This window comes from Pithys albifrons, chromosome 7 (assembly GCF_047495875.1).
Source record: "Pithys albifrons albifrons isolate INPA30051 chromosome 7, PitAlb_v1, whole genome shotgun sequence".
NCBI lineage: Eukaryota > Metazoa > Chordata > Aves > Passeriformes > Thamnophilidae > Pithys > Pithys albifrons.
Window position 1 is genome coordinate 5,097,286 of NC_092464.1, and position 114,592 is coordinate 5,211,877.

The following is a 114,592-nucleotide window of genomic DNA, read 5'->3' on the forward strand; positions in this document are numbered from 1 at the left end:
AACACTGGGAATGTTTGGTAGAAGTTTGATGAGTCCTATTTGAGTTGTTAAACACCAGCAGTGCCTGATACTCCCAAGCTCGTGAGACATGTACCAGAAATTTAAGATGGTCAAAAGCCACAGAATAAGTGACCAATAGAATGAAAAATGGAGAGAAGGACTTAAAAGTAGCACATAGACCAGATATGTCAACAGCTTCTTAGCTTCCTAGAAACACAGAATGGTTGGGAATGACCTCAAGGATCATCTCATTTCAACCCCCACTGCCATGGGCAGAGACACCTTTCACTAGACCAGATTGCTTCAAGCCCCGCCCAACCTGGCCTTGAACACTTTCAGGGATGGGGCAGTCACAGCTTCTCTGGACAACCTGTGCCAGGGCCTCAGCACCCTCACAGTGACTGATTTCTTCCTAGCATTTTACATACATCTCTCTTGTTTTAGTTTAAACATGCACAGGTCAACATGCAGCTCAACAGCCCTAGGTGGGCCATGGCAGAGACTTTGGCAGTCTTGCCTAGAGTCCTGCCTAGTTTTCCTTCACTCCATATCACTGGCACTCCCACAATCACTACCACTAGTAAAGTCCCACAGCTCACTGGCCAACATACCACCACATCATACAGCTCAATTCAAACCCCTTTAGGAGGACATTGCTCTGGAGATACCACAAGTACCTCCTGACACACCTGCTGCATTAGTTCTTCCTGAATTTCAGCCATCATTAAGGTACACTAATTAATACTATTGGGAACCCTTGAGAAAAGCATGGATAAATACTAAGAAACTACTTAATGCCCAAAAGCATAAAACATTTGGCTTTAGCTAGTTTATGCTGCATCACAATATCCAACTTACAGTACAGGGCACAAAAATAGCTTCCAACAATATTATCACTTTGTTCTAATGGGCTAAATTCAGCCCTGAGGGGCTGTAGAAATTAATGGCATTTGGCCCAACATGTGGTTAATGAGGATGGTCTATTTCAAGCCCATAAGGTACCACATTTCTGCCACTACAGATTGGCTGGGAATAATTCACCTCTTCAGAGACATTGTATTCACTTCCAGTCCTGGCTGTGTTTGCTCTAAATAGAGGCAGCAAAAATAGACATCAAAACCAAAAACATTTCTTTCAGACTCCAAGTGCCTCTGGCTCTGATTTTGATCTCGCATGCAGTAGAAACTCAAGTGAGTGGAGAGGTTTATTTCTCATTTGTGCCAGTAAAAATGAACTGGGCTCATTATGTTTAACACTGCTTTAGGATGCAGAACATTTAAGACAGTATCTAAATACTTAGAAATCATTACCCTTGATTAAACAAGGGTAACCTGCACTTCTCATCTCTTCCCATGGATAAACTCTTTTCATCTTCTGAATTCTGTACCCACTAAGTTTTTAACTTCCCTGCCCAGAAGTCCCTTCTCAGGAACTTCAGAATCAAACCCATCCAGCATCAGATTTCTAGCTTTGCACAACATTGTCCTCATCTCTACAAAGCCTGTACACCCATGTTCACCTGTCAAGACCAATATGTGTTTACCTGTAAGAGGAGGTGCATAAGGATGTTTTCTTGGAGTCTGCATTGCTGCTCCCTCCTTTTGCATCTTAATCTTTGCCTCCAGTTTGAACTTGACCTTTACATCTGTACTGCTATTTGTTTGTTTTGAAACAGGGCATGGCTACAGAGGCTCAAAATATACCCTCAATTCTTGTATCCAAAATCTCCATCATGCCTTGTTATTTTCCACAAACACTCAAAAAAAAAGCAGAATGCTCCAGAAAGTCCTAAACTGCAATTCAAGTGGTGTCAGATCTTCCGAACAGTCTGGTCATTTTTAATATGGATGTTTTGTGTAAGTGATCTCCCATCTCCCCTCTCCCTCGTACAACTTATCCTGGCTATTCTCAGATGAACAGGTAAGTGAGGAAGGATCTCCCCAGAATGCCTGACTATATTTTCAAAGGGTTCAGCTACACCACTCTGAGTGGACTAAATTGTGCCAGGGAGCATTTTATGGTCCAGAAGCCAACTACCATCATCCACCTGTGTCCATACGATCAAAGTCCTTCAGCCTCCAGAAAAGGGTGAGTTCATCCAAACTACTTATGAGGAAAGGTCCCTCATCCATGTGAACTTCCCAACAGTTACTGGAGGCTGTTTGGTACAGCACTAGGTGCCCTGGGCAAAAAAACTGTGCCACAGATCATTCTAACAGTAGAAGGCAAAGTCTAGAAACACAACACTGTCTCACTGGCGTAAAACCTTTAAAACCTTTCCATCGCCACCAAAACAAAGACTGGATTAATTTTTTTTTTCTGGACTACTTGCTTTCAGCTTATGGGTTGTTCTCCTTTTCCAGGAAAGAAACCATAGTGTTCCCTGCTGATAAAGCTGTGCTGAAGTAGAGCACGTCCACCCCTTTCCTTTGGGGTAAGCTCGTGATTTCATTCCTATGGCTCATAAACTTAACTCCTCAAACTTACTGACTTGCAGCAAGACAGCCAAAGGGCTGTATGGGCTCCTCTGGAGTACAGCTATGCAGAGGAGGACCTTCCAAGGAGGCTGATGAACTCTGTGCCCGGCCCCCTCATCTTCACTGTTACAGACAGTACCTCCCATCAGCACCACTCCACTTTCCAGCAGAGATGGAGGGGAGGATAATCAAGTTTGGTCTTTTACCACCTCTAGACATTATCCATTAATTATTTGGATCACAAGAAATAAAGAGCAGATTTGAGATTCTCATCTACTTAGTAATTTGTTAACTTCTGATAAAACTGAGCTTTGTCTTCTTATCTCTCTTTGCCAAACAAAGAGGCCAAGGCCAGCAAGTGAACCTCATCTTTCACACTACCCACCTGATCCAATCAGTCACGTATTGTAGTTGATCATTACATTCTCCAGATAACTACTTGCCCTCTATTCTATGATGTAAAAAATGTTTGGTGCACCAACCAGCTAATAGGAAAGAGGAGAAAAGGCAAATCTTCACTGATATCACACCTTTATTATCAGTTTCATTGGTGTAAAACTGACAGTAATTTCGCAATTTATTTGGTCCATAATCAGCTGGAATAACTTGTATCTCTGGAATGAAAACAATTGTTATCCTCCATATACACCCCTTATACACCACTCTCCAGCGACCATTGTAACACAAAAGTTTTCTGATGAACAAACTTCACCATCTTGCTTTTTATCATTATGATTTCTGAATCCTCAAGATATCCCCCTTCCTTCAGGGGATTCTGACCCCACTTATTCCATTGCAGAATTCAGGTTAAAGGCCCAGCACTTATTCCTGGACACTCGGTGTTTCTTGGGAACAATCCCTCAAATATAAATGTTATCAGCTATATTTTTCTGGCTAATGTATCAGTTCATATCTATCAAGACTCTCATTTGGAAGGTATTGGGACTTTCCTGGGAACAGGCTGACAGTTCTAGCCTGCACTTTTAAAGTCATAATTCCTAATTGCTCACCAAATCTAAGGGAAAATGGAAATTTTGAAAATTTTGAAAACTGACTTCAGAAACCACCATTGATTCTGAAAATCTCAGTTTTGGACTGACATCTCCATGGTGGAAAGATTGAATTCATTTGGTAGTGATGATAAAATTATGACCTCATTTCTAACAGAGTAATTCTGGAAGTAGCTTTAGTTAGTCCCTACAACCATTTCCTTTGGCCAAGGGTAGATTCACACAGATTACAACCTTTCTCCCACCCACCTCAAAGCTTTGGCACCACGTGTATTTATGGCAAGAAATCACCCTGTAAGACAGGAAGCAACTCCAGACAGTGAGTCGTTGGCAATAGCTAAGAACTGGTTAGTTAAAAGGGTGGTTAATGTTCTGAAATACTGAGTGGTTAACAACATGTCAAGTGGCTGTTGAGAGAATGCTCGTATTTACTCAGAGGTCAATTACTCACTCATAAATTTATTGGTTTAATTTCCTTGTTGTCTATTTCCTATATTACATATTCATAATCATCTTCTCATAAGTCGTCCTCCTACAACTACTAATTATTCTCTATGTTCACCACACACCTTTTGTGCCATATAGATGGGGAATATTAATTTCTGTAGAGCAGAGATTTTTTTTAATTAAAGCAATGTTCTTCAGAAATAAATGCAACAACCATCAATTAAATTCAGCAAATAAGGAAAAGTCATTAAATAAGAATGCCAATCAGGATGCTGAGCTGAATTCAAATGACATCAATCATACTTGTGTTGTTCCAAAACGCTGACTTAATCAATGCAGAGTCCACAGGGCTTCAGTAAGGGAACCATTCACACACATTACTTTTTATTTCCCTGGAAAACACAGCTCTGTGCCTGGAGCAACCAAACAGCACCTCAGTCACTCTGGGAAAAGGTGTGTAAAAGGTGCTTTCCATGCTATGGGCTCCTGAGAAATCAACAGAGCAGACACCTCAGACTCTGCGTGGTGTCTTCACTCCTCCACATGAACGAGAGCAGGTACAACAAACTGAAGCATTTGAAATATTTCACTGAAAATAAGGGCTCATGTTCTCTGGGTACTCAAAACTATTTGCTTCAAACAGAGACAATCAAGAGTAATTTCTTTTTCAATGAGGACCTTCCAAGATTCATGAGACTTTAAGGTCTATAAGGGGAGTGTTTCTGCATCAACACTGTTTTGTTTAATCAAAGTAGCTGAGACAGAGGGATATGATCACCAAGAAACAAGAATTAGATTAAGAAAAATAGGCTAGGGGATCTTACAAAATTCAGTGCTTTGGATCTTGGCTTCAGAGGAATGGGGTAAGAAACTTGCAAGTCTGGAAGTGGATCTCATCAAATATTTAATTCATACAGCTACATGTTCCACAGGACTGAGCAGTTACACATGGCCATTCATACTGTAGTTACACATAACAACAAAAAATACATGTAATGTCCTCCTTGCCAATTGTGTTTGGCCCCAAGCAAGAAAAACTTCTGCAGCAGAGCAATCTCTTGGTCCAGAGGTTGGATTGTGTCCTAGAGCTATCTCATAGATCTGTTTTCCAGAATTGTGGCCAGAAGCACACAACTCCCATTAAAGTAATTGATTGCCCCATGAACTTAATACTTCAATATCCAGGATCTGTAGATCACAGTACAATGCACTGTATTGTAATATGTGGCAAATTGTATTGAAGTCAGTTGGCACTGGCTGAGTAAAGACCAAAGAAAAGATGGATATTAGAGTCCAGGAAGAGGCACGAGGGATATGTGAGAAGTCAGTAGCCAGCTGTGCAGAGTTTAACCTGTCTGTGATATTTCTGTGAGGGCTGCAAGCAGAAAATCCCATCCCATTATCTCCAGAGAAGGAAGAAGGATCATGAAGAGAAAAGGGTGAATTATTAAAGGATAGGCCAAGTATGAGTGAGAGCTTATTAAAAAGGGAGGAGGACGGGTAAGCAGAGAAACAGCTTGCTAGGCTGGTTCTATTAAAATCTAAGGCCAGATCCTCTGTGTAAATTAGCACAGCTTCATTGACTCGGGTCGACTGGTTGACTTCTCTGGCTTTATGGCAGTTTACCAGCTGACATTTTAGCCCATTAACTTGAAGTATTGCATGTTTTCCTGGGAGTGTGGTCTTTGTTCTGTCCCCCACTCTTTTTTTTTTTTCTGCCAGAACTGACAAAATTCTTCAGCTGAAACATCTGAGGAAAGACATCTCATCAAAGATGGACGTTTCCATGGAAATATCTGTTTCGGATGAAATTTTTTGAGCCTTTCACAGATAAAATATAAATAACTGGGTGGACAAGTTTTCAATAAATCAAAATAGAAACTTTGCTGGAGAAGCTGAAATGTTGTTTGGGTTGCATTTTCCCTCTGCTTTCTCTAATAAAGAACATACAATTGCCTGAAGAAAAGAAATGACCAAAACGAAAATTTGCTGAAAACTTCCAAGAGGAGATGAAACTTTATATCTGGTTATTCCCCAACAGATGCCCACATTTATGCCTCTGAAAGCAGAAATATGATGAAGAACTGATGGCAGTGAATGTAAGGCAAAGAAGGGAGAGGGAGAGATAAGCACTTCTGCTTTCTCTCTGGTTGAGGGCCTTTTCTTTTTTATCCCTCTTTTCCATGTTCCTCTCTTCCCACTCCTTGCAGATAGAGCCTGAGACCATAATCTGGTGAAAAAAAAAACCCAGAGCAAGCTGTGCCTCCCCTGTGCCAGACGTTGCTGATAGAGAGATCCTCTGACACGGATCTAGAGAGATTTTTCTTCCTCATTTTGAGCCTGATTTCCCCATACAAAGAGACCGACATATGGGGAAATACATTCCAGGGGCGAGACTGCTGTGGCTGTTTCCCAAAATATGATCCCAAGGAAGAAGAACTGGTTATGGAAGATTATGCCCTGAAAAATTATTTTAAAAGATGAATATGTAAAACAAAATGCAGAGTTCTGTTCAAACACATAGAGGAGTCTGACTGCAATGGCTGTTGGTAATGACATCCCTGAGAGTCTCACTGGGAGTCTCATCCCAAGAATATTAGAGGAGTAGGAATGCATTGAGGATCCTGGACACATCTTACCACCTCTACATCTGCTCATAGTCCCATGCCCCAAAATAGCACTGGACAACCACTTCTGGGGGTCTTACCTGGTATGTGCAAACACAGCCAAGGCTGTACTTTACAATGCCAAGAAATTATCAAAGATAAAAGACTCAGATAAATATTTCCAGATCTTTACCTTATATTAACTACCCAGTCAGCTCTCTGTTAGTGAAATCACAGAATCACAGATTCATCTAACAGTTTGGATTGGAAGGGATCATAAAGATCAACTATTTCCAATCTTCTGCCATGGGCAGGGACACCTTCCAGTAGACCAGGTTGCTCCAAACCCCATTCAACCTGGCCTTGGACACTTCCAGGGATGGGGTATCCACAGCTTTCCTGGACAACTTTTTCCAGGGTCTCACCACCCTCATGGGGAAGAATTTCTGCCTAATATCTGACCTAAGCCTGCCTGGTTTTAGTTTAAAATCATTTCCCCTTGCCCCATCACTATCTGCCCATGTAAAAAAAGTTCCAACAACCAATCCCTTCTTCTGGGAATGCAGTACCAGCTTCTTTGGCACAGTTCAGAATAGCAAAAAAATTAAGAAGCCTCCTATGAATGGGGAAGGGAGTTTGAGCTGCCAGCTGCCTTGAACATTTGTAGAGGAATACTTGGGGAATGGGCTGCAAATACACCACTATATTCCACTTTCCAGGAGCCTGAAGTATGTTTGGCAATATACAGGAGAGACCTGCTGGTGGTGTGAAACACCAGCCAGAGCAGGGCCTAAACCTACACAAGGATGAATAATGTCATGTCATTTTACTGCTGTGCATGAGGTCCCATAAAGAATATGTCACTTGACTTAATTTTCCCACATAAAGAATTAAAGATATGTTTAAATCATTGCTTAGCTTTAAGCAGCACTTATCTGCTGACCAGTGTGGGGATCCCACCTGGAAAAGACACGCAGATTCAACAGCACTGCCCAAGTGGTCTTTTAGAGCAAGTGCTAATGCAAAATGATACAAGAACTACTTATTTTGGTGAAGGCAAACTCTGGCTTTTTCCATGAGCCTGTTAGTGAGGTCAGCCAGATTTAAAAATGTAGTTTGTTAAACTATAAACGCAATTAACACCAAGGAGGGTGCACCAGGAGTAGGTGTTACTCAGTGTGTATGGGGAGGTGCCAGAATCTGGCTTTGAATAGTTTTGATTAACAAACCTGGGTCTGAATTGCTGGAGAACTGTTCATTTTGTTAAGCCATTATTCATGGCCTGTGACTGGTCATAAGTAATGTTCTGCATCCTGATGAGAGGATTGAAGCTTACGCTGGCATGATGAATGCCTGACAGCAGATAATGAATAGTGTACTTTCCTCACAATTCACAAATGCTCCGGGGCTTCTGAATTGTAAACTACCAGGCCAACTCACTGAACAAGTACATTGAAATAACATTCCCAAAAGCAGCAGGATTTCAGCTCTTTCTCTGTGGGGTAGAGTTTAATTTCCTGAAATCAAAGCAGTACAGGTCAAGCAGGTGTCCTAGAGCTGCTTGTTGGTCTTGTCTCAGGCCCAGGCACTCTGTAAATACAACCCAACCCCTCAGCCACAAATCCCTCCTTAGGGACAGAGCTGGGGGCTCCTCACCAGGTCAAAACCCAGCTTTCCCCAAAACTACTATTCCTCCACAACTCCATCATTTCCACTTGTAGCTGGAGCTGTATAAATACTTGCAAGTATAAATACTTGCAAATAACAACCCACATGGTCACATAAATAGCAGCCAATGGAAGCCTAAGTAATTAATTTATTAATGTATTGGCCAATGGACTGTCCTAATTATTTAACTATTTTGCTAAAAGCTAATGCATAAAGAACTCAAATGGTGCGTGGATCTTGCAGAGGGCCTTCAGCCAAGGGGAAAATTCAGGCAGTTCAAAGTCTTCCCTGCATGCAAATGGGATGGAGTTCACTCCTGCTGCTCAGGGCTGTGGGATGACTGGCCAGGGGCAAAGCATTGCAAATGAAGCTTGGACCAAGGCACTGCCATGCTGTTTTCCAGCTTTATCATAGCCTCTAAATACCAGTTTGGCCTGTACCCAGTCATATATATGTCCCTCAGTGAACATAATGCAAGTATGCAAGGCAAATGTTTCATTTATTGACCTAAGGGAAAGTGAAATGTATAATAGCTGTCTAGTGAACCTTGGAGAAAATCACCTGAGAACATCAGAATGCAGGTGTTGCAGCTGAACATTTGACAGACAATCACGTGCAACAACACTTTACCCGTGGTAGACAAGGAAAAAAGTCTTGAGATATTTGTACTTCATAGTTTGATCTCTCAACCAAGCTGAAGAAGCAATTAATTGAATTAACACGGCAACTCAGCCTCCAGAGCACTCCCCACTCTGTGGCTGTGGGAAGTCTGTTGCTGTGGCAGGCCTGCCCACACGTCTCCAGCTAACAGTGCTGCATCTATTTCTTCCACTTACAGCCCAGTCTTTGCTGCAGACGACAGCCATGGCACTCATTAAGTTGGTGGCTTGGGACAGGCTTCAGGTTGGGAATGGCTTGTGTGAGAATCTCGGGTCAGCAGCATCCTGCTGGGATGGCATCTCCAAAAATAAACAAGTGGAGGCTTCCCACTGACCCACTGACCCGGCATCGGGTACATTGTCACACTTGGCACCTCTTTAACAAATGATTGCCCTGTGGTTGCTTGAGGGGATAGCACAGCTCCCTAAGTCCTTTGTGTCTGCTCACAGGTCTGAGTTCCCACATCCCATTGAGCGACCCGCGGCTTCCGCTTCTGATGGGTGGGACATAGGACCAAATTATGGACTTTGCCTGTCTTCTAGGAGTTGTACACAACTTATCACACCATATTGCTTCCTGTGTCTTTATTAGGTTGATTTTCAAGATCTTACAGGATAGCTTCAACCTCAGATTGGAGAGGGAGCAGACTGGATAATCCCAACTCTCCCAGAAATTGCCTGTGTAATTGGAGTTGAATTACTCTTTCTATGCTTCAGTTTTCCACAGGAAATTATATTTCCTTTTACACTTAGAATTGTAGATCTTTATGTTGTGGGTCACTTCCTACCACTTTTTGTACAGAATCCAGATCAATGAGACTAATTTCAACAAGATTATTGAATTATCTTGATCTCACAATCCAATGTTTTTATTAAGCTCAATTTCATCCTAGTTGCCCTACATAAGGGCTTCTTTCTGATGCTTCGACCCTTCTATTACTTGTAGATACTCATCAGAGAACATTTTTCATGGCCTTTTTACTAGAATACAAATTCTCCAGTGAAAAGCATAGGATATTACTCCGAACTATTGGTGAGTATCCAGAATCTCTGGCTTTGGAAACCATCAAGAACCTGTCAGGCAGCAGGACCTCCACAGCTTTACATATTCAGGAAGCAAAGTTATGTGGAGTCCCTGGAGCCTAGTGGACTCCTTTTCATTACACGGGCAGCAGAAGGGACAACTGGAAAAGAGAACAACACTATTCCCAAGCACAGCCACAGAACTCCTTTAAAACATCCCTGCTTTTCTGACATCTAAAGCTCCTTCTCCCAACAAACATCATCAAGCAGCACCCTGGCAACAAGGTGCTGAAGATCATCCCACATTTGAAATTCTCAGGGCAAAGCCACTAGGACTGAAATGCAGAGAGTTGTTACAGGCTTTTCCTTAAGAATTTCCTATTCCTGACCCTTTCTGTGGTCCAAAATGCCTTTCCTCTGCTTTACCCCTTCCTCCATCTACCCTTCCCCCTCATAGTTTCTGCACAGAATTCACACATGCCTACAGCTTCCTTTCATAATTCTGTCCTCTTCCTCTCATTCAAACCTACCCACTTCTGACTCTGATGTCTTTATTTCCAGCCACAGGGACCATCCCACCACATGAAAAATGCCCTTCCACATTCCTGACACTCTCCTGATCCATTTTAGCAGCTGTGTGAATGAAATTTTAGTCTAATAGTGCAAGTGGAAGCACCACAGCTCCAAAGGCTTCAAAGAGGCTTGTGGTTTCCATGCCAGCAGTTTTTGTGGTAGTCACTCACTGCTAGTTAGGTCTAGTATCAGCCTTAACCAACCAAGCCACTTCACTTTCCAAAGCCAGCCCATAATTTAAAAAGGCCAGTAGACTCTCGATGATGATGCAATGGTGCGTTCTCAGGTGCTCTTCTAGGCACGAGACCAAAAGCAAAGTTACCATTTATGCAATTTGAAATGAAAGGCATAAAATTAGGCACTGACTAGAATTTCTCATTGCAATTCTTAATCGTTTTGACTTTGCTTTTCCAACAGTCAGCAGGTTTTTCTTCTGAGAAGTCCTTTCAAAAAATAAATTAGATGGCTACTTACCACAACTATCAGTTGATCCAAATGACAGGACCTTGCACTCACAAGACCTTTCGTGTTCCTCACTCCTCTTTTTCTGTTTCTCAATTAGGCCAGATTCTACTGCCTTTATTCATACTACTGCTTTATTTCATAGGTCACACCAGTGATTTCAGTAGTGACTCCTAGGATAAATTACTGCTTCCATGTGCCAAGATGACCTGGAGTCCTTGCCAAGGGCTGTTTCAGGCCTTTGTCATGACTTTCTTATCCCGTTTCATCCTCCACAAAGCCAGGACTTTTTCACAGCTCATCAGCTGGTTTCCCCAGAACTGGTAGACAAATACCTTCCCATGTTTACTGTGCTTAATGGGAAACCATTAACTGCGTCACTAACGCGGCAGGTAAGGATCATTGCTCTTATAAACTTAGCAACACCACCATGTACCTATCAGTAAGAAGGTATTTGTTGTCCTGCTTTATATGTGACAATGGTTGTGTTGGTCAATGCCTCACTGAATCAAGTATTAGGTTAACATTGCCCATATTTGGGGGATGAAACACACACTTTTAAGAATGGGCACCAACAATCAAAATGAGAATTCTGATCATTTAGAAGCATTTAAAAGCATGAACCTCTCATAGTTATGAAAACATCATGTATTTATCCTATTTCCCTCCAATGAAAGTCCAGTCAATCACCTTTAAGTGCTGTGAAATCCTCACTGGAGCTGGTGCACAAGGTATAGCTTAGTTATGGACCCTCTTCTAAATCAGCTGGAATCTTTTTAAGTATAAATCACAGAGTAAAATCAATTGCTTAGTAATCATGTCTCAGAAAGCATATCAAGAGCACAAAGTCAAATTCCCCAAAGATAGGGAATGCCAGAGTTAAAATGATCATGACCTAGTCTGGAAAGGACAAGCTGCTACACTTGATGCTACGTAGCCCCAGGGGAATGTGCAGTAACTGGTTACCCCAGTGCCCTATAAAATCCACTCCCAGGCTTTCCACGGTTGGTATTAATAGAGTCATAAACAGGCACAGAACCATAACACGAGATTAGCTGTTGTTATATCTGTTTCACAGATAAACTATCTGACAACCAGTGAATCTGAAATGGAAACCAAGCCTCTAGAGCTGTATTGGCAGGAACGCTGCAGCAGGACACTGGAGAACAGTGCTCACAATGGGTAACCAGATAAGAACAAAGCCAAGTTCTGTCCTATTCCACCGCTGTGCTCGAGTGAAAACAGCAGAACAATCAAAAGTGAAGCCCTGGTACTGTTGTCCTGTCTCCACTGTGGTCCCTTGAGGACATAGAATTCCCACCTCTTACCAACAGCAAAAATTGTGGAATTATAGAATGGCTTGGGTTGAATGGGGTCTTTAAAGGTCACCTTATCCAACCCCCTTGCCCGGGGCAGAGACATCTTCAAACAGATGAGGTTGCTCAGAGCCATACCGCACCTGGCCTTGAATGTTTCCAGGGATGGGGCATCCACCACCTCTCCACAGAACAGATATGGCTTAAGGCTGCAGATAAACAAGCAATTGCACTACTTGAAGTTGTTGTTGGCTCCTAAATGTTTTTTTCTGGTTCTGTGGTATTGCTTCTGGAGTTTGAAAGATTCAGAGAAGGCCCTGATCTGTTTTAGGACAAATTATTTAGGCTAAAGAATTTAACTGGTTGTCTTCAGTCACCTGGTCTTGACTGAGTGGGAGCTTTGTTACAAATGTCTCTGCTGGCTGAATTCTGGTGGCAGCTCCTCTCCAGCACTAAGATGTTGACGAGCATCTTAGGGCAGCAGGAGACTGTCTAAACTTGACCAGCTGAAGCAGAAGATGCAATGAGAATATGAATGGGAGACTTATCCAGGCTTTGAAAAGGCTGAAACATGATTTGATTGCTTGCTAAATAGGACAGGCTGACTTGCAAAGGTGTAGCATTTACAATCATGAAGGACTGGATATGTCACTTGTAGGTCACCAGGTGATGAGCTCTCAGAGCTTTCTACCTGTGGGTCACCAGCTGAATTCAACCCAGCATCAAAATTATGGCCAGGAATTTTAATTATATGTTTGCTTCACACTGGGTCGAATGCTTTTCAGGCATCATTTCTTATGTGGGTGTTTGATATCTGGCACAATCAGGACTCATGTTAGTTGGGTTCTTTAATCTCAGTTTCAGGATTAGTAGTCTACAGGAATTTGGGGTTGAACACAAATTGTTAATGTTAGTAAAAAACCCATTCACTTTGCCTTCAGCACTAATTTAACCCAAGCTAAGGATCCACATTTTTTATCATATGCACAATAAAAAGTCAAGGAGAATAAAAACCCCACAAGAACCATGATTTGCAGTGTTATTTTTTCCCAAAAAACCTATATTGGGGAGCAAGAAGGAAGACAATTTCTGTTACAGTATTTGAAAGCAGGTTTCATGAATGTTTCTCAGTTTGACAGTAGTACTGATTCCTCCCAAACAACTCAGCCTGAAACAGACAATTCATAATGTTAAAGTTCAGGACAGTTACAGTTGACTGAAAAAGGGACTCAGAATGGAAATTGTTGTGTAACTGCTACATTATGACCTGCTGCCAGATCTGAAGATAATATTAAAAGCAGCCATTTTCTTCTGATTGATTTGGTACTGTCCTATCCTTCTGTGGAATGACAACAGGAACCTCTAAATGATAGCAATGTTTGGGGGTTTCTCATTTCTTTTTACACTGAAATAAACACATTGTCTTCAAAGGCACAAAATTCTGGGAATTCATAGCACTTGGTGAAACCAAAAGTGATCAAACATGCACTAGTTTAATAAATCCTGATATGCACTTTTATTCCAACAGGGAATACTTTATATTTTACTTTGGTGAAAGCAGAGTCCCACTTAATGCTCTACTGTTTTCTCATCAAAACCTCTTCTTCCACATCAAATAGTTCACTGTGCAGAAATCACAGCCACGTTTCAAGTAGGCTGTGTTAACTTTATGAATGCATCATAAAATGGGAACTCCATAACTTTGTATTGACACTGTTTTACAGTTGCAATTTACCATTTTAATGGCACTATTTAGGAAACAATGACTGAACTGCAATGAGATAATTAAGGAATAAACTCCATTACTTCAAAGTATACAAAGCAGTAAACAGCTGCCAAAAGTGATTAATAGCTGAGGTGAAGTTAAGACATTTAATCAATCTAATAAACCATTTATTGCAAGAATATAGTGGCTTACACTAACTGTGAGACATTTATCTCATTGATATAAACTGCAGGATTTGCCTTTCTTTAGGACGTAATAGCACGAGGCCTTGATTGCTCTTCCATTAAAGTCAAGGATAAAACTCCCATTGTGGTCCCAGGGTCAAGCCTTCACTGAGCTGATACCAATGAAAATAAATGCTTCCTTTTAATGTAGAACAATTCTGCTAAAAACATTTTTTCCCTCTGTTATAAAACATCCTGTGGCATTGAAAGGGGGACACGTTTTACTGGCAAGGACAAGTGTCAGGAGTCATGATGAAAACCTGGATCTTCTACTAGCTGGTTCTGTAATTCCCTGCAAAGTATTGTTTTGTCTGTGCCTCCACCTCCTATCTGTGACAGGGAGATGAAACCATTCCCTTGTTCCAGGGGATTATTCAGGATTTAGTTCACGTAGCATACAAAGAAACACAGCTAGAAGATACTGTATACACTTCAGAGTGTTCCTAAAGTAAAAACAGAAAGGATACATGGATTGTAACAGATATTCCTAACTGGTCCAGGAATGGGAGTGGTGGGGGTGGAGAGGCTCAACCCATGCTTGGGGGAAGGGACCTGTTTCTGATGTCACAGCAGTGCTGACAGTACAAGAACAGCTGAGCTTCCTCAACTCCCATTCGGCTTCCCAGTGCCCTGCAAGAGTCTGGACTTCCTACAGCTCCAAGCTGTATCCTGCTTTTCTGCTCTCCACGTTATGCTGAAGAGGTGAGGGAGCTGCATGGCAGCAGCACAGGGACAAGCACAGGTAGAGACAGCCCCTCCTGACATGTTCTCACACCCTACTTCCCCCACAAGCAGCAGTTCCCCCTCTGAACTCAATTAAGCACCAAATTCTTTAACCAGCTGAACACCCAGAGAGAGCTGTTTGACTGGAATTCTACACCATGAGCTGCAGAAACAGTCTTGCCAGCATTAAAATCATACATACCACACTGGCTCAGGGTGAACATCATATTTGTCAAGCCTTGCAAAACGTGCTTTTCATCAGACAAGATGTTTCTATCTCCTCATCCTTGCATAGAAAAGAGGCACTGGAGCAGATGTTCTCCCAGCACGTTATAATTGCTCTTTCCCTGAGAAGAACTGGAAGATGTTCTTAGTGCTGGATGAGTCCTGAACTTGCAGTGAAGCAATTCTTTTGTCTTAATGCTAGCAGGAAGCACCTTCGCTTTTACCCAAATATAAATATTGATACAGAAACTCATACCAAATAATAACAGAGGTATGAATTGTTTCAGCAAAAGCTCTCATGCAAATTAACCCTCAGATAATTAAAAATGCCTGCAGTGCCTGGGCAGGTACAAGATCAAGCTCTTGCTGGATTACAACATAAGCAGTGCTATGATAAAACTCCATAATAACTCAGGAGCAGGAGCTCCCAGCCTTCACAGGTAGCAGGACTAATTCCATCAGCCAGCATGTACCAACTCCTGTTCATCTGTGCCCGATCCAACCTGTAAGGGATGGTTTGGAACAGCAAGACTCCTGTCTGGAGAAGCCAGAGCCAAAGAGCAGGTTGAAACTTGCACAACTGGATGCAACACAAGCAGTGGCATCGCACTCACTCCCTGTGCAAGTGTTTGTCATAGGAGGAGAACGGGCAAACCTAAAATACAAGTCCCAGAAACCTGCAATACTGGTATCTCTGCCTGTACTGGTGTTTAGGGAGTGTTAGTTTTGGAGAGAGAAAGTGCAGGTAGATTTTGAATCACTGTTTCTACATTGAAAAAACACAGCAATTTGAAGACTCCCAGCAAGATGTTTAAATGTGTTAACTGTAGGAATGAAACAAGGCCCCAGAGGTTTAAGTCATTTTCCCCAGAAACTGGATGTGCCACTGCTGCTGAGCAGAGATTCCTCGAGGCTGGGCCTGCAGTTTTCCTACAAGGTAAAGCATTGCAAGAAGAACAGCTGCTTAAATTGCTGGAATTAAACAGAGTGGTCATTTCTGCAACCCAGCTTGGCAGCTGAAATGAATCACAGAATCCCAGAATGGTCTGGATTGGAAAGGACCTTAAAGACTGTGTAGTTCCAACCCTCTTGCCATGGGCAGGGACACCTTCCACTAGACCAGGTTGCTCCAAACTCCATCCAACCTGGCCTTGAACACTTCCAGGGATGGGGAGTTAATGCCATGATTTTGCTACTGTTAAGTAAAACTGTTCAGGAATATATTTATATTCTTTTTTTTTTAAAGCCCATGTGTGGTGGCTTTGTCTCTTGCAGGGAAAAAAGAAGAGAGTCGTAACATACATTACTGAAAATCTCGTTACATGGGTCTATGCCAGCTACAAAAGGATTTTTCCCATTTAGTTAATTACATTTAAAATTATATCTGTCCTTTTTGTAGCAAGGTTGCAATAGAGGCCTGTATATATATTAGAATTCATTTTTTCTAGGAAAGGAGGTTGCAACTCCTTATTTATGTTAAATATTCCACCATGTTTTCTTACAAGTTTTCTCTTGGTTTCACACTATGACAGCCCTGCAAAAGAGCCATTATTTGGGGTGGGCTCACCCACTTACCTTCCTCACCATCGAGCCCAAGGCCCTGGGTTATGGCAGGTACTGAAGAGGGCGGGAGCAGGGCAGGAACACCACAGTTTATCTCCTCATGCACCAGCAATCAGCAGAGCTGGGAATTCCTGGAGAGCCAGACATGCCTTTTAGGAAGAAGACAGAGAGTACCTGCTCAGAGAGAAGCAGCCAAGCCTGTCCTTGGTACCTTCTCAGTACCACAGAGACATGGAGTTCCTGGAGCAAGTCCAGTGGACAAAGTTTATTAAGGGACTGGAGCAGTGCTGTGAGGAAAGGCTGAAGGAAGTGGGCCTGTTCAGACTTGAGAAGAGATAGCTGAGAGGAGACATCATCAATATCTATCAGTGTCTGCAGGGAAGGTGTCAGAGGACGGACCAGACTCTGCTCAGTGGTGCCGAGCAACAGGACAAGAGGCAACAGGCAGACACTGATGCACAGGAATTTCCACCTGAACATGAGGAAGAACTTCTTCACTGTGCAGTGACCACAAACTGGAAGAGATTCCCCAGAGAGGGTGTGGAGCTTCCTTCACTGGAGATATTCCAGAGCCAGGTGGCACAATCCTGTGTCGTGTGCTCTGAGATGATCCTGCTTGAGGAGCAAGGTTGGACCAGGTGACCCCCTCTGGGATTCTGTGATTTGAGCTGTACACTCACCTCTGAAAAACACACCTGTAAGAAAATATTTCACCTCCTCCAGCTCCTAATCACATGATTTACATCCATTCCCAAAGGGTATGGTACAAATTTGTTAACATTTATTGAAGTTTGTTAACATAGTCATGAATATTTGTAAACATTTCTTAACAAAAATGTTAATACTTGAGTCCAGAGAAGGGCAACAGAACTGGGGAAGGGTCTGGAACACAATTCCTATGAGGAGCAGCTGAGGGGGCTCAGCCTGGACAAAAGGGAGCTGAGGGGGGACCTTCCACTCCCTGCAACTCCCCCAAAAAAGTGAGCAGCCAGCTGGGGGTCGGGCTCTTCCCCCCGATAAACAGTGATAGGACGAGAGGAAATGGACTCAAAGGGAGGTTCAGGTTGGACATCGGGAGGAATTTCTGCACAGAAGGGGTGGTGAGACATTGGAATGCGCTGCCCAGAGCGGTAGTGGAGCCACCATCCCTAGAGGTGTTTCAGGAAAGGCAGGACGAGGCACTGTGCCACGATCTAATTGACACGATGTTTCCGAGCCGCAGCTGGCGCTCGACGATCCCGCATCATCTCCTTCACAACCCAAACAACCCCCGCTTCACCTTTTCCCGCGCACGCTCCGGCGGGAAATGGCGGCCGAGCCCGCCCCGCGCCCATACGGATCCTCCTGGCCCCGCCCACACAGCAAAACCCCGCCTACCGTTATAAGCCCCGCCCACCGCCCCACCCTTCCGCCAATCCCCACCCTTTCCTACGCGTTGGCCCCGCCTCTTTGACCACGCCCCGGGCGCTCATTGGCCCCACCCCGGCCCCGCCCCGTTGTTTACCGCGCTCGGCGGGTGCCGCTCCCGCCCCTCGCTCGGAGCCGGCGGGGCTGGGGCTGGGCCGGGCGCGCTCTCGGCTCCGGGCGCGGCGGCGGAGAAGGAGAAGGAGGAGGAGGAGGAGGCAGCGGCGGGTTGTGGCGCAGCGCGGGAGCGGCTCGGCCCCTTTCCCCTCCCTTCCTCCCCTCGCACCGCGCTTCCCTGCTCGCCCGCGGCCGGCAGAACGGGGGGAGGAGGAAGAGGAGGAGGAGGGGGCGGCCCGGCGTCGCTCCGCCGAGCGCTGCCCGCGGCAGGAAGGGAGGGGGGCGCGGGGATGAGATAAGCGCGGGGGCAGGCGGGCGGGCGGGGGGTATGTAGGGGCGGCTCAGGTGGGCGCGGGGGGCGGCGTGAGGCCGCGGGGGGAGCGCGGAGCGGAGCGCGGGGCCGGGGGCGCTTCCCCCGCCTCGGGAGACGGCGGCGGAGGGGGCTCGGGGGGGGAAGCGCTCGGAGGGGCTTCCCGGAAGGGTGAATTTGGATTAATCCCGTTTTGTTTGCGTTTTGTTTTGTTTTGTTTTTTGTAAAGGGGGGGGAGGGTTGCGCCGCTTCCCCCCCCTCCGCCGCGAAGATTTGGCGCCGGGAGGAGGCGGCGGTGGCAGCGCGGGGCTCCCCCCCTCCCCTTGGCTTCGCTCCTGGAGGAGTTAGTTGGGGTTTTTCGTTTTCTTGGGGGTTTTTTTGTTTCTTTTTTTTGAATTATTTTTTAAACACAAACCTGCGTATTGATTTTTGAACAAACAAACAAGCCCGCCCCCCCTCCCTTCCCCGCTCCCCCCCGCACACACGCCTGCCTCTGGGAGGGAATAGCCAGGTGGAATCTCACTCTGTTTCCATGGACAACCCGTCCATTATCACCCAGGTGACTAACCCCAAAGAGGAGGAGATCCTGTCCTGCACTCAGGATAAAGGTGAGCCGCCTTCTCTCTTTTCTCCATGATTTTTTTTCTTCGCTTAAAATTGCACGTAGTAACAACTCACATTCTTTGGTGACCGTATAATGCTCTCGAGGCTGCTGGGAATAGAGGAGGGCTCGCTGGGTTTGGGTTTTAGGGAGGGGGGGTTGTGGGATGAAGGTATTTGCATGAAGGTCTGTGAATCTGCTTGCTGGATACAGCTGAGAACTTGTTAAAGTGTTTAAACACCGAGTTTGATCAATTATTTAAATGAAATACTCTTGTTCCTCGAGGATCGGGGAGGTAACTTTGTATGGTGGTCACTGTGTAGTTAGTGCCCCGCTTCAAAGAGGGGCTGCTTGTGCTTGCTGTGCTGGAACGTTTTCAAATCTCAGCTGTTAAGATTTTAAATTTGTTTTCCCTCCTTTTTTAAAAAAAAATCCAGATTTCTTTCTGCTTTCCTGTATTCGTTCCCATCTCACATTTCAGCATGTGGAGCTTTCTGGTTTGTTGGAGGATATTTGTGCTACTTTTGAGCGGTTTTATTGACTCTTTAGATAAATAGTTCTTGTATGAGGCATCGTGCTCAGATTGTGTTTTACTCCTAAATCAGATGAATCCAGCCTGGCCAAAGGAGCTGCTTCCCTCAAAAGTCTGGATGTTGATCAGTTCCCTTAGTCTTGTTTCCTTTTGGAAGCTCAGAGTGGTCTTGGGCTGTAAGTGGTTGTGTCCTTATGTCTGGTGGTGGGGCAGGTATGGGGTGAGCAGCAGGGTTCAAGTTCTGGGAAGTTGTGTGTGGATTTAGGAAGTTACTTGGACATCAAGTTTGTGCTTTGTTTCAGGCAGTGCTGGTAAATAGGGGAGAAAGGACAGAAATTAGAAATAGTGTCCATAGTACCTGGTAGGTACAGTCAGACCTCCAAGTGGTCTTCTAAAAATGGTAGATGGATATCCCTGCCCTAAAATAGATGGATTTAGTATCCAAAAAGCTTCCATTTTTCTGTGGCTCATCTTGTAAATAGTGAGGGGTCCCATACTGTTGGAGAAGGTGCTCCCTGTTACTTTTGACTGAACAGCCATACCTGAGATCTCTCTCTTCCCACCTCACCAGTACTGCCTGCAGAAGTATGAAGGCAGATTTATTAAAAAAAAAAAAGCCATGAGGTTGAGGGGTGTTTGAACAAAAAATTTATTTTTTTTCAGCATAGGAGCATTCATATAACTCTTTAATTCATATCACTTTTGAGGTGATACTTCCACCATGAGGCCTGGCTTGTCTCGAGAGATTTCTCATGTTTTCCTCTGTTTTGGCAATGTGTAGGATGGGGTATCCACAGTAAATAAGGTGCTCTGCTCTGCCTACCACGTCTCCTAAGACCTGGTTTGGAGAAGACGTATGTGATACTGTGCTCAGATGTTGTTGTGGTCTTAATGGCCTGTATTATTGTGTGTAATGGAAGGGCTTCATTAATATCAGTAGCAGCTGGTTGAAATTTTCATGTAAAAAAGCCAGTTGAGACAAGGAGAGGAAGATTTGACAGCTCAAAATAGGAATAAGCATCAACATCAAACAAGTGGCTTCAGAGTCCTTGGTAGAGCGAGCAAAAATATGCATATAACTTGCATAACTCTGCAGTAACTTGCATAATGTGCATTGTGTTCTTGCTATTGGTTTGTCTTTGGCAGAAAATGGTCTTCATTGCAGAGCAGGGGCTTTTCAGGCTGTGTTAGCAAGGCTAGGCTGCAGGAGAGGGGAAGGAGGGGAGCTGCAGTTGGAGTCGAGGAAACTCCAGTGTCATCTTCATACAGGAGGTGAATTGTCTCTTTTCTGGTTTTGGGGTGGTTTTTTTTTAATGTGGTTTAAGTGCTTGCATTGGTTTGACGATGTGCTCTGTGGTGAGAGTCTCAAGTCGCTCCAGAGCAACTTTTGCAGAGAGAGAACTGCAGGTCTGTCCGTCCTGGGCTCTGGAAGGAGAGCGCTGCTTGCTCCAACCTTTTCCACTACAGGTTTTCCCAGTGCTCGGTGTACGGAGCTGGTGAAAACCCGTTGCTCTACCTGCCTTCCTGGCGTGGTTCCATATCACGTCACCCAATTTTCTGTCAGATTTCTTCACAGTTTTAGCAAAGCCTTGAGGTCCGGAGAGCTGCGAGAGCGCCGGGAGCAGAGATGGGAACACTGATGGGCTCTCACCGATGTGGAGGGGAGCCCTCCCTGCCAATTCGGAGTGAACTGAATGTACTGGTACAAAATGGCTAACAAATATGTTATGGCATCATGAATTAACTCTTTGTTTAGCCAGATCAGGAATCACCTGAGGTCTGAGATTTAGTGGTCCAGTGAAATACAGCAGCACTGTGCTGTGTGAGCCAGGGCTGTCCAGTTTAATGAAAACCTGTTTTTTTCTCTGAGTTTAGCATTTGGCTGCAGAAATAAATTCCAGAGTGCTAAGTGGCATGTGGTGGCTTTGGGTATCAGGGTTTTCTTAGGGATTTTGAGATTTTCTGTTGCTGTTTCTTGAGGGAAAAATTAATTTATTTTCCTGTTGTTAAACTGGAGAGAAGCAGTTTTACAGTAACTGAGCAGCTGCTTAATAATGCATGTGTATACCTTCAAGGTTTTGATTTTTCTCCCAAGATTTTTTTGAAGCTTTTAATCAGCTGTGAATCCAGCATTTAGCTTGATTTTTTTTTTTTAAATGTATTTATGTTTTAAAAGGAGGTCGATGTGCAATACAGGCTCATGCCAAATTTCTCCTGGCAAGAAACAGAGCTGCTCTCTGGTCCTGGGGCAGTTCTAGTTTTAGGTAAATTACCTGCTTTACAAATAAAAATGCTCAAGTATTTTCTTGCTAGTCCTGATGTATTCAAAAATAGCTTTTGAGTTAAGTGAAGCTGTGCCAACTTATTAAAGGGGAGCTTATAGATACTAAGATGGATTTGTTAACATTTATTTTTGAACAAACAGCAAAAAATTTCAGAGGTGGAAAAACCCAGATCGTGGTATGTGAACCATTGCCTAATATGTTGCCACATGGTGGTGCACTGGATTTAGTTGTCTGTCCAAATGAAAGCTGAGCATGGAAGGTTTGCTACAATCATATTTTATTCTTCTTATTATTGTTGTAATGTTCTCAAATGCCTGTGGTGTTAGTGCTGGTGGAGGATTTTGGTCCCTTTCTATGTAGTTAAATTAGTTCTGGGAAATAGCAACTTAGGTTCTCCCAGCTGGAAGGGATACGTAGTTACTTAAGAATATTTTGAACGCTAAATTTGCAGAGAATTTAATTCCCTGTTAGTATTTTAAGTAACAAAAATGGTAGTTCTTTGCAGAAGTATTTTGCGTTGTGGTCGCCTGACACTTCTGGAAATTGGAATTACCGAGAGGTATAGCTTGGAATTAAAAAGAAAACATAAATATGAGAAAAGGGGGTTTTATAAAAGGGGTAGGTGTGAACAACTAAGACAAAAATACCAATAAACACTACTAATGAAAACTGAAAATCTGAATTTTTGTATAATTACTTCTACAGATAAAATCAACTGTTTATTTTTATAAGGAAGGTATTAATTCTTATTACTTAGTTGAACAGAGACCTCTAATGTACGATCCATATGGTTCAATGTATAGAAACCAGCAATCTGACAGGCCCTTGCACCGAGTGGGATGTCGAGTGTAGTCACGGGTGGGCAACAAACATTCAGTGCAAAGAGGTGAATTTCCCTGTTTTTACCTCCATGCTTTAATCTGATCCTCATAAATGATGCAAATTCCTGGCTGTCCCTGTGCCAAGTTAAACAGTGGCGTAATACTAGTCCAGTCCTTCAGGTGCCTCCTTCAGGCTGTGTTGTTTTATTTTCTCTCTTCATATAAACCTTCCCTGACTATAAAATTGTCAGCTGAGCGTCTATTTTCACTTATTCAGAGTTAACTGAATGCTTTTGTGTCCCTACAGATGCGTATTTTCAATAAGCTGTATGGGAAAGGTTTGCAGTGGAACATGAACCATTATGTTTTTTTTTTTAATCACAGTGAGCCCCTGAGGACGTTTCCACAAACAAACTTTTTTGGCTTCTTTTCTTTCAAATAAAATTGGAAAAAAGCACCAATGGGAGCAATATTCATTATAGTTTTAAATAGGAAGTTCCGAAGATCTCAAGTTAGAAGCCAAAATAAGTGTTTTTAATTGTGTTTGCAATAAAAAAAACCCTTTGAAAGTGGCTGAAAATACTTTGAATATACTTTTTTGCCATTACATCACCAGGATTCAGGGCACTCAAACATTTGAACATATGTTAGTGATCCTGAGACATTGTCTCAACAGATTTTTGCAATGCTAACTTCAGAATTGTAGCATTAAAGTAGCATTTAAGGGGAAAAAAAAAGATATGGAAACCACTCAGTGGAATGTGAATTGCTCGCAGAGGGTAAAATTTTAAATCATTAACTAATGGCATAGTTGTTATATGAAACCAGAGTAGCCATACAGTAGGTTTTATGTTCCAGGGAGACTGTAGTAACCTGTAGTAACCCAAGATTTGATTTAGGGTCGCAGTTAACAGGCTGAAGTGCACTGGCAATAACAGGAGTGGTAATTTTCATGAATATTGAATTTTCAGCCAGTGTCTTTAAGCTGCAGTTTGATCATTTCTTCATAGTGTCAGTTCATATTGGTTTGAATGCAGTGACTTAAAGTGTTCAGAAGTTTAACGTGCCTTAAAAAAAAAAACAAAAAAACCAGCCTCACATCTGACCTACATTTTGTTAATTCAGTATTCAGAAATGCAAATAGCATTTTCTGACATAATCAGTAAAATGCAGCGTGATCGATGCTGTGCTTCAGCTTTCAAAGTTTAAGCTGAATATTACAAATAAGCCTCCAGATAACAGGTCCATGTTTGTTTCTTTAAAGGGATATTAAACTAAAATGCTGAGGAGGCAAAAGCCAAGAGAAGTGAAACTCACTCGCTTGTCAATGTTGGTGAAAGACGTTCCCACTGGCCTGGTAGAGAGGTTTAACTGTGGGAAGCTTGCTTTTCCATCATGGAACACTGAATTTATGAGTTGTATCATCGTGGATAAGTCATCATTCCAACATGAAAATATTGCCAATTAGATCTAGATTGCAATTTTTGTATATATTGAATCTGAAATATTCTCTCTGTGAGCAAGTGCACTTTTGTTTCCTGCTAAATTTTGAGTTGGAAAAATTGGCAACCACCACCATGGTTGGGATTCAGGGCTGCATTTTTAATTAAATACCCAGTTTCAGGCAATCCTGGATGTAGAAATGTTAATTCGGAGAGTGAATCTGCCCAGTGTTCAACCCAAACCAGTGAAGATTTTTGGATGGCTTGTGTTGAATTGTATTTGAAGTCTTTCTGTCCACAAGAGTTAACACTTTTTTTTTAAACAAACAAACAAACAAACCACTAAAAAATCCCAGGAAAGGCAAAGACAGGTCTAATTACCTACATTCTTGTGTAGATTTTTGCCCACTGTGTGAATCAGAAAGGGAAAACGTGGCTCATCCCTCTTTTCTCTTCCCTGCCTGGGGGATGCATCTTGCTGGGAGAGCAGTGAGGAATGTGGCTCTGTGTAGGACCAAGAGCTGCTGAAGTGCTCCAGACTGTTTGGAGGACAGAGCAGAGTATGAAGTCCTGGATCTTGAGTGCTCTGGAGCCCAGACAGAGACTGGTAGTGGGACAGGGAATAGTTGTGGTGTCTACAAGAGTCTCCCAACCTGCCCTGAGCTCCTCCATCCTCCTGGGCAAGGGGTGCTCCGAGGATGAAGTCTGAGGGTCTGTACCCACCCAGTTGGGTTGTTGTGTGTGTTCCCTTATCCCAGTTCAGAAGTATATCCAGAAAGGGGAGGAATCTTCCAAACTAAGAGAACGGCTGATAGAATGACCACGAGCCAAAGCCTGTTTAGGTGTTTAAAGGCCACATCTGGATTGCTGGTAAGGATTGTAAAACATCTGATTCCTCTCAGCAGTGGAAACCTGGCTGGAAAATCTTAACAAAAACATTCAGCAGCATCTCTGAGATCTTCGTGTGTTGGTTCTAAGGAATGATACTGACACAAGCTGTATTTTCAGTGCTAATGTCAGATAGGATGACGTCCTACCAGTGGATTTAAATTCTTTGCTGAACCTCCAGAGCTGCAGGAATGCACAGAAGGAAATTTGCCTTTTGTGTTTTAATGTCATCAGAGACACTTTTAAGAGTTTCATGTTGAAAATGTTAATCTTCTGTAAATTCTGCTTTTGCTGGAATTTGACAGGAGCTTGCTTTAGTTTTATTTGGAGAGGTTAAGGCATAAAATGGGCATAGATGTGACAAATATGGAAAGCATAAGTAGCATCTAAATAGATCAGAGTAAAAATATGTTCCATGTGGTCAACTGTGGTATAATTTTGGCCTTCCTTTTTTTGTATTTCTAGAATGTTTGCTGTAAGACAAAAAAAATCCAAACGAGCCCTATACAGTCCATTCCTTTCAGTATCAGCTGCTACTGTGTCAAATAGATATTAGCAGTAAAAATAGCAATTTTAGCCAAATGGCAGAGAAAGTTCTGTTGAGTAGTGTTGGGCCTACTTAAAAATTTTAGGCTTTATTCAGTCTGTTATCAAAATGATCACTTGCATCAAAGTGCCACTTCTTGTTTTCTTTGTACAAGATAATAAAGTATGATTTGTAAAAAGAAGAACCCAATTATTAGAAGTGATTGGCTGCACTAGAAACTAGAATTCCATTATCTGGAAAATTTATTGCGACTTAAATCTGAATAAATGTATGGTAGACTTGGATTCTAAGGATGTCAGGGAGTTTTTAAATGAGATTTTTTCCTTATTTATTTTTGCAAGAAACTATTACTCTCCTCTGAAAGCTTATTAATATATTTAAAGCCTGACAGATGGGGAAATAAGACACTGCAGGACCTGTTTTATACAGAATTGCAGCCTCAGATGATGGATTCCTGATCTATCAAAATATCTACTGTGGGTGTAACTTTTAAAAATGTTTCTAAAATTTCAGACAGGTTTGTAGGAAACAAGTATTTTATCAACCTCAACCTGCAGTTACAGTTTGTATATTGATGATATTGTTTAACATCATCTCTGGTGAGTAACTGGTCATTTTTTTGCTGCCACTGTTGCAACCCTCCTTATTTTCTGGGCAGCAAGTGAAGTGCTGATTTTTATTCCCTGCCATGCTCTGTCCCACCCCTGCAGCTCTCTGCTTCCTGAGTTGTATTCCAGCATTCCCAGCAGAATTGGCAGTAAAACTAAGCTTGCTGTTTCCCAGTCTGCTGTAATCAGCAGTAAAATTTGAAACTTTCTTGTTTATTTGATGATTTGCAAAGCTTGGTCATCTCCTTGGTCATCACCTCCTCTCTTGGCCTTTGGGAGGCAGAGGGAGGGAGAGATGTCTCTCGAGCTGCTGGGGATGAGCTCCTCATCTCAGGGAACATTTGGGTAGATGGGTAAGTTTCCACCTTCATGGCTGGCAGAAAGATACTCTGCCACAATGGTGCTGTTACAATGGACACATGGAGGAGAATCCAGGTGTTTCTTTGAAGTAATGTTGGTAAAAGAATTTATTTTCAAAGGTAGGAATTCTGTACAAAGTCATTCCAAGCAGGCATTTAGCAACTTGCAGGCAGTGCTGCTTCATTTTTGTCCACAAAAGCTGTTTTGTATTTTCATGCCTGAGTGTTTACATACTTGCACTGGTTACCCATGAGTGCACATACATGTGGTTACCAGGGATCTAATTACAGGAAAGCTTTCGTGGAATCATGGAACAGTTTGGGTTGGAAGGGACCTTAAAGATCATCTTGTTCCAGAGCCCTTCCCTGGGCAGGGGCAGCTTCCAATAGACCGGGTTGCTCAGAGTTCCATCCAGCCTGGCCTTGAACATTTCCAGAGCATCCTACAGCTTCTCTGGGCAACCTGTTCTGGTGCCTCAGCACCCTCACAGGGCAGAATTTCTTCCTAATATCCAATCTAAACTTACTGTCTTTAAGTTTGAAGCCATTCCTTCTTGTTCTATTGCTTCCTGCCTTTGTCCCAAGTCCCTCTCCAGCTCTCTTGTAGACCCTTTAAGTATTGAAGGGGCTCTCAGGTTTCCCTGGAGCTTTCTCTTCTCCAGGCTGAGCAGCCCCAGCTCTCCTGCTGTCTCCATAGCAAAGGTGCTCCAGCCCTCTGAGCATCTTTGTGGCTCTCTCTGGACTCGCTCCAGCAGGTCCGCTTTGGTAGAGTTCAGAATGCTGGACATGGATTTGGAAGTTCTGCAGTGTGAGATTTGCTTGAACTGTGAGGTTGGCAATTTCCCCTGGTAATGATCCAATGAATGGAAACATCCTGCAGAGGATTGGTCAATAGTGACACATTCCAAGAAGGTATTTAATCATTTATACTTATTTCAGCCAGACACAAAAAATGGTCTGATATTTACTACCTGGAGAGAAAGGAACAATTATAAAGTATCTCATTAAACTTAGAAATTTAACAAAATAGTTGTGCGGGACTTCTCTCCACTAAAATTGTTTAAAGATACACATTAACAATTAGATGAGTGCAATGTAAAGCGAAGCATTTAAGGGAAAACGGTTCAAGCATGTATTTTACAGGGACTTTTGGAATGAAGCTTTGACCTTTTGTGCCTTTTTTTATTTCTCTCCCTTGTTGTGTTTTGTTTTCTTGCCTTTTTATCTTCTCATTCAACTTTGGGAGTACAACAGCTGCCCCTTTGTGCTCTAATGCTGCTGAAGTTCAAGGGACTCAGAGGTGTTTGGCACTGGTGGTTGTGTCCAGGAAGAATTCTGTTCTGTCCATGCTGGGTTAATGGTTGGACTCAACCTTGGAGGTCTTTTCCAACCTTTATGAGCATGTGAGAAGCTGTGGCAGATGTTTGGGTGTGAGGTGGTGCAGCGATGAGGAACCCTGGACCTCACTGCGTGGATGGATTGTCTCCTGGCAAGTTGGACAAGGTGATGTAGGAGCTGTTTTACAAGGAGAAATGGTCTATGTAGTTTGTAACTCCTTACTGAAATTCAGGAAGATAAAGGTCTTTATCACCTCCAGCAATTGTTGTGCTGTATTCAAGGGGAAGAGGTGGACAAGGCAGGAGGGCTCTGCAGAGGGATCTGGATAGACTTGAGAGATGGGCTGATTGCAATGGGATGGAGTTCAATAAGGCCAAGTGCAGGTCCTGCCCTTTGGCCACCCCAACCCCCTGCAGCGCTCCAGGCTGGGCACAGAGTGGCTGGAGAGCAGCCAGGCAGAGGGACCTGGGGGGACTGAGGGACAGGAAGCTCAACAGGAGCCAGCGGTGTGCCCAGGTGGCCAAGAAGGCCAAGGGGATCCTGGCCTGGATCCAAACTAGTGTGGCCAGCAGGCCCAGGACAGTGACCCTTCCCCTGGACTCTGCCTTGGGGAGGCCACACCTTGAGTGTTGTGTTCAGTTCTGGGCCCCTCAGTTCAGGAAAGAGATTGAGGGGCTGGAGCGGGGCCAGAGAAGAGCAACGAGGCTGGAGAAGGGACTGGAGCACAAGTGCTGTGGGGAGAGGCTGAGGGAGCTGGGGGTGTTTAGCCTGGAGAAGAGGAGGCTCAGAGGTGACCTCAGCACTGTCTAGAACTGCCTGAAGGGAAGTTCTGGCCAGGTGGGGGTTGGTCTCTTCTCCCAGGCACTCAGCAATAGGACAAGGGGGCACGATGGGCTCAAGCTCTGCCAGGAGAAATTGAAGTTGGAGAGCAGAAAAAAATTCTTTGCAGAGAGAGTGCTCAGGCATTGGAATGGGCTGCCCAGAGAGGGGGTGGATTCCCCATCCCTGGAGATTTTTAAGTGAGATTGGCCTTGGCACTGAGTGCCATGATCTGGTAAAGGGACTGGAGTTGGACCAAGGGTTGGACTTGATGATCTCAGAGGTCTTTTCCAGCCCAATCCATTCTATGATTCACAAAAAATAACCAGTAAAACAGAGTAAGTGTGCCACAGTACAGTGTGGCTTCAGAGGGAAAGGCAAAATACCCCATTTGGGATAAAGGAAAACATTTGCTCGTGCATCATACAGATGACCTACATAATCCTTGAAGAAATGGTTTCCAATATGGCTTATCTGGGAATGCCTAAACAGGATTAACCGGCAGCAATTTGCATTTGTTAAAACTAAAGTAATCTTATGAAGGTACTGAGAAATAATATCAGGAAGGTACTGATTGTGTTTTAGCATTGTGTGTCATCAGTCACAGAGTCACAGAATGGTGTGGGTTAGAAGGGACCTTAAAGGTCATGCAGTTCAACCCTCCTGCCATGGGCAGGGGCAAGTTCTGCTAAACCAGATCACTCAAAACCTCATCCAGCCTGGATTTCAACATGTTCAGGAATGGGGCAGTAGAAGAAGGAAGGGGAAAATAAATTCCTTTACATTATGACCAACTGAACCTGCCAGGTGTCTGTGCTGACATTTATCCTGAACTCCCACCAACAGTTTTCCTGTAATGGGTTATGGGTACAGGAAGCTGATACCCTTTGCCAAGTCATTTGTTGGCCAGCTGCCAGTTCTCATTACTTTTTGTGACATGAAGCTGATTTTGTTGAGAATCAGTAAGTTGAAAGTGATTTGAGAGTTTTGGAAGTGGAGAGGGGGAAGGTTATGTTAGTTAGAGAATTGGAAAAAAAGAAAAGGAAAAGAATACTGAATGCAATCTGCAGTGCAATTCATTTGCTAATTACACATTGACATAAATTGGAAAGTCCCAGAAGGAGGGGGTTTGCAGCACAACTGGAAAACAATTTGCATCTGTGTAGAGGTCTGTTCTTATCCACAAAGGAATGAGATTTTAACTGGATTTGTTTAATCGGGTTTATGGTGAGTACATAGTTGTGGGATTCCTTTTTCCTTGCAGTTGAAAATCTCCTGTCTTTCTGGAAGATTCCCTCTTGTGTTGAGATTTAATATGTCAAGGAAGGATGTATGGTGAAGTTTAATGGAGACTGAAAGTGAAACCTAAAAAAAACCCCAGGAAATGTCCTTCTGAATTTGAGTGGATTGAATACTTGAATCTTTCTGGCTCCAGATTATCATGATAAAACTGACAGCTTAATGCAAACTGTGCCCTGAAATTCAAATGCCCTTTTTTCCTGCCCTGTAAGAAAACTGAAACACTCCAGCAAATTAATGCTGTCTCCATGGGAAAGGTGACTGACAACTAATTGTTCAGACTAATTACATGCTAACTAGTATTACTACAGGGAGCTTTCACTGTTAGTATTATGATAGTTTGAAATTTATTTCTTTTTTCATATAAGTCTTTCAGACTTGCTGCCCAATATGTTACCCTACAGTTGCCTCCACTTTTTTTGGTAAACATGTCATGATGGGAAAAAGGACAAAAATCTGAACAAAACTAGAAATCAAACTTGACAGTTTTGAAATAGAAATCTGTTCAGGTCTCATTCCTGTGTTTACTTGTGCTGTTGCTCCTGCAGATCGTTACAAATCACCTGTTTAGCATCATTCTGGCAGGCAAAGGAGCTCTGAGAGCAGAATGTTTTTAAAAAATGCCACCACCTTGGTTGTTGTGGCAGTGATGGATTCTTTTCAGTGTCTTTCAATCAGTCAGTTGTTTATTTAGATATAATACCTAAATACTGTTACTATCTCATGTTATAAAACTCTAATAATATTAAAATGAGGAAAATGAGCTTTCAGACAAAACCTGCCCCAGATGTCAGAAACAAGCTCAGTAGATTCCTGAGTACCAGATGTCCCTGGATCCATCAGGTGCAGAGCAGCACTCATGAGAAAAAAGGTGAGATCAGGAGGTTTTGCTTTATAATTTCTGTTTGAAGTGTCCTTTCAGGTAAAGCCCTAAATGAAAAGAACAAAACTCTGCCCTTCAGTTTGCACTATGTAATATATTGGATGAAGCTCTGAAGTGCAGAATTTAATGTTGACCTTGTGCTTTGTGGGTCTGTTCGATGCAGTTTCCACAAAATGATTCTGATCCTTCCCCCCATGACCCAAAAGTATTTGTTTTGGCAAACTGTTCAAATAATACGTGCAATCTTCTTGAATTGTAAATCTAAAAATACTGATTGGAGCTTTGCAATGTAAAAAAATAACTCCGTGTTCTCCTAAATCCAAGAAAAACAAAAATCCAACACACTCAAAAATGAAATTGAAGACAGGAACCAAAGACAAAGCAAGCAAAAAATTCTCAGTAATATGAGCAGAAATGTAAGCTGTGAATGTGAAAATAGTCATGGAAGTCTCAAAGGTGACTTTGTGGTGGTGACCAGGACACAGCAGTGCAGTTTTATAGCAAGGTAACCTGGCACTCATACTGTACAAATCACACTGGAGTACAAGGGTGTGTGTTTGGGTGAGTACTGTTTGTGCTAAAACATAGAAGTAACTCTGGTTTTGTTTTGGAAATGTCTTTGATGGGCACTGAAGACAGAGAAGGGTCAAATAAGTCTGCGATGACTCATTGCATTATATTCTCAGATAGTCCTAAATTCAGCATGTTAAGGTTAATACCCTGTTTAGTTTAGGCTTTGTTTATCCTTGTGCTGTGGGCGGGGGGATGTTGGAATTCACTTGAAATAATTTTGGAAACCCATAGGTAAAAATTCATTATTTTTCAACAAACTGTAATCCACACAAAGAACTGTACCAAAAACACCTGATGGTGCAAAGCTGAAGGAAAATGTTTCTAATACCAGTTGGAGTCAGGTGGGAAAACAAAAATTCATGGTAGTGCTTTTAAACTGTTTTCCAGTAATTGTCAGCCCAATACCTGCTGCTCTTAAAAAAATTCTGCAATTTTTATTGTGAAGACAATTTCTTAAGTCCCACTGTAGGTGGTCTTCGTACTAAAGCCTTCAAGTAACAAATGACTTTATCTTCTCTTCTGCTAATAAGGTCAGTAAAGGTTTCTCTCTTGGATAATAATAGCAACACAATTTTGAAGGCATAAGAATACCAAGTGGAAAATGGGTTCACAATTTTCACCTTTTTAATACCTGCTCAGGTGATGGGCAACTGGCTGCTGCTGCAGAGTATTTTAGAGGAGTAAACAGGTTTTCTCACTTTAATTAAGAGTTTATTAATTAAGTGTACAGGAACTGTGATTGTCTGGGAAGCTGTTTCCTGTATTTTCAGTTAAATAGCTGATAAAATATTGCAGTTGTGGAAATGATTACCGAGTCTAGTAAGGAAATATCATGGAAAACAGTTTTAATTTTACTTTTTATTTAGTCATTAAAGCAATCAAATATTTTGTGAGGTTTGATGGTCTTGTGCTCTAATGAAATAAACACTGAATTTTTCCTAAGGTGATAAAGTAGCTGTTTGGACCCAGTATCCAGAGACATGTTTTAAAAGAAATAAATTTCATGTTTACTAAGCAACAAAGGACTCGTAAATTCTTGTTTTCTTTGCAAAGTCTGTGTGGATTAACAACTCTGGAATCAGTTGTCTTGTATGTTGAATAATAGCATAAATGTATTTAGAAGAAAACTCTATGGACATGTTAAATTCTTGGTTTGTGTTCTAGTGAAAAGGAGCAGCAAGTATTTACTAGAGAAGTTACTTTTTATTCTTCTAGAAAAAATTAAATCAACTGGATGGAGGACTCAAATATTTAACCTGAAGATTTGGCAATGTTTGGGTAAAACTGACCACTAACACCCTCCCCTCTGGAAAACATGCCATCTATTTATAGCACTTCCCAGAGGTTAAATGCAGCCCTTGGAACAGTCACAGGAAATAATATCAGTGTACTAAACTGTGACCTGCCTTTTGGTCCAAGTGGCCAAATATGCTGCTTTTCCTGATTACTGGGAGGACCACATGTCATTATTCCTGCCCTGAGTGGAGCCTGGAGGTGCCAGATGTCCCACTGCCCATCACTAACTCCCCTCTCCACTGGCTGGTTGATTGGTTTGTTTTGGATGTTTTTTTTCCTGTGTTTACTCACAAACACCACAAAAACCTTTCTGTCCTTTTTGAGGAGAAGCTGAGCCAGATGTTCTGTTGTGTCTCAGGTGGGGATGTGGGACTGGAAGAGAAGTGTCCTGCTTGTCTCTGATCCTTTGAGTATGACAGTACTGTCTTCTAAGCAAGGCTTTCTGCTATCATAAGTATTTCCAGTCATTTGCCTTGCTTGAAGGAGTCCTAAATAATGCAGTATTTAAATACCTTGTTAGGACTTTCTCAGTCAAGTAGTAGACTTGACTGAAATGGTCAAGTACTGTTGTTGGCAGTGCTGGAAGTGTTTTCATGTGTGAGAAAAGGAAATGTTGCTGTATCTTACCAGGTGGTCAGCATGGGGGAATTTTCCACGTGGCTTTACCATGTGTGCATGTAAATAAAGTGAGTTTGTTTTAATAATTGGTAGGGAAACACAGGAGCTTGTAGGATGCAGTTGATCCCACTGCTGGAGGTGTCTCCTTTAGGATGACACAAGTCGTGTCCTGGGGGCTCTATTAACAGCAAAGAAAGCCTACACAGTTTTTCACCAACTTCTGTGCATGCCTCTGTGCAAAGATGAGTGAAATGGAGTTCAGAATCCTAATTTGACAGCTTTGTCATCAGCTCCTCACACTGTATGTGCCGCGCTGGTGTTTGGCAGCGTTGCAGTGTAACCAGGGATATGGGCTTGCAGAGTGCCACCATTTATCTTTAGCTTCCCTTCAGGGGAGGAGAAGAAGAAGAGGGAGAACTTGGCAGGAGCAATTCAGCGGTTGGTGGTGGTGTTCTGCTGCTCCAAGTTTAGCAGCTCTGGGGGTGGTTGTTAAAATGGGCTTTTGGGTTTTGAAACCCTCTGTTGGGAGCAGCGTTAGGTAATGCTGGAAGTCCATCAGTGCTGCCAAAGCCCAAACACCTGGCTGAATTTAATCAGGAATTCAGTAAAAATGGAAGAGGTTTAAAAACTTCCCTGTTGCAGGCAGGAGCTGCCTGGTTTGCTCAGGGACAGACTCGAGGCAGCGCATTTAAATTGCGATTTGTGGAGGTTTCGTGTCACAGCGAAGTCCTGTCGCTCCACTCCATAGAAGCAAACCCGATCTCAGCATCAGCAGGGGCTTGTTGTTCTGCCACTGTAGAGAAACTTCTTGTGTCTGTTACGCAGCCAGCAGAACAATATAGAGGGTTATGGAAAGGCTGCATTATTCCAGGGGCCTGTTGGACTGTTTTCACAGTTTCTATAGGATGTTGACAAATCCCCCCTTGCAAAAAGCTGCAACTGAATTCGATAAAATATCACCTCTTCTCATTCCTTCTCTGATGGATTTCGTCAGATGCCTTCCTGAGTGAGTACCACCAACATTTTTACATATTTATCCTTCAGCATCACCATGGAGTCTGATATAATTGCCTGTTTCTGGTTTAAATAAGTATATTTGCAAGATCAGAATCCTTTGCATAATTATGTATGTAAAGTCTTTGTAAGAAACTTTCCAGTTCTTGTTCTTCTGAAGTCTGGGGCATCGAAGGGAAATCAATGCTCAGTTCTGGAAAGGGAGGGAGTTTCTTTTGGGTGATTCCTAGTTCTGGCTGTAGAAGATAATGGAGTGCTGTTGTGGAGTGAGGGGAAGACATCAAATGTACAGGAGTGATTTTAGTGCATTCTGACTGCATTTATCTCTTGTACACATTGATAGTCCAGGGTAATGCTAGGGGAAAAAAACAGTCCACAATCTGCACACCTATTAGAAGAATTGCTGTCCTTCTCTTTTAACATGTTCAGCAAGCATAAATTTGCTGCACTCACAGCAAAATGAAATTTTCAGAGCTGCTTAGAACTAAGATTTTTATATTGCTTTTAATGTGCTTCATTTGACTTACACTTTCAGTGATTTGGGTCTTGGCTTCAGGGTGCTCTTGTCAGTGAAGGAAAAGAGGCTGAGCTGGGAAGCCTTGGCAGAGCTTTCAGGGCTTCTGTCTTCCTCCTGCCCATCTTTCTCCTTTTGTGAACTCAAAGCTGGGTTGTTTTGGAACCTTGTCTCATCCCACAGGTATGCACAGCTTGGCACCTGGACAGGACTTTGTGTGAGTTTAAGCTCTAGTTCAAGGGGAGGCATTAACACTGAGACTTGCTGCGTGCTTTGGGTTGGGAGGGGGTTGAGTTCACAGCCCACTTCAAACTCCTGTCCTGAAATTCTCCCTTGGGAGTTAATTCATTCTGCAAGCTCAGCTCTGTGCTCAGTGGTATGATTTTAATGGGGCTGATCTGTAACACCAAGGATAAAATTTAGCTTGTTGCTGGAGCTTGACAGGGTAAGATTCATGATGAAAGTTTGAACTGTAGGTAATATTCACAGGGCATTTAGCAGTTGGTGAAACACTAACACTGTTCACCCTTTTTCTGTGATCAATGATTAGCAAGGTGGTATTTTATTTCCACTGGCACACTATGGCTCTACCTCTGCTGTTAATATCCCATAAAGTAATTTAAGGGAATGAGGATGCCTGAATAGTAAAGATCTGAAAAAAGAAGATAGGCCAATATTTCTGCAGTAAATAGGAAGCTGAGAAAAAGGAGAGTAAGGGACCTAACAGAAAACTGGAGGGAAGATGGATGAAAGCTTTTAAAGAATTTACTGTGATGTAAATGTCAGTTTAAAAAAAATCGCCTTTCAGGTGTCACACAAGTGTTTTTTAGGTTTTTTTTAATTTGGCAATGTAAGTTTTCAAGATAAAAATATTAAGCTTTAATTTTCTTTTTGAAAAAACATTTATTGTTCATACAAGACTAATGTTAGGGATTTTTTTTTGTTTTTTAAAGTAGTATTTTCTTTTAAGCAATTAGTAGTATTTTAGCCCTTGTATATAATTCTTTAAGTAACTGAGGGTATGTGCTCCTGTGTTCGTATGTAACAACTATAGGTAAATACCTGTTGCTCACCCTTGGGTTTGTTACCATGAGAGGAGGTTTCAGGCTCATGGCACTGTACAGAAGTTTGGGTTGGAAGGCATTTCTGCAGGTCCTTGCCCAAAGCAGGGCTGAGGATGCTCTGAGCATTCTCCAGTCAAGTTTTGAGAATCTCCAAGAATGGAGATTTCACAGCCTGTTTGGGGCCCTCTTCTAGTGTTTGACCACAGTAATTCCTGATATTTAGGAGGTGTTCATCCTGCTGCAATTTGGATCTGTTGCCTCTTCTACTATTCCTGTGTATGTACCTCCAAGAATCTTATTCCATGTTCTCTGTAACCTCCTCCTCTGTATCTCTGTCTGCTTAATATGTTAACTTGGATGTGCAAAGGAATAATAAAACGCTTGTTTGTCCAGCATTTCACTCTTCCTCAGGCAATTTTCTGTTCACTTACATATAATTCATCTGCAAAAATCCCTTTCTTCCATTTTGTTTGTAATGATTTTCAGTTTAAAGCCTGTGTTTCATTCTGCTCTTGCACTTGCCTTGGCTGTATTTCTTTACTGAAGACAGGAAGATGCTGTGCTACAGGTTCTTCCTTACACAGCAATAGTGTTTTTCATGCTCTCATAAACTCTTCTAAGGATTTTTTTTGTTCAGCATAATCACCTGTTGAAAGTACTTGTCCTATTGTGCATGCACAGCCTTGAAAATTTTCTAGAATAAATAAAATTCCCACTTTCAACCAAGTCATACTATGTGTCCAAAACCTTTCAGAGTCATTAAGTCACTTCATTTGAAAGGGATGCTCTTTTTTTCCAGCACTTCTGGAAGATTTAATGTGCTGATTCTTGAGACACTGTACCCAAGATACTGTTTGAGCAAATCCATCCTGTTCATCCGTGAGCTTTTTTTTTTTTGTTTTACTTGCCCAATGACATACCCAGTGATTTGTATAATGGTAAAGACAGGCAAAATTCAGGCTGACAAACATCAGTGCTTTTATGCCCATATGTTGTATGTCTGGCTTATAATTAACACCCCCCACGCTCCCTTTTAATTGGATTAATTTTCTCACAAGGGAGAAGATGAGAATGTGTGGCCAGTGGCAAGAGTTCTGCCAATTTTAGCAGATTGTGTAATTGTGGGTTTGTATCTCCAATGTGTTAGGGTAGGGATGTTGTGTGTTGGGTGATACAGGATAAGATCAGAGAATCCTGGAATGGTTTGGGTTGGAAGGGACCGTCAAAGGTCCTTCCAACCTCTCTGCCGTGGACAGGAACACCTTTCACTAGTCCAGGGTGCTCCAAGCTCTATCCAGTTTGGTCTGGGGCACTTCTAGGGATGGGGCAGAGGAAGGAAGTGGAAAAATTCCCCCTGCGTGGCTTTATGAGACCATCCTACAGAATACCTGGAGATGCTCATCAGTGGCCGTAACAAACTGTTTATTCTGGGTGTGTATTTGTGTGATGATAATAGTGGTACCAGCTCACCTTTTCAGAGATGGAAAGGGAAATCAAGAGCTGTTGGTGGTGTTATTATTATTGCTATTATTAAATTCCATGTGGCTTTCACTCCTTGACAAACGTGTTCCTAACTACTTAGTGCTCTCACTCCTGAACAGTTTCCTGTTACTACAGTGTATATTCATATTCAGTCTTGAAGTCAACTGGATTTAAAATTTAGATGAGATTCTTTACCTCTAAAATTCTACTTTCTCTCTTTTAGATTTCGGAGGTTCATAATATCCTGCAGCAGTTTTTGCATGGCATGTTGATAGATTTTCTGTAAAACACACAGAAACTGAGTTGTAATAATCTCAGTGAGTAGCAGTTATGGGAATGGCTCTTTTATAATGTATAATGAATGTAAGGAAGCTTTGGGCACAAGTGTCACTGCTCTGCCAAAAATCAGACGCAGGTCTTTAATGGACCCGGATGGTCTCCCTCCAGAAATGACATGATGATCCATAAACAGCTCAGAGTTCCTGAACAAGAAGCTTAAATGGGTTAATTCTAAAGAAATGGACATCTGACAACTTTTTACATTTTTTTTTATTATTTTTTCCCCAAATGTATAAAGTTGTAAAATAGAATTTGAGATTGCACTACAAGTTATGGGCTTTGTGTAGAGAAGGTTGGGCTCTGAGAGAACAGCGACATATGAGACCATGTTAGTGGAGATTTTTCAACCCTTCTTTCCTGCTCTGTTCTTATTTTCTGTGCCAGTCACATTTTATGTCACTGCAGGTCACACAAGAGAGGTGAATGTCAGGCTGGAGTTTGTGTCCTTCAAAACAGACATCTTTACCCCAATAAACTGTTAGTGGTAGTTCCAGGTGACATAAGTCCTGTCTGTGCTTCCTTGATTTTCCTCACCTGTAAAAATAAACCACTAACAGTTGTGTCTGCCCAGAGCTGCAGGAAGAGCAGGGGCTCAAGAGTGCAACAAGGACAACTTACCCCTTACAAAAGGCTCTTCTGAGATTCCACAACCCAACTGTTAAGACTAATTAGGGATTTTTTTTTGTGGTATTTGTTCAGGCGGTTCTTTTTTCTTCTTTTGTTTTTTTTTTTTTTAGCAGTTGTGGATAGGTTAATCTTCACCTGCTGCTTGAGTTTACTTTTCCCAGAACATGTAGGACAACAGTATTTTATGTATTACTTTTCATCCCAACTTCTTATTTTAGCACAGAGCCTGTAGAAGTGAAACAGCCTAATTCTTCATACCACCTGCTGGTCACACAGCCTTAGGAAGAATGTATATGTTTCATTATTATTATGTTATTATTATCTTAGCATTTCATCAGAATATCATGAACATTAATTTTCAGTGCAGAAGATCTAGAAAAATTACAGGGTAGATATTGCTGTAGAAAATCTGTAGCTCATTAAAAAAAAATCCCTGTGAATCATGTCATCAAAGAAAAAAAATACATATAAAATTCCCTTTGTATCTCCCAATAAAATTCTGACACATCCTTTCTTTTAGCTTCAGCTTTACATTTTGCAGGGCCTTTTGTTTTATTGCCATAACACCAACTAGTCCATAAGAAGCCAACTCTAAACTGTGTGGTGATGGCAGGTTGCTTGTATTCTGTTAATTCTCTCGAACAAAACAATTGGTGTTAATTACTGCTTTGGTTTCTCACGTTATTTTTTGGCAAACAGCTCCATTACACTGAATAGCACATTTTCTGATTGTTTGTTTGTTTGGTGAAAGTATTAGTGTTCCCTTTCAGTGTTTTGCTTTAAGATTAACATGTCATTAAGCTGCATAATAAGGCACAGTCTTTATTCTGGTGCAGTGAAATGTCAGGGGAAGGCAGGCCATAGTTTTACACTATATTCAAGAGAAATTAAGAAAAAAAATTAAATAAAAATCTCTGAAAGTGGATTAGTCAGTGGCCTGGCACTTTGTGTTATGGGATATCAAGACCCAAACTGAAGCATTTAGAGTAAAACTCATGTTCATGGAGGTGGATGATTTTTTCCATTTTTGCTAAATGTTGCAAACCACAGAGTGTTAGTTCCAAATTAATCCATGTAGCTATTTTTTGCATAATTTGAGGAAAAGTCGTCTCTGACTTACCAGCAGTATTTGATACATCTTAAAAATTTATTGTACTCTGTGTCTCTGGTGTGGATTAATAGAGGTCTCTTTAAGTACAGTTTGGGAGATTAACAGTTAATAAGAGTCTTTGCTTTTGGAGGCAAGAAGTTAATCTTTGACAGCGTATTTTTGACATGTTGCTGGAAATCATTCTGTGCACTTGCTCTGCTGCTATTTTCAGCATTTGTTGTGGGGCTCTTTTCAGCAAAACTGCTGTCAATGAGAGCCCTGTGGAAGCAAAAGCAGCAGCTAATCCATGTGTGTTGTATCCATGGAGTTAAGTGCTTAACTGAAACAGAACAAAGAATTGCACATAGAAACAAATTTCTCTCTAATATGATGCTGCTCCTCAAATCCTGTGTTGAATTTTGGGGCCCATGATACAAGAAGGACATTGAGGTGCTAGAGGGTGGACAGAGAAAGGAATGGAGGTGATGAAGGGTCTGGAGCACAAGTCTGATGAGGAGCAACTGGGAGGGACTCACCCTGGAGTAAAGGAGGCTCAGAGGGGACCTTATTGCTCTCAAGTCCCTGAATCATAGAATTGATTGGGTTGGAAAAGACCTCTGAGATCATCAGGTCCAACTCTTGGTCCAACTCCAGTGCCTTTACCAGATCATGGCACTCAGTGCCACGGCCAAGCTTAGTTGAAAAACCTCCAGGGATGGTGAATCCACCCCCTCTCTGGGCAGCCCATTCCAATGCCTGAGCACTCTCTTTGCAAAGAATTTTTTTCTGCTCTCCAACTTCAATTTCCCCTGGCAGAGCTTGAGCCCATCGTGCCCCCTTGTCCTATTGCTGAGTGCCTGGGAGAAGAGACCAACCCCCACCTGGCCAGAACCTCCCTTCAGGCAGTTCCAGACAGTGCTGAGGTCACCTCTGAGCCTCCTCTTCTCCAGGCTGAACACCCCCAGCTCCCTCAGCCTCTCCCCACAGCACTTGTGCTCCAGTCCCTTCTCCAGCCTTGCTGCTGAATGGAGGGTATATCCAGGTGGGGTCAGTCTCTTCTCCCAGGTAAGAAGAGAGACCACAAGAGGAATGGCCTCAAGTTACCCAAGAAAAGGTTTAAATTGGATATTTTGAAAAATTTCTTTATGGAAAGGGTTGTAAAGCATTGGAACAGGCTGCCCAGGGCAATGGTGGAGTCACCATCTCTGGAAGTGTTTAAAAGACCTGTAGATGTGGCACCTGGGGACATGGTTTAGTGGTGGCCTTGGCAGTGCTGGGTTAATGTTGGACTCAATGGTTTTGGAGGTCTTTTCTAAGCTAAATGATTCTGTGGTTCAGTGACTCTGATGTGACAAGCTGCTGTTTCTCCTGTGTGTTTGGCCGCCTTTCTGGATGTAAGTTTAAACAGGAGTTGTGTTAGGTGGGAGTGAGGTTGTGTAGTTTAGGCTTTGTTCTTTAAAATGTGGTTCCACACGGAACACATCATGGTGGTTTCTCTTCTGGCCTTTCATCAGGGATGTGTTCTCCTAAATTAACTCTATTGACTAGTACCAAAACATGTAGGACACTGGGTTATCTACTACAGAAAGTTCAGTGTAAAAGCACTTGGAAATCCTGTACTCTGAAAAGATGCTTTCAAACTTCTTGAAACCACATGGGGTCTCTCAGCACACAGATTTGTGCAGTCCCAGTAGTTGTACATCCTGGTCTGCCACTGGTAATTGGTGGCTTCTCATTTCCTAACACAAAGGTGTTCGGTGTGTGATTAATACTTATTTTTTACATTCCTCTCCATATCAAACTGTGTTCTCGAGGTGCACCTTCTTTTTGTTTAAACAAGGGTTACAGCCCTATTGCTTAACAAAAAGGATCATCAGACCATCTCTTGAGGTTTATCAAGTCTGACCTCTTACCACCATCTTCATAAATGACACTGGTTTTCCTTTCCCTCCTCTCCACTCTCTTTTTGACTTCAGGACCCACCTGTAGAGACAAATTTGCCACACAGACTGTTAATTGTTGTGATTGCTTTTGCTAGAGTTTGTAGTAAGACATCTCATGATGGAGAGGTGGTTGTTCACATTGAAAACCTGAGAGATGAGCATGTCACCAGTGACATGAAACATGACAAATGTGCCTCTAGTCATTCCATTTATCACTACAAATGGGATTCTCTTCATCTGCTTGGTGTGGATATACAAGCAGAGCAGATTGAAGCGTTCCTGTGTCAGAGATAGTGTAGATTATGTGGTGGGAGAAACGTTTGTTGTTACAAGAGATTGTTGTAAGCTTGGGGACCTCCTCTGTCAGCCCTGCTGTGTGGTGACAGTGGTTATTGCTTGAAAAGTGATGGGAGTCTCTTGGTGTCCCTGTGTGCTGTCAGCATCCTTGGTCTTGAATATTCCATTTCCTCTCTTATTTGCACTCCGTGGATTCTGCAGGTCTTAATTCTTTAATGTTATAAATATTTGAACCTACACACTGTTGTTCAGAAACAGTGTGTTTAAAGAACCCAATCAACCTGGGACAGCCACATTATAATTTTTCTGTTCTTCTGAGAGTGTTTAATACTGATTAAAGTGCTAGTGGTCAGTTTATATCCTCCCTATAAGGAAAAATCTAAGGAAGTGCTTAAGTCTTGTACTGGCCACTGTGTTTTTTACCACACTATCTTCAAAGATTAATTTAGAAACAATGCAAAATTGCACAAAGTTTGGTTGATTGTTTTGTTGTTGTTGTTATTCCTCTCTCACAGGCATTTGAGTTCAGAATTCATTTAGAAAAATGCTAAAAGCAAACAAACAAGCAAAGAAAAGCCCTAAAAAAACACCCACCAAACAAAAATAGCTTTATTTCATGTGGTTAGTCACAGAGGGAAGCCTTGGTCTCTGATGCAGCTTAAAAGGAGCTGGGCAGCTTTGCAATTTGGGCAGAAGAGGCTGCAGTCAGAACCAGGTTTGATCAGAGGGTAAATGTGCCCTGTTGAAAGGTGTTTTTATGGGGACCTGAGCAGAATTATAGATCACTTTTGTGTGTTACTCCCTCTGGCAATTAAGCTGAAAATACAACCTAAACTTGCCTTGGTAAGAAAGTAGGATTCATCCCGTAAGGATTAATATGCCTCTTTCAGAATGGCTTTCATATTTCATCTAACCATGAAGGTTTGGTTTTTTAAATATCTAAGATGATTTGTGCACTTGTGGACAAGGATCAGTGTGAGCCACATGTGGCAGATGTGGTAAAAGCTGTGGTTGTGAAAGGAGGGGATCTGCAAAGGGCAGGACAATGCAGGGTCTGTCACAGGAGGGGATTTCAGTGTGGGCAGGCAGAGTCCTTCACCTGTGACAGATGGCATCTTCAATCATGGAATGATTTGGGTTGGAAGGAACCTTGAAGATCAGCCTGTTCTATCCCCCTGCCATGGGCAGAGACACCTTCCACTGGACCAGGTGCTCAGGGCTCCATCCAGCCTGGCCTGGAACACTTTAGGGATGGGGCAGCTTCTCTGGACAACCAGTGCAAGGGCCTCACCACCCTCACAGTGGAGTTTCGTCTTTATATCTCTCCTGCCCCTGCCTTCTATCAGTTCAAAGCCATTCCCCCTTTTCCTGTCACTCCATGCCCTTATTCAAAGCCCCTCTGGACACTGAAAGGGGCTTTGTGGTCTTCTCGTCCCCTTCTCTTCTCCAGGCTGAAAACTCATACTCAGCCTGTCTCCAGAGCAGAAGGGCTCCATCCCTTGGAGCACCTCTGTGGCCTCCTCTGGACTCACTCCAACAGATCCATGTACTTCTTACTTCATGGCTGATGCTTAAGCCACATAAGAACTCTGTAGATGCTGGAAGATGCAGTCTGTGGTCTGTGTTTGTGCTGCATGTGCGTGTTGTAGAGGGGACTGAGATGTACTTGGCATGACGAGGAGCCTTGAAGATGCTCCAGAGCACGTCAATAACATTTCCATTTGCTGATGGAAAGCTGCTTCCCTGTGCTGTGGTACATCATAACAATGTACCCTTGTGCTCTCCTTGCTCACCTTCAGGATCGAAGGGTCTTTGTGACATAGTAATTAATGTTTGAACTTCATTTATGGAGTTACCAAGAAAAAGGCTGAGATGAAATGTTGGAAATAATAAAACTGACTGTAAAATTGTAACACCAGAAAGCTGCTGTAGTGGGCAAGTTCATGAAAACAACATGTCTCTCAGCAGAACAGGTTGTAAAATGAACACTGCTGTCACGTTGCAGTGGAGAGGGTTTTTTGGACAGCTTTATAACTCTTTACTCTGCTTTACTCAAGTACCCATAGTCGGCATGTGCCCTGTGTTGTGTGAGTGCTGGAGTGATTTAAACCATGAGAGATGCTGGTGAAGTGATTTTTGCAACTAAACACTTGAGGAAGGGGTAGAGCCGGGACACATCCTCGCTGTGTTCCAACAGGGTTGATGCAGGAAGGGCAGCTGAGAGAGATCCCTGAAGGCAGCATAAGAGAGGAAGCACCAAGGGCACAAAAGCAGAAGGTGGCTCAGAAAGGCTGACATGGTGGCATTTATCAGAGAGGGTTCAAGGGGGAAGAGAGAGAAAGAGCAAAAACATTAAAATCAATGAGCTACAAGGTGGCAAACCTCAGAAGTTGGTGACATGACTCAGTTCTTTCAGATGCAAGCTGGAAGGAAAAACAGGATTTAAGATGAAGTAGCTGTTTAACAGAATCTTTTATTATGGAGATGGGCACAGGCTGTCCCAGTTCAAATGAAGGATAAAAAATATAGTAACTCACTAAGTTGGTAAGATTTTGCAGCACAAGAAGGAAGGAAGGAAGCCTGAAAAAAGTCTGCCCTAGTTTTCAATAGGGATGATTTGAGCAGGAATAAATAAAAATAACATTTTTGCTTCCTTGATGGTTTTGGGTGTTGTTTTTAAATTATTTTTAATTAATTTTTTATGTTCTCTGACTTGTGCTTGCCAGAACATGCACCTGGCAGTGGCTGTGGGAAGGCAAAGAATCGGTGAGTATTGCAGTAGTGAAAGGAAGACAAGGGATTTTGTCTGGTGCTCAGCAGGAAAGGGAACTCACCATCCTAAGATGAGCTCAGTTGGTTAAAACTTGGTTGTAATAATGCCAAGGTCAGGAGTTCAATCACCTGTATGGGCCCTTGACTTAAGAGTTGGACTCAATGGTCCTTGTGGGTCCCTTCCAACTCAAGATAGTCTGTGATTCCATAATGAACATCCAAACAGAACTGAAACAACTTCTGACACTAAAATATTGTATTAAAATGGGGGAGGGGAAGCTTGTATCAGTCTTTGGCTAAGACTTTAATTGGGAGCAGATGGCAAATTAAATCACTGGGTGCCTGGTGGCTGGTGTGAAACTGTACAACTTCAGAGCTGTGAGCTGTTACCTTTGACACCTTGGGAAGAGTAAATAAGCTGCTAAAAAAACCCCATAAGAATTAAAATAATGCTTAGGCTGCCTTATTCATAAGTTCTAATTTCAGTTTTCAGAAAGGAACACAGAAACCCAAGGAAGCCAATAATACCCAGCAGATTTTTCTTTTCAAAAATAAACCATGTCACAGAAACTGAACTTGATTCTGTAACTTGGTAACAAGGGAAGGAAAAATAAGTAGATTACTACATGTTGTAATGAAGCTCTTAAGAATAAGCTAGGAAAATGTGGTCTTGCATATAAGCTGCTGTAAAATGGGTGCAGAAATGTTTGCATAACGTGTCAATAGTCCAGGGCCTTCACAAGGACATGGCAAATGGGACAGTGCAGTGGTGTGTTCAAATCTGTCACTGGTCACTGATGACTTGGATGTTGCAATGGAGAAGACACCAAGTCTGCAGGTACAGAAATAGGAGCCACACTGGGTGTTTCCACTAAAAATAGAAAGGGCCTGGGTGAGCTAAATGTATGTCCTGTGTTTTTCATGTTACTTGATCAGACTCTTTCAAGAGTTTGTGGAGTAAACCACTGTGAAAACTGAGAAGAAAAGCCAACCAGTTGTGTTGCTAGACCTTAGAAAGTCCTGAGGTATTTGTAGTAGTCGGATCTGACACGTAGCAGTAAAAAAAGAAGAGATCCATGTCTGTTTACACATTCCAGCGTGACAGCTGATTGGTGAGAAGGGTGAAGTCCTCCTGCTGTACCCTGTTTTGGAAAGACTTCTTCTGAGCTGCTGTGTAAAGCTTTGAGTGCTGGATTTGGAGTTGAGAGCTTTCCAAGGAGCAGGCAGAAAGCAGTCACAGTAGAAAAGCTGACCTGAAGTGAAAGGCTGAACAAATGGAGAAATTATTTTTTGTTTTGTTTTACTTCTGTGGAGGGGAATCCTGATTTTTATTAATTTCTATATCTGCCCCTCGTTTCTGTGACTGATGTGATAACAGCATTTCAGCAGCTGGATTGCCAACAGAAATCACAGTAGTGCTGCAAGTGGCATACAGGTATTCATGCAGAAAAGGTGTGTTGGTGTGGTTAATTCTGCACATAGTTAATCCATGCTTAGTCAGTTCTCCTTTCTTCCCCCCTCTTCCTATAAGAGTATTAACCATTATATCTGCAGTTGAACATAAAATTAAGGATAAGCATTTGGAAGCATCAGATTTGTCCATAACACTGGAAGCACCTTGAAACAGCAGGTCAAGAAACCTGAAATAAATAGATTCAGCTGGAACTTAAAACTCTTCTTCCCTCCCTTTTCAGAAATCACCTCTTCTCAGGTGGTTTTTGCAGAATACCTTGAAGGAGTGATGGTAGGGACAGTGCTCTGAGGCATCCTTGGTTTGCGGTGCCCTTTGCTCATCCCATGGTGCTTCCATGAATTGCTGCCATTACTCAGCCAACCACAGGCATTGGGAGATACATCAGCTCCTTTGGATGAGGCTCTGGATACAGCAGTCAGTGCTTAAGTCAGCAGTAATTTGCTGCTGTGCTGTCTGCATCCTAAATATTGTAACATTATGTAGCGTAAAGCCAGTGGAAGCTGCAGTAGAATTGCCTGCTGGTCCTAGTAAGCAGTTGAAGGAATGGTGAGTCTGGGATCTGGGTAATTCTGCCTTTCCCAAAGTGCCATGTATTTATGCATTTAAAGAAATTGCAGATGTCTTTATGTGTAGGAGTTTTACCTCCAGTTAATAATTGAGGAAGTTGCTGAAATAATTGGAAAGGATGACAGGAAGGGTTTTTTACTCTATTTTAGGCTGTGAGGTTCAGGAGGAAGGAACTGAGGAAGCTGCTGGGAGTGGACACACAAATAACATTATAAAACGTTTCAAGATAGAGAAATTTGATGCTTGCTTGGTTGGGGTTTTTCCCCTGGGAACATATTGGGGTGGTCCTGGCAGTGTTTTAATGGTCAAGAGAAAGCAAAAGGAGATATTCACCTTCTTAGGCTGAGAAGGAAACTAGCTGTTCTGAGAATGGAGAGGGCTGGTGGTGGAGTCCAGAGGCTGGCATGGAGTGAGCAGGCAGAGCAGTAGATGGGATATATGCCTTAGTGCAGAGAAGCTTCACAGGTTCAGACTGAAAGAAGAGAAATTAGGGTTGTAGACTCCTCCTTCCTTGTTTGACTCCCTCGATCTGCTGCACTGGATTCCCAGGCTGCTGTGGCCAAGCTCTTCTGCTTGCAACCACATCTTCCCAATCTTCCTCCCCATCCTCCCACAAGTTCTGTCTCTACTGCCACTTCCCCAGCTCTGCACACAAGCCAGTGAAAGTGCTCATGTGCAGCTCATCTGACTCACACCAAGTATCTGACGTGTAACGCTGAAACATGAATAAAGATCTTGGGACTTTGGTGGTTTTCTGGCCGTGGTGGTGTTGCAAAGTTTGTTTGTACCTCTAGAATTGGATTATCTGCTCTCTGTTGTGATGAATAACGTTTAGTGTGTTTGCTCAGCTGCAGGAATTTCTTAATCTTTCCTTCAGTTTTCTCCCAGGGAAAAAAAACAACAATCTCACCGTGGAGAAGTTTAGCAAAGATTGGATTGCGAGAGCTTTCCATGCTTGCTTTTTTTTTTTTCTTCCCTGGGAGTGTACATTTGTAGTGGTAGCTGGAAGAGCAGAGAACTGAATGTGCAGGATTAAGCTTGAGGCCCCAGCTTCCTGTATAAGGGGAGAGGAGCTCACGAACCCGAGGCAGCAGCCAAAAGGAAAAGGGTAATGGACAAACATAGGCTGTGTGGATCACCCTGCTGCTGCCAGCTGCTGCTGGATGGGCTTCCTGCTGTGGGACACACAGGACATTGGGGACAGTCACCGGCTCTGCAAAGCCGAGCTCAGGAGCTGGACAAGGGCAGCTCCTCGGTTTATAACAGATCATAAGGCAACAGGAGTTCCTTTCTGAGAGGGTTTAGATACAAGAGCTCCTCATGATTTTATAGTTAAGACTAAAGCAAATATTGAGAAGTAGGAAAATAGAATTTCTTGGAAAAAAGTAATGTGAGGGATTCACTGCTCTTTAGTGAAAGAGCCATGGATTTGTAGGAGCTTTTTTCATGGACACTGTAAAGCCGAGTGACTCGACAGTGCTGATTCCAAGCTTTGCTGGGAGCTCACTTCCCTTTGGAAGCTGGGTTAGGAATGTGTTTGTGACAGGGTTTACAGCTCACTTCCATGACCTGTGATCTGGGAACAGATCAACAGTGTTTTGCTAGATAGTTCTCTGCAGACCAGTCATGAGAGAGTCTCTGATTCCCATGTCTTGCCTTTCTGTAGGGAATGTGAAAAGCTCCCTAAAAGTCCAAGCTGAAGTCTTTGAATGCCTGTAACTTAATGGTAGTTTTAAAAGGATTTGTAATAAATGAGGTAAAAAAGAAGAAAACTTTTCCTGTCTTTCTGTGATACTGAGCAGAGTATTCCAACTCATTTGGAATGTGATACCTTAGGGAGAAATTAGACATTATCTTGAAAGGGTAGTTGGGCTGATGATTTGCTGAAACCTGTAGTTGCAGCCACACCATTGAGTCCAAAGTGTTTTTTGCAGTCACCTTAATAAAAATTACTTTTTTACTCTTTTATTCCTGTCCCTTTTGGCTCATCCATCCACCAGAGGCAATGCTTTGAAATCATGGAGTCATTTATGTTAGAAAAAACCTCTAAGGTCCTTGAGTGCAGCCATTAGTCCCTGTCTGTGCCGAGGCTGCGTTAGTGACCCAGCCCCGAGCGGGGAAGGCAGAGTCTGTGTGGGTTGTATTTGTCCTCTATTCTGTAGTGTGCGTGCTGCTTTCTCAGAGGACACCTTGTCCAGTTCCTTCAGCGTCATGAACTTCCTGGTGGCTTCCTGGCAAAGATGCTGGAAGCCTCCAAGGAGTTGGACTCAGCGATACCTCCTTCCAACACAGCCTCGCCAGACGCGAACACTTCAAAACACTCCTCTCGTAGCAGCATAATTGGACTCTTTGCTTTCTGATTTCTGAAACATCTGGGTTCACATTCAGCAGTTTGTTTATTTTTGCACAAGCCTGAGAAGGAATCGGAAGCCTGAGGCCGTAGTGGAGCCATCAGCCTGTGGAGCTGAGGCTGGAACAAGTGGCACGGGATCGATGCGGCTGCTGTTCTTGGAAGGACTTTTCTCTTCCTAGAAGTTTTCATCCTTTTCCCAGCCAGTTATTTTCTCCTTCCTCTGCTCTCTTAAATAATTTTTGCTGCTGTAAATGGGTTTTGTTGTGGATTTTGGTTTCCTACTTGAAGTCAGGACTCTCCTGTCTCCTTCTTGTAAACAAACTGGTTTTTCATGCATGGCGGAAAAATCTGTTCCACTTCAGATTTTAACCCTGATTTATGGAACAAAATGTATTACTCCTTGTTATGGCTATGGTAAGGTATTATCTTTTTTAATGACAGTTATAAAGCCATACAGAATTGTTTTGGAATTAGTCTGATAAATGGTGAAATATTTTGTTGCAGCTTAATTATGGAGAACAGGAGCTTATGGCTTACCCATGTTTAAATATGTACATGAATCTTTTCAAAGTAATAGGGCAAATATAGTACTGTTTCTGGAGGCTTAAAAAGAAGATTTGTTCTCTAATATTAAATTTTTAATGTATTATTCATGAGGAAAGCCAAGCTGAAAGCTTTTTTTCTGCCCTCAGTGGAAATGAGCTTGAAGAATACATTATCTGTATAGAAAAAAAAGAAAGTAAAGGCCTCTCACTCTTGCTAATACTGGAGTGGGGCATAGAAGTACTGTTGGAATTTCCTCAGGGAAAGGAAAACAACTTGGTTGAAAATAAGTTCATAGAATCATTGAATAATTTGTACAACATTGGTGGAATTCAATTCCTACAAAAAATTCAGGGTAATTCCACTTAGAATGTGCTTTTTAGAATGACAAGAGTGGCTGTTTATTGAAGTTGCTTTAAACTCCGTGTCTAAGAATTGTTACCTCTCTGGTTTGGATACAGGGCTGGGCTGCATGTTGTTGTTGCTTTTCCCACTTTCCAGCTGGCTTTTCCAGATGTGTCCATTTGCAGCCCAGGTGTTCCTGCAGATCTGTGTGTACTGTGGGTTTATTAAGGCAGGCAAAATGTGTGTGAGCTTTGGAATTTGGAGAAGCCTTCAAAGCTGTGGAGCATCTTTTCAGTATGGAATACCTTATACCTCGTACAAACTGATGTTTATAATTATATTTTTTGCTGTAGTATCGATATAAACAAGAAATACAAGCCAAGTGACATCATTTTTAGTGATCTTTTTCCTTTGTACTTTCCCACTCCTAGATCATGCTTGGTTTAGTTGCCTGAAATGACTCAAGGGAAAAAAAATAGCAAGTTGCATGTTTAGAAAAGAGCTCTGCAGATACATTTTTCCATTGCCTGTTACTAGAAACTTCTGCAATAATTAGTTTATTAATAGGAGAAATATCTGGAATGAATAATATCCAAATCCTGCAATTATATTTTGTGGAAGGCATAACTTAATTGTTACTTAAAATACTGAGACCTCACCTGGCAGGATTTCCTAGATAATGCAGTTGATGTCGTTTCTAGACATTGGATAAAAGGTGAATTTTTGCTACCTGTGCTAAGGGAATAAAGTTAGGATGTAACAAGCTAAATATTCCTCTAGAATGTACTACCAAATTATATGAGCATATCTCAATTTCTGATATATATTCATCCCTGAGCTCCTAGTGAAAGGCTGTGTGCCTTATTTAAAGAATAAAAATGAAGCAAGAAATGTCCTGCAGGTGTTTTTTTTAATCCTGGGTTTAAAAAGTTGTTCTTACAGACAAGGAACCACAGCACAAAACTTAGGAAGCTGCTTATCTAAAAAAAAATGGAAATTTGGATTGGAGCAGAAAAGTGGATCTAGTTCTCTTTAGGCTTGAACTGGATGTTTTTGTGGGTGGGGTTGACCTTTTTCTGTGTGCTTTGCAGTACATACATCCTATTAAGGAGTACAATGCAGTGTTGTGTTTTGTCACTTGATCCACAGTTCAGGAAACCTTAATTCCATGTCCCAGTCATCACTGGGAGCAGTTAGTTCCTTCTGGCACTAACTGGATTTTCGTGTTCTTTCCTTTTGATGGGAGTATCCAAAACTTGTGGTTCCAAGAGAAACTGCACGTTTCTTCCCTATTCACTTCCAACCATAATCCTTAATGTTTGATATGAAATTTCCAGTTACATAAAGCACCAATGGATACAGGGGTTTGTACCATAAGCAGAAAATCAGGAGGAGTGTCTCAGATTGGTAGAACTTGGAGTTTTAGTGTTACCTATGAATACACTTATCTTTGGGACTGAAGAGAAGACGTAAGGTAGTAGTGGGAACCTTGAAACCTGTGGCAGGAAAGCAGGTACAAACATTCCAGGAGTGTTGTAATCACCTCGTGTTGTTATCAGGTGGGGGTGGAGCGTGTTTTAACATGTGGCTTCTGAAAGGGATTTGGAAATTGTGCTCATCCTTCATTAAAGGAAAGGGTGAAACAGCCTCTTCAACACTTGGGCTCACCTACACTTGTGCACCAGCTGATTAAATAAGGCCCTTGAACCATTGAATATTCCCAAATGAGAAAACCCCTAAGTTTTGTGGATAATGTTGTTTGTTTAAGTACTCATCCTCTATATGAGAAAAATTTCCACTTTCACCTCTGGGCGAAAGGAGGAAGGAAGTGTTAAATAAAACCTGCCATGAAAGCCTATCCAGCAGCTTTGCCCTGTTTGTGTAAGCTCTTTCTCTTGGGAATTGTGCTGTGGTCTTTCAGCTGCTTCACAAAGTATTTTGAACAAATAATCTTCCATGAAATGTTCAGTCATCAGAATTTTCTGCACAGTGGTGTTTTTCCTGCAGCATATCATGGGCAACTCACAGGATTCCTTAAGAATCCTGAAGGCTGGGTGTGTACCTGGGAGGTGCAGGAAGCTGAGTTTGGTGTTCCCAGTGTTCCCAATTCAGCCTTGCCCTATTTCTGTGCTTTATTTTTCTTAGGAACAACATTTTCCATTTGTATTTTGGATATGCAGATTAGTAGCGTGGAGTGGTTAGGAAATAGTAACGTTGAGTAGAGGAGCAGAAGGATTAAATGAAGGGGTTATTTTGCAGCATTTTTAGGATAAACAACTTTGCTGGCTTGTTTCTGGTCTTGGCCAACTCCTCTGACTTACAGGAAAGACTGCAGTGGTGCTGTGGGGATGGTGATCTTTCCCCTAACTGTAAATGTTTGAAATATAAACAGCTGAGCTGTTCATCAGGGGTTCCCAGTGGAAAGAAGAAAAAAGAATGGCATTTTTAGGGTGGGTTCTGGTGTGAGCAAATCAGATGAATTGTGCCCTACAAGTGCTTATCAGCTTGGCTTTGCAGGCACTGCTGTGCTCAGCTGGGCTGAGCTACCAGGAGGGTAAGGAGAATATTCACAGAAATTACTTTGGAGATATAATGATGTCACTACAACAAAAAAATAAGTTTTGTTCAGTGTTGAGACCCATTACCACTCAGAGATTTCCCACCACCAACTGGCTGGAGGTCTTTGGCAGTGTGTGTGTTAAAACACACTGGACCTTACTGTGTTTATTCTGTAGGGCTGGAATTCCTTTCCTGTGCGGGGATTGCGGGAGGGACTTGCCTTCGTTTATGCTCACGTGTCACTGGAGTAGAGTTCTTGAGCAGAAAGGAGAATGTCTCTGAAGCATTGCAAGAGTTAGATCCAGAATTGCACTCTTGAACTTCGTTAAATTTTGTTCTGGGAAAATCCTGTCCATGGATTTCATAGAATCAGGGAAGGGATCTTAAAAACCATTAGTTCCACCCTCCTGCCATGGGCAGGGCCACCTCCCACTAGCCCAGGTTGCTCCAAGCCCTATCCAACCTGGCCTGGAACACTTCCAAGGATGTGTGGCATAGTGGAATTGTTTCCCAGCTTCTCTGGCCAGCCTTATTCAGTGTCTCTCTTGGGAAGTTTTCCTGTGTTACCAAGAAAAATAAGATCTTCTAAGACAGGCACTAATGAAGCCAATAATGCAGCTATTTGTCCTCGTTCTGGTTATGGAGGAGTGGGAGGGTTGCCAGGTATTTATCTTGCTTTGCAGCAGGCGTGCCAGTGCATACAGAGCTTTCCTGCCATGGCTCTGTGTGGCTTTGGGAGATCAATTCTAATGCAGAGTCTGTTTAGATTTTAGTAATTCATTGAATATGCTGGGGCTGGGCAGAAGGAGCCAAATGGGCTGGGAAAGGCTCTGCCCAAACTGATAGCGCTCAGCCAAAAGCCTTTAAATTGCTTGTGCCACATAGTACAGGACATAATACTTATTCTTTGGGCCAGAAGGGATTTTAAAGTTATCAGGGTAAACAACACACCCAGCTGTGCAGGTGTGACCGTCTCAGGCACTGCTTTGCTCAGTGCAGGTTTGCTGCGCAAACACAGCTGAGGGTCCTGGAGGCACCAGGAGGGTTTTCGGTTAGAAATTGTTGTTGCTGTGCCCCTTTTCCCCTGGGTTTGAGTTACCAAAGGGTGGTTGTGTGAACACCTGCTGGCAGAGTCAGTGCAGCCACCTGAACTGGAGAGGGGCAGAGGCTGAGGCAGTGATAGCAACACAGGGAGCGTGAAGTGGCTGAAGAGGAGCGAAGCTGAGTGTTGGCACTGGGTCTCTGTAAGCTGAGAGCTTGTTATTTGTGGGAGACCAGAGGGGGCAAATCTCCAGATGACATTTTAAGTGCTTGGGTAGGTACAGACTTGATATGATTTCACATTTATGTGTGATCATGAATGGGATTTCCCATCTAAGCTAAGTGCAGTAAATGTACTTGATCCATCATCTGGTCGTGGCTCCTGTGGGAGCTCATCGGTTGCTTCTTTCCCTGGAGCAGAAAACTGGGACCTCTGCTGTTAGAAGAGCTGGTAATAAGAGAAGGCTCCTACCTCCTTAAGAGATGACCTGGCAAGACCTGGCTTTCTTGAGCTCTGAGAACAACAGGAGTGTAAGATCTCTTGTCCCAGCTCTGGAAGTGTCCAAGGCTGGGTTGGACAGGGCTTGGAGCAACCTGGGGTAATGAAAGGTGTCTCTTCCCATGGAAGGGGGTGGGAATGAGATGATCTTTAGGGTCCCTTCCAACCCAAACCATTCTATGATTCCACAATCTGTTTCATGTAGATGGTGAAAGCCTGGCTCTTTTATCCCAGGGAAGAGAGGGGTAGTATTGCATCAATGCATACTAACCACACTGGTCACCCTCACCACTGCATCAGTGGTGAAGGAAAAGACCTCTTTTTTTGCTCTTTTTTTCCTTTTTTTTTTTTTTTGACAGATTAGGCAGAGACCAGCAGATCTGAAATATTCTACATAAACAGCTTGGACAGGAATGTAGGCTAAGAGAGGCTGGGACTTGGGCAAGATGCAAAATGAGAGTAATTTCTGTTGCTTCATGCCTGGGTTCTCTCTTAAAATTAGCACAAAAGCACATCCTGAAGTAGTAAGCCCGGGAACAGTTTTAATTTTGTTAATGGGGTCAGGTGGTGTTTTTTCCTTCTTTTAGAGTATCTTTGGTAAGGTCAACACAGGGCCTTTGTGTGGGGATAACAGGAGTGAGGGTTGTAGAATGTATCCACATAATTACAAACACCATTTTCGCTCTGGTAAACAACAAAAAATTACTGTGCTGTTTTTGTTGGGTTTTTTCCTGATGTCATTAAGGAAACAGTTTATTTTTAACTTTTCCAAACTTGTAGTCATGAAGACACTGGTTATTTAGCATATTTACATCTTCAACCTCCAACACTGAGTTTTCCAGGCTTTCCCATGACTTCTCTGTAAATCAGCATTTCAGGATTGTTAGAAGTTAAAGCATGGGTATTAAATCTTGTGCATTCCTTTAGTACAAAGTTTAGGATATTTCAAATAGGTCAAAAGTACTTGACATCTTGGGTATTTGGAGAAGCAATTAAACGTGTCTGCAGCTGTTCCAACCTGCAGCTGAATTGTCAGCTTGGTCGAGGCATCTAAGTACTTGTTTAAGGCACCAAAATGCTTTTTTAAAGAATCCTGTTAATAAAGAGACAAAATAATGTTTTTTATTAGCTGAATTTCTCAGCGGGCAATAAACTGTGTCTTTGTTCTAGAAGGGAATTGCTGGAAGTTTGTCAAGTTTTGCTGCTTTTTTTTTTATCTGTCAAAACTGTAGTCACTTTATCATACAAAGCTTGCAGTTTCCTGTATCTTTTGTTTCATTCTTAATCTAGTTTTAGCTTACTGAATATCATATTTGCAGGTGAGAATGTGCTGCTTTTAATGGTCTGGGAATGCTGAATGGGTAAACTTATCTTGAGTCCAAAGTACGAGGTCAGAAGAGCTGGGATTGAATATTTTCCAACTTACTTCTTGGGATCAGTTGAAAATACAGTTAATATTAAAAAAGAACTAAAAAAGGAGTTTGAAAGCCAAGGAGAGAGGGCTCTTGCAGCACCAGTGAGGTACTTTAGCAAATTATTAATGAGACTTCAGTAATTCTGTGGGGTTTTTTCCTCACTTCTTTACTTAGTGTGTAACAATAGATGCTCTGTTACAGCTTCAATTTTTTGTCAGAGATACCTGGCAGAGCTTCAGTTCTGCAGGTGTCACTTCCATGGAACTGCAAACCCGCAGTGGTTGATACTGTAATTACTTCAGCTTTAAAATAGTTACAGAATATGTGTAGGTTCTACTGCAAACTTAAATTGATCAAAATTCTTTCCAGCTTAGCTGGTGAGGGTGGATGCAACAGCTTGAAGGAAAAAAAGGCAGCAAATAAAATTACATTTTTCTCTCTGTAATAGTCACTTTTATTACATTTCCATAAATATTGCAAGTATTAGAAAAATGAATTTATGAAGGGTAGCCCAAGATTGGATAAAGTCTGTTCCATGGAAGCTAAAGCTGGAGAAGAAATAATTTGGGCAAAAATTTCTCCAGATCAGGTTCTGTCCCAGCAGATACTCCAGTGTACCCTGGACTGCTCCTTGAGAAATCTCTGCAACTAAACATGCAACAATTAAGTTTATAGATAAAATCTGATATTTTTATTTTGCTCACTGAAGTTCTGGATTCAAGTAACCAGCTAAGTGGTACTTGCTGTAGGATGCCTGTAAATTGATTTTAAGAGTATTTTTAGTTGCTAGAAACAGCTGTTACTTTTAAATTATAAGACTGACCAAAGCACAGATAATACAGTGATTCAGAGAAAGTTCTTCCAAATTCCTTTGTATCATAATATAGAGAAATCTGTATTAATAATACAGAGAAAATTGGGAAGGGGTAGTCAGGAATGGAGAAGAACAGTAATCATTCCAAGTAACTACAGCTCTAAGTCAATGTCTTTGAAGTTAAGCCACTTCTATTAATCTTCTAAAGAAAGAAGGTAAATGTTTCCTGGGTAGTCATGAATGTTTCCTACTCCAATAAGACAGAATCTTGTCCAGAAATTTCATGATGTAAATGGCTTTGGTTCTGTAAAACACATTACCAGAACCACCATTGCTTCACATTGGTACTTTCTCCCAGGGTGTTTTCTGAGATCTTCACTGAATATCCACAAAATAGCAACGGGTTTGGAGAAATAAGTGAGGATTGGAAATAGGCATCAAAGGAGCTGCAGAGGAAAAAGTGTCCTAATTTGGGTTTTGCTATTAGGGATGTGTCTTTTGGGGAGCAAACTTTGGGTGAACAATTTCCCTGGCAGGAATTAGAATTGTAGCCTGTCCCAAAATATCCCCAGGGAGTGAATGAAAAATTCATGAGGCGAAATGGAGAAACAAAACTTTTTCCTTGCAAAGGAGCACCCTTTAACATGTTTTTTGCAACATGAATTTGTTAGAGAAGAGCTCTGTTCCTAGGAAAGAGAGGAGGAAGCTTGCAAAAATAGACTAATGGCTTGGATTTGATGTCTTACTGAAGTATTTGCTGCAAAAAGCACCATAGAGAATGTTGCTGTCTCTATGGGAACATCTTATGGCTATATTTAGGAAAATTAAATTAAGCTTATTCTCCTCAGATGAGCAAGGTTTTGCTAAGGCTTTAATTAGAGGTGTGGTGGGTTTTTTGAGTTTGGGGAAAGAGATAGAGGAATTTCTTCTACCTTTGGGTTTGGTGAACCTCTTGTCTTATACTTTTCAAGTCAAAAAAAGAACTAAAACTGTCACCTGTGTTTGAGTGAACCTGTTTGTGGCAGGAGGCAGGAAAAAGGTTAATTTCACAACTTCAGGTCATGAATTTGAACACGGATGGGGAAAAAAACCCTCTTAAAACCTTTATAAATATTTATTTATTAAAATGAAAAAGCTTGATAAGGAAGTGAGCTGATTACAAATGTGGTGTCCAGCAGTATTCTTGAGGTTTGGGTCTCTCCTGGCCTCGAAAAATTAATGGTTGGGTACCAGCTGTGTGACAGGTGGGTAGCTTGGTGTTCTACACACTGTGGTGCCTGTGGAGCACAGAAAAAGGGCCTTTTACAGCTTTTCAGTAACTTCATACTGATTTCATGGCATGACTTCTTAAGGAGGAGGCAGCCTTGGGCTACAGAGTCCCTGTGTGTGTCTGTGCCACGTGCAGACGTCCGTCTGTCTGTCCATTCATGGGTAATAAGAAAACACTCTCCCAAAGGGCTTTTCTGTAGCTTGTTTATCACTTTTTTGTTCAATCAGCATTGGTTCAGAGACTGTTTTTTATATTATCATTATTAATGCTGTTAAACCAGCTTTGAATGTGATTTGTAGTGACCCTTCCCCTGTACTCAGCACTGGTGAGGCCACACCTTGAGTGTTGTGTTCAGTTCTGGCCCCCTCAGTTCAGGAAAGATATTGAGGGGCTGGAGCGGGGCCAGAGAAGAGCAACGAGGCTGGAGAAGGGACTGGAGCACAAGTGCTGTGGGGAGAGGCTGAGGGAGCTGGGGGTGTTTAGCCTAGAGAAGAGGAGGCTCAGGGGTGACCTTATCACTCTCTACAACTCCCTGAAAGGATGTAGCCAGGTGGGGATTGGTCTCTTCTCTCAGGAAACCAACAGTAGGACAAGAGGGCAGGGGCTTAAGCTCTGCCAGGAAAGGTTTAGGTTGGATATCAGGAAGAAGTTCTTTACAGAGAGAGTGCTCAGGTATTGGAATGGGCTGCCCAGGGAGGTGGATTCTCCAACCCTGGAGGTTTTTAAGGTGAGACTGGTCGTGGCACTGAGTGCCATGATCTGGTAATCAAAGTGGGATTGGATTAAGGGTTGGACTTGATGATCTCAGAGGTCTCTTCCAACCCAACTGATTCTATGATTCTATGAATTGCATTAGTGATGGGGCAGACAGTTGAGTGCTCTGGTTGTGTGTTGGCTCCAGGTGCCGCCTGTTGCTCACCCGTATCCACCTTTCCCGAGTTGGAGCTGCTCAGGATCAATCGAGTTGTTCTCTTGTGCCTTTCCCACCGTGTCCCACGTCAGCACAACCCGAGGCAGAGCCGAGCGGATGCTGTACATATTTCTGCTCTATAAACACACACTTGTTTACATTTGCCTCCTTGCAATCCTGACTCGGATCCTCTCCTGCTGCCAGAGGGGATCAGCCGGGACTAACAAATGTGGAGATCAGGCCATTTTGACCCCGTGTGCTGCTGCTGTTTCCATTTGTTTGTTTCTCCCTCGCCTTCCCTCCCAAGTGTTTAACAAATTGTTATTAAATGTCTTCCAGAATTTTTTTTAAAGAGCCCAACTTTGGAGCGATTCGAAGGAGTTGGGATACTCAAACATCTGATCTGGTCTCTGTGTGTTACTTTGTGGTTGAAGACAAACTTAGTGCTGAGTCAAACAGAAATAAAGCAACCCCCTTTTGTGCAAATAGGTGTTTTCTGCTGTGCTAAAATCAGTTCTGATTGACTCCTACAACTTGATTGTAAGCTGCTAATAATATTTGGCAAAATTTTCCTAAAATAAACACTCTGCAATGTGGAACCTCAGCACTGCAGATCTTGCAGCTTTAAACTCCCAGGTCTTTGCTGATGCAGCTTCACCAAACCGTGACGTGACACCAACATTGCAAATGCATCGAATTCTTTTTATCAGCAGAAAAGGCTGGGTTGGATTCACAAGCCACATCTGCTGGTGAACTTTGTGCAGTGTATTTTTTTCCCCCCCTCTCTTTTACTAGAAGAAAGGTTTGTTTGTTGGCGGCTGCTCGGGGCGGGACAGGAATGTAATGCATGCACAGACTGCACAGTATTTCCTGTTCAACTGCCCCTCCAAACCTCGGCGCTGGGAAAATCTCCAGATCCAACAGCTCAGTCCTCGCCCAAACAACCAAGAAATGCTGCAGCTTCAGTTTTCTGCAGAAAATATGTTTTTTAAAGGCAGTCTTCACCGTGTGCTACTGCTGTAAATGTGTTGGTGCATGGATGTTGCTTCTCTAGTATTTATAGATGTGGATGAGACAAAGGATTGAGCATCCTGAAGCACCACAGGGACAGGGGGATGGCTCCATAATGTCACTGTGAGAAGTTATGTTTATTTTGTATCACAATACATCTCCACAGCATTGCCTACATACCAGTCAGCTTGGTTTACCACCCAGTTAAAAACCATAGCAATCTCGTGGCACTGGAGCTGCTTTTTCATTATTTGCTGTATTTTACTTTGCTCTTAAACTGGTTTGAAGCATCTCTTTTGCATTGCATGAGTTTCACTCCAGAAGTGAAATAGTTTGGTTCAGAAACAAACAAACAAAACCCAAAAAACCAAAAACAAAGAAACCAACCAACAACAACAACAAAAAAAACAAAAAACAAACAAACAAACAAAAAACAAAACAAAAACAAAAACCCAAACAAAACTTGGAGTTTGATCACTTCTGCCAGTCAGCACCAAACTCCAGTACTGTGACCTGGCCTTATGTGTGGTGTGAAAGTGAGATGAGGGGGTGTTTTTTCTATTTTTTAATCTTCTTTCCCCCCCCACTAGTAGCTCTGGTCCTTTGTACATATTTCAGACTATCAGCTAATGGAAGGATAGGGCATAGCTAGTTATTTTATTTATTTTAATTTTTTAAGCAGATATATATTTTGAGAATTTTTATCCGTAGGCTCCTGTGGAACCAAGTGCTGTGGCTCTTCACAAAAAAAAAAAAAGGGGGCAAATAGTAGGAAAAGATGTGACTGTGAACTGCATGTATATACATATATGTGTGCATATATACACAGTAAAAATGTTATATATCCTCACAGAACCTTTTTTAGTGTGTTCAGCAGCTACTTGGCCCTGTATGAAAAGGCAGTGAGTGTGCATGGGTCAGCCTCCAAGACCAGGACACATCTGTCCTGGATGCTATCACAGGATGGGCTGGGTGGATGGATGCCAGGGCAGGAAAGGTACCAAACACGGTTTGTATTCTTCTCTAACTCCAAGGAGAAAACAGGCAAGGCTGGATGGACACATTCAGCTCCACTTTAAGCACTATCCAGCTGTTTATGTAGAAGGCAAAGACACAGCAGCTACCTGGCTCATGTTGCTGGAGGAGTTACTGGAGATGGACATCTCCCAACTTCTCCTTTGTATTCTCATCCATCTTCTCTCCCTGGCTGTCCCAGTGGCAGGCACAAAAATGAAAGTGTTTTGTGTTAATTAGTTCCTTCCTGGGTCATGGGAGGCCTTCTGAGTCCTTTGGAAATAGAGATCTACGTGTGCTGCTTCTCAAAACTGGAAGTGGTCTCAGTGCAGCCCTGTCAGCCTGTCAAGCACTGGAGCAGGAGGGGAGGCAGACAAAATCTGCACTGTTTAATTGGAGCTTGAAGGTGTTTCACTCAGAACGTAGTTCAGCAGGTTAATTGGGTTGTTAAAACATATTTAACTCTCCAGCTTCATTAGGAAATGTGTGTGCCCCTGAAGCAGCGGATCTGCCTTCAGTCTTTGGGCTGAATAACTCCAAGAGTTGGGCTCTGACAGATGCATTTCTTTTAACGTGGTCTTTCCTGTTAGCAGCCCTCCTAACTTTCTGAATAGTGCAAGGGGTGTTTAAATCATGGCTTTTATGAGAAGCTGACACATGTGAAGGTTATACTATCATATATACATGTCCAACCAAACCGCAGTGTGCAGACTGAAGTGTAGCAACAGCTTTAAGGTTTTGGAATTTGCCTTGAGATCTGTGAGGGTTTTGTGCTGTTTTGAGCCTTTTCATGGTTTCTTATCCCTCCTTGTCAGTTAAGAGGCTTCTGTGTACAGACAGTCGCTGTTTTTAACATCTACTGGCTGCATTTCATGGGGCATCACAGCCTGTACAGAGACAGCAGTGCTGAGTTCCCAGTCGTATCTTTAAAAAGTGCCTTTAGAATTTCACTGCTTTTGATCCTTAAAATATGAGCATCCAATAACCAATGGCAGGTATTTAATCCACCTAGATCTGAGGAGTGTAATAAATAATTTACGTAGGGCAAAAGAAGGTTTTTTAGCTTTAAGCTGCTACAGCAGAAATGTTTTCGCTGCGTTGTTTGCCTGGGTAGAAGTGTTTTTAGTTTCTACATCTTCAGCTGTCTTGAGTGAACACCCATCCTGAAGATTTTTGTCCTAGGTACTAAGTGAAATTATATTTTTGTGGGACTTTTGGAGCTATGGAAAGCAAACTGTAGTATTCTGATGCCCTGTAGATAACTTTTCTTTGAATGGGATAAGCTGTTCTTGTGGATCTATTTCATCTTAGCATACAAGTGCAACTTCCAAGCTTGTTTTCCAAAACAGCGTGGAATGGGTTAATGAGAGTAATATTCAGATTTTCCTAAAAGTTCCTAAATCATACTGACATTTTTTCAGCTCCAAGCCCAGTGTCCTATAGAAATAGTCTCAAAAATAAAAGCAAGTTACTTGGTTATTTCTCCCCGGTGTCCCCACCTGTCTTACACATTTAAGCTTTTTTTTCTTACCTATAAGTATGTGATCAGCTCCACCCAGAGCAAACAACTAATGTAGTGCCTGGGAAAGGGGTTGGTGGAGATTTGGAAGGATTTGTATTTCACTGAACTGGTCTGGGATTCTTCCCTTCAAAGTAACCATCTCAGTGGAAAAACCAAAACCTTGCATTTATTTAATTATGCTGTTGAGGGTGGAAAGGTTGCCAGCTTCAGTTGAAATTAAGATAATTCTGGGGTATATCATGCTGAATTTAAGCCCAACAATTTGCTTGGGCTGTGCATGTTTGAAGGTTAAACTAGTTGTGTGTGGTTGTTTCAGGTGTGTGACAGTGCTGTTATTGATGTATTTTCTGCAAAGAAGGTTAAACCTTTCAATGATAAACTGCAAATGGCATTTAAAACCAAAGTTATGTGGGCATCACATGCAGATTTGGCACCAAGTATTGTAAAACATTTTCTGTCCTGGCCAGTACATCAGAGAAACAAGAGCTGTATAACCAAGTTAATGGTTTTCTACTTAACTGTTTTTCTCTTGAGACATGTAGAATATAAAATTTTACTTCTCTAATAACATCAGATATGGGCTCTTAAGAAGTTTGAGAAATGAGGCATTTCTAATCATGTATAGATTTCAAAACTGCTTTCTTTGAAGAAAGGCTTTGTTTAATACCACTTAACTCTTACTCTCCTCTTTCCATCCTATGGTAAAAACAAACTTGTTAGCAGAGCTCACCCTACCCAGATGTTCATTTTGTCACATTTAGCAAGTTTATCTGTAAGTGGAAAGTCTCTTCATTACCCAGATTATATTATTTGGGAGAGCTGGATGTTGCATTCATTTAATTAGGAAAAAACTCAGCAGTAATTAGCTCACTCATTAGATGCACAGGGATGGGCTGGAGCCTTCCAGTTGTCCCGTGGTGCTTCCTGCAGCAGTGAGGGGTTGCTTGTACCTGGTTTAAAATGTCACACCACTACAGCAAAATTTGATGGGAGAAGCCCTGAACCAAACCTTATTAGAATACAGAATGTGAGGAAAAAAGTTTTCCTTTGCTGTGTAGCTTGTGCTGCTGCTGGACCTGCCCTGGTGGGAGAGCAGCAGCACAGCCCTCCTGCCTCCAAAGGATGGTTTGTGCAACAGGACTTTGAGGGAGATGCTGGAGATCACTCTGTTCCCATGCTCTGGTGTTCATTTCTATTCTAACATTTGCCTGTAATGTATAGAACTTCTTGTGGGGTTTTTCTGTCTTTGGATTCCAGAAGCTTCCAGGGAATCCAGGAATTAACATACCCACAAGCAGTGGGTAGCAAATGGGTTATGATCAGTGTGGTTTGTCTGTAGAAATTACACCTGAAAATTACAGGTGAGACCCCCATGCTTGTAAATTAGGGGAAATCTGTGCTCTTTTTTCCTGACCCTGGCTGCAGGTAAATTTTTACAAGAAAGGCTGAGGGACCTGTGGTTGTTTAGCCTGGAGAAGAGGAGGCTCAGGGGAGACCTCATCACTCTCTACAACTCCCTGAAAGGATGTTGTAGCCAGGTGGGGATTGGTCTTTTCTCTCAGGCAACCAACAGTAGGACAAGAGGGGCTTAAGCTCTGCCAGGGAAGGTTTAGGTTGGATATCAGGAAGAAGTTCCTTACAGAGAGAGTGCTCAGGCATTGGAATGGGCTGCCCAGGGAGGGTGTGGATTCTCCGACTCTGGAGGTTTTTAAGGGGAGACTGGACTCAGTGCCACGATCAAGTAATGAAAGTGGGATTGGATTAAGGGTTGGACTTGATGATCTCAGAGGTCTCTTCCAACCCAACTGATTCTATGATTCAGATAACTTGACAAAAGTGCTCCACTGAAGGCTCTTGCAGACCTCCAGGAGATCCCTGGGGAAGGAATTACACAGGGATCTGTGCAGTCTCCTCTTCAGTGGGACCTTAAACAATATGGAAAAGGAAATAAGGGACAGAATTTGTAAGGAAGAGAGTTGAGTATTTTCACCTTTATATAGATGTATGTGCATATATGTACACCTGTATATAGATGTAAAACTGAACTGAAAAGTTGTAGGAAGGCAGCTTGATTTTGAATGACTGGCCTTTAAAATAAATGGAATTAAGTGTAGATATATGTGACATTTTCTGCATGGGAAGAGGTAGGAATTCTTGATTTGCATTTGCAGTGATGCCTGAAATACCCACTAATGAAGAGATCTTGATGTTATAATCAGATCTGAAAAATCACATTAGCCCAATGCTCACTTGTTGTAAAACTCAAATAAGGGTATTAGGAATGACTAGAAAAGTAAGAGAACAAAGCATTGTGTGGGTGTATAAATTAATGGTGCTCTCCCTTCTTTCATCTTGCATATTTTGTGTGGTTCTAGTCCCTCTCTTCCTGCTCAAAAAGGTGAATTAGAGGCTGTAGACAGGTAAGAAACAAGGAGGGGCAGAGTTAGGAAGCAGCAGAACTCGTGTCTAAACTGAGGATCTTCCTGCCTTGGGAGGCTTTGGGCACTAAAAGTCAGTGCAAGTTCAAAATGTGATAGGACAAAGGCATGGAAGAGGAATTTGTTGTGGACTGCTCCAGAAATTCAAGTTGTAACTTCCAAAAGATGGGGGGGAAGAAAATGCCCCCCAAATTCCATATGCTGGATCCTGCTCAGGTTTGGCTGGTTCAGTTTACCCTTCCAGTATCATTACTACCTGGTGTTAACCATAAGCTTTTAAGGAATGCCAGGATTTGTCCTCTGCAATTTTTTCTTTTTAAAATTTGCTGGCACATCCAGAATGCCTAAATTTATGATAGTGATTCAACATGAATTCTTCTTTTCAGCTTTGTGGTTGTTATATTTGCACTGTCACTGCTTTAAGAAAAGCAAATCCAGCAAGCAGCACATGGATTGCAGGTGGTTCAGTGTAACTAAGGAAGGAGAAAATATTTTCCATGATGCACAACACTGTCATAGTTGCTAAAAATGAGATATGGTGCAGATTTTTTTCTACATCTGTTAATACCTGTGTGTGTTCACAGCATGTAAAGCCACTGGAGATCTTCAGTTCCTTACTACAACCAAAATTTATTGCTTATTAAGTCACATTAAAGCTTCTCTAATACATTATTTTTAAAGAATATCTCTTTAAAATAACATGTAAATTAGTGGAAAGACCTATTTAAAACACCACTGTGTTATGAATGACAAAATTGTCAAAACTAAAACCGACAAGAAGGATTATTTTTCCCAGGACAAATATTTCAGTAAGTGAAAGGGAGTGGCCAGATTTAAAATGTATGATTTGATCCAAGTGTTGTTAGAAGGTTAGGATGGATCAGTATTTTTTTTCTGATGTTTTTGAATGTTTATTTAGACAATTTACTATGCCTAGTAAAAAATATACAAATATTAGCTCTGAAACAGTTGTGGTGTTCCCATTGATCTGTTGTGCAGCTGAGGCTGTGAGTTAGAAATTTAAACACTCTGCTGTAATTTCTACCTGCATTCAAATGGCATTATTGGCTCTCATATTCTTAAGTAGAGGCTGAAAACAAAATAGAAATTATTAGGAAGGTTTCCATGGCACGAGCTGCAGGGAACAGGACACGCAGCTTTGTTCTTCCCGTTCTAATTTCAGCATATTTCAATTTTTAATGTGGAAGAGGAGTTCTCCTCGCCTGGATTATATTGCAACCAACTTGCTTGTGCTTGCAATACCAATTTTCTTGAGTACTGTTTCAAAAAAGTCCTTCCCAGCTGCCCAGGCATTCTTTGGGGATTTCTGAGCCCATGTTGTTGCAAACAGAATGTGACATTCTGAGAATAATGACTCTTCTGCTGTGACTTGTCCCACCATGGCCAGAGGTCTGTGTGTGTTTGCTCTTTGACTGGAGTATTGATAAGCACTGTTAGGTTGGTTTGGGTTTACAAATACCTTTTAAACTTCCTTGAGCTCACAGACAAACACAAATCTGTGCACAATTCTGACTTGATTCTGTTACCTGAGCACGTTTTGAATGGTGACAGTCTATAAAACCCATTTAGTTTTTGGTGCTGGTACACTTTGCTCTTAATAGCAATTAATAGCTGAAGCTGAGCATGGCTCATTGCCTTAAGGCTGAAAACTAGTTTGGCAAAGATGAAAATCATAGAATCCTAGAATGGTTTGGGTCGGAAGGGACCTTAAAGACAATCTGGCTCCAACCCCCTGCCATGGGCAAGGACACCTTCCACCAGCCTGGGTTGCTCCAAGCCCCATCCAGCCTGGCTTTGGACACTTCCAGGGATGGGGCAGCCACAGCTTATCTGGGCAACCTGTGCCAGGGCCTGCCCATCCTCACAGGGAAGAATTTCTTCCTAATATCTCATCTAAATATCTGATATTTCAATATAAAATTGTCCCCCCTTGTCCTATCACTGTCTGTGTAAAAGGTTGTTCTCCCACTTTTTTGTAAGCCCCCGTTACATACTGAAAGGCCACAAATACAGACCATATGGAGATCAGAATATTACTGTTGGACACCTTGCAGGTGCTTGGAGAGGTAGAAATATTGAGGTCTAAGTTATGCTGGGTTTACAGAAAACCAGAAGATTTAGTTTCTATTTTCAGCGAGTACTTGAAAGGTCACTCAAAATATGCACCAAGAGGCTTTCTTGTCAGAGCACACCTGTGAACCTGCACACCTTCAGAGCACAGTGGAATCCCCCAGGTCTTCTGGGAGATCAGTCCCATTCCACACACACCCCTCTCCTTCCGCTGAAATTTTCTTAAAGTGTTAATAATTCTATTATTTGTGTTTCTGTTGCCTATTTCCTGGATGCACTTGATGTATTTGTACATTCAGGTGGATGTGGCAGCCCCCTGATACTCTGAGAGGGGAGGAAAGATGGAGAATTACATATTGATGTGTGTGATGGGACTCAATGAGAATTTCCCTCACCCTCTAACCTTGGGATGGGGAAGTATTTGATTTCCTGCCCAGCACAGGGAAGAAATACTTGTAGATAGGTAATACCTGGAAGTATAACAATAAATCATTATAATATTTGGTGATCAAGTATTACTTAAAATATTCTACAACTTTTCTCCAACTCTTCTATATTACTCTATTTAATGTGTTTTTAACTGTTTGAAACTTAGGGGAATCCTTATATGACTTATGTGCATTTCTTTCCTCCAAACTGCTTTTTATCTGCAGTTTTCAGTTTTTAAAAATGCTGCACTTGCTTTCAATGAGCTGTGTGTAATTTTTTACCACTTTAGTATTTTTTTTATCCTGGTGGACCAATAAGCAAGTTGAAAAGCAAGGTCAGGACTCCACTTTATGTAGTAACACCCTCTGCAGCCAGTGGTGCAGTTCCCAGCATTGCCTCTGTGTTGTGTCTCTTGTCCTCCAGCAACACTGTCAAACAGTAACAGAGGAAACTCAGAGACATCTCAGAGGTTTTCCTGACCCTTGCAGGAGTTTTAAATGTGCCACACATGGTGGTGTATTTGGCTGGAAGCTATGCCCAGGCATAAGTAGGTGTTCAAGGCATCTCTTCTTATTTAGATCTTCTGCTTCCTCAGTCCAGAGAGACTTTCTGACAGCAAGTTGTGTGTAATTGCAGTATCTGCTTTGGATATTACTTGGAAAACTCTCAATGTATTGTCTCAGAATGATCCAGGTTGGTTAGAACTGGGCTAACATCACCATATGAGTCTAACAAGGGAAAAAATGTGTTCCTTTAGCTGGAAGGGGGTCTCAGTATGATGGAGAATCTCTGCAAGGTTATCTTAAGAGTTTTTAAAGACTTGTGAGTATAATACACATCTTAATTTGAGTTGTTGTGGTCTGGAAAACCAAGTCTGTACCACATGAATTTAATTTTTTTGCCTTTTTTCCCCCCAGTGTCCCAATGTAATATCAGCTTGAAGAAGCAGAGGAGTCGAAGTATCTTTAGCACCTTATTCTGCTGCTTTCGTGACTACAATGTCGAACCACCATCCACCAACAGCACCAGTGCTCTGCCTCCTTTGGTGGAGGAGAATGGAGGACTTCAGAAGGTCAGGATTTGATCTTAATTTTACTGTCATACGGATCTTTTGTAACCAAGGTTTAACTCTGCACTTCCAAAGGTTTGTCTTAATTGTTCTCCATGAGGGAAACCTGTTGTGAGTTACAGAAAAAAATCCCTGGTTTGCTGGTGAATTGCTAATAGTCTCTTCAGCTGTAGTTTAAAACTAGTATTTCCACAGGGAATGTTGGCACTGTTTATTTTATAAAAAACCAACATTAATAACCTGACTTAAGACACTAAAAATAATAGACTTCTCATAAAATTTCAGCTTCTCAGTTGTCTCTAGCTTTGGTTCCCTTTCCTGAATACAAGAAGGTTAAAATGTGGCCACTAGAGCATAGTGGAACCTTCAGTTGAACCTTTTAAATATAACTTAAAACGGTTCTTATGACAGAAAACCAAATCAATAAGGAGGAGAGCCATTATTTGGACCTTCTTTGCTAAACAGTTCACTTACATTTAATAATGCTGAGTCCAGAAATACCAGCATTTAGCTATTTTTCCAGGTTTTAAGTTTGGTTTACCCAACAAATCAGATTAATTGATAGAAATTTTAGCACTTCAAAGCATCCCTGTAACAGCAACACGTTACTTTCATTGAATTCTAGTAATTATATTCTATGATTCTATGATTCTTAAAATCACAATACTAATGACTTTATATGTGGTTTTTAAATCTGATAACACTGAGAGTGTGTTATGAACTGAAGATTTTCAGCTCAATATGGCAAATATAGGAATACCATCTTTCCATACAGTTTTCCAGGACTTTGAAATTGCAGATATATGTTTATCCATAATAGCAGAAATGGAGATGTTTCTGTCTTTCTGCTTTTCACGTAATTTTTCATGTCTGATCCAGCTGATTCCTTACCTGCCTTGTCCAGTTCATTTTATTCTGGTGTGAATTTAACTTGGTTATGTTTGAATTGTGAAAAGCTCAGGAGAAAGAGCAGAGGAGCTGCCTGGGGAAAGCAGATTAAAGTGCTGGGGACTGAGAGTACGTGTAGAGGTAAAGTCTGAGCTGTACCAGTTTGTGCTGGAACTGCTCACACAGGGCTGAAGTGCACTGAAAATTCTGCCAGGAGGAGGAATTGTACATGTATTTTTAGAGTTCTTCTGCTAGCCAGGGTACATTCTGACTGAAAGGAGGGAAATCCAGCCTGGATGTGCTGAAGGGAAAGCTGAGTAGTGTGTAGCATGTACACAGACATTCATCTGAGGAACAAGAGGAATGGGAAACTATTAAATTTCCCTTTCCACTATGCTGGGGAATGGAAAATATGCAGAAGTGAGGCTACTGGCAAAACTACAGCTGAGAGAAAATGGGAGCTCATTAGAAAGAAACACATAAAGGTTTTTTTTGCTATAGAAAACATGAGTTAACGTGGTCTGTAGTTTCCAGATTGCATTTTGTAAAACATTTAACTACTTTCTAAATAAATCTTTTGCCTTGAGTGAGTGAGTGATTGCTTGTGTGTTCACACAAGTTTCCATCCTCCCTCTGCTGCCTCAGTGAGCAGTTTTGGAGTTGTGCAATACTTGTACACAAGACCAAGACACAAATCAAAGCATTTGCAGAATTACGAGATCAAAATACGTTGAAGAGAGTTTAATTAAAGAGTGTGTTTTCTTTAATTGAATGAAAGGCACTCAGATACTTAGATCTCTGCAGAAGAAATCAAGTATAGCTGAACTTTCAGGTGGTTCTTGAGTGCAAATAAATCTATGACATTACTATTTTAAATGCACTATTAAAGACTGATAAGCTTTGTATGTGTTTTTATGTGCTGTTTTTATTGAAAGCCAACACTGTGTAAGTAGGAAACTCTTTGGATATGTCTGAATATTGTTGCACCGTCAGGCTGGTGCTTTTGGCCACGAGAGCTGTTTCAGAACTGTGCAGGCTGCTTGAGTTTGATGGAGTTACACTGAGCATCTTGTCTAGATTGAGAAATAGGTAATGGGGGAAAGTACATGCAAGAGTGGGCCTCAGTTTCTAAACTGGTGAAATGAAATGTCCAGGAATGACAAAACTACCTGTTTTAGGAAAGAAAATCAAGGCTGACAACACACAGCTTAAGTCCCTCTGCTGTTTCATTACAACGTTTTTTTGCATTATTCTCACTACCAGATTAGAATAGTTTAAATTCTGATGAGCTGCTGCTCAAATGGTCTGTTACTTACATCTGCTATCTCTTTTATATGTTCTATTAATTATTTATCACATCACAATTCAAATCTGGCCATGGCCCAGTCAGTTCATGTGTTGTGACCCTTTCCTTCAAAAATGGACAAAGGGAATTGCACAGTAATGTTAAAGAGTTGCCACTAGCAACAAGTATAAAAAGGCTTGGATGTACTTTCCTTCTCTCTTACTGTTCAGGGGAGTTGTTACAGGAAAACTGGTGATAAAGACTTCAGAGGAAAGGAAAGAATGGGGAAAACTTCTGCTGGTTTCACAGGAATTCAGTGTTTTATTTTGTGTTGCTTCTGACATACTCTTGAAGCTGAAGTTGATGTGCCTTCCCTTTAATTAGGAATCTTGATTCTTTAAATGCTGACCTGTTCAAAAGGGAGAGAGTATTTTACAAAGTAATTGAAAACACAGTTCTGAAAATTTGTTTAGAGTAATTGCATTGCGTGACTTAATTTTTATTTGACTGTATTAGAAAAAATGAAATCAGTGCTTCATGATGTGACTTGATGATGCTTGACACGTCAAGTGTCATGTCACTTCTTCACAGGATTGGAAGAAACACCAAATTGAGCATGGTTTTGAATAAACAATTTTTTTCAGCACTGACTTCTGTTCTCTTAGGGGAAAAAAAAGCCCAAAAACTTCTTTAAAGTATTGAGTTCACTTTTAAACCTTCTCCTCACAGAGCAGCTGCTTGTCCAAGTGTGACTCTAATACTGGTAATGAATGGTCCATTCTGTCTCTAAAGTTTCAATACAACATTTTTTTCTATAACAACTTGTATTTACTGAAACTGTGATTTGTTTCTTTATCTTAAAATGCACCAGCTATTTAGCACAGCATGAAGATATATTGTCAGATATCGTGATACCTGTGACAGTGGGTATATCAGCCTGCCTGCAGCTCGGATGCTGAGCCAGATGTGTCATGGGGAGCACACAATGTTCAGCCTCATTAAATCCTTGGTCATTTTTCCCTGCCTCCTCAGCACCAGGCAGCTCCCCAGCACCTGCCAGACACATTTTTTTCTTTAGGGGGCAGAGTGTTGGGAGAGGGAATTGTTGGTTTAGTTTCCAATTAGTAGCTTGACTCACTTGGTGCATTTTCTGGGGGCACTTCTGGCTGTAAGTTTTTGTCTTTTGGGTAAGTTTGTCATCTGAATTTTGAGGTGTTTGCAGATAACAGATTTCATTCACTCAGGTTTCAAGGAGAGAGATCCAGATAGGGAAAGGTGAGAAAAGCTCGATGCAAAAGAGCTTTTTGTTCCCTTTGCTCTCAGCCATGGTGGGTGAGGCAGCTCTAACAGGTCTATCGGCACTTTGCCATTTCACTCTCAACCCACTTCTACTGGAGTCGTCGCTGCCTTTGTTTCACTGTGAGATCCAAACCAGGCAGATGGCTCATGTTAACGAGATGGAGCATGAATGAGGAAAGTTTTTTTTATACTTGCTGGATTAGAGGAGAAGGTCGATCCACACTCAACAGGGAAGAAGACAGAATTAGAAGGAGGTTTATTCTGGGGGCAGCAGCTGCCCCTCCTGCTTTGCCTGTACCTGAAATCCCCCCTCACCCATCCTACTGACTCCAAAAGTCAGGGCTCCTTCTCCCCACTGCTTTTTGCTGCACCATCATCTCCAAGGTGATGCTCAAAAGCAGTTTTGATGACCTGTGGTCGTGTCTCCAACTCTTGTCTGCTTCAGAGATCTCTTATTTTTAACACAGTGCAGGAAGAAGTATCTTCTCTATCTCACATGAAGATAGTCCAGCAAAATGAGAGAAACAGCTTGTAGGGAGCATGTTCTTGAGGTCAAAGTAGTGTCTCCTTCAACCAAGAGACCCTGAGCAGCAGCACGAGCGCGGGCTCTGAGGAGGCCATTAATGACATGAATTCTGAACAGATTTGGAAACCACTCTCACTCTCCAGTGTGGAAGAAGATAATTGAGATTAATGTAGATCATATGACTTTTTCTCCTGCTTAACCTTTGCTGGTCAGAGCAAGAAAATTCCTGATGTTTGGTTCTGTTGGCCAACATCAACCTGTAGTATGGAGGGTCTATTTAGAAAACAAAACCCCCTCTGCTTAGATGTGTTTGGTTCCTCCCTCACTGCCTACTAATTCTGAGCTCCTTTGCCTCTCAGAAAGTCCTCTATATAAAGAGGCAAAGCTTGATGTTCCAAGTCAAAGAGTCAAATAATATCTATATTACTGTTTATAAAGACCATGTCATGGTCTAGAATAAGCTTTGTGTTAAAGAAATGAATATGATAAATTTTGATCAGCTCCTTCTCTGAAATGAAACAGCTCCTTATCTTTGGATACAGCCTGTTACAAAAAAGGCAAAATAATGTCACTGTCACTTGCTGCTCATTGATCCCATACAAGACTATGGACAGCACCAGTGAACAATGTGGCACTGGAAATGTTGTGTCTCTAAACCAAAATTACGTAGCTAAGGGAAAAGAAAGGATTTATCATTTCATCTGTATATACTGTGCTATGGGAAAAAACCCTCCTGATTTCAATGGCTGGACAAATCACTTCCTGGGTTGTCTTAGCAATACAATAGGGAAATTTTGGCATTCTAGGAACAGCTTTGCCCTGTTACCAACATCAGGAGCTCATGGAAAGCCTTCAACAAATGCGGTCATCCGTCATCTCTTTCAAACGATCCCGGCCTGACCTATTTCCCTTCCTGTTCCAAGGCATTAGGAAATGAGGCAGGACACTTTTAAAAAGTTTCCCAGAGCAGGCTTGCTTTGCCTATTTGTGAGCACTCACAATTTCCCAGAGACTCCTGCAATTATCTTCCTGCTTATTTTTACTCTCCTCATCATTACCATGTTGATTTTTGCAGAGGTACTTTTAGGGTTCCTCTTAGGAAATTTACTTGGGTTTTGCCTTTTTTATTTAGGAAATTCTGTGAGAAAAATAAAGCAAACAATAATTCAAGTCCTTTAGCAACTTTGGTTCCAGATTCCCATGGAAGTCAGTTCCACTAACAGAACATTAGCATACTGAATTATAATTTTTTTTCTTATTTTGATTACCCTGAGGAAAGCTGGGATTTTTGCCAATTTGTGTGTTTGTTTTTCTAGAAATCGAGTACTTTTTACTAAGGCAGAATTTCTGATAGTTCATAGTAGCTGCAGCTCTCAAGTTGCATTTTCAATTTCTCGGAATTTTGGTCAAGCTTCTGTAAAAGTTTCTGTTGTTTCAGCATTAAAAAAGAGGACTTTAAAAATTATACTGAATTACTTCTGTCTATCAGTGATGTGTCAACACTGAAAACGAGTAAGCACAAGACTTCTTCAGCTGGAAAAGGCTGTTCTGGTGTTGTAAACACCCCTGGCTGGAAGGCAGAGCCTGTGTTGTCCAAGTATTCAAGAATTAAATCATCCACCTAAGCAATAACTGTGCGAGAAGGATCAGCTTCCCTTTTTTTGTGCTGTGCCTGCCAGAAAACAAATCCTTGTCCCCATTTCCAGAACCTCTTCCATATTTCAGTTGGTGCCCCTTTGGCCATCCTTTCTCCATGTTGGAGCTGTCCCAGGACCCAGCATGAGAAGGAAAGGTCAAGTTGTCCAAGACTTTTCTTGCCTTCTCCCAAGTACAGTACGAAAGTGAGACCATGGGAAGAGCTCTGATACTGTTGCCTCTTTCTGGGTGAAGAGATTTCCTGGTTTTGTTTGTCATCATTTTGCTGTTCCCTAAGCAAAAATGCTGGTTTTTTTCTGAGTCAGTTGTCTCAGGTGAAGTTCAAGGAGTGGGTTTCTGCCCTGCTACCAAGCTCTGGCTCAGCCTCTTGTTGCTGCAGTGACAAATATACCCATTAGTAGCAATTAAAGCTGAAAAAGTTACAGTAAATACAGTTACCTTCTTAATATCATCTCTTTTTAATCATAGCATGGGTTTTACCAGTCCAGTCTCCTAAAAATCATAAATGCCAATGTACTAACAGATCATTCCAGCAACTAAAATGCAAAATCCTGTTTTTATTTTTTTTACCCTGGTTTCCTGAATACTTTGAACTTTTGGTTTAAAATGTTTTGAGTGCTACATTTACTGCTCCAGACCTTTGTTCTACCCTTTAAAAGCCATTACCCTTACAGTGATTTTTTTTTCTTTTTTCCCCAGGGTGACCAGATGCAGGTCATGCCTATACCAAGTGTATGTATTTTTATCCCTTTTTCTTTTAATAATTTTCATAACTTTTGCTTTGGTTCATCTTATGTTGCAGCCTAACAGGTCTGTTTTGTGTTGCATGTTAACAAAAGGATTTTATGTTCTGTCTGTGATGTTGTTTGCTCAGAGATGAATTGAACTGCACGTGTTCCACAGGGACTAAAAGAAGAGTTTGGGTTTTATGTGGATTTCATCTGAATTTGATAATTTTGGAAATGCTTGAAGTAGTCTGAAAGCTGAAGTTTCTTACTTTAATAGAGGCAAAAGGTGACTCATCATCACTATGTGAGACAGTTACAAACCCCTTTTCCTCTCATTTCCCCCTATATTCCTGTTGAAAGGAAGAGTTGGAAACTACATCATTTATTTGAAACAAGTCACTTTAGGAAAACAGAGTACAGTGACTAGAGCTGCATTACTGCCCTTGCTTGAGATGATGCTTTTGGTATCAGCTGATGTTTTATGGGCCTTCATATTTCTGTTTATCTTCCCTGGATTAAACTTGGAATGCTGTTGGCATGTGAATTATTTTTCAAAGCTAAATAAAAGGAAGGAAGGAAAAAAAGGAAGTTCTTCAAACTAAAGCTTTTCATTTAATTACTTTTAACCATTTTTGGTCAAAAAGCTACTCTTTTTTTACTCTTTCATGAGGATGAAGGCTTTGTAGGGCTGAAAATCCTTTTTTTTTTGGCTCCTTTGCTGTTTATAATACTTTATTATTCAGAGTTTTCCAGAAAGTAGCTGTGCTGATGTGCAGAGTTACTGACACAGCTCTCTTGTTTGAGATATTTGGTAGCCCTTGAAGAACTGGATATTCCCCAAGATACCATTTTTCCCTCTTTCCCTTCCTTCTCACATAGCCCAACATTACAAAACCTGCAGAGCAGCAGTGTCAGATCACTGTGACTGTGCAGATCTTCCCTCTTCCACTAGTTTTCCTTGGATTTAAGAACTGTTGGGAATTACTCTTCATTGCTTACCTTCTGTTTCTAACATGGCTCATGCATGTATTTGTGAATATGAATACATCCATGTGCACATGCATGGAATTTATATATGTGCAAGTTCTGGGAACAGAAAACTTTGGATGGAAGCAAATAGTGATTTCTAAATTAGTTTTCTTTTTATATACCTGCCCAATTCTGTTAGATGACTGTAGTTGCTCTGCTATTAGTTATTTGAACATGAAACATGTTCTGGCTGTGCTGTGACCTGGACTAAAACCTTTGCTAAGAGTGAGTGTAGGTATTAATAAGAATTTAAACAGGACAAAATTTGGAAATGATAAATGAGTGCAGCTCTGACAGGTACAGCAGTGAAATGAGATGCTTTGTTAGAACACTGTCTTTGCAATGTTAAAGCAGTGCTCTGTTAGATTTGGGTACTGGTAGGGAAATGAATCATTCAAGAAGGGATTTTTTTTTTCCTATTTTTTTTTTCCTTAAGCTCAGCTGTAATTTTGCTGACCTATATTCCCAGCACTTTAATATGGCAGCAAAATTAACTTTTCTCTGCAGTCATGGCATAGAGTTCTCAGTGAACAGGTGACTTTAATTAAACACACTCACTGCCCTTCTCTGGTGCCATCTGATGCTCCTTCCAGCAGGACATGGAGTGCTGTCAGGCAACCATCGCCTGCGGGCACTTGGGTGACATTCCCTGTCCAGGATCAGAGTGCCCCTGGCTGTCAGGCAGGAGCCATCCAGCATTAGTGTGTCATCCTCTAAATAAAGGCAGAAGTGAGCTGCACATGGAGAAAGTGGCAGGAAAGAAAATGCAACATTATATTAGAAAAAAACCCCACCTGAAATTAAAGTGTTCACCTGCCAGTCTTACCAGGGCTGTTTGTCCTGAGTGTTGGAGCCCAGAGGGTCACTCTGAGACAACTCTGAGCTGTGTGTTCAAGACCCATTAAGGCAGAAATTCTTGATGCTCTGCTACACAGGGATGAGAACTGGGCTGTTTGAACTGTGTGTCTTTTACAAACCAGGAGAAAAATCTTCCAAACACAGAGTAAGCTTGGTCACAGTTAAGTGGACATTTACCTTTCTGTAGGGCCTGATGCAGATGTCATCACTCCAAGTGTTTAGAAGATCCCTCAGTGATCTGGAAAGAGCTCTGCCCACTCCCCACTCATTAAACTTTCCAGTCACAATATGAGAGTTTTTGGAGCTTTATAATGCCTGTATAAAACCTGGCTGTCTGCTGAGATCACCTGTTTGAAAAGTGCCATTGCTTTGTGTGCGTTTTGCGTTGCTTTTCTATGCATTTACATGTGCAGTGCAGTGAAACAGATCTTCTGCTAATCAGATGTGTCCTGTATTAATTGCATTTAATTTCAAGTTAATTGAGTTAATGTAAATTTCCATTTAGTTACTGATAGAGATAACTGCGAAGGAAGAAACATTCCAGCTTCAAGTCAGGGTCTTCAGAAAATAGTAACAGGATTACTTTGGGGGCTTTTAAAATATGAATTTTAGCCTCTTTGTATCTCATATAATCACACATTTGGGTTGGAAAGAAATTTAAAGCTGATCTAGTTCCAACCCCCAAATCAAAGTAGACCCATAGCAAGGATTTTATTCTTTTGAACAATGAGGTAGGTGGGAATACAGAGCCACACTCACATAACATCTTAAATAGTTGTCCAGTATAAAATCCCACTGTTAAGCAGTGGTACCAGAATTGTCCCTCAGAATCCCTGCAGAAGTTAAATCTCAGCACTGGGATACTGGTTTTTTCTCTTGTCCTCACGTACATTTAGACAGTTCCTTGTTATAACTTACTCTAGAAGAAATTTTGGGAACTGCCTGTTCCGTAACAGGAGCTGGCATCTTCTGGCAGCTGCGTTCTGAGTGGAAATCATTTCTCTTCTGTAAGAGTATTTCTGTGTGTAGCTGCTGGGAGAAGCTGTTGGTTCTGCAGAGTGCAACCCAGAGTGTGAGTTGAAGGGAACATGAACAGTAAATTAGTGTGCTGCACTTAGGCTTGACAACATCACCAGTGTAGGGAAAAAAGGGCTTATTAATTCTGATACTTGTCTCTGTTGGGCCTTCAGGGAAGAGAGCTGTTGATTGTTTTATACAGTAAATTTCTGAAAGATTTGTGTTGACCAGCTGTTTATGCTTCAACCAAAAGTCCTGTTCTCCTGCCACCACCACCCCCTTTTTTTTTTTTTTTCTTAGGGAATATACTATTTCCACGGGACTGAAGCAGTGCAGCAGTCGTTTCACTACAAGGTCTGTTGAGCTGATCAGCCATGAGACCTGGCTGGAATGCATAAATCCCAAACAGTGACTAGTTTAACTTGTATACAATTTATGTCTTGTTGGAATTGAAGACCAAGCTAGGACTACAGTACTGAGAGGCCACGTGTTATTTTTCTGCTGAGTTGTGTGGAAGTTCTGCAGCCTTTCAGAGAGTGTTGCACAGTAAATATGAGTTGCTGTGAGCCACTATTAAATATTCTTAATCATCTTAGATATCTTTAAAGCTTCTGTGTGTAAAAAATTGTAAGAGATCCATAACCATTTTCAATTAACCACAATGGAAATATGCTAATTAGAACTCTTCTTGGATATGCCTCTATTAATCAGGAAATTAAAATACAATGTTGAGTAATGCTTGTTTCTGCCTAAAAGCTTTGCTGCTCTTGGCACATGGAAATTGCTTTAGATCAGAAAGCCTGAATAGCAAAACAAATGGACTGATGCTTTACATAGAAAATCCTTTAAGTTCCTAAAGCCTCAAAAATGTCATCCTTGCTCCAAAGTCCTCCACCAGCTATTTTGCAGCCTCACAACTTGTAGTGACTTCAGCTCCAGAATAGTTTCTTTATCCCTGTTAGATTATCAGGGATGCAAATGTGTTTTCACAATTGAGGGCGACAGAGATGCGGGTTGTGAAATGGAAAATACATTTCATCTGAACTTCAAATGTGGGAACTTACAGAAACAGGATGAGATTAAACTCAAGATGCCAAAGCTTTTGGGAAGGTTGGTGTTACCCCAGGAAAAACCTTGAGGTGGTGCAATCTTGTTAGATAAAGTTAGGTCAGTAACTGCACATTATTTCTTAATGCAATACTGGAAAGGGAGAGAAACTCTTGTCAGTAACCAGCCACAGGTGTGTAGATGCCACAGGTGAGCTTGTCCCTTTCCCTGCCACTGCTTGTGGGAAAGCAGAGGTGCAGGTGCTTGAAGAAGATGAGCATGGCTGGTTTCACTGTGCAGTCAAGGAATTCAGGTTCTTGGAGTTGAAGATTCTCACATTTTGTAGTCCCTGGTTATATGTCCATCCTTTTCTTGATAACAAGCATAACAGTTTCCAGATAAAAAACTAACTAAAGATACCTGTGATAAGACAGTGCTCCTATTTTTCATAGGCATATTTTTATATGGAAGAATATCTATTGCCATGTATTTTTCATAGATAGTATTTTCAGTCTGATAGAGAATTCACATAGCAGAAGGAATCTCTGGCTTTGAACTGCCTGTGCAGATGAACAAAGTCAAAAATTTGAACTAGATGCAGTTTTAAAAGTAGAAAAATGAACAAAAATTTAAAGAGAAATACACTTTAGGTTTCTTGGGATGTTCCTGCCTTTTTCTCATATTCAAAGATAAGAAATCAGTATCAGAACATGGGTTCTGAAGATTATTATCTTTAAATGGGGTGGATTTTTCTTTCAATAAGCTTTTGGTCTATTTAGATTGCAAGTCTGGGTCCTTCTTACTATGAGAACTTGAGGTGGAGTGTTAAATACCCTTTTGCTTTGAAATAGGAGTGAGAAACCAAAATTCTTTAGGTCTGGCCCTAATTGCCAACAAACAGAAGTCGAGCTGAAGTAGTTACAGGACTGTCTATAACCTAGAAAGGGTGTCCTATAAATTCCAGCCTGGTTGGGTGACTGTGATGGATTGGATCCATTACAGACATTAAGCAGAAGTTGTTTTTTCTTGAAGGTTGTTGTTAGATTCCTGCTGAGAGAAAATATGTTGAGACAAGTGGCTTGTAAGCAAGGCAGCTTCCAATTTGGTAGCTGAAGGAACTGTTGTTGATGTTAATTGGAAGGAAGTAAATCAATTCCAGTGAGTACTCCTAAAAATGCCCCAAGAACTTCTACTTTAGCTAAACACACTTATTTAAGTGCAGAATCTCATTTGTTAGGTGCTTCATTTAAACCAGAACTTATTAGGCATTGCTGGCCAGTATCTGTGAATTAAGACAATGTCTGAATTCAGTCAGCGGTTGATAATCTGTCCTGGCAGCCTGAGGGTGTTTGGAGGTGTCTGACTCACCTGTGTGTCACCTGCACAGGGGTGGCCTCAGATCTCTGCAAGCACCTCTACAAAGGGCTGTTGAAAGGAACAAACCCATGGTAGATGCATCCTTACATTGTCTGAACAGATAAAAAGATAGCAAAAGAATGAATTTAGGAATCAACCCAATTCTAAATTAATTTAATTTCCTCTCAGTCTTGAGCTTCTCCCTGTTGACACTTTTCCATAAATCTAATCCTTTTCCTTCATAAAAAAAAACCAAAACTCAACCCTCTTTGAGTGGCAGCAGTGTTTCAGCTCCACTTGGAAGTGTTCTCTACCATTTCTGTTATTTCAGAAAGTATCCAGTACCAAAATCTAAAGCAACATCATTTTATTGCAAACTGGGGTGTTAAAGTGAGAAATGAGCAATCCAAAGAATATGAGATTGTCTGCAGTGGTTTCAGAAAAATGGTCAATTCATGGAATTGGTGCCATTTTTAAGCAAGGCTGTACAAGAGCCTGGTTTAGGTTCTTCACTGCAGTTTTAATGCCTTGGCTGGGAGCACAATCCACATGAAATTTGGTCAGTGCCCTCACAAGTGGGGAAAGTGGAGACGTCCTGGAAGATAAAAATAATAATGCTGTCTTCCTTCAGGATGGATTCCTCCACTTGAGCATCTCTCATGGCAAACAGAAATAATAATTTGTGTAAATGTTCATCAGAGTGATGTGGCTGGAAATGGCATTGTTGGGAATAGGATAACACCAGCAACCAAAACCTGGCATTAGGAAAAGGGTCACTGTAAAAAGATACTGTTGTATCAAATGCTTCATTTTCCTCTGGATTTTCTTAGCTAGTGATGATGTTTTACCACTTTCATTTCCAGTGCCTTTGGAGGTCATTCTAAACAAAGCTCTCATTTAAGAAATATATTTAAAAAGTCTGTTATGGGTTTGCAATTGCATGAGACATTAATTTCCATACATGTACTTGAGATGATCCCAGAAAAGCATCAAATTTCAAGTCATGTATTCCAGCTCCAATAATTGCTAGAATAGTAATGTTGACAGAAGATTGCACCTTCAATAGAGGTTTTACTTTTTTTGTTGTTGTTGTCTTCCTCTTTTCTTTGTGTTTTTAGCCACCAGCTAAATACCTCCTGCCAGAACTGACAGCATCAGACTATGGGAAGAAGTGTGTGGTCATTGATTTAGATGAAACTTTAGTGCACAGTTCATTTAAGGTAAGTAAATTCAAAAGTGATCTCTTGCAGCTTTAATCTGTCAGTGAATGCTGCAGGAACTGTTAAGCCTCTTAACACTTGAACTCGTCTTACAGGCTCTCCCAGGGTGCCTGGGAGTTCTCATTGCTACTCCTATGATTATTCATCCTAATTTAGCTCTAAGGGGAGTAACACACATATTGCTGGGGGGTTTTTGACTCTGAGAAAGTCACATTGGCTGCCACAAGGCCTGGAATAGGTATTGGCTTCATGGCTTTAAATATTTCAACAAGACACCCTGTATTTCAACAGATCAAAGATTTGTTGCCTGGAAAATATGGTTTTGTTTTTGCAGTTTAAATGATGCCATAGGTAATGTAGGAGAATGGAAACTCAGCACAGCTTTATGTTAGGTGGATCTACCTTCAACCAGTAGATTTTGGGCACCAGTGGTGGCTCTTCTGTCTTGCTGGAGGACATTTTTGTCTGTCTGAGGCTGCTGTCCTGATCATTTCAAGTATTTATTTTTCAGAGCAGGAAGGCAAATACCATTTAGCTGTTCTGGTGGGTCATCATCTTTGAGAAACAACTTTTATAACCCTTCAGGTTTCAGGTTTTGGTGGAAATAATGGTATTTTTCTATTGTTTAAGTAGGGCTGAAATTAGGAGACTTCAGAAGTACAAATAATTTATTGGCTCAGAGCTGACAGCATTTCTGATTAGCAAATCTTGTACATGATAAAGCATCTGCTGGTTTTATACACTGATTGGAGAATTTATAAGAATGGTTACCTTACTACTGGCAAACTAGTTGCCACCTTCACAGTCTTCTAGCTCTGTTGCCCTCCATTTTTCACTGCTAGTTTAAACACCACTTTCTAATTCTCCACTAGTTGCTTGCCAGCATTTAAGAGCAGTAGTTGTCCTCAAAAATAATATATTCCAGCAGAGCAGGGGTTTGAACACCTCTGCACCCTGCTCTGCCTGGATAATCAAGTTATTTCTGCTATTTCAGTTTGTGGGGCTTTTGGGGTGTTTTTGAGGGTTCTTTTTCATTAAAACATGTCTGCTGCAACCAAGCAGGTCTCCACTTGAAAGCTGGAAAAGCAGACATAAATTTGTGATTTTTAGTACAAAAAAGGGTTTATTTAAAACACCTGATACTTTAGAATTCGTAATTCTGTTATGAAATAGGCTTCATATTTCAAATGCAGATTACATGTTTTTTTAACACAACCAGAGAGGCAGAATATTTAAAGTGCTCTTTTATGAAAGTAGCAACATCTGAAGGAGGGTAATTCTCACCTTCTTTATGCCCCTGCATATTTGTGAAGCTTTAAGGAGGTTCTAGTCTTTCATGTTAGGTGCATATTAAAGGAATGAAGTTTGGGGTTCTTTGGCAAGAGTAAAAAAGGAATAGATAGACAGGATAGTTATCATTCCCATCATAAAAACAATAATAGAAGCAAAAGTAATAAATTTTTAAATCAAGGAGATGTAAACATGGTTTTGTATGAAATGTATTAAACCACATGCAAGTCTGGAATGTAGTTGTATTCAAAACCGGCTGGGAAACACTTTTAGAAGATTTAAAATGCTGACTTTTTGTGTTAATAGAAACAGTTTTAACTGCAGATTTTCAGTGGAAATACATTGTCTTCTTTCAGGCTCTGTGCTTTCCCACTGGAGGCACGTACGTGCTTCACGTGCACAGCCCCAGAAACCTTCATCCAGCAAATGGCTGCAGACTTTTCTCCTCTCTTCCCACCATGACAAAGCACAGGACCCCACTCCATGCTCCCTTTTCTTATCACTTTTGCCAACAAGAAAGCCATGTAGTACCTGCAGTATAAGTGGGGGAAGCAAATATGTGGTTAAGAGTAGTTTGGTCGGTGTTACAAAGTCTAATGGTGAGCTCTGTTTGTTAGGAAGAAAATGAAGTTGTTTAAACAGAATGTGCTTTCCTCTAACATTTGGTTGGTGTTGCTCCTGTTAAGATTAAATTTTGTAAAAGCTGTAGCTTTATCAGGGGATTTCTAAACCTGAGCAGCTTGCAGTGACCTCTTCTTTTTCTGCTGCTGCAGAATGTTTCTCTTGCTTAAGGGAGTCATGCATATATAAATTCTTCAAGTGTGTGCAAGTCTGCAGGGAGCTGGCACCCACTGGAAAACTGGTGGCTGAGGCTTATTGACAGTTCATTCAGGTTTCCTTTTAAGGTGAAGCTGTAGAAAATTTTTGTGTTCCTCTTCTGCAGCTGTTGGAGATGCTGCAAGAGTACCTTCTCTGTCTGAGGGACTTCATTCAGGGAACAGATGGAAGCCTCCCCTCTGTTTTTTAACGAAGCAGAAAGGGGAGATTGCTCAGTGTCAGCTAAAAAAAATTCTGGATTGAGCTCTCTGTGTGTTTGAGGAATTCTTCAGGTCATACTCGCAGAGGGTCATCGACAGGGTGGAGTTTTGCAGCATCATCTGCTCTGCAGGTTTGCTTGCCAATACTGGTTGGTCAGGATGAGTAGATTCCATGCAGCCTCTCCTTTGCCCTCTGACCCAGCACTTGCAGGTGTTGGATAAAACATGTTCCTTATTCCTTTGCTCCTGAGAGAGGGAGTTGCCCCCTCCATAGGAATTCTTGCGGTCATTTTGCTCTCCCTGCAAGAAAGTTTATTCACCCTGGAATTAGAATCTCGTTTCTCCAGGGAATGGGATCAAAGTGATGCTCTCAGGCTCGTGCTGCAGGATTCTGTTTTCCCACCGTTTTTCACAGCACCTGTTGAGGCTCACCAGTGTGTGATCTGCTGCTCAGTCTCGTTGCCGTGGCTGCTCCTCCTTCTTGGCACCCGTTTGCCCCCCTGAATGGGTCTGAAGTCTGTTCCCAGTCTCACACTTTCTTCAGGGGCATCTTTTTGGTGGTTCCTGAGATCAGTCTGATCCAGTAAACCAGGTGGAAAACTCTGTGCAAGTGTGCTAGAGCTGAGTGAAGATGTTTTCCAGTCTTAGCTTAGCAATCCCAGTTACCAGACAGCTCCAGCCTTCATTCTAGGCTCTTATCCATGCAGCATATTGTCTGCTAATCAGTCATGTTAAAAGTGCATTTGGCAGCTCTTGTCTCAGCCACTTCCAAGCTGTACATGATGGAATGAGTTACAAGCTTCAGCTGGGCATGTTTATATGGCTGTTTTTTTATCATGGATATAAAGCATGAGCTGTACCCAAAGGCTTCTGCCAAGCTTGGTGTCCATTTGAACTAGTAAACATTGTTAGCAGCGTGTTCCCAACTACCACTGCTGTCTAGCCAAGATTAGATTATGTGCTCTTAAACTGTCTACAAGGCCACTTTCCTGCTTTCCAAAGCAATTTTACTTGACCAGCAGTTTCTCACAGTAAGTCTTAAGAAATGAGTCGTGTTCGACAGGCTGGAAAAGTGGATTCAAGGATGGGGCAGAGCATGTCTGCTCTTCCCTTTGGAATTAAAATGCAGTTTTACATGATTAAATTGATTGCTATTGGTTCCTGAAGTATGGCATCTTGAGAATCAATTAGCTATACAACTTAAGTCTTGTTACATTCAAATATGTAACTATTAGGTATTACTTCTATAACTGTCTTTACTTTTAATTAATTACTACTTCATGACCCAGAGTAGAATGTGTGAAGCACAGAGCTGATTTTCTTGATTATCAAGTATCCACACAGACTTGATGGAGGAGTTTATCCAAATAGATGTTCTTCTGGTAAACACACTCAGTGGTAGTGAGGGTTATTCAGGCAGTGAAGGGCATTATGTTGTATGAAGCTTAAAAATACGAGAGAAGAGGGAAGTGCAGCATCTGGGAATGCAACTGTGAGGCTTCTGACTTCGGTATGTAAAGAGCACACAGAGAGTGGGTCTGTACAGTCAGTAATGCTTATTAACTTGTTCCTGAGAAGTAGGTACTCTTCCCTTTTAAGCCTCTGAAATTTTTCCCTCTAATGACCATATTTTTAATGTTGATTTTTTTCCCTGTCCTTCTTTGTAGCCAATTAGCAATGCTGATTTCATCGTTCCTGTTGAGATTGATGGAACCATTCATCAGGTGAGTGCTGTTGTTCCTGTTGTGTCCTGAGTGTCCCACAGTGTTCTCTTCCTCCATTTGCTTCTTTACATTCAGTAACTTTTGCAAAACATGGAAAATGGGCATTGTGGACTGTACCTTCCAGAAAGGCATCCCTGTTTGATCAGGTTGAAAATCCCTCCCAGGTCTTCAATGCTTGACTCTTTATCAATTTTAAAACATTTTCAAACAGGAAATTATCTAAGAGTGGGTTTTCAAACATTGCTAGACCCAGAAAAAGCTACTGGAATGCTGCCTTTCTCATTCCCTCCTAGACAAACAGGACAAAGGTTGCCTTTAATGCCTGTTGGTAGCTCATATGGACAAAACTCTAAAAGGTAGTAAGGAAGAACAGACATTCCTCAGGTTTTTGTGGCAATCTGTGTTTAATTTTTGTCCCCTTTTATTCTTGTAAGTAATATAAGTTCCTCTGTTAGAAGTTCTTTATATACTTCAGCATATTTAAAAGGTCTGGACAGAATTGTGAGGAGACTCATTTTTATGTCTTACTCTTGAAGAACTTCACTTAAGGCTCTGAGAAATGATTTTCAGTAAATGCAAAACACCCATAATTTGAAAATCAATCCCCTTCGTGTATCTTGGTCTTTAATCAGTAGTCATTTCTGAAACCCCTGAATGAGAGAAATTACAGTGCCATAAATTTTCCTCTTCAGACAGACATTGAAGTTCTTGCTGGAGACAAGTTAAACAGGTTAATGTGGAGCTGAGCCTTTCTGAGACATGAACCTTGCAAATTGCTTGAAACATCTTCTGTTGGGTGTTGGAGGTTACAGATGATGCACTTACTGAGCTGCAGATCTTGCTTGGATGTGATTTAATGGAGATTTTTAAATACTTTAATTGCTGAAATGTTGAATTTTTTTATATGGATTAATTTTACTGGGCCAGAGAGTTTTGTATTTTAATCTTGGACTAATTGATAGATCATAAAGTTGGCTCATAGTTTTGTTTGATTTCCTCTTGCTAAAACCATCCCTGTAATTGTCACTCTTAAAATAATGACTAAATATCAGTCAGTGGACTGAGAGGTGCTTTAAAGTAACAGTTGATTTGATAGTTTTTACACTGTGCCTGTTTAATGTAGAAAAACTCAAAATCTAGGTTCCTTCCACCTGTAATCTTCACCAGAGCTGATGCTTAAAACACGTAAGTGATGTTTTGGGAGATTTGTGATACTGTCAATCCTTGTTTGATGTGGGCTTTAGTTGTGTTTGGTGCTGTAAAACAGTCATTTTCTCTCCTAAAACTTTGTGGAATGCTTTTGAAAGTGAATTTTGAGTGGCTTAGAATTCTCATCACTTAGCTTGTCAAGATGATATATTTACATTTTGAAACAAATCTCAATAAAAGACTATTTGGGCTTTACCGTCAAGCACTTCAAAAGGCAGTTGCTTTTCCGTTCCCTGCTGCAAATTCACAGTTCCTTCACCAAATATGATGCAGTTTGGCACTCAGGGTGGCTGCATGTGGGGGAAAAGAAAAAAAAAACACCAAAAAACCCCAAACAGCCAACCCACAACTGGCCAAAGGGAGTGAATTGTTCATCTCCTGCTCCTTGACAGAGAAGATCATGTGAAATTAGTCTCTGACTGTGCTTTGCTGGAGAATTCCTGTGTCATTTTCAAGGAAATTGCTTAATCACTCTTAATCACTCCAGTTCTTAATCTCTAAAATAGGTAAATACCTTGGTCATATTTGGGTGGCAAAAATGAATTGTAAGGAATTTGTGATTCTTGAAATGAAGGTAATTTATATGGCACACGGAATAGGCAGAGTTTTTTTGTGATATCTCTAGACAAAGTAATGTCCTGTCATTCAGGAATCCTTTTTTTCTTCCACTGTGATTAACTAAAGGGCAAAGAAAGATATTTTAACTGAGTCTGTGCATTAACACAGGCTGTGGAGCTTTGACAACCTGTTCCCTCTTCAAACCTGCAATTCCTCAGTCAATTAGAGCATAAACATGAGCACTTCTTGGTTTTTATCAGAATTTGTTGTCTGTATAATGCTTTACCATTTTCTTAAGCACTTTATATACTCAAAGGTTAATAATTGACACTGGGAAAAACTTCCACCTGTATCCCATACCCTGGGATATGTGAAATGTGGTGGAACCACACTGTGCTCAGTGCATATCCCTGCCTGTTTTACCAGGCACCTTATCAGGCAGGAGATGATGTGAGAGATCGTTGTTGTGCTTGAACTCTGCCTTAGACAAAACCCCAGTGAAAACAAACAGAGAAACAACCATTTCAGAAGTGCCCTTTCTGAAAGAAATTTGAAGATACACGAGGTTGTTCAGATCTCATACACCAAAAATGCAAGTTGTGGCAAATTCAATTGCTGTACACTTGAAAGAGTTTTGAGGTTGACTTATCTAAGAAGGTTTTTTCATGGTAATTGCTGTATTTTTTTGTTGTTTAACTGATGTATTAAAAAAATACTGTCTTTAGTTTGGGGAGTTTGTGTTCTCTTACATAATTTATCCAAAGGTCAGAGAAACTCTTTTTTTTTAATTTTTATTTTATGGAAAGGATAATTCATCATCTTAAAGGGTACTTGAATAAACAAGCTTCCCTAGATTAAAAAATAGCTTTTCTGAACACCCCTTTTTCCCTCTCACATCTTTCTTATTTTAGCCTAAATTACCTTATCTTTAGGAAGGATTCGTCATTTTATTTTAGAAAGAAACAAATCACGTGTGAAAGTACCTCCCTTTCTTTCTGTTGTGGGCCTTCAGATGCCTGCAGAGACTGTGCCCATCTGAGCTGAAATTCCGGGAGGAGAATCCCATACTTTGTGTTGGGAATGATGGCACAGGGACAGCAGAGCAGTTCTGCTGCCAATTGACCCTCTCTGGCCAGTTCTCTCATTCCACTCTGGTTCTCTGGATCAAAGGAAGTCAGAGCTGGCCTTCCACTCTACCAAATTATATGGAATAAACTGTGGGAAGTTCAGTGAAATCATAGAATCATAGAATTGATTGGGTTGGGAAAGACCTCTGAGATCATCAAGTCCAACCCTTGGTCCAACTCCAGTCCCTTTACCAGATCATGGCACTCAGTGCCACGGCCAAGCTCAGTTTAAAAACCTCCAGGGATGGGGAATCCACCCCCTCTCTGGGCAGCCCATTCCAATGCCTGAGCACTCTCTCTCTGGAAAGAATTTTTTTCTGATCTCCAAATGTGGTGCAGCTGAGAGGAGGCTTTTTGAGGGTTAAAGCAGTGGCTGGAGAAAGATGTTCAGCCTGTTTGGTACCCTGGATGTAACTTCTGCAGGGACACATCCTCTCCTTTGGACCTGCTTCCCATTGGAGAAGTGCAGAGTGACCACAGGCCCCAGATCAGAAACTGTGTGGGAAATGCAGCTTGAAGCCCCTGTGAGGGAAGATTTTTAGGGTATGGTTGTCCTTTGTCTTTTATCCAAATGACTTGCAGTGCCTTTGTGCCTTGCTGCCAATGGCAGAGAGTAAGGAAGGCAGTGGGGAAGAGTTGGATTTGGTGTCACTTGAAATTTCCATTTTAAATTTCATTTGTTTGTTGACTATAACGAGTTTTTACTGTTTGGTTTTTTAATTCAATTAACAATTGCTTATTTTTACTTGTTGAAAGCTAAAGAAATATTTGGGGTGTGTACTTTGAATGTGTAATATGCAAAATGTTTGTTAATGGTGGGGGGAAAACGCTGTTTGAATAACAACCTTCCTTCCTATAAAGCACAAAATGCATGGATTTTCTTCCTGAAGGCTGTGGCCTGGTTCAAGTAATCCAGGATAGGCTGTATCCATTCTGACTGGCCTATTCTTGGTTACTTGCACTGGGAGACAACCCCAACTGTGTGACCCAGCACGAGGAGGCTCAAGGACGTGGGTTATTTCCTGCTCAGAAGATGCACCAGCCCAGGAGATGGAAGATCACTGCAGTTTGATTTGTCTTGGGCAGATTATTTTGGTCATTACTTGCATATTTTTTTATTGTAAAGCAGGTTTTGAAAGGCAGTTCTTTGTGTGCTATTTAATTGATTGAAATGGAGCTGGGTTTCTCTTTGGGTTTCACAAATACTGAGTCTCTTTAGGTCAGGATTGCTTTGAGGTATAGAAAATTGACCTGGAAATATGAAATCTTGGAAACAATTAAGGATAATTACTTGTGTTCTGCCATTAGCAGCTGTAAGGATCCTGTGAAAACACGCCTAGTGCATGATTTGTGCTTGACATGGTAACAGCAGGGTTCATTTTAAATAATAAAAAAAGACTATTCCTCCAAATTCTTGCTGTGATAAGGAAGAATTTTGTTAACACATAATACAAAAGAAATGCAGAGATATATTTTTTTTAATGTCCTGAAGACAGTATCTAAATCCCAGAAAAATGCCAGGAGCCAGTTAGTCTAGAGACTTAAACTGAAGGCATCAGGCAATGGAGGAAAAAGCCAAGCCACAAATAACCAGGCAGCATTGAGATTCTAGTCCAGCCACTAACAAAGTAAAGGGAAAAAAATTCCAAATGAGGAGGAAGAGGAGAAAAGAGCTGCACTGTCAGCTGAAGAAAGCTTTTTATGTCAAGTAAACCAAAGAGATTTTGTAGCCCAGGATACCAGTACACTTGGAGTTACTTCCAGGGGACTTCTCAAAGAAAACTTGAAGGAGAATAACTATCCAAAGTATTAAGATATGTTGGTCTGCCAAAAAAAAAATCAATGTTGTGAAATTAAGGCTTTTTACAGGGGGAAATAATTGAAGAGAAAATTTTGTGAGATTTCATCCTGAGAGTTGACACTTATTATTGATCAGACATTTTACATGAGAAGCAAATCTGTTGGCCAAATCCCAGCAGGGAAGATTAAAGGCAAAACAGCAAGAAACTCAAGTAGAGGGGGCTGTGGGTGCCCTGTGGTGGATCAGGAGATCTAAACTGCAGAAGGGAGACAACACAACTGGAAATGCTGTGTATTTACAGCCAGCACTGACTGGGTGCAGCATTAGGAGACCCCCAAACAGCCAGAGGAGCACTGAGTGCGAAGACTTGCCTGCAAGCCTGTGGTTTGGAGCCCTCGGGCTGCAGCTCCAGGGTGGATTTACTGTGTGCTCTCCTCATGGAGGAGGTGGGTTATGTTGCAAGCAGCAAAGTTCATATCCTTGGCAGGGAGTTTGTAATTACATTCCAAGTGGAAATACTTCACTGACGTGGGCACAGATAGGGATGGAGAGCAAGGAGGAGGCTTCTTTTGCTCTGGCTGAAAAGACTGGGCTTTAAAAGGGAAATTAGTGTTAAATTCCAGTACTTACTATGTAGTGAAGACTCTGTGGTGCTCCTTTTGTGCCTTCAAAATTATAATTTAAGGCTAAAGAATCAAAAACTTCATTATTAAGGAGTAACTTGGATCCTGCTATCTTTGCTCTTAGAACTGGGAAGTTGGATAGTCTCTGGGTACCCAAAAGCAGAGGGACCTTCTGCCTGTGTCTAAAAAATTCAAAGGTAGAATTTGGAGAGGAAATACTACAGAACAACTTTGTGTAGTAAGAATTAATGAAAAATTAATTGCGTTGTTATAAGGAAGGAAATTACTTGGTTTATGCCTGGTGGAATACAGGAAACATTGCTGTAATTATCTAGAAAGAGTGGTGTTGAAGTACATCTGTTCACTGTCTTTAATTCATAAAATGTCACATTTATTTGACGGGTTAGGTCCTCCTGTGGTTGTTTAAATAAAAAGAAAAATCTGGGTTATAAATTGTTATCTGTATCAAAGTTTAAATGTAATGTTTATGCAGCCAGAAATAGTTTAGATGAATTTCATAGGAATAACTTTAAGCAGGTCAAGTCTTCATGGGATGATCTGTGTGCTACATAAAGGGGAAGAGTAATTAACATTTCTGCTTTAGTCATTAAAGTACAGCTCCATCATACATGTTTTTAATAAAACTTTGCTTTCAGATTGAGGATTTCAGTTTCCAATTACACACTTTTTTTTTCCTTTTGCTGAAGGCTTTAATTGTTACACTTCAGTTCAAGCTGCTGTTTCTGTATTTTTCTCCTTCAGGCTTTTTCTCTGGGTACCTCAATTTTTTAACCTCTTATTAACATGAAGCTCGTAAAACACATAAAATTAATGTAGTTTTACATATCAAAGAATGAAATTCCTGAAATTGCAGTCGGTTCTATGCCAGACTTCTCCGTTTGAAATTTCCAGTATTAGGGATTGTTTGCCAAACAAAGAAGATAAAATACTGCCAGTGTTTTCTCTCAAACTTCTAATCTTACTGCAAACAAGACAGATAAATATTTTTTAAGCAGACTCCCCTCTTCAGCTTCCCAATATGTTGTGAGCTACTTCCAATTCTTCTGAGCAGTAGTTATCTTATCTTGGTATTTTCTGTGAATGCAAAATCATCTTGCTTGCTCTGAAAAGAGGGGCAGGCAGGCTCTAATATCTGTTAATCAGGTTGTTGACAGTGGGCAGCCAAGCTGCCTGTGTGGATGTCAGTGCAAAAAGGGAGTAAAACATTGCTGAAAGCAGAATGCTCAAGAGGAGAGAGATCCTGAGTATTTGCCATCTTTATGGCAAGGTCCTCATGGAAGATGCTGCAGACTTTGTCAGTGAGCTTTGAAAACAGCCTTTTTAGCCATTTTGCACAGTGCTGTGAAGGCTGCTGGTGAAAAAAAGCTCTCTGCAGAGCTGGATGACTGATAACTCTCCACAGTGAGATATGGTACTTAGCACCTGGAATTTAAAAAATGAAAGAATTAGCCACAGAAAGAGAACAGCTCCCTGTTGTGCAATTCCTGTTGTCACAGAGTTTTCATCAAATTAATTCCTTTTGTAAAGCTCTTCAGCACCAAAGGTACCAGCACCAAAAAGGGGTTTGGTTGAGAAATCTGAATCCTCGTTCCTTGAGAAGCCCTCCTGTCTCTCTTTGCCTTTAATGAGATTTTTCCAGCAGCATCACTCCAGATGATGCACAGAGCTTGCAATGGCATAATCAGCATGGGGCTTGGCAGCCTGTGCGTGCCAATCTCTCATCATTGGATCTCTACTTTTATCTTGTGTACTTCTTTTTTTATTTTCAGCGTTTTGTTTGAACTGCTTCCCTGTTAACTTTTGTTTCTTCAGGTGGTGGGATTGCAGGAGTGGTTTGGGTTGAGGTTTTTTTTTCCTTTCCTTGAGCACCATCTGACCTAAATGTCATTATCATTCCAGGTTTATGTTTTGAAACGACCACATGTGGATGAGTTTCTTCAGAGGATGGGAGAGCTCTTTGAATGTGTACTCTTCACAGCCAGTCTAGCCAAGGTTTGTTCCTCAGTTCATCTCATTAACCTTTTCAGTGCTGGACAGTGGAGTTTTTGGTTGGGTTTTCTAGGGATAATTATTTCCACTGTTGGGTACTATCTTAATTTTCCCCTTCTTTTCTGCTTCTTTGTCTGACAGTGTGTACTTTGTCTGCTAGTGTGTGGGTAAGTGTTTCCATGGTAACACCATCACATATGGGCTTGTCTCATAATGTAGCCTCCATGCATTGCTCATGATGCCAATATGAAAGGCTCACAAGTTACCATGGTTATAGTGAGAAATTAGAACAAATAGTGTGCAAGTAAAGCAGCACATTAAAGCTGGGCATGAAATAAAACACTCCGAATTAAACAACATCTACACGATCAACCGGTGACTCAGAAATTTACTGAAAATTGGCAACGTGGTTCTTTGTTCTGTCAAGGTGCAATTGCAATCTGGAGGTAGAAAATGAGGCTTTTGCAAAGCTTGAAACACCAACAGGAATATTTTGTGCCCTCTGGTCTGCAGTAGCAGTAGTAGTTTGTAGGTAGTTTTGTGGTAGATGTTACAGTAGTGGACTGATATTAAATTCCTCACTGTCAGTGTATTGTATTTGTGATGTCTTGTTTGTAAAATTATATTGGTTATTTTTAAGTAATGCTCTAGCATGGGAAGCTTTTACTCCAGCCTAGTGATGGTGGAAGGGGACAGGGCCCTGATCTGTAATGCCTTCCTATCAGAGGATTCTTGCCTGCATTCTCTTCACCAAGTTCTGTTCAGTCACGTTGTAAAAGTCCTAAATACTGCAACAATTCCATGCTGAAGTTAGATGTCTCTTTAATTTTTCATAGTCAAAAGATGATTTCAACATCAATTTTGTTCTCAGTTTAAAATACAGGAAAATGGTAACTCCTATCCTGCAATATTAATCTATAACTACCATTTTCAAGTATGTGGTTATTCATGGTTTATTTGGATAATTTTCCTTGGTCAATTTATATCAATCGTTGGATTCTAAGCTGTGCCTCACTTAAAGTATCATCTTATGTATAAAATGAGAATTTCCCTAGTATTGTACATGGGTATTTTTCCTAATAACATCTTTTCCTGATCTTCTGTGGTCCAATTATGCACTTTGGTAACCTTAAGAGTGTTACTGCCCCAGTCACTCCAAGGACATCACTTGGAAAAGCCACGTCAGGCTCAAATGTGTTCATTGCAGTTTGTCTTCAGAGGCACATGGCAACAAATCAGCTGTGGAAATGCTTCCTATAGATTTTCTGTTAGCACTGGCTGGTTTTAGGGTAATGTTGGGTGAGATCTCCAGATCTATCAACCTCTAGAAAACTCCTGTGATAACTGTGAGTTGGCCCCAAGAATGGAACCTAATCAATGAGGCACAGAAAACATTAGAGTGCAAGTTGGCCTTTTATGGAATGATAATTTTCCTACTTTAGCATTATCTCTTTATTAATCACTTCAGGTTTGCAGGCAAGTAAGTTAATTAACAAGGAGCAGGGAAGAAAATGGAGAAAAGGGCATTTGATCCGAAATTATTTCGTGTCCCTTCTTGGGCTCTGTGAACCAGCCTTGTCTATATGTTGCTAACTCTGTGTTTCAAACTTCTATTTTTAAGTATGCAGACCCAGTGGCCGACTTACTGGATCGCTGGGGTGTGTTCAGGGCAAGGCTCTTTAGAGAATCCTGTGTTTTCCACCGAGGAAATTATGTGAAGGATCTGAGTCGACTGGGACGTGAGCTGAGTAAAGTTATTATAGTAGATAATTCTCCTGCATCTTACATCTTCCACCCTGAAAATGCAGTAAGTATTCAAAGTACTCAAGCGTAACTTTATCTTTGTGGTCCTTGCCCAGCCTTTTGGATTCAGAAAATAATCTTTCAGAGAGCACTGACTTGGATTAGTTTCTGTATTTTCTTAGACTGCAGGTAGGCTCTGGGACTCACTGCCAAATGGTGAAGGGCATGGGCAAACTGATCTTGACAGCATGTCACAGCCATGACTGTTCATGTGCTCTCAGCTGTAGCTTTTGGCAGCAAGTCCAGCAGTTCTGAGAAATACCAAGTGGTGTGGAACCTGAGGAACTCACCTGGCTCTAAAAGCCAAAGCTGCCCTACAGCACAGTTGTTCTTTGGAGTGATGATTACAGATGGAATGGTTTGCTTGAACTTCTTCTTGTACTCCCATCTTTTTTCATTGTGTGAATGAAAATAATCTTATTAGACAAGACAATTAATGCTTTACTGATTTCTATCTGAAATCTGTATTTGTGGGTAAATGAAAGGAAAAAAATCGACATCCTGTTGTGCTGTTATGCTTCCTCCTTCAAGTGTTTTTTATAACTCCCCTCATAATTAGAAACATTAGCCAGCAAGTTCATCAGGTTTTGGGAACAAGGATAAAAGGCAGCAGTACTTCAGGGGAGAGCAATTAGGAGCAGTGCATTTTCACTGTGTGTGTGGTGGCTCCAGGAGCTCTGATGGAAGGGTCTGGCCCTTGCTCCATCCATTGCTGGGGTCAGCACAGACACTCACAGCTGCTTTGGAGCTGCCAGGGGAGAAGCTGGAACTCCCTTACATCTACTGATTTTTAAACAACCAGGGTATGCCATGTGTTCTTTGATGTTTTAAGGCTGCCTTCTTTGTGAACTGTTAAAATTGGTGTAGGAAATTTTTTAGCAAGGACACTGTTTAGCACGGTCCTGCCTCTCCAGAATAGAATTTTTTCTAACTTGAGCTGTTTATCTTGCAGCAGGCAGCTTTTAAGTTTAGATCCTAATGCTGTGATGCCTTCAGTGATGTGGTGAAAACATTCTTCTAGTTGGTGCCACACACGGTTTAAAGTTGCCATTTACAAAAACCAGGAGCTGAAGCTCTTAATTTATGTTCATGGTTAAAATTAAAAACCTGATCCAGATCATCATTTGGTATCTTGGGAATCAGTGCCAAGAAAATAATGAGCTGGAGAAATTTGGGAGATGAAATTAAGGGCCTTGTCAGAGTGGTTTAATCATGTATAGAAAAGTGCTGCTAGTGAACTGATCCTCGAGTCTTTGCAGAAACCAGAGCTTGTAACAAGATCCAAGATAGTCTTTAAAAGACCTCAGTGAACTTCCATAGTGAAGATATACAGAACTCCTTCCCCAAGTTCAGCCCACATTTAAGAAGAGTTATTAAATGCATTACTCTCTCAACCTACTCTCAAGGTCTAATATTTTAATCTGAGCACTATTCTGTACTCGTGTTGAAGTATTTCCTCCAAACTCCTTGCCAGAAGGGGTTGTTGCTGCATTCCTGTGCCTGGTGACTCACACAGATCATTCCTAGAGGGGGGAAAAAAAAGACTTGCCTGTAAATAAAGTGTCAGTGCAGCTTTATAACCTTCGTCTTCCTTCCAGTCTGTTCTGATTATTGAGGAGGCAGAGCAAGTTGAGCTGCCCAGTGTAGGGTCATGTAGGTCATCTGGACATGGAGGTGAAGGTCAGCTGTGGTGTGGTTGGCTTTTGGGGTTGATGTTGGGTACTGGAAAACAAGGGCTTGAACCTGGTGCTCCACCTGAATGGTGATGATTAGCAATTTGCCTCATTGTGATGACGAGGATGAGTGTTACAGAACACCCACACAGGCAAAACTCATGATGAAACCCTCTCAGTGTTTGTTGGTTGCTTTGTTTCAGGTGCCTGTGCAGTCCTGGTTTGATGACATGACAGACACAGAGCTGCTAGATCTTATTCCTTTCTTTGAAGGACTAAGCAAAGAGGAAGAAGTTTACAGTATGCTTCATAAACTCTGCAACAGGTAGCCCCTAACTCTGACTGACTTCTGCTCCTAGATTGCAGTTGCTAGAGGCTGTCTCCATCTTTTTCAGCTCTTTCAAATGTAAGTTTTGGGGAGGTCACCCCTGTCAGAAGTGCTACTCTTGATCTTCCTGTTACATTGGACACGAAGGACAATCATGAGTGATGCTTTTAAGCCTTCAGAAGCCTGACTCCTAAGGTCATGTGTTCAGACTACTTTTTTAAAGGAAAAAAAAAAAGAAGCTATTTTAAATGGGACTCTTTTAATTAATTTCATAAATGGACATCTTTTACTGGATCAGCTTTTCTTAAAACATGCCAAAAAAAAAAAAGAAGCTTGTATTTCAGCAGTTGAATTTCTCTCCCTTTCTTCCCCTCCCACTATGCAGACAATTTTACCCCCTGCTTAGAGCAGTTGACCTGACTCTGAATTTTTTCTTACAGAATGAAGTGCCTTTTTGAATGTTATTTTAAGATAAAAATTCATTTTTGTATAAGACGTATTTCCAGACATCTTTTAGTCTTGTATTGTCTAAATGCTTTAAAAGGAAAAAGGAAAAATTTTATAGAGCACTGTAATATATAACAAAGGAAAAAGTTGAAACCAAGATGCTGGGTTCCTGTCTCCACAATGACATTAAGTTGTATTACATTTTGTCATGCTCAGAAGGTTCAGGCGTTTTGTGGGAGGGGTGAATTGGGTTAATTACACGGTTGTTTCACTGATAATGATTCTGGGCACAGTTTGGAACATATCTGCAGTTGTTTGAGTATTAGGGAATGATGGAATGGAGAAAACAAGGTGGCTGATAGACCTAAAGCACCTTCTATTGTAGACAGATGAAGTTCTGTTGTCTCTGCTTACGCACAACTGCCATGCCTCTCTTTTTTGGAAAACCATTATCTTGGGAGAACGGGGAGGAAATCTATTTATTAGTTTAAGATTCTTTCCTTAAAACAACCCATCTGGGTAAGCTGGATCTGTATTGAGCTGTTTGGAGTACTTTTTTCTTTTAATTGCTGCTACTGTATACTCACCAAATGGAGTTGACCATCGGCTGTTATACTGTTTTTGCCACTGTGCCTGTGCTATGAAACATTTTCTGTAAGCTGCAAACTTGGGCAATAAATAAAATGCAGGCTTCATAACCCACCCCCATGGATTAATCCAATGGTATCTGATATACCAGAGAACTCACTTAAAGGTGACCTGTAAAGGACTCTTTTTTTTTTTAATAATTTTTCCAATTGGGATGAAGCCCTCTCCTTTCTTTCACATATAAAAATGTGAAAAGTATTTTGCTTACATCTCTGATTTCTATTTCTTTTTCCCCAAGCTGGGGAGCTGTATCAAGCTTTGCTAGAAGGGCACAAGTTACCAGCTTAGACTAAAATTGGTCCTCTGACTTTGGAGTTGAGTTAGACTCATCTCTCAGTCTGAGAACCTGCTTAGCATCTTCTGCAGTGTCAGAGATGCTCTTTCAGTTGAAAAACTTTTTAATATTTTAAGCCTTTGAAGAACAAGGCACACCTTTTCTTCCCCCCCCCTTCCTTTCCAGTGTCACCTTTTAATTATCCTCCACACCAGAAATCTGCAAATACAAAAACTGCAGCTGTGTTTGGCTGTCATCAGAGAAGACTAAATGGACTATTTGGTGCTTCTTCTTAGCCTTGTGCTAAATTCTGAATTGTAGATCCCCTTTGCCTTTTCTATTTCTCTCGCAAAGTCTTGAAGACTTGGGGGGAAAAAAACCCACCAACTTTTTGCGATGGACTTGGCTCGTGATCCTTGTCTAAAAACATTGGTGAAGCAGCTTAACAACGTTCATAGAAGGGCAGGCAGTGAGGAGGTTGTAGGTACAGTATAAAATGAGCAGCTGTGCTCCAGCTGTGGCTGCTCCCAGGGGTGTTGGAGGCAGTCCCGTCACACTCGTGAGTCTGTTACGGCATCACCGTTTTGTTTCTTACCAGCTGGCATTACCTTAGTACTGTATAATTCTGTGCCACAACAAAAGACAAACTGTCAAACCTAAAATTTGAAAAAAAAAAAAAAGCCTACTTTGTTTAAAAAAAAATTTTTGAAAAAAAAAAGACATATGGATTCTGGTTAGTCCATTAACGTTTACTTTCAGTTTAAGATTGTTTAATTTTGTATTTGACTTCAGAGTAATGAAAACTTGTAAGCTGCCAAAAAAAAAAGTTGTTCTCTGAGCAGTATTTTCAACTGCATTTGTGGCTTCTGGGCTTCAAATGCAGTTTGCAGGGAAGTATTCAGGTTGTAGTTAGTCGTGCAGGTATGAGAGGAATGGCTGAAAGAATTCAAAGAGTTTTTCTTGAAAGCATCAGACCAAACAGTCAGACAATGAATAACCCACCGTGGTGACCTGTTGGACATGAGACAAACCATGTCATCAGTTTGCATCTGAAAGCAGCAATTTCATGAACCAGTTGCCTTAAGTCTGTGAATGAATGTTGACTATATTAAAGTGTCTTGTATTGTTTTAAAATCCACATAGAATGGGCAACTGAACTTCTGCACCAGCTTCTGCAGGAACGGTTCTGATGATGTTCTGGACAACCATACTTTGTTGGTTTGGCTCTTAAAATCCACAAATATTAAAAAAACCCCAATTTATTTTCCCTTAGTATAGCATTAAAATGATGACAATACAAAGACAAAAAACTTAGCCAGAGATTTGACCTCTGCTAGTGTTGAGAGTATTTTCTATAAGTTGGGAGTCATTTTATTGGTTTTCTTAACCCACTCAGAGTACTCTGCAATCAGCTTTGGACTCCCCACATATTCAGATCTGGCCAAAGGGATCAAACTGTCCTAGTTGGTTATTTTTGACACTATCATTGTACTTGAAATTTCAAGTGTTGAGTTTGTGTGGATATACATACGCTCCATATTTAGTTTCTAGATTGTAACAAAGCAATAGAGTTCTGTCCATAAAGTCAGATAATGAATGGAATGTTTGTAAAATTTGCAATACGGGTATTTGATTGTATTTTAAATACAAGAGTTTAAAAATTAAGATAGGAAAAAAAATACTTGTTTCCTAAATCTCTTGCATATTTTGAAGTGCAGTTAGTGCATGCAGGTCACCAGGGCTGTTATAAACCCTGGGTTTCAGTTTTATTTCTGAACATTACAGAAGCATTAAAAAGTCTTTTCCAGTTGGTCATTCTGTTGAGTTAAAGAGATGCTGCCTGGCCTGGAAGTTCTGTTGTCCTTTTTATGTTGGGTTAAAAACGGTTTTTTGCCTGTATAGGTATTTTTGAATTAAGCTGTAAGGCAGAATGCCTTAGATCTTTAAATTCAGCTGAGGTGTTAACGATTAAATTGGCATTTGTGAACCAGGGCTGTGCACAGAGTCCTTGTTAACCCCCAGGAGCGTGGCAGGCTTGGAGTGGGAGATGGTAGCAAATGTACAATATTGCTGTGTTCATTTCAGTAGCTTTGGAAGGATAATTTGTCTCTTTGTTTTGCCCTTTGATCTTTATTAAACAGCGAAGTTCTACATGGAGGAAACTCAACACCTGGAGGCATTTGGTTGTCAGTGTACGCAAATCACTTTCTTACAGCATGATTTTGATTAGACTGGTTGGGGACAATAATAAAGTATCTAAATGACACTGGTGTGTGCTGATGTTGCAGCTTTTGAAACTTCAGTGTAAAAAAAAAAAAGTAGCTATCTAAGTTTTGGAGACATAATCCTGTGTTTTACAGATTGTTTTTAACCTAATAAACCACAGTACCGCACAGCCCTATTTGTAAAACAAAAACAAGTTTGTGCCTCTGATTTCCAAGGTGCTGTGATGTTTTTGCCTTTGTGGGGCAAGGGGGGCAGGTGAGACTGGCGTGGGGCAATTGCTTCAAAATCTCTGGGTAACTATGCAAAACCAGCTGTCAGTTTTCTGTTTCACATGGTATTGTAAAATCCCAGCTGACTCTCTTATTTCTTGTTAAAAATCTGTTGGGAGCTCCTTAAAGAAGGAGTAAGCAATGGAAATGTTTCTTTCTTTCTTTTTTCCTTTTTTTTTCCTTATGATGGAGCTGTTTACACTTTGATGCAATGAACAATCCAGCAATACTTGAGAAACACTACAGATACCATATGAGTGTTTGCAGGAGAGAGAAGTGTTGTCAATCAGGTATTGAATGGTTTCTTTACTGTCACAAATAAAAAATTTTAACAATATAGTTACTTGTGCATGTAATACTTCTCTGGGAAAAAAACGAGTTTCTGCACTTCTTCAGTAATAGGCACTGCCCTAATTTGTCAGGGATTTTATTCCTGCTAATGCACATCCATGTTAAATTGTAAAATCATCCATCTCTGTCCAACCCTCTTCCCCCTCTCCTCTTTTTAAGTCTTGTGCAGGACTCAGTGACTGCCCTGGCACCTGCTTGTGCAAACAGAGCTGATGAACTACTGATGAACTCTGCTAAATAAATTGGTGGCGACTCTTGCAGATGTTCCAGCTATTTAGATCTCTTGGATGACATCATACAATAATTTGTTCAAGTCTCAAAGCTGTGTAACTTCTTTTGAAGGGCTTACTTCAGCTACTTGAATAGCTGTTCTTAACATCACTGCCATATCCACATGAATATCTGAATAAGACACTTTATTTGGTTGAAAAATCTATTTTGGGACTTTTTATCTGACACAGTAAGACTTAGGCAGAGCCTTCCTTTCTAGGAAAAGGCACATATTATTGATGCTTCATGAGCAAAAAACCTCAGGCCTGTTGGAATAAGCAGCTGGCTCAAGATAGCACATTAGTTGCAATTAAAAATATTTTTTTAGTTAGTTCTGTGATCAGTTTGAATTACTAGACTGCCTTTACTTTGTAGTGGTGGGTCAGGGGGTTGATTTTTTTAAATTTTTTTTAGGTTGTTTTTGTTTGGTTGTTTTTTTTGTTTTTGTGGTTTTCTTTAGTTTTACCAATCTCCTTAGCTGCTACTTAGGATAAAGATGCCTTTCTTTTTTTTTTTTTCACTCACTAAACCAAGTGTTTCAAAATTCCTAAAACAGCTCATTTATAGCAGTGAGAAAGATCCTCTTGTTCTGTCCTGCCTGATTGAAACAAAGTGTCTGCAACACCAAACACAGGCTAGTCTACATACTTACATACCTTCCAATGTTTTTCCCCCATTTTATTGTGTTTTGACTCAGAAGGAAATCCAACCACTCTCAAGTTCCCTGCAGGATGGGATAGGGCTCTTCCAGGTGGGCTGCAGCTCCAGGGGATCCTGCATTTTCCAGCAGTTTTCCTGGCAAGTGGCCTTTGCCATCCAGACTTCCTCCCAGCCCGGCTATGCTGGCAGGAGACCAGGCAAAGCTCTCCTGGACTCCTCTGGTTCTACTGGAGCTACTGATGAATAAATGATCTGTGGGTAACATATTGGTTTGGACAGGTTGGCAAACTCAAACTTGGGGTGTTTCCAGAAGTGTTTTGTTTGGAAGGAGCTGTGCTGAGGAGCGGGTTGTCCATAATTGCCCAATCCCACTTAATGGGCATTCCTGATGAACAGGACACACAGAGATGGGTTTGACTCTGCAGGACAGGTCTCTGTATCTGCAATTCCACACCTTCCCAGGCAGCAACATTAGAAGGTTAGGTTTGGTCATCACTTGAATCAGCAGCCAGCTGGATCTGGGAGGCCGTGGCTGTGTCCCTGTCCCCTGGATCTCGGTGGACCCGTCGTAGCTGCCACAGCTCTTTTCTGCGCACCCGAAATCACTTAATTTTGCAACAGCCCTTTGGTTTAGTGATGTAAACACACTTGCTCAGGATGGAAAGTGCTGGAAAGTGCTGGACAAAGCCAGGCAGCGCAGCTGGCACCCGTCAGCCTTGGCCCTGGGCTCGGGCTGGACTCCAGCTAGGACAAGGCTGCTGCTGCTTGAAGGAGGACAGAGGAGTCACCGCTGAGCCAGAAACACATCACCCCCTCGCACATCCTCTGTTCTCCCAGATAATGAGGGTTGATCGTTTTGTCCGTACAAACGCGATGTCACTGCCTCAGAATTCCCAGTGTTTCAATAAATGTTGCACTCCAAGGCTCAGAGGAGTTGCTGGCTCGACAATGGGTTGTTTTCTTTTGTCTGATTTTAATGAGCTTTTGTGATGAAAACCAAGTTTCTTTACAGTGTAACCATGTGATTTATTTTTATTTCCATGCTTTGATTCAGTTTGACAATAAACTATCTGTGTTATTTTTTTCATCCTCTTCATGTCTGATGATATAGTTGAGTTCTGCTCCCAGGAATCCCCCTCTGCACCCACATGCCATTCTCCATAGGGGAAATACTGGGAGGGGGAAGCAAATACTTCAGAGAATCAGGCCAGAGAGTTCTCACTCCATTCCTCTCACAACACTTTGGACTTGCTGGGCTTTAATAAAGATGAAAGCCTTGATTGCTGAGCATCAAGGGCTCCTTCCTCTAGCAGCGTATTTGGCAGGTGGGTTCAGTTCCTGTTCTTTTTCGTTAACCTGCTGAGGTTTGAATGAAGCCATCTTGCTGCTTCCAAAGCCACTGCAGCCTGCACGTAAGCTGGAGCTGAAAAAAAGGGAGCAAGATCCTGGATTCTGGGAGGGGATAAGGAAGTGGGAGAACACTGATGGTGAGTGGTGGGGTTGCCTGCACAACCCCTGTCAGTTCCTGTATGCAGCACCTCTTAGGTGCTCAGAGCACTCCTGAGGCAGTTGGTTTGTTCCTCACCTGCCTATCCTGGGTTTGTAGGGATAAATGGGGTCTGAGACTGGACAGGAGGCACATCACTGCCTTCCTCTGGAACCTGGGCAGTGCCTGTTGTAAATGCTGATCCATCCGTGGTGATGGTGACCAGGTGACCTGGCACTGGTTTTTGGGTCAACCAGTCTGTGGACAACATTCATCTCATAAGGGGTGAGGAGGAACTGGGGGAGCTCCTCCTGCTGGAGTTGGGTTGGTTCAAGGTGCCCACAGGAGGCAGCTTTTCATCTGGGACATGTCTCCAAGGTGGGTGTGCAGACAGTAGTAGCATGGAAAGACCCTGCTGTAGAAGTTGGGTGTAAATTAAGCATGTGCTGAAAGACAAACCCACAGAAATACAAAACTGATGTTTTCATGTGTGTTTTTAACAGAAAAATAATTTTGTAAATGCTTTTAGGATTTTTTTCTAATCTCTGCCTAAAATCCTGGTTACTACTCTGTCAGGCTGAGAACCACAGATTCATGTAATATTTATCTCGGTTTTTTTAATGCATCTGAAATATTCAACCATAAAATCTGGTGTCTTGGGTCATTTTGCTCTTTCACAAGCAAAAGCATTTTAAAAAAGAGATGAAGATTTTTGTCAAGACCTGAGCCCATTTAATCACAGAATTGCAGAATCATTTAGGTTGGGACATACTTAAAGCTGAGTGGGACCAGATGCTGTGTAGGAGTAAGGCTGAGACTGAGCACATACAGGTCTTGCCCTTGGCTCTGCATCACGGGGCTGTAGCTCTGACCCTTAATATTCCTCTCAGTATTTTCTCCAAGCAGTGAGCAGAGCCTTGATCTCCTCAGAATCCTCTATAACACATCCTGGTAACTCAGGGTAGGTTCAGGTGAATAATCACCCACTGGCCTGATCTCTAATCTTTTGGATCTTGAAATAACTGGAGGGATCAGGCAAATACTTGGAATGTGATTGGAAAATGGTTGGACTCTTGCACCCCCGAGAGGAGGATGAGCGGGCAGGAAGGACAGGAGTGGGGTAGGTCTGGAGGGACTTGGTGGCTCTGAACTGTGGTGGGCCAAGCTGTGGCATGTTCTGGCAGTGGGTGCACTTGGTTCTGCTGCATCCATGATCCAAGTTCAGGAACATGAGGAGGGTTTTAAAGGCTCGGCCCGTGCAGGGCTCTGTCACACCACGAGATGGTGCAGCTGTGCAGCGCTGGCTTTTAAAGGCACCGTAGAGGGTTTTTAAAAGACCATCTCAAGCAAAATCATCACCACAGCTTTGAATATAATCAGCCCATGGAAAAATAAAGAGGGAAATCAGCATTTCTGGAGTAGATGAGTTCTAAATTACATCCTTACACCGTGTGATAAACCCTTTTTTCCTCCAAAAGGAGGAAGAGGAACCACCTTCTTTCTTTCTAAGGCAACATCATTTTAAACTGGGATTTGGCTCAAATTCATCAGGAGAATTGTGGACAAATGTTGAGTCTCCAGGAGGGGGAGGGAAAAAAAAAAGAAAGCAATGTGGTGCCAAGCTGGCAGGTGTATAACAAGGCACCTCTCCCTGTGCCAATTCCGCTTCCCTGCCGTGTGTGCTGAGCTGTGTGAGCCCTGAGCCAGAGCACGAGATTGAGGCGGGGGCAAGGCTGGACCAGGAGGCCTGCACCTACCAGGGAATGGGCCACACCTGCAGGGCTGCCCCCCCCTCTTAGTGAGGACATCATCTGATTTCATGTGCCCAACATGCTCTTGTTCTCTGAAAAAAAAAGTGTTTTTCCAACCTGCCAGCTCCCTTTGCAGATCATCTCTTTGGCTTCCTGCTCCTTGTCACCTGGAGGCACCTGCCCTGAGAGGAAGGACAGAAGGAGTTGAGTCCCTTCTGCCTGGACATGAGAAGGCTGAGGCAGGATCTCACCCCAGCATTCCAGCGCTCCATAGGATACAGAGTGTGGAGGCTCTCTCTTCCCATGGAGTCATGGGGAAAACAACAGGCAATGGGTACAAATTGCACCAGAAAAGGTTTTGGCTTGACATAAGATAGAAAGTTTTTACAGTGAGAACAGTCCATCTTGGAAACAACTTCCCCAGGGATGTGGCACAGTCCCCATCACTGAAGGATTTTAAGATGAGACTGGACAGGGTGATGGATAATCTCATCTGGGCTCCCTTCGCACAAAATTTGGGCTTTTTGATACCTTTTCTATGTTCTGCCTCACAGTTGATGTTCCTGCAAATTTGAGGTGAGACTTGCAATTTCATCAGCCCTAATTTACATCTCTGAAAGTTGGATACCCAGGTCCAAGTTAGTCAGCCCAGGCTTGCCTTGTGGTCAAGGGAGAGAAGAGTCACCCTTCATCTCTTAAAACAGACACCCAAGGCTGGCCATGCAAATCACTCGCTGGACATGTCCTGCTCTCTCTCTTGGCTGTAAAGATTTGTCAGATTTTTAATCTTCCAACCTGGGTTGTTCTTTGATTCTACAATTCCCATGTATCTTTTTTCACCTCCTGGCTCACTGTCCCCAGGAGTGGGATGGCCACTTCTCCTGGTGAAGGAGGGCTCTGCATCTCTGACATCTGATGAGGTTTCATCCAACCAGGGTATCAACCCCAGCTCTGCTACAAACCCTCCAGCTTACCTTGGACATGCTGTTTGTTCCTGGGTTTGTTTTCCGCTTTGCCCTGTCTTTTAGAAGAATGAACAGATTTCCCTGAGTGTTGGTTGTTTGACTTCTCCAAGTGCAAACTCTAAACCCCTTGCAATCCTGCTCCTCATTAGTTGTGGGGAGCAAAACCACTCCTCATTCAGTCAGAATATTTTAACTTTGCATGCACTGCCATTTTTATTTTATCCATGCTGCTATTTGATTAGGGAAACTGTTGCTAGAAGGGAAGATGAGTGTTCACCAATGACACAACATGGGGCCAAGAGATGCTCTTGGGTGTTTCCAGAGGTGTATGGGAGAAGGAAACACCTGGCTGCACAGGGAACAGGATGCACTGTGGGGTGAATGGCTTGTTTAATCTGAAGGTTAATTCATGATGGGGAGACTGCCTTAAAAGGTAAATCCCAGGCTGGGATCTCTGCCTGGGCCCAATTCCTGGGTTTTCTGGGTCACAGCTTGGCCTGTCACAGGGGCATGGGGGTGCTGGAGCTGAGGGGATGTTGCTGCAGGTAACACCTGCATCTCTGTTAGGAAAACAAAGACATCCTCTGCTGCAAAAATCTGATTCTCTGCAAATGCCTATTCCCTGTGAGATGCAGAACAAAGGTGTGACTTGATTAATGTAACCCAGCCAATATGGAGAGTTTAAATTAAAAGGAGAAAAATTCCTTGATGGGCATCTCCCAGCCTTTGCAGTGATACCCTCTGTGCCAGGGAAAAGGTCAGGCTGCACTTAAAGACTCCAGTTAAATGGCCTGATGTTAAACATGGCTCTGATCTCTCCAAGATCCTGTTTCTCCTTGAATCCTTTCAGTTTCTTGGATGCTGTTGGGGCACAGACACTTCTCACCTTCACTCTGATGAAAAGGAAGGAAATTATCTATATCCCATTGTCCAAGGGGTAAAACAATTCCACAAATATTTTCTTATTTCTTCTGTAAAGGCTGTGGCCTCATCTCATTTGATTCCCCATCACTTTGGCTGTCCTGAAAATTTTGGGGAGATGGGGGATAAATGTTTTTTATCTGCCTGTGGTGAGTCAGCTACAGGCAGAAAAGGGAACCAGATTTTCTGGTTGCTTTAGATACTCTAAATTTCAACTTTACAGAAAATACAGTTCTTCTTTTAACTTCTTGGTAACCAGGTTGTCAGCTGTGACACTTGGTTGTGATGTTTTTAAAATACTGGATTTGATGTGCTCGCTGACAGGCTGGATGGCACAGGCAGGCACTGGGCTTGTGTGCTGTCACCATTTTTAGGGATCTCACCACCAAAATAGGTATTGGCTCCATCCTGGTGACAGTTACAAGTGCTGAAACAGAATGACTGATTAGTCATAATAGTGGGATCTTTTTCCTAATATCTTTTTCTCTCTTGGAGCAGATACCTCCTGAGAACTAGGGAAGCAGAAATGGGATCATTTGCAACCTCTGCAAATAAAGAGAGGCAGCTCATCCTCCATCAAGACAACTCATCCTGAGCTGCATCAGAAGCAGCTTGACCAGCAGGTCGAGGGAGTGGATTCTCCCCCTCTGCTCTGTCCCTGTGAGACCCCACCTGCAGTGCTGGGACCACAAAACAAGAAGGACATGGAGCTGTTGGAGCAAGTCCTGAGGAAGCTACAAAGATGCTCCAAGGGCTGGAGCCCCTCTGCTCTGGAGAGAGGCTGGGAGAGCTGAGGGGGTTCACCTGGAGAGAAGGCTCCAGGGAGACTTAGGGCCCCTTCCAGTGCCTACAAGGGTTACAGGAGAGATGGAGAGGGACTTGAGACAAGGACCTGGAGTGACAGGAAAAAGGGGAGTGAAAAGGGCAGGTTTAGATGAGGTATTAGGAAGAAATTTTTCACTTTGAGGGTGGTGAGACCCTGGCACAGACTTCCCTGTGAAGCTGTGGCTGCCCCATCCCCAAAGTGTCCAAGGCCAGGTTGGATGGGGCTTGGAGCAACCTGGGACAGTGGAAGGTGCCACTGCCCATGGCAGGGGGTTGGAACAAAATGATCTTTAAGGTCCCTTCCAACCCAAACTGCTCTGTCATTATGAGATCTCACCTTCCATGGTCCTGCTGAGAAAACCCTGCCAGGGAAGGTGTAGCATGGAGCAGGATTTTCTGTGCTGTACCTCCCACCTCTGCTCACTCTGGAGAGCTGCTTCTTCTGTAATGACAGCAATTAGAGATGGTTGAAAGTGCTCTGAGTTGCATTTTTCAATGCCTGTATTTTATCAAAACAAATTGTAAAGTTGTCAATTTTTTATGAACTTTCTCCTCCCCTCTCCTGTTCTATGGCAGCTCTGGAGCAATGACATAATGTCAGTTTTTTAAATAGTACTTTCAAAATTCAGAAAAGTTCTGTGATTCCATGATTATTATTTCTTTTTCTTTTTTAGCTTAAATGAGCAGCAATTATAGCCTTACTGCTTTTATCAATTAACAGCCTCAAGAGCTGGTTAAGGACTGTTATAAAAAAGCTGCAGTGCTGTAGTGAAAGAAACACAGATAGAGGAAAACTAAGGCTGCTACAGTACCAGTGAGCTCTATTTGGCCTCTGAAGATTCAATTTTAACTTGCAGGTAACTTCTTCAAGGAAAAGAATAGAGATGCTGAATTCTAAATGGTCCCAATCCAAGTCTGTGGACCATGTGAAGGCACAGTCCTGTTTTCCTACATGTCTGTTCAGAGTTTATCCCAATGCTCTATTTAAAATTGCACAGTGGCAAGGGAGGAGGGGAGAATGACTGTCTCAGGCTAAGGTGGGAGGGAGGATGGGAAGCACAAGCTGTCAGGTACTGGAGCTGCCTTCAGATCTACAGCCGAGGCAGCAGCTTCAAAGCACTTCATCAAACACTGGCTGTCTGTGTTGGAAAACATGAAAAATTGGAGAAAATAACATCAGATGCCTTTTTGCTGGGGAAAAACAGTCATGGGAGAGGCCTCCCTTGTAGTGGGTCAGCCCAAGTCACTGGGTGGCAATGGCCAAAAAGTGGTACCACAGAATCACAGAATGGTTTGTGTCAGAAGGGGTCCTAAAGACCATCTGTTTCCAACCCCCACACTGTGGGCAGGGGCACTTTCCACTAGTGCAGGGCAAGGTCAGTGTTTCATTGCTGTTACCTGCACCAGGTGCTGTTTGTCTCCACCAGTTGCCTGTCCAGGGGTTTGTAATGTAGCTTTGCTCATCCTTCAGCTCCCCCAGCCTGATGGGGAGTGTGCTGCTTCCAGGAAATCTGAGCAGAAATTGCTTTAGTCATGCCCAAAGCCCCATGGAAAGAACTAAACCCTCCTGTCTCAAACTCAGCTACTTAATCTTGGAGAGCTTGGAGGGGCTTTACAAAGATCATTCCTTAATGCAGTTTCCCCAGGGAGAACACTTTCCTGTGTGGTTTTGGTTGCTGCCTTGAGTGAATCGAATTACTGTGCTGGAGGAAGATAAAAGCAAGGCACTGTGTGAAACACCACTGTTATTTCAGGGAAGCTCCATGCAAAATCACATTGTTGTCAGTGGGGCTGTGGGTATGGCTCCACCTGACTGATGGGCTTTCAGCTGAAGCAGGAAAGTGGTGTTGGTGATGTCTCTGAAGCCAGGGAGGAACAATCTGCGACTCAAACTCTGTGAGGAGCAGAGGTGAGTTTTCCCAGTGATGATTAAAATTAAAGATGTGAGCAGGGAGATCTCCCCATGTGATAAATCCAAGCAGATCAAATATATGAACAGAGACCAGGAGAGCAAGAAGAGGAAAGGAGGTGGTAACAAGGTGGGATCAGTCTCTTCTCCCAGGCAACAAGGAATAGGACAAGAGGAAATGTCCTCAAGTTGTACCAGGGAAGGTTTAGATTGGATATTAGGGAAAAATTCTTCACTAAAAGAGTTGTCAGCCACTGCAACAGGTTGCTCAGGGTGGAATTGCCATCCCTGAACATGTTCAAGACAACATGTGGATGTGGCACTTGGAGACATGGCTTAGTGATGAACACAACAGTCCTGGGTTAACAGTTGTACTCGTTGACCTTAGAGGTCTTTTCCAACCTTACTGATTCTATGATTCTGTGCAATGAACGGCAAGGTCTGGATCACTTACACTGTGCTTCAGAAGGAAAAACAACCAAAAGTTTAAAAAAACAAACCATTGCCAAAAAAATCCCCACCTCATTCGAGGAATATCTTCAAAAGAAGAGTTATATAAAAACTGGGAAATGAGTGCTGCCATTCTACTGGATGCCAGAGAGACTTTGCTGGGAGCTGTGGTCAAAGCCAGTGTGCCCTAAGGCAGAAATTAGAGATAAAGTGGGCTGGGAGTGCCACACAATGAAGAGTATGGAAAGCACAGTGGTAGGAAAGCAGCACACAGAGAGAGAGGCTCTTCTCCCTTCTAGTGTCTTTGGAGCCAGACAGTCCTTAAGGGCCCTTCCAACCCAAGGCATTCTAGGATTCTAGAAGAGGGAGAAAGCTGTTACCAGGATAAATGCCTGGTGTTCAGCAGGATGTCTGATTTGTGTCACATCGAAAAGAGGGATTAATTAAAAAAAAAAATTCAGCAGTGCATTAAGACTACCATACAGCTACATCCTAGGTACCTACAGCTACAACCTCTCCTCTCCTCTCCTCTCCTCTCCTCTCCTCTCCTCTCCTCTCCTCTCCTCTCCTCTCCTCTCCTCTCCTCTCCTCTCCTCTCCTCTCCTCTCCTCTCCTCACCTCTCCAAACCTCTCCTCCCCATTCCCTTTTCCCTTCCCTTCTCTTTTCCTTCCTTCTCACCTTTCCTCCTCTCCTCTCCCATCTCCTCCCCTCTCCCCTCCAACATCAATCCCAAAGCAGGCTACCCTTAGGATCTCTGAATTCCTTTTAGTGGAAATATTGAGCACAAATCCAGCAGCACACAAGTCTGCAGACTCCAAATGTGGCTGGACATGAGCTGTGTGGCCTCTTCAGAATCCGTCACACTTTCTGTGTCCCTTGTGTAACTGGGGACACCCCTCGTGTAGACAAACAGAGCACACACTCTGTCACCATCAGTGTGCTGCAGGAGAGGCTTCTTCCCCTTGGCCACCCCTGCATCCCTGGGACCACAAGGACATCTGCAGCTGGAATTTTCTGGCATGAATGCATCTGGACTTATCTTGAGAAGGAAATGCTGTGGAAGCTCCCAGTGGCCAGGCAGGACACTGATCCAATGATGCTCTGCTTTCAGGGAGTGAGAGGTGAAAAGCACTCCAGTGAAGCACCGTTAGAGGAGTGTAATCCAGCGTTTGGGAAGTGTAATCCAGCTGGGAGGGCTGGTTTAGGAGAGAGAAAGGGGGATGCAAGGAAATAACTTCAAGTCTGCGTCATTGCAGATTTGAAGTGGTTTGGATTTTGGCTGAAATGGCTGAGTGCTGGGTGTGGGGTTTTATTAAATAATCGCCACTTTCTGTATAAACGGGAAAACGTTCCTGAGAAACCTCTGATTTTTCAGATTTTCAGATGATGCACTTTCCACGTGTGAAGTGTGGTCCTTCACAAATGGCAGGTCCTTTGCTCCCCAGGCAGGGTATCCAAGCAGCAATCCCTGTGCTGTTTGCAGGTCCCGCAGAGGGAGCAAAGGCTGCGGCTGCCGGGACCGGCAGAGATGTGCAAACACACACATTGCTCAGTGCTAACTGCTCTCCTTCGGCTTCACTCAACTGCCTGAAACTTGGAAACCAGTCCAGCCTGTTCCAGTCCCCTCCCTCAACTGGTTCCTGGCCTTCAGTGAGTTAGAGATGGGCTCTTCCCTAGTGGGACTGGGAAATGATTCATCCACCAGCCCAGGAATGCAACCCTGGAGGCATCATTTGCAGTCCTCTCCCAAAATGCTCTTCTGGAGCTGGATTTCTGTGTGGAAGGAATGTGGTTTGGAAAAGTCCTCCCCAGTCAATCTTTTAGCGAAGAGGAATCAAGTCCTGGTCTCATTCTGATCCCCAGTCTCATTCAGATTCTGCTGAGGAGTGAAAACATCCTAAATCCAAAAGTGGGTACAACAGATCTGCTTCGAGGGCCAGTACTCACTTCCTGCTCAGGTCTGAGTGCCCTGCCCTTTCCTCCTCCCCAGGCTGGTGAGCCTCAGTCTCACTCTCCTCCTCCTCCTCCTCCTCCTCCCTGTTTGCAAAGGGAGTGACGCTTCTGTCTCCAGGCAAGGCAAAACCCGTGCAGGCACACGGGAAAGCCCAGGTGTGAGTGCACAGTGATGTCACTGTCACCACTGCCACCTGTCCACAGGCAGTTCTGGTGAGCAGTGAAATTGTCTCTTGTGTTGTGTGGATGCCTGTGGATGGAGCTGGTGTCCACTCACTCTGCTGGATAATATATTTAACCCAAATCAGCCAAGCCCTGGGCAAAGGGAGGCAGTTCTGTGACTTCTGATGCTTTCCTGTGCCAAAAATAGGTAACATAACACTGCCCTTTGCAGGAGAAGCTCTTTGTGTGAGTGTTGCTGTTCAGAAAAGGCAGGAAAAACAGGGAGAAGAAACAAGGAAACTGGCCAATTCCTGCTGGGGAGTGGCACAGGGATGCCCCAAGTACAACCTCTCACTTGTATGAGAAGGAGTCCCATCCCACACGGAAGTAACATGGATATCTTGTTTGGCATTCAAACAGGGTAATCAGAACTGCCTGTGAAAAGGCTCTTGGCTCACCTGAGCTCCTCCTTGGTGCCATTGATCCCGCCCATTAACAGCATGTGGTGCCAGTGTTTGCAGGGAATAACCATCAAAGGGTGTGTATCAGCCTCATGGCCATGTTTTACTTGATAATTAGAAGGTTTCAGGCAGCACCACTGTTCCTCACCAGCCTCTCATGCAGAGACTGATGTTGGCTGGGGGATACCATTCCTTGCTGGCATCCAAGCTTGTAGCCAGCTTTTTAGCTCCACATGCAGCACAGAAGGACGTGTGGCCCAGCAGGTACTACAGGGGATACAGGAGCCATGGACTTCAGCTCTGGCTTTGACTTTCTGGTGATCATGCCTGGTGAGGCAACTGAACTCTATAGACAGTGATGTTGCATAAAAAAAAAGGCAGCTTGAATTCTGGAGCTGTTGAAGAGCTGCAATAGTATAAATCAAGTTGTTTCTCTCCAATTGCCCTTCACCTTGGGCATATGGTTTGGTGGTGAGCATGGCAGTGCTGGGTCAACACTTGGACTGGATTAGAAGTCTTTTCCAGCCCTAACTATTCTGTAATTCTATCTTCCATTTTTGAGAAGTCTGTGGGTCCCAGGTAATCCAGTCCACCCAACATGTGGTTTCCTGCTTGTGATCCTTGGGCTGGTCTAGAAGAAGGAGCTGGAGAAGGTGTGCAAGAGTCCATAAGCCACACAGGGAGGTGTGTACAACACCCAGTGAAGTGCTTGGTGTGCAGCTGAACCAAGGCTGTGATCAGTATCAGTGGTATTGGAGCTCCTTCCAGCAGCGTGACGTGACCAACATCTGATGTGGGGGGTGATGGACCAAGGAAGCACGTCAGGCACAGAGAGTGCTCTGCACCTTTGGGGACCACAGAAAGCAGGGAGGGGTGACATGCCAGAGGGTGACAGTTTCCCAGCCTTTAGGGTGGTTGATTTTTCTTGCTCCTTCCTGGCTGGCACAGGCAGGTCTGCATTCCTGCAGACAATAGCTCTTGCCTGGCTGGCCCCAGCAAGGGCTACCTGAGGTACGCTGGTCATACAGGCATGATCTCAGCTCTGCCTGTAGTTTCACTGGCTCAGCAGCTTGCAGGATTTGTCCTCTCACCCCTGCACTTCCTCAGAGTTGAAATTCATGAACTCTGTTTAGCAGAGCTGAACAACAGGAGGTGGTGAACTCAGCTCAAAATCCAAACTACCTGTCCTGGGGAAATCTTTGCTCTACTGGGGGAAAGACTTGGGGAACAAACTTAAAAGTCTGAGAAAAATCCAGATCCCTCCCAGGGCATAGTTTCCATCTGGCACAGTACAAGAACGTCCCTCCCACTCTCCATGTCTGGGCACCACAGACTGGCATCTGCTATGACTAACAATTTGATGGGGGAGGTGGTGTGTGTTGGCAGGGGCAGACCTTCAGGATTTCATCCCCTGTCCCATCCCGAGCACAGGGTGACTTTCTGTAGTCACAAGTGCAGCCTGGTCACTGAAATGAGTCAGGTTAAAAGTTAAGTCTGCAAGGGAGGGTGGAGTTATTTTGTGGGCACTCAGGTATGGTCACCAATGTGAGCAATCAGGATTCTGCCAGTTGTGAAAAATACTGGTCTGCCTGAGTGCTAAAAAAGGAAATAAACAGTGAGAGCTCCAGCCACCTTCACCAGTAAAGGCAGCACATTCTGCAGCTACCTCAGTGATCCCAGCCCACAGTAAAACCACTGAGACCAGTTGGCTTTACTGAGTACTAAAGGACCAGCCTTGTACCCCACAGGAGAGAAACTCAGACACATCTCCTGCAGGGTGGGGGTGAGCTGTGGGGGACCTGAGTCACCTTTCTTGTTCCTGCATGGATATCCCATTTTATCTTGTCCAAAAGGTGTAAACAATCTCTGTTTACCTCAGCATCCTCATGAGAACAAGGCACTAATCCCTCATCTCACTTGATTCCCATGAAAGGACAGTCCCAAGGAACCTGGACCTTGGCAGGGGTGTCACTACCACAGCACAAGTGAGTTCCTCCTCTGCCACCCACAGGATGCCATGAGATGACCTCTGCCAGGCTCACACACCCATTAACCAGCGCTGGGGCTGAGCCTACCCTGCCTGTGAAATGTCCTCTTTCTGCTGGATTCAGCTGATGCTGGAAATGGCGGAGGCTCTGCTTGATGACTCTGACTAAAGTGTGCTGGAATTTGCTGGGTTTCATAAGGTTTTCATTAGGGCCACAAGAGAGCCCCTGAGGTTTTGTGAAACTCTTAAACTATCTGCACAGCAATTTGCAAAACCATCCTGTTTGTAGGGATGTTTGTTTTCACTGATCCCCTCTGCTTTTTTATTTGCTCTCCCCATTGTCTTCCTCTTCAAGGTGTACATGTTGCTTTAGCTGGGGGAAACGTCTGCTCCACACCAGGGTTAAAAGAGTTGTCAGGCTGGCCAGGGAAGTGGGGGAATCACCATCTCTAGAAGTGTCCAAAAAACATACAGATGTGGCCCTTGGGGACATGGTTTGCTCGTGGACTTGGCAGTGCTGGGTTAGTGGTTGGACT

At 42.1% G+C, this 114,592-nt stretch overlaps 1 protein-coding gene across 3 annotated transcripts; it reads left to right on the forward strand.

Moving 5' to 3' along the window:
• Nucleotides 1–18,570: 18,570 nt before the first annotated feature.
• Nucleotides 18,571–96,158, forward strand: CTDSPL (CTD small phosphatase like). Of its 3 annotated transcripts, XM_071560669.1 has the most exons (9): nucleotides 18,571–19,141; nucleotides 67,797–67,951; nucleotides 74,302–74,334; nucleotides 77,535–77,588; nucleotides 80,756–80,857; nucleotides 84,852–84,908; nucleotides 92,147–92,239; nucleotides 93,858–94,043; nucleotides 95,916–96,158. In XM_071560669.1, exons 1-9 carry the CDS (start codon nucleotides 19,066–19,068, stop codon nucleotides 96,039–96,041), a joined length of 882 nt encoding a protein of 293 aa, XP_071416770.1. In that variant the 5' UTR covers nucleotides 18,571–19,065; the 3' UTR covers nucleotides 96,042–96,158. The 3 variants fall into 3 exon arrangements, with proteins under 3 accessions (XP_071416770.1, XP_071416772.1, XP_071416771.1); XM_071560670.1 differs by lacking the exon at nucleotides 77,535–77,588 and having other exon boundaries at nucleotides 18,573–19,141; XM_071560671.1 differs by lacking the exons at nucleotides 74,302–74,334; nucleotides 77,535–77,588 and having other exon boundaries at nucleotides 18,572–19,141.
• Nucleotides 96,159–114,592: the final 18,434 nt, after the last annotated feature.

Coding starts and splice junctions, on each gene's coding strand:
- CTDSPL (XM_071560669.1), top strand. CDS start 19,066: ATGGACAACCCGTCCATTATCACCCAGGTGACTAACCCCAAAGAGGAG. Junction 19,142..67,796: donor GTCCTGCACTCAGGATAAAG/GTGAGCCGCCTT, acceptor TTTTCCCCCCAG/TGTCCCAATGTAATATCAGC. Junction 67,952..74,301: donor AGAATGGAGGACTTCAGAAG/GTCAGGATTTGA, acceptor TTTTTTCCCCAG/GGTGACCAGATGCAGGTCAT.